The 144,179-nt window shown below is 47.9% G+C and overlaps 2 protein-coding genes across 3 annotated transcripts; both read right to left on the reverse strand.

Moving 5' to 3' along the window:
- Positions 1-6,056: 6,056 nt before the first annotated feature.
- On the reverse strand, positions 6,057-29,846 carry LOC147092420 (putative G protein-coupled receptor 139). The gene is made up of 3 exons (XM_085975590.1): positions 29,821-29,846; positions 22,212-22,384; positions 6,057-7,569 (listed from the first exon to the last, which is right to left on the reverse strand). The coding sequence occupies exons 1-3, from the start codon at positions 29,844-29,846 to the stop codon at positions 6,650-6,652; spliced, it is 1,119 nt and encodes a 372-aa protein (XP_085831716.1). The 3' UTR covers positions 6,057-6,649.
- Positions 29,847-34,437: 4,591 nt separating this feature from the next.
- LOC147092421 (NACHT, LRR and PYD domains-containing protein 3-like) lies at positions 34,438-107,589 on the reverse strand. 2 transcript variants are annotated; one of them, XM_085975914.1, is made up of 11 exons: positions 107,482-107,589; positions 78,807-79,385; positions 71,069-71,161; positions 61,252-61,418; positions 57,312-57,480; positions 57,142-57,207; positions 42,660-44,397; positions 37,601-37,687; positions 36,629-36,799; positions 36,320-36,487; positions 34,438-36,151 (listed from the first exon to the last, which is right to left on the reverse strand). In XM_085975914.1, exons 2-11 carry the CDS (start codon positions 79,366-79,368, stop codon positions 36,064-36,066), a joined length of 3,309 nt encoding a protein of 1,102 aa, XP_085832040.1. In that variant the 5' UTR covers positions 79,369-79,385; positions 107,482-107,589; the 3' UTR covers positions 34,438-36,063. The 2 variants fall into 2 exon arrangements, with proteins under 2 accessions (XP_085832040.1, XP_085832041.1); XM_085975915.1 differs by lacking the exons at positions 57,142-57,207; positions 57,312-57,480; positions 61,252-61,418; ... (1 more) ...; positions 78,807-79,385; positions 107,482-107,589 and adding an exon at positions 56,550-57,133.
- Between the last annotated feature and the right edge of the window lie 36,590 nt (positions 107,590-144,179).

Consider the following 144,179-nt stretch of genomic DNA (forward strand, 5'->3'; position numbering starts at 1 on the left):
GGCTCCTGATGACTTAGCGAGTGCTTCAAAAGTGAATCTGTTTCGTCACACTTCTGTCACTAACAGCCAATGAGTTCAACGCTCAAGCGATTCTGTAACATGTCACCAATTATATTCAGGAAACCTGCATCTTTCGCTCCTTGCAGTTTGTTTGTAGCGCAGATTTATTTTACTTTTTCAGTTCGAGGATAATAAATAAATCACTACTGTTTTTTAGGGATCATTAGGATTGTGGACATCAGCTCTGGGCATTGGTTTTCTTAACAATAATATAAATCAAGATGTATTTAATTCCGGCTGAGTTAAAGATCCCTTTACATTCTTCTTGCATTGAGTGGAACAAAAGGCAGATGCCGATGTTAAGGGCGGCCGTCCGCCCCTCGATGGAGCTCTGTAATCCTCCACTAACAGTCTAAATCCACAGAACACTCTGCACTGTTATACAAAGACATCCAATGCGATCATCCTGTTCCGACATGTTGATACGCGATGGAGAACTTCGCGTCAGTTACACCCCAAATTTTTAAGTCTTCTTTCGATCCAATTATGCAATACATTTTTAATAACATTTAAATCTGTTACTGTGTCTAAGAATTTATGAGAGACTAGGGGCTAGATTTTCAGTTGCTAGCGCCAGCAGTTAGCACCTTAAGAGAAGTGATTTTCGGGCGCTATGCATGTAGCGCCCGTGCGCAGCGCTGTTTGCACCTCGCCCCAAATTAAGTTGCCCGTTAGCGCCGGCGCAAAGTTTAGCGCCCGGCCAGATGCGCGCGCAGAAAATGACGTCACATCCTCGTGCAACGCCCTTTGGCCGCCCCGCAACACAACCAGCGCGGGCCCCGGGGGGCGTGAATTAAAGGGGACGTGCTCTCCAGTATAAAGGCCAGCCTTTTTTCAGAAAACACTCTTGTGCAACGCATTTCTGGAGACACAACAAGGAGGATAGCTAACTGGTTTCAAGCAGCAAGAGCTCAGGTATTTTTGGACTCAGGCCAGAGCGCTGCAACTGGCCTTTTGGAAATTTGAATGTTTGCCAGGATTTGATGGGGGTTGCATGGGGTGCCAACGCGGAGCTGCAGCTCCATGTCCGTAGGGCTCGCAGACGCATTGTGAGAGGGGCAGCCCTGGCTAGAGGCAGAGGGGGCTACAGGCGTCGGCCATGTAGGCCTTACCCAGTCAGGCTATACCGCCAGCAGCGCTCCTACCTAAACATGAGTGCCGCGCGATGTGTTAAAAGGCTCCGATTCCGAAAGGAGGTGATTGCAGAGATCTGCCACCTGCTTCGCCGAGATCTGCGGCCAAAGCTCAGGTGCAGGACGTCTCTGTCGGTGGAAGTGAAGGTGACGGTGGCATTGAACTTCTATGCCACCGGCTCCTTCCAATACGCTGCTGGGGACATAGCAAACATCTCCCAGTATGGCGCGCATCGCTGCATCCGCCAGGTGACCGAAGCACTGTTCAGAAGGAGAAGCCAATTCATCTCCTTCCCCATGGCCCTGGAGAGCCAGCATCAGCGCGCATTGGGATTTTCCAGACTCGGGGAATTCCCCTTGGTGCAGGGCGCCATTGACTGTACGCATGTGGCTTTGCGGGCCCCTCTGGAGCATGGCAAGCAGTATCGCAACAGGAAGGGCTACCATTCTCTGAATGTGCAGCTGGTGTGTGACCACAAGCAGCGCATCATGGCAGTCAATGCCAGCTTCCCAGGCAGCAGCCACGATGCCTTTATCCTGCGGCAGAGTACTGTGCATGACATGTTCCAGGCACAGCCTCCCCCAAGAGGATGGCTACTCGGGGAAAAAGGCTATCCTTTGTGCACCTGGCTCATGACCCCGCTCTGCGCGCCCCGGACCGATGCTGAAGAGGCCTACAACGAGAGCCATCAAACCACCCACAACATCATCGAGCAAACTATTGGGGTCCTCAAGCAGCAGTTCCGCTGCCTTGATCGCTCCGGAGGAGCTCTCCAGTATTCGCTGGACCAGGTCTCCCAATTTGTGGTGGTTTACTGCATGCTACACAACCTGGCTATCCGCAGGACTCAGGCACTGCCACCTGACGTTGGACCAGCGCCTCAGGAGGAGGAGCAGGAGGAGCATGAGGAGGAGGAGGAGGAGGAGCAGGAGTACGTTCCCAGGAGGGAGCGACCAGGGCCAAGGGCCGCATGACGCCACCTTATTACACGGTACTTCTAAGCCCCCTGTCAGGGAATGGCCAGGGGCCATGAGGGAAGATGAATGCAGCCGCTCCGCAAGCCCTCAGCCGGCGAAGCCAACAAATACTAAGAAGAACAACCATGGAGACTGCATGAATAAAGATAATTATTTATTACACAAAAATGAAAAGCGCTTCCCACATGAATCCCCAAAAACAATAAACGGGCCCCACAAAAAGCCCAACAAACGACTCACTCGCACAAACTGGGCAGGAGTCACTCCACATTTCTTCAAACCGGGCCTCAACGTCGGCCTAACGCAAAAAATAAGCCCTCCAACAACACAACCATGGGCAAAATAAAGATGGCCACCGCCACATAAAAGGAAAGCTGGCCACACCCTCTACTGAGTGGCCCGCGAGGGCGAGACCTTGCCCAGCCTTTTGCCTCCCCTGCCCGGCCTGCTGCTCCTTCGCAAGCTCTGCCCAGTGGCTGCTGCGAGGCTGGGGGAAGGCGCCTGAGGCTCAGATGCCCTTCCGCCAGATGCCGCTGGGGGGCGGCCTACACGGCGTTTGGGCCTCGAGGGGCCGTCTGCTGAGTGGCGCACCTGAGCCTGGCCACCATCAGCTGCAGCTGCTTGCCCTTGACGCCCCAGTGGGGGAATGGCGGCGACGGATGGCGCAATGTGGGCCAGCTGGCGTCTGGGATGCGCTGGCTGGTGCTGTGGCACGGTGGCACTCGGCCGGGCCCACACTGCAGGATCCGCAACAATCAGCCGAGGGGCGGCTTGCTGGGATGGTCCAGCGCGGCGGCTGCCCTGGCGATGCCTGCCTGAGACAGCGCGTGTGGCAGCAGTGAGTGCCCCTGTTGTCCTGGTGTGCGCCCGCATCACATCCGCCAAGGTCTTGACGGCATCAGTCAGCATGCGGCCACTCGCGGCAGTTGCTGCCCCGAACTCGCGCACACTGGTCGCCAGCGACTCGATGGCCTCAGGCATGCGCCCCACCACGCTCATGAGCTCCGTGTGGCGCCGGTCCGAATCCTCGGCCATCTTATCCAGCTTCCACACCTCCTCCGAGGTGAAGGTGTCCGGACTGGAGTTGCGACTCTCCCGCTGGGGAGGAGGGGGCCAAACTAGGGGACCCTTGCCACGTTGGTGGCGGCGAGTGTGCCGATCAGCAGCACTCCCCTCTGATCCTTGCCCACTTTGGGGGGAAGGCCGCAGGCCACGCGCACGGCTCCTGGGTGGCTGGACGCCACTGGTCCCAGAAGCTGCATTGCCCTGCGACAGTTCCTCCAGGCACTCGTCCAGTGAGGAGGTGTCAAGCATTTCCTCCTCTCCTGTGGGACGTGACTGTTCCCCCGATGGTCCGGCTTGCTCCTCCTCCTCCTCCTGCTCGGAGGTGCTGTCACTGGCAGCTTCAGGGTCCTGGTCGTCACCAGCTGAAAGCAGGAATGCACAAGAGTAGCTTCAGAGTGAGGAGACGGCGTCAGCGAGGGAGTTAGGACTGGTGGGATTCAGCGCATTGGTGGGACAGTGGCAAAGGAGGTAGCTCGGATGGGCCAGTGCGACGCGAGAGGGCAAAAAAGGCGAGGTCCTTACCATTGCCGGGCAGTGGAGGGTCAGCTACTCCGCACACTGTGGGGACGAGCACACGGGCTCCCATGAGCACACACATGCGCTCCTCCAGCCGAGTGAGCTTCTGCAGCTTGGCGCGGCCACCCCTGGCACGGGCCTGGTGATTAAAGGCTACTTTAGCCTGCAAGAGAAAGGACGGGCTGTAAGTGCGCAGTGTAGCCCTGATGTAGTGTGCACTGCCTCCCATGGTGGAATAGCTTGGCCAGAGTGAAGCCCTGATGTAGTGTGCACTGCCTCCCATGGTGGAATAGCTTGGCCAGAGTGAAGCCCTGATGTAGTGTGCACAGCCTCCCATGGTGGAATAGCTTGGACAGAGTGAAGCCCTGATGTAGTGTGCACAGCCTCCCATGGTGGAATAGCTTGGCCAGAGTGTAGAGTGCCGATAGGCCAATTGATGCTCATGACTGTCCCAATGCTGCTGGCTGAGGGCTGGCCAATAGGACTTTCAGCTCCCTTTGCCCATCATGTCAGGTGTACATGCAAGAATGAGGAGGAGACTGGAAAGGGTACTCACCCTGACAATCCTGGTCAGGTCGTTGTATTTTTTACGACAATGTTTGTGGGTCCTGGGGGCATCGCCGGTGAACGTCACCCTCTGGGCGATCTGCTTCCAGGCTTTGGTGTAGTCGTGGTGGGTTGGATTCCTCCCACTCTCTGGAAACAAGATCTTGCGCCTCACCTCCAGAGCTGTGACCATTATGTCCAGATCACCCTCTGAGAAGCGCAGGGCACGCTGACGGGCCTTCTCTGGTGTTGCCATGACTCCCTGGGGCTGAGCAGCAGTGTTGAGGCCTCTTTGCAAGGCTGCAGTGTGCAGGGCATGGCAGCAGACCAATTCGTCCCTTCCCCCTTTAAGAGCTGGTCGGCGCCACGGGGTCTGCTGTCAGCCCAAAAATGACCGCACCCGCGCTGCGCCCCGCCTGGGCGCTATCCCTCTGGACCGCCGGCTTAACGCCTAAAGATAGTAGTGGAACGCCTCTTTTAGCGCTCCACCAACCTCTTAGGGCGAAGCCACTGAATTTCCGGCAACAGGGCGCTACTTTGGGGCGGGCGCTAACTTCGGGCGGGCGCTAAGGTTAGCGCCCCAAAACTGCCTATACTGAAAATCTAGCCCTAGGTTTCATCTACAAGGACTAAAATTTGACCCACAATCCAAACACTGCCCAACTGACTCTGACAGTAAAGGGTCTTGATACAATTGGAGGCTCCTTCAAAAGTGTCGGTATATTATCAATTACTATTCGGAAATAGAATACATGTCAATAATTCTGTGATTTGACTGTACTTTCCACCGCTTTAGTGGATTTTGTCGATTGGCAGCAGCGAATTTTACACCCACACAATTTTATTTTTCATTACAGTCAACGAAAAGGGAAATTCGGCGGGATGCATGACTGGCGCACAGTCCACTCCAGTCAGATTTTCGTCCAGGCCGAAATTGAAAATGACCTTAGCTTTAGAATATTCAGATTCCACTAATCCCAAATGGACTGATAATTACAGGCATACAATAGATGGTAGGCTCCGCGATAAAAATACAATCCGAATGGGCGAAAAAATGCATGCAAGCCAATCATTTTAAAATTAATATAAACCAACAGAACAATTACTATCTCCGGCGCCCATCAATCGCTGAAGGTGTGTAAAGATGGAGCTGAAACAGCGCTGTCTGTTTATATGTGTAACCCGGTAAACTGAATAGAACAACGGATGCAGTCAGAGACAGTGCTCTGACTCTCTTACACATCCTGCAGTGTGAACAGTAGATTTACCCAGTTCGAGGAACAGGTTCTCTTCCACATCTTGCAACCTGCAACACATATACTCCAGAATAAATTGGAAAAAAGCTTTAACCGAGGCACTGAAATTATCGGACGAACAAAATGCTAGTTAATTGGCTCGAAACCTTATCTGAAGCCGTTACAGCGAGAAACACTCTCAAACCCAGGTCCTCAGTGGTGCCGGACGGAGCTATGAATACACGGCCTTGCACTGGGGGTACCCGTTCAATGCCAGTTGGTAAAGGGATGGGGATATTACATTCTTCTGTTAGTGCACTAACACACAGCGGAGTATTCCATGTAAATATCTGAGAGTCTTGATTACTGATCCATGCCTGAAATGCCCCGACTATAAATTCTTATTTCTTACACTGTGTTACCAGGTTACAAGGTCGCTGATTCACATTAATAACACGCAGATTCACCATGATACATTTAGTAACAGCAAGTAACAACTTTATTTAATGTTGCTGGACAGCCTTCAACTCATTCTCATTAATCAATACGTCAGGAAAAAAAAACAGGTAATACCGAGGCAACTCCAGTAAACATTCAAAACATGGTGAAACATCGCAACACTGAGAAGGGAACAGCGGCACCGCTCCTTATTCCCAGGAGAAGGGGTGAAGCGGCCCTTGCAGCTGCAATCAGTCCAAGCAACATTTTCATCAAACCTGCTGGAAAAAGTAACCGGACCGAGAGTTGAAAACGACAAAATCTTTCCCTAAAACTAGTGACTGATCCGAGCAATATCTGATAGAATTGATTACAGTCCTCTCAGGATCAGATATTAAACCCATTGATCAACTATTATATTCCACTGTTAAATTTCACTTCATCGCTGACATGTTTCATACATAAGGGGGAATGTCCTTGTTTGGAATGAGACACTCGGCCAAAGAACTGCGGAAAACCACAGTCCTTGTTGGCGTTAAATGCTACAAAGGGCCTCAAATATAGTCGCGTACCTGTGAGTTTTTACAAGAAAAACCCTTATGTAGCGGTTAGCAGGGGGAACCCCGGTCTAAGCTAGAACACGAGCTAGAACGGAATTCCAACGTCCCTACCGAAGCTCTAGTTCGGCTTTCTTTCATGTTTAACCAATCTTAGAATCTGAGTCCAGGGAGATTTCAGCAGCTTCTTCAGCTCTTCTCTGAACTTCCTCTGGGTCGCTGCATAAATGCACGTGTTCGGGCAGGAACTCAAATGTTTCAGCATAGCTCCGGTTTCAGTGGCGATATACGCTGGGTTTGTGCGGTCGCCTCGATAATAATTGATGTTCGACATTCTGGTAATTAAAAAATTGACGGCAGCTGTCAGCCACAGCAATATAAAACTGCCCGATATAGCGAAGAGCAAAATGATGGATTTCCTTCGGCTCTCCATCTCTGGATCGCTCTGATTCTCACTGCTGTGACCCCGGAGTCCTCTGCGGGCTCTGCTGGCCACTAAAATACGTCTGACAGTCAAACAATTAAACAAGGCCATTAAGGTAAAGGGAAGCCAAACGAGCCATACAGTGTGAAACCAGAGATACGCTACACCTGAAGGGGAGGAAAAAAAAGCAACACTTGACCGACAGCCCCACTGCACGTTGTTAATTATTTGCTGAGATTCATATGCAAACAAAATGGCAATGCCCTTTAATAAGATTAGAACCGTGAACGCTGTTGTAACCATGACGGCAATTCTCTCGGTGCAATAATTTACTTTAAACTTCTGACAGCAGATAACTATAAATCGGTCAAATGTGAAGGAGACGGTGAACCAAACAGACAAATCGAAGGTGACAGCATTCATGTATAGATTGGACTTACACACGGGAGTCTGGGACAGGAATGAAAGTGGAAAGTGATAACTGAAAATATAATACACCATTACATTGAAGATCATGACCAGTAGATCTGCTGTTGCCATGGCCACCATGTAGACAGAGATACACTTGGAAAGGCCGCAGTTTCCTCGGGAGAGAATCACAATTGTCATCAGGTTCGCTGTAAGAAAGAGAGAGGAGAAAAATAATGTTCCAGCGTCTAATTCAATTATATATGGAGATACCTGTGGAGAGCATTTTACTCCATTCAGTGTGATTATCAACACGGAGCAGTGTGAGAACAGGATTAGTATTGGAGCCATTACCTGGGAAACCCACCCACACATTTAATGAGCTGCTGCACCGCTCACTCTGCACGGGGGGACAAAACGGTCCGGAAATCCGCTAAAATCCCTGTGTTTGAGCTTCAAAGAACATTGTAACATCAGTAATGTTATGGTATTAACGGGAACGTGGACAGCGTGGACACGCGGTCACTGTGTCATGCTGACATCCGTAAAACTGTTACTCTATCCAACATGCGATATGAACAGGGAGACGTTAACAACGATTAACAACAAGCAGGTTACAGTGGCTCACCGGGGACACCGAAAGCTGCGACAATCGGGTAGTAAATCTCTTTCATCAGCAGAATAGCTGGTCGCCCCATTTTCAGTGAGAATGGATCAATTCAGTTGGAGCTGAAAGACTGTGACTGGCGCACGGCTGAGACAGTAGAGGGGAACCTATACTTATCCACACATCAATCCGCCAGGGAGTCAATCAGGTTAACTCATAATTGGCATTAGTTACAGTCATTTAACAAATAGACTGAGGTAAGTTGCTTTTATTTACTGTTAATTCCGATTAAGAGAAATCAATTAAATTGTTATTGTACAGTTTGAAAAACACACACAATACAAACATCCTTTACAAATGGAAACTGGAATCACCCACTACTGGAGCTGACCCTATTCCAGCAGAACTGGTTGAAACAGCTACAATGGCAGCCATCGCCATGACCCAGCCCTTCACTGACTCCGAGTGCTCCAACGCCTCCAGAACAGGCGCTGAAACAAATCCAGTAATACATGAAACAGTCCTGCAGCATTAGAGATGACCTTGTTCCACTGGTAATATTAGCTCCCACAAATTACACTAGACGTGCCCCTGCTCCTCCACTGCGGGTGCTAACCAACATAGAAACATAGAAAATAGGAGCAGGAGTAGGCCATTCGGGCCTGCTCCGCCATTCAATATGATCATGGCTGAACCTCTATCTCAATACCATATTCCCGCTCTCTCCCCAAACCCCTTGAAGCCTTCTGTGTCTGCAAATCTATCGATCTCTATCTTAAATATATTCAGTGACTTGGCATCCAGAGCCATCTGTGGTAGAGAATTCCTCAGGTTCACCACCCTCTGAGTGAAGAAATGAATCCTCATCTGAGTCCTAAATGTCCTACCCCGTTTCCTGAGAATGTGAACCTTCGCTCTAAACTTCCCAGCCAGGGGAAACATCCTCCCTTCATCCATTCTGTCTAGCCCTGTCAGAATTTAACTGTTTCAATGAGATCCCCTCTCTTTCTTTTAAACTCTGGTGAATACAAGTCTATTCCTCAAATGACAGTCCTGCAACCCCAGGAATCAATCTGCTGAACCTTCGATGCGCTCCCTCTGTGGCAAGTATAACCTTTCTTAGGTAAGGAGATCAAAACTACACACAGCACTCCAGGTGGTGTCTCACCAAGGCACTGTATAAATGTAGTAAGAAATCCTTGCTCCTGTCTCCACTCCTCTTACAATGAAGGCCAACATACTATTTGCCTTCCTAGCTGATTGCTGTACCTGCATGTTTGCCTTCAGTGACTGGTGTACAAGGAATGACAGGTCCCTTTGTACATCAACATTTCCCAATCTATCACCGTTTAACTAATAGTCTGCCTTTCTGTTTTTCCTATCGAAGTGGATAACTTCACATTTATCCACGTTATACTGCATCTGCCATGTATTTGCCAACTCACTGATCCCTGCAGTACACCCCAATCACCGCCTGACACCACGAAAAAAACCCATTTATTCCTTCTCTTTGTTCCCTGTCAACCAATTTTCAATGCATGCCAGTATATTAACACCAATTCCATGTGCTTTAAATTTGCACACTAACCTCTTTTATGGGAATTTTTCAAAGGCCTTCTGAAAATCCAAATACACCACATCCACTGGTTCTCCCTTATCTATTCTACCAGTTACTTCCTCAACAAACTCCAGTATGTTTGTCAAACACGATTTCCCTTTCAAAATTCATGATGACTTTGTCTAATCCCGTTGATATTTTCTAAGTGTCCTGTTATCACATCCTTGATAACAGACTCTAGCATTTTCCCTACTACTGATATTAGGCTAACCGTGTTCCCTGTTTTCTCCCTCCCTCCTTTTTTAAATAGTGGGGTTACATTTGACACTCTCCAATCTGCAGGAACTGTTCCATAATCTATAGAATTTTGGAAGATGACAACCAATGCCTCCACTATACCCATGGTTACCTCTTTTATTACTCTGGGATGCAGATTTCCAGGCCCTGGCGAATTATCGGCATTCAGTACCATTGCCTTCTCTAACACAATTTTATTACTGTTACTAATTTCCTTTAATTCCTCCTTCTCACTAGACCCTTGTTCCTTAGCATTTATGGACAGTTATTTGTGTCCTCTACCATGCGGACAGAACCAAAGTATTTGATTAATTGCTCAGCCATTTCCTTGTTTCCCATGTAACTTTCTCCCGTTTCTGACTTCAAGGGACCTGCTTTTGTCGTCACTAATCTTGAACTTTTTACATACTTGTAGAAGCCGCTTTTATGTTCCTTGCCAGTTTATTCTCATACTCTATTTTTCCCCTCTTATTCAATCTCTTGGTCCTTTTTTGCTGAATTCTAAACTGCTCCCAATCCCCAGGCTTGCTACTTTTTCTGGTAACTTTATATGACTCCTCTTTTGATTCAATACTATCCTTAATTTCTTTTGCTAGCCATGGCTGGGCCGCTTTTCCTTTTGTGTTTTTGCACCAGAAAGGAATGTGTAACTGTTGCAACTCATGCATTCGTCCCTTAAATGTTAGCCATTGCTTATCCACCGGCATGCCTTGTAATGAAGCTCCCCAATCTATCATAGCCAACTCCCTCCTCATATATTCGTAGTTTCCTTTGTTTAGATTTAGGACCCTAGTTTCGGATTGGACTACTTCACTTTCCATCTTAATGAAGAATTCTATCATGCTATGGTCACTCTTCTTAAAGGTTGCCGCACAACAAGATTATTAAGTAACCACTTCTCATTGCACCATGCCCAATCTTTGATAGCCTGCTCACTAGATGGCTCCTCATCTTACAGGTCTAAAAACAATCTCATACACAATCCAGGAATTCATCCTGCACAGTATGATTGCAAATTTGATTTGGCCAGTCTATATGTCGATTAAATACACCCATGATTACTGTAGTATGCTTGTTACATGCATCTCTAATTTCCTGTTTGATGCCGTCCCCTACATTACCACTACTGTTTGGAGGCCTATATACAACTCTCACCAAAGTGTTCTGTCCCTTGGTGCTTCTTAGCTACACCTTGTGTAATTCTACATCCTGATTTTCTGAGCCAATATCCATTATCTCTATTGCTTTGATTTCATCCTTTACGAACAACGCCACCCCACCTCATTTTCCTTTTCACATATCCGTCCTAAATATGGAATATCCTTGGATATTCAGCTCCCAGTCTTGGTCACCCTGCAGCCATGTCTCTGTGAATGCAGTTATATCTATTTGTGCTCGTAATTCGTCTACCTTATTATGAATGCTTCGTGCATTCAGATACAGTGCCTTTAGATTTGTCTTTCTAACATTTTTTTATATCAAAACATTTTTGGTACTATGGGCATATTTGTCTTCCCATTTTTCTTACCAGGTCCCTATTTGTTAGTGCACTCTTTTGTTTGTACGCTCTGTCCCTTCCTGACACAATCTGGTATCCTTACATCAATCCCTGTCCTGCACTGCTTCCTTCACTTTTCTCTCTAGCATTCTAGATGTCTCTCCCCCGTGACTGGCCCGCTTATTTAGCTTAAAGCTCTATCTAACTCACTAGTTATTCGATTCGCTAGAACTCTGGTCCCAGCATGGTTCAGGTATAGCCCGTCCCAATGAAACAGCTCTCTCTTTCTCCAGTACTGGTGCCAGTGCCCCACGAATCGAAATCTCTTCTCCCACACCAATCTTTGAGCCACCCATTCTTCTCACTGATCCTGTTGGCCCGATTCCAATTTGCTCGTGGCTCAGGTAATAATCTAGAGATTATTATGTTCGTGGTTCTGCTTTTTAATTTAGTCGCTAGCTTCACAAACTCTCTCAGCAGAACCTCTTTCTTAATCCTACTTATGTCGTTGGTAACTACATGAACATGGCAACTGGATCCTCCCCCTCCCAGTCGAAGTTATTCTCCAGCCTGGAGGAGATGTCCTTTACCCTGGCACCAGGTAAGCAACATAGCCTTCGGGACTCACGCTCCTGGCTGCAGAGAACAGTGTCTATCCCCCTAGCTATACCGTCGACTACAACACCCACCTTCCTTTTTACTCCTCACACTTGAACGGCTTCCTGTACCACGGTGCTGTGGTCAGTTTAGTCGTCCTCCCTGCAGTCCCCGCACTGGTCCACAAGGGTTGCAAGGACCTTGAATCTATTGGACAAGTGCAGGGACAGAGGCTCCTGCAGTACTACCTCATGGATCACGGTACTTGCCTCACTTGCAATCACACCATCCGGTCCCTGACAACGTTTCAATTCTAAAGTATTTAGTATAAATGGTGTGGCTGCCTCCTGGATCAAAAGTCGAAGTGACTTTCTCCCTTCCTGATGTCTCGCAATGTCTACAGCTCGTACTCCATCTCCCATCTCCTCAAATCAGAGCCAAAGTTCCTCGAGCCTCAGACACTTACCACAGATGTAGGCGTGCTGGACTATAATGAGCACAAGCTCCTACATATTGCAGCAGCAACACATCTCCTGTTCTCCCATTATTTAATTTATTTAAATAATTAGTTTAGTGGAAATCAAAGTATTTTCCTCGCTTAATATATTCAATTAATTAAATTAAGCTTCGTTTTTAAAATTTAGTTATATGCTATATGTTAACTTAAACGTCAGCCCACAGTCACTACCAATCAGTTACCTGCTTTACCTGTGACGTCACACGGAAGTTTTCTCTTGTTGTTGCAGGTCTGTTGATGCTTTCAGCCCCGCTCGCGGGCCTCGTTCTGCTCCCGCTCAGGTCCGCCACCAATCTGAGGGAGAAGTTAGGAAATGCAAGGCAAAGCAGCACGTCCTCCCTCCACTTCACCTAACTCCCAAGCTTACCAGACACCTAATATGTTCACTTTATGTCAAGCGGCACTCCGTGACAAACTGCACACCAACCTCCCTTGTTTATACTACTCAGATTCATGAGTCAGCTCTCTGGCAGTTCTTACTCTTACACGAGACGATGCCGTGCTCCTCCACTACCAGTGATAACCTAAACTGACACTAGAGTTGACCGTGCTCCTCCGGTACTATTTATACTCTACCACTTCAGTAGAGATGACCGTGCTCCTCCGGTACTATTTATATCCTACACCTAAAGTTTTGATGAACGTGCCCCTCCTGTACTATTTATATCCTACACCTACAGTAGAGATGACCGTGCTCCTCCTGTACTATTGATACCCTACACCTACAGTAGAGATGACCGTGCTCCTCCTGTACTATTGATACCCTACACCTACAGTAGAGATGACCGTGCTCCTCCTGTACTTTTTATACCCTACAACGACAGTGGAGATGACCGTGCTCCTCCTGTACTTTTTATACCCTACACCTACAGTAGAGTTGAAGGTGCCCGTCCTGTACTATTTATATCCTACACCTACAGTAGAGAGGACCGTGCTCCTCCTGTACAATTTATATCCTACAACTACAGTGGAGATGACCGTGCTCCTCCTGTACTATTTACATCCTACAACTACAGTGGAGATGCCCGTGCCCCCCCTGTACTATTTATACCCTACACCTACAGTAGAGATGACCGTGCTCCTCCTGTACTATTTATATCCTACAACTACAGTGGAGATGACCGTGCTCCTCCTGTACTATTTATATCCTACAACTACAGTGGAGATGCCCGTGCCCCCCCGGTACTATTTATATCCTACACGTACAGTAGAGATGACCGTGCCCCTCCTGCACTATTTATATCCTACAACTACAGTGGAGATGACCATGCTCCTCCTGTACTATTTACCTCTTACACCTACAGTAGAGATGACCGTGCCCCTCCTGTACTATTTATATCCTACACCTACAGTGGAGTGGACCGTGCTCCTCCTGTACTATTTATATCCTACACCTACAGTAGAGATGACCGTGCACTTACTTTACTATTTTTATCCTACACCTAAAGTAGTGATGACCGTGCTCCTCCTGTACTATTTATATCCTACACCTACAGTAGAGATGACCGTGCACTTACTTTACTACTTATATCCTACACCTACAGTAGTGATGACCGTGCTCCTCCTGTACTATTTGCATCCTGCACCTACAGTAGAGATGACCATGCTCCTCCTGTACTATTGATACCCTACACCTACAGTAGAGATGACCGTGCTCCTCCTGTACTATTTATATCCCACACCTACAGTAGAGATGACCGTGCTCCTCCTGTACTATTTAAACCCTACACCTACAGTAGAGATGACCGTGCTCCTCCTGTACTATTTATATCCTACACCTACAGTAGAGATGAGCGTGCTCCTCCTGAACTATTTAAACCCTACACCTAGAGTAGTGATGACCGTGCTCCTCCTGTACTATTTATATCCCACACCTACAGTAGAGATGACCGTGCTCCTCCTGTACTATTTATAACCTACACCTACAGTAGAGATGACCGTGCTCCTCCTGTACTATTTATAACCTACACCTACAGTAGAGATGACCGTGCTCCTCCAGTACTATTTATAACCTACACCTACAGTAGAGATGACCGTGCTCCTCCTGTACTATTTATAACCTACACCTACAATAGAGATGACCGTGCTCCTCCAGTACTATTTATATCCTACACCTACAGTAGAGATGACCGTGCACTTACTGTACTATTTATATCCTACACCTACAGTAGAGATGACCATGCTCCTCCGGCACTATTTATATCCTACACCTTTAGTAGTGATGAACGCGCTCCTCCAGTACTATTTATATCCTACATCTACAGTAGAGATGACCGTGCTCCTCCTGTACTATTTATATCCTACACCTACAGTAGTGATGACCGTGCTCCTCCTGTACTATTTATATCCTACACCTACAGTAGAGATGGCCGTGCTCCTCCTGTAGTATTTATATCCTGCACCTACAGTAGTGATGACCGTGCTCCTCCTGTACTATTTATATCCTACACCTACAGTAGAGAACTCCGTGCTCCTCCAGTTTCATTTATATCCTACACCTACAGTGGAGATGACCGTGCTCCTCCTGTATTATTTATAACCTACACCTACAGTAGAAATGGCCGTGCTCCTCCAGTACTATTTATATCCTACACCTACAGTAGAAATGGCCGTGCTCCTCCTGTACTATTTATATCCTACACCTACAATAGAAATGGCCGTGCTCCTCCTGTACTATTTATGTCCTACACCTACAGTAGAAATAGCCGTGCTCCTCCTGTACTATTTATATCCTACACCTAGAGTAGTGATGATCGTGCTCCTCCTGTACTATTTATACCCTACACCTACAGTAGAGATGACCGTGCACTTACTGTACTATTTTTATCCTACACCTAAAGTAGTGATGACCGTGCTCCTCCTGTACTATTTATATCCTACACCTACAGTAGAGATGACCGTGCTCCTCCTGTACTATTTATACCCTACACCTACAGTAGTGATGACCGTGCTCCTCCTGTACTATTTGCATCCTGCACCTACAGTAGAGATGACCATGCTCCTCCTGTACTATTGATACCCTACACCTACAGAAGAGATGACCGTGCTCCTCCTGTACTACTTATATCCCACACCTACAGTAGAGATTACCGTGCTCCTCCTGTACTATTTATATCCTACACCTACAGTAGAGATGAGCGTGCTCCTCCTGTACTATTTAAACCCTACACCTAGAGTAGTGTTGACCGTGCTCCTCCTGTACAATTTATAACCTACACCTACAGTAGAGATGACCATGCTCCTCCAGTACTATTTATATCCTACACCTACAGTAGTGATGATCGTGCCCCTCCTGTATTATTTATAACCTACACCTACAGTAGAGATGACCGCGCCCCTCCTGTATTATTTATAACCTACACCTACAGTAGAGATGACCGTGCTCCTCCGGCACTATTTATATCCTACACCTTTAGTAGTGATGAACGCGCTCCTCCAGTACTATTTATATCCTACACCTAGAGTAGAGATGACCGTGCTCCTCCTGTACTATTTATATCCTACACCTAGAGTAGAGATGACCGTGCTCCTCCTGTACTATTTATATCCTACACCTACAGTAGTGATGACCGTGCTCCTCCTGTACTATTTATACCCTACACCTACAGTAGAGATGACCGTGCTTCTCCTGTACTATTTATATCCTACACCTACAGTAGAGATGATCGTGCTCCTCCTGTACTATTTATATCCTACACCTACAGTAGAGATGACCGTGCTCCTTCTGTACTATTTATATCCTACACCTACAGTAGAGATGGCCGTGCTCTTCCTGTAGTATTTATATCCTACACCTACAGTAGAGATGACCGTGCTCCTTCTGTACTATTTATATCCTACACCTACAGTAGAGATGGCCGTGCTCTTCCTGTAGTATTTATATCCTACACCTACAGTAGAGATTACCGTGCTCCTCCTGTACTATTTATATCCTACACCTACAGTAGAGATGACCGTGCTCCTTCTGTACTATTTATATCCTACACCTACAGTAGAGATGGCCGTGCTCTTCCTGTAGTATTTATATCCTACACCTACAGTAGTGATGACCGTGCTCCTCCTGTACTATTTATGGTCTACCACTTCAGTAGAGATGACCGTGCTCCTCCGGTACTATTTATATCCTACACCTACAGTAGAGAACTCCGTGCTCCTCCAGTACTATTTATATCCTACACCTACAGTAGAAATGGCCGTGCTCCTCCTGTACTATTTATATCCTACACCTACAGTAGTGATGACCGTGCTCCTCCTGTACTATTTATATCCTACACCTACAGTAGAGATGACCGTGCTCCTCCGGTACTATTTATACCCTACACCTACAGTAGAAATGGCCGTGCTCCTCCGGTACTATTTATAGTCTACCACTTCAGTAGAGATGACCGTGCTCCTCCGGTACTAATTATATCCTACACCTACAGTAGAAATGACCGTGCTCCTCCTGCACTATTTATATCCTACACCTACAGTAGAAATGACCGTGCTCCTCCTGCACTATTTATATCCTACACCTACAGTACAGACGACCGTGCTCCTCCTGTACTTTTTATATCCTACACCTACAGTAGAGATGACTGTGCTCCTCCGGTACTATTTATATCCTACACCTACAGTAGAGATGACCGTGCTCCTCCTGTACTATTTAAATCCTACACCTACAGTACAGACGACCGTGCCCCTCCTGTACTATTTATACCCTACACCTACAGTAGAAATGGCCGTGCTCCTCCGGTACTATTTATAGTCTACCACTTCAGTAGAGATGACCGTGCTCCTCCGGTACTATTTATATCCTACACCTACAGTAGAGATGTCCGTGCTCCTCCTGTACTATTTATATCCTACACCTACAGTAGAAATGACCGTGCTCCTCCTGCACTATTTATATCCTGCACCTACAGTACAGGCGACCGTGCTCCTCCTGTACTATTTATATCCTACACCTACAGTACAGACGACCGTGCTCCTCCTGTACTATTTATATCCTACACCTACAGTAGAGATGACTGTACTCCTCCGGTACTATTTATATCCTACACCTACAGTAGAGATGACCGTGCTCCTCCTGTACTATTTAAACCCTACACCTACAGTACAGACGACCGTGCCCCTCCTGTACTATTTATAACCTACACCTACAGTAGAGATGACCGTGCTCCTCCTGTACTATTTATATCCTACACCTACAGTAGAGATGACTGTGCTCCTCCGGTACTATTTATATTCTACAGCTACAGTAGAGATGACCGTGCTCCTCCTGTACTATTTATATCCTACACCTACAGTAGAGATGGCCGTGCTCCTCCTGTACTATTTATATCCTACACCTACAGTAGAGATGACTGCGCTCCTCCTGTACTAATTATATCCTACACCTACAGTAGAGATGACCGTGCTCCTCCTGTACTATTTATATCCTACACCTGCAGTAGAGATGGCCGTGCTCCTCCAGTACTATTTATATCCTACACCTTCAGTACAGATGACCGTGCTCCTCCGGTACTATTTAAATCCTGCACCTACAGTAGAGATGACCGTGCTCCTCCTGTACTGTTTATATCCTACACCTACAGTAGAGATGACCGTGCTCCTCCTGTACTATATGTATCCTACCCCTCATTAGAGATGACCGTGCTCCTCTGGTTCTCATGATAGCCTATATTTACACCAGGGTTATGCGCACTCCTCCGCTACTAGAGATTTGCTAAACATACAGAAGAGTCGATCATGCCCCTCCACCACTAGTGGTGCTTCTACACTTTAACTAGCGGTGTCAGTGCTTCTCTGGTACGAGTATTACCCTACACTTACTGTATATGTGAACATGCTACTCCCGTACTATTGGTATCCTACGCTTACAATAGAACTGACCGTTCTCCTCAAATATTAGTGTCAACCTATACTTACACTAGAGTTAAACATCCTCCTCTGGAAGTAGAAGTACCAGCTGGGTCTCTTGTCATTGGAACAGAGGAGTCTGAGGGGAGACCTTGTTGAGGGTACAAAATAATGGGGGGCATAGAGAAGTGGATAGAAATGCCCTATTTCCCTTAGCAGAGGGGGCACAGTTTTGAAGTAATTGATGTAAGGTTTAGACGGGATTTGAGGGGAAATGTCTCCAGCGAGAAAATTTTGGGAGACTGGAACTCGCTGCCTGAAAGTGTGGTAGAGGCATGAACACCAGCCACATTAAAGAAGAACTTGGATGTGCACTTTGGATGCTCTAACCTGCAGGGCTACGGACCAAGCGATGTGAAGTGGGATTAAGCTGAATAGCTCTTTGTTGGCCGGCACAGGCACAATGGGCCGAAATGGCTTCCTTCCATGCTGTAACCTTCTAAGATTCTATGATTCTATGAATTACCATTGCACTTACACTGTGGTTCAGAGGCTAGGCTCTGATTTTCATAAAATAAATAGGAAGAAAAGGCACTGAATGAGGTGAAGAAGGTATTTAAAAGTTTTATACGAGAAATGAGAGATTGTACCTGTCAGGAAAGTTTCAACAATCTGCGGCACTTTTCTCTAGAAAAGAGAGTACTGACGGGTGTCCTGATAGAAATCTTTAAAATTATGAATGGGTTTGATCGGGTAAACGAAAAGAAGACATTCCCACTTGTGAGGAGAATGAAACTAATGGCCATGAGTATAAGATAGGCACTAATACATCCAACAGGGAGTCCAGGATAAACCTATTCAACAAGAGACTGGTTAGAATGTGGAATTCGCTACTACAAGAATTAGTTTTGGCGAGTGACATCGATACATTGAAGGGGATGCTCGGTTCGTACATAAGAAAGAAAGGAATAGAAGGAGATGCTGATATGTTCAGGTGAGTGAGGTGGGAGGAGGCTCGTGCGGAGCATAAAACCGACATGGACCAGTTGGGCCTTATGGTCTATTCCTGTGCTGTACATTCTATATAAATCCATATAAACAATATCATAAACAATCTTTGTTACAGGTTCCCTGGAAAGACCGTGGAAGCGGTTAGAAATAACTAACTCAACTGAAAATTAGAGTGATTGCTTTCAGAAAGTTACATTTTGGGAAACGGTATATGAATAATTTGAGACATGACCTAAGTGTGCAAGCTTCGGGTGAACTGGTGACTTTGAACCGGTGTTCCACAGAGCGCTGTGTCACAGGAGATTTACTCTTGTCTTTACTGGGTTTGTTGTAGACAAATTGATGGAGATCGATTACGATGAACAGTAAACAACTGTATTAATGTAACATGCGACTAGCAGGATGTTAGAAGGTTAACTAGGTGAAGTGTGGTCATTTTTCCACTAGCATTTCCTATGTTTCTTTGTTCTTTGTCCCCTCCTACTTCTCATCTATATGCTGCCCTTCAGCCACAGAATCACCAGTGAATGGAGTAGATGTGGATTCTCAAAAATCATTCGATAATGTGCCACACTAAAGGTTATTACACAACATTTGAGCTCATGGGATTGGCGGTAAGATATTAATATGGACTGAGGATTGGTTAATGGGCAGAAAACAGTGAGTAGGAATAAACAGGTAATTTCGAGTTAACAGGTTGTAACTAGTGTGGTGCAGCATGCATCAGTGCTTGGGGTCAGCTACTTACAATCTGTGTTAATGACTTAGATGAAGGGCCGGAGTGGAATGTATCCAAGTTTGATGACGAAACAAAGCTAGGTGGAATAATAAGTTGTGAGGACACAAAGTGGCTGCAAAGCTTTTATAGACAGTTTCAGTGACTGAGCAAGAATAAGGCAGATGGAATATAACGTGGAGACGTACAAAGCTCTCCACTTTCGCGGGGAACATAGAAAAGCAGAATGGTGAGAGTTTGGGAATCGTCAGAGTTCAGAGGGTAATGGGTGCCTTCTACACGAATCATAGAATGTTCACATGGAGGTTAAACAATACATTAGGACAGCAAATGGTATGTTAGCCTTTATTACAAAATAATTAGAAGATAATTGTAAAGACGTCTTACTGCAATATATAGGGCGGTGGTGAGACCACACCTGGAGTACTGTGTACAGTTTTGGTCTCCTAACGTAAGGGACGATATACTTGCCTTAGAAGGAGTTCCACGACATTTCATTAGACTGACTCTTGGAATGGGGTGATTGACTATGAGGAGAGATTGGGTAGACTAGGCATATATTCCCTACAGTTTAGTAGAATGAGAGGTGCTTTCACTGAAACGTTTAGAATTCTTAATGGTCTTGATAGGGTAGATTTTGGGAGGATGTTTCCCCTGGCTGTGGAGTCTGGAACTGAATGATCAGTGTCGCAGAATATGCGGGAAGCCATAAAGGACTGAGATGAGGAGACAGTTTCTTCAGTCAAAGGGTTGTGAATCTTTGGAATTCTCTACCCCAGAGGACTGTCGATGATGAGTCATTGACTATATTCAAGACCGAGATCCATAGATTTTGGGATACTCTTGGAAAGGCGAGGTGATCCAGTGAGTATCCAATCAGTACAGGATTTCTTAAATGTGAGAGTCTAACAAGCTATTGGGTGCCGCTTAATTTCTGGCAAAAGGCTTGACATTTGATGCAGCAATTTGACTGTGGATTCACTGGTATACAAAGCTAGCCCGTACCTCACCTGGGAGTGCGTGATTCTTATATGTACAGGGATTTGGGCTTGTACTCATACCATACTGTCCATGAGATGCTGTGCTTCACTCTGCGTGGTAAACGAATATAGTGTGATATACACTGTATCAAAAACCCTGTCTACCTCAACTGAGAGTGTTTGATTGAACAGTGTCGAGGTACCTTTACTCTGTATCGGACCCGTGCTGTTCCTCACCTGTGTGTGTTTTCTGGGACAGCTTCGAGGGAGCATTATTCTGTATCTAGCCCGTGCTGCAACTGCCATGGGAGTGTATGATGGGACTTTTTACCCATGTGAGAGTTTGTTGGAACAGCGTCGTGGGAGCTTTATTCTGTATCTGACCCGTGCTTTTTCTAACCTGGGGAAGTTTATGGGAATTAGTAAAAGGACCTCTACTCGGTATTTAATATATACTGTACCACACCTATTTGCGTTTGATGGGACAGTTTAGAGAGAGATTAACTCTGTATCTAAACAATGTTGTAGCTGATCTGGGCGGGTTTGATGTTGCAGTTTAGAGTGAGCTTTACTGAGTACCTATCCCGTGCTGTACCTGACATAGAAGTGTTTGATGGGACATTTTAAAATGTGCTCTACGGTGTACCTAACCCATGCCGTACATGATTTGGACGTGTTTGATGGGACAGTGTAGATGTAGTTTTACTCTGCACGTATCTCGAGCAGTGCCTGAACTGCGAGTGTTTGATGGGTCAGTGTAAACGGAACTTTATCTATTATTGCCCATGATTTCCCCGCTAATTATTGCTCCGATGGTTCAACACACCCATAGCCCTAATGATCTCAACAACGTGCCTCTGACACCTCTTCCTGTTACAGGGAATATAATGGTAATAGAACACAGAGGTGCTTTTTATATCTTCATTCAAGGACCAATACTTGAAACTGCATTTCACTGCCAAGGCAGGCGCGAGACCCACTGCCGGCTTTGTGCGAGGGAGTCTTTGGGCCAGTGAATAGTGCGTATTCATATTTGAAGGATGGGTGGAGAATGCGTAAGGGGCAATTATTCGTGGTTCTGCTCCCTGCCTTGTATCTAATACCTGGGTATGGGTTTCGAAACAGGACTGAATGTACAACATGTGTTCATCACCAATGAGACTGCACACCAGGAGCAGAGCGTGGTCAAGTGACCCTGTGAAACCTCGCCTTGGTGGGGCTCCGGCTGCTTTGTGTCATTGTTACTGGCTGCTGTGTGATTGGCTCCTGGCTCCTTTTTGATGTCACCTGGTGACAGTTTCCACACCTGGTTACGGCCCAACAGGTGTGTTACTGTGGGCAGAGCTGGAGTTGGCAGCAGATATTGTTCGTGAATATAGCCCCTACAAATAGAGAAGGAGAATCATCATCACATTAAAGAGAGAAAAGTCATTGGGTTCACAGAACATATCTGATGGTAAAATGACTCCCGTGTCAAAGACGGGATAAAACAGGAAGCTTCTGCAATGATTGGACGGATGAGGATCTTTCCTTATAATCCAATCAGTGCAGGATTTTGCCGAGGTGAGAGTCGAACCCGGTATCGGCAGCTGTTGAATATTTGGCAGAAGGCTCGGCTTTTGATACCATAATTTGACTGAGGATTGACTCGCGTGTGAACCTTGCCCCTGGGAGCACGTGAGAATTATATGTACACGGAAATTTATCCTGTAAGCGTACTGTGCTGCACCTGAGTTGGTGTGTTTCACTGGATAGTGTCTGTGGAGCTTTACACTGCATTCACCACATGCTGTATCTGAGTTGACTGTGCTTGATGACGCAAAATACAGTGAGATTTACCCTGTACTGATACCCTGCCGTACCTGCCCTGGCCATTAGTGACGGGACAGTAGAAAGGAAGTTTTGTACAGTATCTAATCATTGCAGTACCTGCCCTGGGACTGTTTGATGGGACAGTGTAGAGGGAGCTTTACTCTGTATCTAACCCGTGCTGTACTTGCCCTCGGTGTGTTTGATGGGGACAGTGTAGAGGGAGCTTTACTCTGTACCTAACCCGTGCTGTATCTACCCTGGGAGTGTTTGATGAGACAGTGTAGAGGGAGCTTTACATTGTATCTACCCCGTGCTGTACCTGCTGTTGGAGTGCTTGAGGGGGGAGTGTAGAGGGAGCTTTACATTGTATCTACCCCGTGCTTTACCTGCCATTGGAGTGCTTGAGGGGAGAGTGTAGATGGAGCTTTACTCTGTATCTAACCCATTGCTGTACCTGTCTTGGGAGTATTTGATACGGCAGTGCAGATTGAGCTTTACTCTGTATCTTGCCCGTGCTGTACCTGCCCTGGGAGTGTTTGATGGGGCAGTTTAGTGTGAGCTTTACTCTGTATCTAGCCGGGCTGTACCTGCCCTGGGAGTGTTTGATGGGAAAGTATAGAGTGAGCTTTACACTGTATCTAGCCCGTCCTGTACCTGCCATTGGAGTGCTTGAGGGGACACTGTAAATTGAGCTTTACTCTGTATCTAACCCGTACTGCACCTGCCATGAATACGTTGATTGCACAGTGTAGATGGATCTTTACTCTGTATCTAACCCATGCCCTACCTGGCAGTGTTTGATGGTACAGTGTTGAGGGAATTTATCCCAATATCTTACGCGTGCTGTTCCTAGCCGGATGATTCAACCACTTGATACCACTGATGATCCCTTATATTATTGCCTCTGATGCTCGTTCTTGTTAAAGCGAGCAGACTATTTTTAGTACAGAGAGGTGGTTGTAATATCCCTGCCTCATCTCAGCACTCTCACCTCAGAGTGCCTGTCACTGCCAAAGCTGGAGGGAGACACTTTGCCTGATATATAGAGAAGGGGTACTTTGAATTTAGAAACACGTGGAGGACATGGGGTGCATTAAATAGTGGAACCTCGCATTTGGATGACACGAGGGAGAATGCATAAGATGTAATTTAGCGAGTCTCTGCTCTCTGTCTCGAGCCTCAGGAAATGGGGGTGGATTCGGAGACAGGCCTGATTGTACAACCTGCGCTCATGTTCAGTGAGACTGCGCACCAGCAGCAGAGCACAGTCATGTGACCCTGGAACACATCGAAGGGGCGGAGCTCTGGCTGCTTTTTGACATTGAGTGAGTACAGTCCCTATAAATAGTGGTAAGGAAAGAAAAGAACAATTTAATTTAAAGTATGTGATTCAAAGAAATTGTAAATATTTTCCAATTAAATATATTAATAGTCATATAAATATTCCCATTGTTTTCCTGTAACATATTCTTTAATAAAGATGAATAATTTTTATATAAAAAATGTCTTTGAGTAAGTAGTATCCCAGGAAGGTCGAGAGAGAGAAGTCGAATCATCACTACACTAACTGGGACAGGAGAAATTTCGCTAGGTTTATAGAGAAGACCTGTTGAGACCAAGACCCCCAGAGTCGAAAACTGGAAACAGAAAGCTTGAACAATGATTGGAAATTTGAGGAAGTTTACTGAGAATCTCTTCAGTCGAGGTGAGAGTCTAACACGCTATTGGGAGAAGTTTAGCATCTGGTATAAAACTCGGCCTTTGATGTGGCAAATTGACTGCAGATTCACTGGTAGCCAATATCTTTCATTCTTGACCCACTCGCTAGAGGGAATAGTTTCTCACTGTCTACTCTATCAAACCTCACATCATCCTGAAAACCTCTATTAGGCCTCCTCTTAACTTGTTTTTTCCAAGGAGAACTGAAATAACTTTTCCAACCACTGCTCATAACTGAAGTCCCTTATCCCTGTTAACATCCTGGTGAACCTCCTCTATTCCCTTTCTAATGCCTTTACATCTTTCCTGAAGTGTTGTGCTCAGAATTGTCAACAATACTCCAGCTGAGGCTTTAACCGTGATTTATAAATTTCTAACACGGTCTCTTCTCTTTTATATTCTATTCCTCTATTTAAAACCCAAGTAAACCATCTAATTTGTTTAACCAACTTATCAACTTGCCCTGCCTCCTTTAAGGATTTGCTGTATGGACTTCTAGGTTCCTCTGATCATTTAAATGTTTCAAAATTGTGCCAATTATACTACACTGTCTTTCTATTTTAGTCCTCCCAAAGTGCATCACTTACACTTCTCCGCACTTCTCTGCCATGCTTCTTCCAATTGCACCATCCTTGCTATGTCATCCAGAAGCCAAATAAATATCATCATCATTATCTACTACGTTTGCAAGTGTCGTGTCTTCTGCAAACTTTGTAATGCTTCTCCCTAGGTTGTTTATTAAAAAAAATGAAAAGAATACTGGACCCAAAAATGACCCTTGGGGAACAACACGGCAAACTAATTCCCAGCCTGAAAAACACCCATCCACTATCACAATTTGCTTTCTTTCACTGAGCCAATTTCGTAGCCATACGTCACTTTCCACTTCATTCCATGAGTTTCCACCTTCTTAACAAGACGCAGATCCAAACCAGATATCTAAGTTTGCCGATATATGCAGCATTGTAAGCAATGTAGATGGAAACATAATATTACAAAGAGATATTAATAGATTACGTGACTGGATAAAACTGGCACATGGATTTTAACGTAGGCAAATGTGAGTTCATCGACTTTGGACCTTAATAGGATAGATCCGAGTACTTTCTAAATGGGGAAAAGCTAGAAACAGTGGAGGTCCAAACAAACTTACAGAGCCGTGTACATAGGTCATTAAAATATCATAGACAGGTGCAGAAAATAATCAAAAATTCTAACGGAATGCTGGGATTTATATGTAGCCGACTAGAATATAAGTGGTAGAAGTTTTGCTCCAGCGATACAAAGCCCTGGTTAGAACACAGCTGGAGGACTGGATTCAGTTCTGGGCACATTAGGAAGGATTTATTATGTTTGGAGATAGTAAGGCAAACTATTAAGGCAGATAGAAAGAAACAATTTGCGATGGTTGGGAAGTCTAGGACTAGTGGACAAAGGCTAAAAAATATAGCCAGGAGTGAAGTTAGGAAACCATTTGACGTGCAAAGGTTGGTAGAAATTTGGAATTCTCTTGTGCAGTTTTTCAGTGGTGAGGCGAGGTGAGAGTGACTGTGCTTGACATCAAGACAGCATAAGCTCGAGTGTGGCGTCAAAGAGCTAGTAAAATTGAAGTAAATGGGAATCAGGGTAAAACTCTCCACTTGCTGCAGTCATACCAGCACAAAGGAAAATGATTGTGGTTGTTGGAGGCCAAACATTTCAGCCCCAGGTAAACACTGCATGTGATCCACAGGGCAGTGTTCTCGGCCCAACTATCTTCAGCAGCTTCGTCAATGGCCTTCCCTTCATCATAAGGGCACAAGTGGGAATGATCGCTGATGATTGCTCAGTGTTCAGTTCCACTCGCAAATCCTCAGATAATGAAGCAGTCCATGTCCACATGCAGAAATACCTGGACAAGATAAGTGCCGAGTATTATTCGCACCACACAAGTGTCAGGCAATGACTATCTCCAACAATAGAGTGTCTAACCACCGCCCCTTGAAATTAAACGTGATTACCATTACCGAATCCCCCACCATCAATATCATGGTGGTCACCATTGATCAGAAACTAAACTGGATCAGCCACATAGCTACTGTGGCTACAAGAGCTGGTCAAAAGCTGGTTATTCTGCGGCATGTGTCTAATCTCCTGACTCCTCAATGCCTTTCCACCATCTATCTACAAGGCACAAAGAAGGAGTGTGATGGGATACTCTTCACTTGCCTGGATGGGTTCCCTTCCACCAACACTCACGAATCTCGATACCATCGAAGAGAAAGAAGCTCGCTTGATTTGCACACCATTCACCACCTTAAACGTTCACCAGTGTACTGTGGCTGCAGTGTGTACCATCTGCAAGATACACTGCAGCAAATTGCCAAGGTTTCTTCGACAGCATCTCCCAAACCTAGAACCTCTAACACCTGGAAGGATAAGGGCAGCAGATGCATGGGAACACCATAACCACCAAGTTCCTGTCCAAGTCACATATGATATAAGTCACTGAGGATGGTAATATATCACCGTTCCATCATCTTTGCTGGGACAAAATCCTGGAACTCCCTTCCTAACAGCGCTATGCGAGTGCTTTCACCAAACAGACTGCAATGGTTCAAGAAGATGGCTCACCACGACCTTCTCAACGGCCATTAGCAATAGATATTTTATTCTAGCCTTGCCAGCGACGCCCACATCCGAAGAATGAAATAAATATATATAAATAATTCTTTTTCAACATTTAATTTTGTCTATTGTATCTTTCACTCTCTGAATCATCGCTTTCTTTTCTCTGTTCATTTCGCTCTCTGTACATGATTTGTCACTGAATTAGCTGTTCTAATTTTCAGTTCCTGATTCAGACACTGAGAGCCTCAGTAAGGAGTCTTCAATCTGATGGGTTGAGGAGATGCACAATTGTTTGTCCATTTCACCCGGGTCCCACATCCCATGTAGAGGGCGCCGCGCTGTTTTGGATTTCTATTCACCGAAATTCATGAGCAAAATCCAGAGAAAATCTGTGGGCAAGAGGAAGTGTAATGAACAGCGAACGCTGTTAATTCACTGCTGACTGCAAAATCCAGGATTTAACGCCAGAGCTTAAGGACTGGACAGCTGAAAGCACGGCCACAAATGGAGGGCTGAAAAATGTGGGCGATTCACAAGAGGCCGGAGTAGGAGCAACACAGATTTCTCGGAGACATTGAAAAGCATCCTGGCCATCTCTGCTCTTGTACGGCAGCAACTACACATTGTATGACTTGTAGAGTTGGGGGAGTTTACAGAGATAGGGAGGGGCGAGGCAATGATGGATGATTTTCTAATCGAGACGTTTCTTGGCCGAGAGCCAGCGTAGATCAGCGAGCGCAGGCTTGAGCTGTGATTCCGACTTAGTGCGAGTAAGGTTACAGGCAGCAGAGTTTTGGATGAGCTGATGTTTATGGAGAGCGGACGGCGTGAGGCAGTTCAGGGAGCATTGGCTTTAACATGTCTGGAGAAGACAAAGATAGGAATGTGTTTTTTGTGCCAGATAGAGCGGAGCTGATCGATGTGACACAGTATTTGTGTTGGACAGGGTCTGGGAACAGAAGCTCAGCTCAGGGTCAAGCAGGACAGTGAGGTGGACAATAGTCCGACTCAACCTGAGACACTGGCCAGGGATGGGAATACGCAATGCATGATATTCAGTTCCATTGCATGCTTTATAACGGAATATCAGGTGCTGCGTATAACGGGAATATAGAAAGTTCAGAGGGGAAGTGAAAAAGTAAATACGAGGGGCAAAGGGATTATGAGATTAGACTGGCAGCTAACATAAAATGGAATCCAAAAGTCTTTTGTAGGCATATAAATAATGAAAGGGTTGTAAGAGGAGAGGTGAGACCAATTCGGGGCCAAAATGGAGACCTACACATGGAGGCAGAGGGCATGGCTGAGATACTAAATGAGTATTTTGCATCAGTCTTTACCAAGGAAGAAATGCTGCCAAGTTTATAGTGAAAGAGGAGGTAGATGAGATGCTGGATGCGTTAAAAATTGATAAAGAGGCTGTAGTAGAATGGCTGGCAGTACTTAAATTAGATAATGACCAGTACTGAATGGGATGAATCCAAAGTAACTGAGGGATGTAATGGTTGGAATTGCGGATGTACTGGCCATAATCTTCCAATCCTCTTTACATACGGTGTGGTGTCAGAGTAAAGGAGAATTGCAAATGTTACACCCTGGTACAACAAGAGGCTGTAAGGATAATCCCAGCAACTACATGCCTGCCAGTTCAAGCTCGATAGTGGGGAAGCTTTTAGAATCGATAAACCGGGACATAAGTAGCAGTCACTTGGACAAGTGTGGGTTAATTAAGCAAAGCCAGCACGGATTTGTCAAAGTCAAATCGAATATAACTAACTTGTTTAAGATGTGCGGAATTACCCCTCGCCCCATCCAACAGGTTATAGAGTTCGGACTGTAGACTTATGAGAAATTACACCAGACACACGGGTTCTGTCTTTAACCTTGTTGAGATACCACGCCAATCGTGGGAGTCGAGACCAGAGTTGATGGAACACAACTGCTTTAATTTACATCATGGCAAAAACAAGTGCTTAAAAAGCCCGCGCAACCACTTAAATACTCCTCAGACAGGAAGTGCTCCCGGCAGCCTGTCCCTGCGGGAAACAAGCTGCCGGAGGAAAGGGCCCACGGCTGGGGGCGGCTGCTGCTGGCAGTGCACCTGCGTAAACTGTCCGTGCCGCCGTGAGCGGATTATGTCCAATGGTGGCATGTTGCCACAACCTTTTATTTTTTCCAAGGCAGATTCAAAATCACAATCACTGTTCGAGCAGTTCGACAATAATATCACAGGAAATCATACATACAACCACCCGCCAATGATCCATCCAACGTTGATTGTAGATCTTTGTACACGAAAAGACTGGCCTGGCACCTCCTTCCTCCGACTGCAGCTTGATGCTCATAGGCAAGATGACTGGTCAAGCCACCTTCTTCTGACTGCAGTGCTGATTTTCTTTAGCAACTGTGTTTTATGCAGCTGTCCTTGTCTTTTGCATTAAATCATTCATTCAGAGAGAGTGAAATCTTCCTTTAATGTTGGTCTGAGCGGTTTGAGATGGCAAACGTTTACACTCACACAACCTGTGTGGCTATTATTCAGTTTGTCCTTATCACAGCCCAAAATTGTTCATTCACTCCTAAAGTTCACTTACAAAGGTGGCAGAGAACCACTTGGTTAGGTTCATGAGTCATATCATATTTTGCATTTCAAAACTTCAAAGGTTTGACTTCTCACCTCAGAAAGATCACCAGAGACACCATGTCTACAATCTGAGAGGGTTTGATTATCTCTGTTGTCTATCACTACCCCCTGCAGTCACAACCATGTTCCCTGCCTTATCAGTGAAAGACTGCTTGTTACATTTACCAACAATATTTTACTTTGCAAAAGCTTTTTGCCTGTCAAAGCATTTCAGGAAATATTAAAATTAAGCGTCTGTATCGAGGATTTTGATGAGGTAAGAGAGCGTGTTGATGAGGGCAATGCGATTGATATAGTGTACATGGATTTGCAAAAGGCGTTTGATAAAATGCCACACAATAGACTTGCCAGAAAAGTTGATGCCCATGTAATAACAGGGACAGTGACAGCATGGATATGAAATTGGCTAAGTAATAGGACACAGAGCGTAGTGGTGAACGGTTGTTTTTTGGACTTGAGGAAATTATGCAGTGGTGTTCCCCAGGCAACGGCATCTGGCCCACAGCTTTACTTGATATATATCAGTGGCTTTTTTGGGGGTGTACAGGGCCTAATTTCAAAATTTGCAGATGACACAGAACTTGGAAATATAGTGAAGAGTGAGGAGGATAGTGATAGACTGCAAGAGGACATTGACAGGCTGGGGGAATGGGTGGACACTTTGCAGATGAAATTTAATGCAGAAATGTGCGAAGTGATACATTTCGGTAGGAAGAATGAGAAGAGGCAATATATTACAAAGAGTACAGTTCTAAAGGGGTTACATGAACAGGGAGACCTGGGGTTACATGTGCACAATCATTTAAATTGGCAAGGCAGGTTGAGAAAGCTGTTAAAAAATCATGCGGGATCCTGGGCTTAATAAATAGAAGCATATAGAGTAGAAAAGCGTGGAAGTTATGATGAACATTTATAAAACACTGGTTGGGCCTCAACTGCAGTATTGTGTCCAATTCATGGCACCGCACTTTAGGAAGGATGTGACGGCCTTAGAGAGGGCGCAGAAAAGATTTACAAGAATGGTTCCAGGGATGAGTGACTTCAGTTACATGGATAGACTGGAGAAGCTGGGGTTATTCTCCGTGGAGCAGAGAAGTTTGAAAGGACATTTGATAGAGGTGTTCCAAATCATGAGGTGTGAAGACCGAGTAGATAGAGGGAAACTGTTCCCATTGGTGGAAGAGTCCTGAACCAGAGGACACAGCTTTATGGTGATTGGCAGAAGAAACAATGGCGATATGAGGAAAAACGTTTTTACGCAGCGAGTGATTAAGATCTGGAATGCACTGCCTGAAAGGGTGGAGGGGGCAGATTAAATTGTGGCTTTCAAAAGGGAATTGGATAAGTACGTGAAGGGAAAAAAATCTGGGCTACAGGAAAGGAAAGGAAACTGGGACGTACTGAATTGCTCTTGCAGAAAGCCAGAACGGGCTGGATGGGCCAAATGATCCCCTTCTGTGCGGTAAATTTCTCTGATTGTACAATTGTCCTCTTAATGGAATAGCACTTTGCAATATAATAGTAGGTTGCAATGGAATAGAACTTTACAATAGAATAGAATTTTGCAATGGAATAGCATTTTGCAATATTATAGTCCTTTGCAATGGACTATCACTTTGCAACATAATTTCCCCTTGCAATGAATTAATGCCTTGCAATTGAATATTGCTTTGCAATGCAATAGCACTTTCCAATGGGATAATCCTGTGTATTGGAATAGGTTTTTGCAATATAATAGTTCTTTGCAATGGAGTAGCATTTTGCAACATAATAGCCCTTTACCAATTGAATATCACTTTACAATGGAATATCACTTTGCAATATAATTGTGCTTTGCAGTGGACTGTCACTTTAAATGGGCACGTAGCTTGTGTTGCAGAGAGCGGGGTCCCGCCCTGCACTTCCGGCTTCTCCACAAACATTCCCCTATAAAGTCCAGTCCAGAAAAATATCAAATGGCTTGATGTATATATGTAGCTTTGCTTTTTACAAATTTCTTGAAGGAAAGGCACAGTAAGATCCCACAGCAGCGCAGTCTGGAAAGAAGTCAGCATGATCTAATGGTGTATACTTTCTGGTTGTTTCAGGCATGAGATGCAGTACCACTGCACATGGCAGATAACTTGAACACAGACAAGCCCTGCATACCCACCTGCTTTTGCTGTCTGTCTCCCTCTCACACACGCATACACACACACAGGCCAGCCTGCAAAATTACCACAAAACACTGTCAGCAATAACAGAAAGTTGATTTCTATCATTCCTCTGCTGTGTTCGGCAGTTTAAAAAGAAACAGACACTTTTCAGTATCATATCTTTTCATTTTGCGGCCTACAGAAACAGGCTTTCTATTCTGCATCAAAAGCAAAAGCTGTGGTTGTGGGAAATCTGAAATAAAAACTGAAAATTCTGGAACTACTCAGCATGTCAGGCAGCATCTGCGGAGAGAGAGAGAAACAGAGATAATGTTTCAGCTCGTTGACCTTTCATCAGATTCTGGCAAAGTTCTGATGAAAGGCCATCGAGCTGAAATGTTAACTCTGTTTCACGCTCTCTCTCCACAGATGCTGACTGACCTGCTGAGTATTTCCAGCACTTACTGTTTCAAGTTCTATTCTGCACGTTGTCCTGATTTCATGTGTCTCTCTCACTGCCTGCCTGCCTTGTCTTGATTTGAGTGGAGTGCAATAAAAAATAATGCAAAGATCCCACAGAATTGTTTAATGTCAGCCAGTCCACAAAGACATTTTTCATTGTCTCACTGACTGACTGTCTGTCTTGAAGTGGAGTGAAATGAAATAAAGTGCAATAAAGAGAGACACAAAAGCATTACATGTGGACCAGGTCAGAATGAAATAAATAGGGTTTAATACAACAACAGCAGGCCATAAGACAGCAGACCACATCTCTCTCTCTCACACACACACTCACAGCCTGGCCAGCCTGCAGAGAGATGACTGCCATGTTGGAAGATTAAAACCAAAAAGAGACTTTTCAGTATCTTATCTTTTCACATTGTGGCCTACAGAAACAGGCTTTCTATTCTACAACTTGCCTTTTGATTTCATGTCTCTCTCGCTCTCACTGACTTTCTGTCTGCCTGTCACTCACACAGTCTCTCCCCCACCCACATTGAACTAAACTTTACAGTGACATGACACACACACCCAGACAGACTCTGCAATTTGCAGAAACACAGACACCCCTGCGCATACAGCACACTCACGCAGACTCTGCAATTTGCAGAAACTAACTCTCACACATACACACATTCATTTTGAAAGGGGTGCAGCCAGTGTGTGTCTATTTTTGATAATGCCCCTTCCTGGTTGTTGGCCATGTTTGATGAGGACAATCCAACAGGAAGAGGTGAAGCCAAGGCCGCAAAAATCCGGGTCCCCACAGGGAAATGAAAGACCAGGAGTTTGAAAAGAAGCAAATACAAACATGGATAAATAATTATATATCTACTTCACTTTTGTTAACTAAATGTCTGTCTGGCTGTGATTAGCGTGGAATGCAATAAAATGAATGCAAAGATCCCACAGCAGCTTTTGCTCTGAAAACACCCCAAGCACATTCCACAATAAAGCCTAGTCCTGAAAAACATCAAATGGGTTATACTGAAAATATTTCTAAAATATATATTTTTTATTTCAAAAGTCTTGACTTGTTTTGGTTGGGTTGGGATTAATGGTAGAGTAAAATCCCACTGCAGGATATGCACTGAAACACCCCACAAACATTCCTCGATAAAGTCCAGTCCAGAACATATCAATTGGGTCAATGTATATATGTAGCTTTGCTTTTTACCAAAGTCTTTAAAGAAAGGCAACATAAGATCTCAAAGCATTGCAGTCTGGAATTAAATCAGTGTGATCTAATGGTGTTTACATTCTGTTTTTTTTCAAGATATTAGGTGCAGTACCAATGCACACAACAGGTAACTTGCACTCGGTCAAGCCCCACATACACACCAGCTTTTGCTGTCTCTCTCTCACACACACACACAAACACACACACACAGGGCAGCCTGCAAAATTGCCACGCAACACTGTCAGCAAACAAAAATTTGATTTCTCTCATTGCTCTGCCTGTTTTTGGCATTTTTAAAGCAGAAAGACAATTTTCAGTATTTTATATTTTCATTTTGCAGCCTACAGATGTAGGCTTTCTATTCGGAATCAAAAGCAAAATAATGCTGGTGCTGGAAATAGGAATAAAAGCAGAAAATGTTGGATTCAGTCAAGGTTCTGATGAAAGTTCATCGACGTGAAACATTAACTCTGTTTCACTCTCCACAGGTGCTGCCGGACCTGCTGGTTATTTCCAGCATTTTCTGTTTTGATTTCTATCCTGCATTTTGTCTTGATTTCATGTGTCTCTCTCACTGCCTGCCTTCCTTGTCTTGATTTGAGTGGAGGGGAATTAGAAGAATGCAAAGATCCCTCAGTAGCTTTTACTATCAGACCTCCTCCACAGGGGACTGATTGAGGCCTCATCCAGAGGGGACCGACCGAGAACTCGTCCAGAGGGGAATAACCGATGCCTTCCCAGAGGGGAAGAAGGTGGGATGTGCTTTTGAGGAATCTTTATTTAATATATTAAAACAATGAAGCCAGTTTTTGAAAATGTCGAGGAGACCTGGCGTGAGCTGAAGTAAGCGGTGGAGTTTTATTAAGACAACAAAGGAACAACAACAATAACTTGCATTTATATAGCGGCTTTAATGTAATGAAATGACACAAGGCAATTCTCAGACAAAATTCGACACTGAGCAACATGGAGATTTTAGGGGAGCGGGCCCAAAGCTTGGTGAAAGAGTTAGGTGTTAAGAAGCGTTTAAAGGAGGGGGAAGGAGAGTTAGAGCTGCGAGGAGATTTAGGGAGGGATGTCCACAATTTATGGCCTTCACAGCTGAAGTCATGGCGCCAATGTGGAGCAAGAAAAGTCGAGAATGTGCAACAGGTCAGAGGTGTGGAGAGATCTCGGAGGGTTATAGGGACACTTGTTACAGAGTGTGACTCCTCACTGCAAGATACAATCACTGTACACAGGGACACTTGATACAGAGTCCGAATCCATACTGGGAGAGACAAACACTTTACACAGGGGCATTTGTTACAGAGTCCGACTCCTCACTGGGCGAATCACCCACTGTACACAGGGTCACTTGATACAGTGCCTGATGACTCACTGGGAGAGACACACACTGTACACAGGGACACTTGTTACAGATTCAAATGCCTCACTGGGAGAGACACACACTTTACACAGGGACACTTGTTACAGAATCTGACTCGTTACTGGGAGAGACATGCACTGTACAAAGGGAGACTTGTTACAGAGTCTGTCTCCTCACTGGGAGCGTCACACACTGTACACAGGGACACCTGTTGCAGAGTCTGACACGTCACTGGGAGAGACACAGACTGTACACAGGGACACTTGTTGCAGTGTATGACTCCTCACTGGCAGAGACAGAGATTGCACACAGGGACACGTGTTACAGATTCAGATGCCTCACTGGGAGACACACAAACTGTACACAGGGACACCTGTTACAGAGTCTGGCTCCTCACTGGGAGAGACACAGATTGCACACAGGGACACTTGTTACAGATTCAGATGCCTCACTGGGAGACACACACACTGTACACAGGGCCATTTGTTACAGTGTCTGACTCCAGACGGGAAGAGGCACACACTGTACACAGGGACACTTGTTACAGAGTCTGACTCCTCACTGGAAGAGACACACACTGTACACAGGGACACTTGTTACAGAGTCCGGCTCCTCACTGGGAGAGGCACACACTGTACACAGGAACACTTGTTACAGATCCTGACTCCTCACTGGGAGATACACACACTGTACACAGGGACACTTGTTACAGATCCTGACTCCTCACTGGGAGATACACACACTGTACACAGGGACACTTGTTACAGATCCTGACTCCTCACTGGGAGAGACACACACACTGTACACAGGGACGCTTGTTACAGAGTCTGAAACCTCACTGGGAGAGAAACACACTGTAAAAAGGTACACATGTAACAGAGCCTGACTCCTCACTGGGAGAGACACCCAGGAGCACTGAGTGCAATTGTCAGTGTCCCACTGCAGCCCAGACTGAGCCCCACCCTGGGCCCATCCTGTCTGTGCATTCAGCCCCTGACCTCCTGCAGAAGCAGCGCTGTGGGCCCAGTCGGCAGATTCTTGGTACACTGTGGCTGGGCCTCCGACATCACAATGGGAGATGACGGGCGCTCTCACAGATCCACTCTCAGGTCACGCTCTATTCCCCGCAGCGCGCTCAGAATTCTCTTTCCGGTTGAATTGAATTCATTTTCCCACAGCCTGAAACAGATTAAAGTGTAAACAGGAAATAAACAGATTGAACAGCATTGTAAATATCAGGGAGACTGGGGTTAATATTTCAATAATAATTACAGACAAATGTTACACATAAAAGTGACTGAATCCCATTGATATTTTATATATTACATTAAACATTAACACACTCACCGGATCCGCTCTAGACTCTTGCAGTTCAGTGTCAGGTGGCAGAGAGCGAGGACAGATCGGTCTGTGAAAGAGTTTGACCCCAGGGACAGATCCCTCAGTGACCGGTTTGTACTGAGAGCGGAGGCGAGGTCCTCGGTACAAGAATCTGTGAGACAGACACCACACAGCCTGGGATTCAGGGAGAGAAATAACAGGAATCAGTGTAAATCCCCAGTGTTTATTAATAATACTTTTACTGATACTAATAATAATGCTCAGTGTCAGACAAACAGTTATTATAAACACAATCTCACACAGTCTGTCACTTACTCCAGTTCCTGTATTTTACAATCCAGGTTCCTCAGAGCCGCAGACAATAGTTTTATTGCTGAATCTCCCAGTTTATTATTTCCCAGGCCCAGAACCATCAGTGACCGGTTTGTACTGAGGGCGGAGGCAAAGACCTCGGCACAAGAATCTGTGAGATCGTTATTATCCAGCCTGGGGATCAGAGAGAGATATAACATGAATCAGAGTAAATCCCCAGAGTTTATTAATAACACTATTACTATAAATAATAATAGTGTACAGTGTCGGAAAACCAGTTATTATGGGTCAGAAATTCGGGTTGGAGGTTGCGCCCGCGATCTGCACTTACCTAACGCGCCGGCTGTTGTGCTGTGGGCCCGTGTGGGATTCTGATCCTGGGCCTCCTCCAGGTGCCAGCATGCAGTGCTTGCATATCCCAGGGGCGCAGTTAGTTCGAAGCATCGCCTGGGATCATGTGGTCCATGGAGAGCCAATCGTAGCAGGGAATCTCTGTTCTTAGATTTGACAGGAAGACCTGTCAAATCTATGAATAGAGATCAGCCCCAAAACCGAACTAAATCTTCAAATACATTTTTTAATAAATCACATTTTTAAAACAACTATAAATTACATAAAATAAATATTTTAACCAATAATTTAAATTTTTGGAAAAATTAATTACAGTTTTTAAAGGGGCTAAAAATAAACTTACCTTTCTTTAAATTATTTAATAATAATAAACCTGTGGAATAAATGTTTTAATTTTACTTAATTCACCACTTACCTTGTTAAAAACAGGCCCGGCGCACGCGTCCTACCTGTGAACGACTTCCTTCAAGGGAACAGAAGTTCCGGTTTCCCATGCATGTGCAGTGCATGCACAAAACTGGCACTTTTGTTGGCCCTGCCTGTGAGTACCCAGCGTGTACTCACTCGTGGGGACCCGATTTTCTGGCCCATTATAAACACAATCTCACACAGTCTGCTACTTACTCCAGTTTCTCTATTTTACATTCCGGGTTCCTCAGAGCCTCAGACAATATTTTCATTCCTGAATCTCTCAGTTCATTGCCGATCAGTCTAAACGCAAAGAGAGAGAGAGAAACAAACTGAATCAAACACCGGATCTGATATATTTTTCTCTCTCGGATATTACAACAATCACTGAAAGTGCTCCAGGGCATTAATAAACAGATTTCTCTCCCTGTGCGGTTCTGGTGCGGCCGGGTTCGGTGGCGGGTCGGGTGCGGCCGGGGTCGGTGGTGGGTCTGGTGCAGCCGGGGTCGGTGGCGGGTTGGGTGCGGCCGGGGTAAGTGGTGGGTCGGGTGCGGCTGGAGTCGGTGGTGGGTCGGGTGCGGCCAGGGTCGGTGGCGGGTCAAGTGCGGCCGGGGTCGGTGTCGGGTCAGGAGCGGCCGGGGTTGGTGGCGGGTCGGGTGTGGCCGGGTACAGGGTCGGGTCGCGGTCTCGCTCTGGAGAATGCGAGGAAGCAGGATTGATTATGTCATTTAATGACACTCACATTGAGATTGACCATTGTGCTACAGTATTGAGGTGCTGCAAACACTGACAACCTCTGCACCTAGGATCTCCCACAGCAAACAGGGTGATTCTCTTCACTTCCGTTGGATGGAAGAGACCAATGCAGCCTCGTTGCACATTGCACAGTGGGGCTCAAGCAGGAATGTCATTAGGAGGACCAGGCTGCAGTGGTGCAAACCTTTCAATGATCTCAGATCACAAAACATTACTGCAAAGCCACACTCAACCACATCCTGCTGTGCCACTCATCACATCCCCTTCACTCTGCCTTCCCTGCCCTACTCCTGAACATTCTTACTCACACCAACTTACCTTGCACCTCCACCCATCCCTCTCTAACTTTATTATCACATCCCCATCTCACTAACCAAACTTCACACTCTCACTCATCCTAGTCAAAACATATCAACTAACAACACACAAGGATAGGCACTTGTATGTTTTAGCCAATGTTCATGTGAAGTTTCGCTTAATGTGGTGTCAAACATTGAAATCTTTATTTTCAAGACTTTCCATTGTTCGACACATTAGTGTGCACCTTTGGATGTGGCTTATTGAGTTGCAGTGAATGGTGTCTCATAACGGTACCCCGAGCAATGCTGACGAGTGTGGCAGGAATGGTTTGGTCATGTAGGGATGCTTTAAGTTGTTGGTTTGGGCTGGTGGCAACCTGGCGCATCATGTGGCATCCTGGGGGTGCAGCATCAAGTCAAGAAAATCTGGCCATGCTGAGGCCATCTCTGGCGTCCCGGAAAGCAATGTGGACAGGTGTTGATGCCCTCTATGCTGTGCAGCATCAGGAGTTGCGGAACAGTTTGGTGTTGTTGGTGGTGCTGCTGGTGTTGGGGCTGATCGTGGTGGGATTCTGAGGCACAAAGTGAGACAGTATTTTCCTTAACCATGCTGATGTAATAGATGGCAGGTGAACTTGAGATGACAGAAGCGATCTGTCAATGGTGAGGGAGGTGGTACAATTGAGGGGATACTGGATAGAGAGTTTGCTCCAAACACTTGCAAACTGCATAAAGCCCACTCTGTCTTCCAAATGCAGTGACCAGCAGCTTCTGAGCTTGGAAAGTGAACAGCTGTGAGATGGGAGATTTTATAGCACATTTCCAGCTGTCAAGTAATCAAATGATTCTATGACCATTCAACTACCGCCCTGTTTACCTGACGTGATCCCCGAGCAGCGTGGACCACGTGGGCGACCTGGTAAACTCTGAAGGTGAGCTAAAATAGTTGTTAATCCTTTGTTAACAAGGTCATAATGAATTGAATTCCACCACCCCCCCCCCCCCCGACCCACGTCGCTGTCTGTCAGGTCTGCTCAGCGCTGACAGATCCAGGAAAAATCCAGTTTTCCTATCGACCCGCCACCGATTGCGCCCGCTGACCCCCGCAAAATTCCCCCCTATTCATGTCACTGGGGATGAATCTCATTCTGTCCAACTCCCCATATATTCAGGGACTGTACGTAAATGTATTTATTAAGTAAAATGCTGTCTGTATCATGCCTTTAAATATGCCTCAGTCCGGTTTCATTCCCTGATGATCAGAATTACCCTTCTGGAGCTCAGTGACTGGCTCCATCATGTCTGGGAAATCCTGTCTCATTTATGCTGCTCCATAAATCCCGGATTTTATGGGAATGGGGCGATTTTCATGAATTATATGATAAAGCGGTGATACCCTGTACTTTATGCTCTGTGCATTATATTAATCTAGGGGTGAGTTACATTGTGAAACGCTAACTGCTGCTGTAAAAATCCATCCCCCAGGATTTTATATAACAGGGAGGATTAATTCTGAAATAAAAGCAGAAAAATGTGGAAATACCCAGCAGGTCAGGCAGCATTTATAGAGAGATAAACAGAGGTAAAGTTTCAGCTCGACGACCCTTTGTCAGAACTGGAAAAAGTTACAGGTATAACAGATTTTTAAGCACTTGTAGGGGCAGGCAAATGTGCGGGAGGGGGTAGTGGAGGAAAGAACAAAAGGGATAGTCTATGATAGTGTGGAAGAAAGGAGAGATTAAAAGACAAAAGGGATGATGGTGCAAGAAAAAGGAGGTGGTAATGGGACAAGTTAAGAAACAAAAGTTGAATCTAGATGAGATGTGAATGGCAATGGGCAGTGAATACGGTATACTAAATTGCAAGATGTACAAGTAAATCACTGTTTTACCTGGAAGTGTTTGGGGTCCTGGATGGTGGGAAGGGAAGTGGTAAATGGCGGGTGTTGCATCTCCTGTGCTTGCAAGGGAAGGTGCCGTGGGAAGGGGAAGGGTTGTTGGGGGTGATTCAGGAGTGAACCAGGGTGTCGTGAAGGGAGTGGCCCCTTCGGAATGCTGAAAGTGGAGGTGAGGGGAAGATGTGTTTTGTGGTGGAATTATGCTGGACGTGACGGAAATGGTGGAGGATGATCCGTTGAATGCGGAGGCTGGTGTGCTGAAAGGTGACAAGGGGAACCATATCCTGGTTCCGGGAGGGAGGGGAAGGGATGAGAGCAGAATTGCGGGAAGGAGAATGGACATGGTCAAGAGCCATGTCCACTATGGTAAATGGGAATCCAAGTTTGAGGAAAAAGGAAGACATGTCAGAATCAATAGTATGCAACGTGGCATTATCAGAGCAGCTGCGGCAGAGATGGTAAAACTGGAAGAATGAACCAGTGTCCTTAAAGGAAGCGAGGTCAGATGAAGCTGTGGGTGTCAGAGGGCTTATAGTGAATACAAAAATGCTGGAAATACTCAGCAGGTCAAGGCAACATCTGTGGAGACAGGAACAGAGTTAACGTTTCAGGTCGATGACCATTTTTCAGAACGGTGATGAAGGGTCATCAACTTGAAACGTTAAATCTCTTTCTCTCTCCACAGATGCTGCCTGACCTGTTGAGTATTTCCAGCATTTTCTGTATTTATTTCAGAATTCCAGAAACCGCAGTATTTTGCTTTTGGTTTAAAGTGAATGTTTTTCAAAAGCTGCAATGGAGTTTATTCTGTCCCGTTACAAGTTTTATAAGTCCCTGTGTTCCTAGTTTATAGTGGAGTGGTGTAACTGGCCTGAGAATTTTTGGGTAATTTTCGGAAGTTCCTTCCCCGATTTGGGCCTCACAGGGTTCACTCCCTCCGGTTTACCCAGGAGCCGCCCGCTGTGTGTGAGGCCCCACCGCTGGCCAGTGCGTGTCTGTACTCCGGGACTAATACCCCACAACACGTTAGATTGGAAACTTTTTACCGGCTGACAGAAGATCCTGAATATCAATCCTTACTCAATGTTCAGGACTGTGTATAGTTGTAAATGTTTAGAGCTGAAATATTTCCCGATTCCACAATATTCCCAATCCAGGAAACTAAACCCTTGACATGACACACCCTGCATGCTATTCGAGTAAATATTGAACAGTTAGTGATTTAAACTTGGGTTTCTCTCCTGTTTCCAGTTGAATTGGTGGGTTTGGAAAATATTTTAAATTCATTTTATCTTTACTGCCGGATTATATTTTATGCTTATCTTCTGCAAAACAGCCTGATTAAATATGATTTATTGTAATTAAATTATCAGACACTCAGGCCTAGAAATTCAGTTGCGTTTGTGCCCACTTATTGGCTATAAAGTGGTTTGCGCCTAAAGTTTTTTACCGCCCGAAATTCAGATGGACCCTAACATCGGCGTTAGCCGGTAGCGCTGCGCCGGCACCGATGACGTCATCGGTGTGCGCAGCACCCCGGTTGCAATGCTATTCCGGCCCGATGGCCAAATTCAGTTGCGGCCGCCTCGCCCGTGGCAGCCGCAAACAGCGTTTGTGAAACGGGGTCTTGCAGCTCCGAAAGGCCGGCGCATAAAGGTGGAGCGGCGGCCGGCCGCTTTCCCGGTGGCCACCTGGCCGCACCTCCCTCCCCGGACTCCTGCACCACCCCCCCCGCGGCACTGATGTCTGTGTCCCGCGAGCCCGGCACTTCTCCGTGGTGCCGGGCTCATTTGCCGGGGGAATCCACGGGTGATCTGACGGCTGCAGGCAGCTCCTCCTTAAGAGAAGGAGGAGGCCTGCAGTACCCCAGCCTGCCGCACCGCATCAGGTGCCACAGCGGGAGCTGAACGCCTGAAAGTGACATTTAACGCCCCTAGTGAGGCGGCCAAACCCTGCAATAGCGCCCGCCGCCGTCTTGGCCCGTCGCAACTGAATTTTAGGCGGGCGCTACGGGAATCCTGGCGAGCACTAAATTTCGGGCGCAAAAAACCTGGCGGGGCCATACCGAATTTCTAGGCCTCAGTGACCTGTATTTGCTGATCCGACAAACACTATAAAATCCCTACTTGTCCATAAGGATTCATTTGAGATTCTCCAGTCCACAGCGATTACAGACTATTGCCTCTTATTTTTGGTCATATTTGTGTCGAATCTGCTTCTCTCTTGTTTGACTGAACTGTTTGTTTCCGTTCATTATGGAGAAACAACACAATCTGTGACTGTTCTACAATTCGCCCAACAGTTATAGACAAATAACAGTTACCCCAAAGCCAGGCATTTGTGCAGTACAGGTCCAAGCCGCTGGAGCCCTTCACACTGAATGTAACAGTTCTGCATATCGAGGTCTTTTACTGTATCACAGAGTCCAATGACATGAGACAGGACCGCACAGTCAATTGGGGTCAATCTTAATCCACGAAATGAAAGTGTTTTCACAGATCCGACTGTGGCCCGAGCCAATGCTTTATTCTGAGACTCAAACAGGTAGTGGAATGTGTTCAGGAGGTTCCTTTTATCAGTTTCACTCCCTGTGTTCCCAATCTGTCCTTCAACATTCTCCTGCACCCAGTCAATCACCCGGCATGTGGTTTGATGAAGAAATGGACCCATAAACTCCTCCAGGGGCCGAGCTGCCTGTGGGGAGGAGAGACCAGCAGCAAAACGGAGAAATATCTCAAATCGCCCATCTTCCTTGCTGAAAGATTCTCTGAGGAGTTTCAGGATGTCCCCGGGATCTGGAGTCAGGAATTGTGCGAGTGCGGCTACAAACTCTTGGATGGTGAGGTGTGGGAATGTGTACACCACGCTCTGGGCAGAATCATCTCTCTCCAAAAGTTCCATCATGAACCCAGACAGGAACTGGGTAGGTTGCAGATTGTACTTGTTCAAATCTCCATCTCTAAATACAATCTTCTTCTCGGAGACTCCTGTGAAGGCCATCTCACCAAGATTCAGTATCACAGCACGGGGGCTTTCAATCTCTCGGCCATGGTTTTTCAGAATGTTGTAGATATAGTAGGAATATAGTTGGGTAATGGTCTTAGGAACTCGCTGCTGATTGCTTTCTCTTTGTGTAAAGAATGGACCCAGTGACAGACCGAGGATCCAGCAGTAGGAAGGGTTGTAGCACATTGTGTACAGGATCTCGTTCTCTTCCACGTGTTTGAAAACAGCTGCTGCCACCTCCTGATCTTCAAAAAACTTGTTGAAATATTCCTTACGTTCTTCACCAACAAATCCCAGGATTTCAACCCAGACACTGATCTCAGCCTTTTCTAATAAATGTAATGCAGTGGGGCGGCTGGTCACTAGCACTGAACATCCTGGGAGCAGCTTGTGCTGTATTAAACTGTACACAATGTCAGACACTTCACACCAGCATTCGGGATCTGTGCACATGTGCTGAGGTTCTGTATTTCTCCGATTGTCAGCAAAATTGATCCTGTCCTTGAATTCATCCAAACCATCGAATATAAAGAGCAATCTCTCTGGGTTCTTCCAGAGCTCTCCCAGAACATTCCCAAAGTAAGGATACAGATCCAGTATCAGATTCCTTAGGTTTATTCTATAGCTAATAGCGTTCAAATCCCGGAATTTAAAGCTGAAAACAAATTGAAAGTGTGGATATATTTTCCCAGTTGCCCAGTCATGAACAATCTTTTGTACCATTGTTGTTTTTCCAATCCCCGGGACTCCGCTCACTGCTCCTGAACTCCCAAAATTGGACTTACTCCGGGAAAAACTGCTCTGGAACAATTGATCAGTTCGGATTTTCTCCAGCTCTTTCCGGAGGTGTTTCTCTCTCCACTCTTCATGGTCTCGGCCTCTTGCCAGCAGTTCATGTTCTACAAGTGTCCGATCTCGAACAGTAGAAATGACCGTTAGCTCAGCGTATCGATCAACCAGCTGGAAAATCTTAACCTTCTCCTTTATTAGGATAGTGTTCACTCTCAGTGTTTCAGTTTGTTCCCGCAGTGTTTCCTTGTGTTTCTGTTGAAGATCTTCAAATAGAACAGACAAAAAATGGTCTCAATGTTAGTTATATATTCTAAGAAATCTCCGATTTACTGTTTACAGTAAAATGTCACAGGATCTACTTCGATATTTTAATCAAGGACAGTTAGAAAAGCAAAACAGTTCATGTGAATCTTGGTTGACAGAGTACATTTCTGAGAGATGATCCAAATCTACATGGGACACTAATATTTACTTAACATGGTGAGCTGGGTGAAGGTGAAATGTTCCCTCTGATGGTGAATACTATCTGTCGCACAATGTACTGCCGACATCTCATTACAAATCCACAGGTGAATCTGGTTTTATGGCTGCAGTGGTTATAATGGAAAAATCATTGAACCCCCAACCAGCAGAGCTGAGCTTTTGTATAAATAACAAATCGGGAATTGGGCAGCACTGAGAGAGGGACAGGTTCAGAATGTACTGATTGGGCAGCACTGTGAGAGGGACAGGCTCACAATGTACTGATTGGGCAGCACTGAGAGAGGGACAGTCTCACAATGTACTTACTGGGCAGCACGGAGAGAGGGACAGACTCACAATGTACTGATTGGTCAGCTCTGAGAGGGACAGGCTCAAAATATACTGAGTTGGCAGCACTGAGAGAGGGACAGGCTCACAATGTACTGATTGGACAGCACTGAGAGAGGGACAGACTCACAATGTACTGATTGGTCAGCTCTGAGAGGGACAGGCTCAAAATATACTGATTGGGCAGCATTGAGAGAGGGACAGGCTCACAATGTACTGATTGGTCAGCTCTGAGAGGGACAGGCTCAAAATATACTGATTGGGCAGCACTGAGAGAGGGACCGTCTCACAATGTACTAATTGGGCAGCATTGAGAGAGGGAAAGGCTCACAGTGTACTGATTGGGCAGCACTGAGAGAGGGACAGACTCACAATATACTGAATGGGCAGCACAGAGCGAGGGACAGGCTCACAATGTACTGATTGGGCAGCAGTGAGAGAGTCACACACTCACAATGTACTGACTGGGCAGCACTGAGAGAGGGACAGACTCCCAATGCACTGATTGGGCAGCACATAGAGGGGGACAGGCTCCCAATGTACTGATTGGCCAACACTGAGAAGGGACAGGCTCACAATATAATGATTGGGCAGCATGGAGAGAGGGACAGTTTCAGAATGTACTGATTGGGCAGCACTGAGAGGGGGACAGGCTCCCAATGTACTGATTGGGCAGCACTGAGAGAGGGACAGGTTCAGAATGTGCTGATTGGGCAGCACTGAGAGAGGGACAGACTCACAATGTACTGATTGGGCAGCACTGAGAGAGGGACAGGCTCACAATGTACTGATTGGGCAGCACTGAGAGAGGGACAGGCTCACAATGTACTGATTGGGCAGCACTGAGAGAGGGACAGGCTCACAATGTACTGATTGGGCAGCACTGAGAGAGGGACAGACTCACAATGTATTGATTGGGCAGCACTGAGAGAGTGACAGGCTCACAATGCACTGATTGGGCAGCACTGAGAGAGGGACAGGCTCACATTGTACTGAATGGGCAGCACTGAGAGAGGGACAGATTCACAATGTATTGATTGGGCGGCACTGAGAGAGGGACAGGATCACAATGTACTGATTGGGCAGCACTGAGAGAGGGACAGACTCACAATGTACTGATTGGGCAGCAGTGAGAGAGGGACAGGTTCACAATGTACTGATTGGGCAGCACTGAGAGCGGGACAGTCTCACAATGTACTGATTGGGCAGCACTGAGAGAGGGGCAGGCTCACAATGTACTAATGTTTGCTCATCTCTTGGGTGAGCTCTTGGGAAATTCTATACATTTCCTGTTAACACGTCACAGGGTATTGTTAGTGTTATTGTGAAGGTAAAAAGGGGATTAACAACAATAACTTGAATTGATATAGCCCCCTTAACTTAGTACAAACGACCCAAGTGGCTTAGCAGGAGAATAATCAGATAAAATGAAACACCGAGCCAAATAAAGAGATATTAGAACGAGTAACCAAAAGCTTTGTCAAGGAGTTAGACTGTTCAGCGTGAAAAGGCGATAAATGAGGTGGATAGGGTTGGAGAGGGAATTGCAGAGTTCAGGGTCGAGACTGCTGAGAACACAGCCGCCAATAGCAGAGGAGTGAAAATCAGGGATGCACAAAGTTCAACATTGAGGAGTACAGAGATCTCGGAGGGTTGTAGGCCTGGAGCAGATTGTAGTGATAAGGATGGGTGAGGTCATGGAGGGATTGAATACATCAATGATAATTTCAAAAGCATGGTTTTGCCAGACCGGTAGACAAAGTAGGTCAGCGAGCACATGGGTGATGGGTGAACGGGACTTGGTGCGAGCAGATAGGCACAGCAGAATTTTGGATAAGCTCAAATTTACAGATTGGTTGCTTGGCAAACCATGGCGTGTTGGAATAATTGTGACTGGACATAGCAAAGGAATAGATGAGGATTTCAGCATTAGATGGGCTGAGGCAGGGGCGCAGGCAGAGAATTTTACCGAGTTGCAAATAGGAGGTATTGTTGATGGAGAGTGTATGGGAGTGAAAGCTCAGCTCAGGATCTAATAGGATGCATTGGTTGCTAACTTTTTGATTCAGATCACACAGTTGACAGGAAGAGGGATGGAGTCCGTGGCTAGGGAATGGAGTTTGTGGCCGCGACCAAAGATAATTGTTTTGGTTTGCCAATATTTAACAGGAGGAAGTGTTTGCTCAGCCAATACTGGATGTTGGACAAGCTATGTGACACATCCGAGAATTGGAGCACGTGAGAGAGATGGTGGTGCGGTAGAGCAGGATCTCTTCAGTGTAATCTGACATTTTGTTTTCGGATGATGTCGCCAAGGAGCAGAATGCAGATCATAAATAGGAGGGAACCAAGGATATATCCTTGGGGGTTACCAAAGGTGCAGGTGCAGGAGCGGGTAGAGGAGAAAATGTAGGAGATTCGATTATTTTGCTACGATTGGATGAGTCATGGACATCGAGTCATAACGGCACAGAAGGAGACCATTCGGCCCATCGAATCCATGCTGGCTCTCTGCAGAGCAATCGAATCTGTCCCAATCCCCCGCTCTATCCCCGTAGCCCTGCAAGTTATTTCCCTCAAGTGCCTATCCAGTCTATTTTAAAAACATTGAATGTGTCTGCTTCCACCACTTCCATCAGCAGTGAGTTCCAGCTCATCACCACTCGCTGTGTAAAGAGGTTTTTCCTCACATCCCCTCTGTAACTCTTGCCCACAACCTTAAATCTGTGTCTCCTATTCCTTGTACCATCAAATAGTGGGAACAGCCTTTCCCCATCTAGCCTATCCAAACCCGTCATAATATTGTACACATCTATCAAATCACTCCACAACCTCCTTTGGTCTAATGAAAACAAACCCAGCTTCCCCAACCAGTCCTTGAGCTAAGATCCCCCGTCCCCAGAGCCATTCTGTTAAATCTCCTCTGAACCCTCTGAGTGGCCTTCACATTCTTCCTAAAGTGTGTGGACCAGATCTGGGCACAGTATTCCAGTTGTGGCCTAACCAGCGCTTTATCAAGATTCAGCATTTCATTTTGACTTGTGCACTCAATCCCTCTATTTATGAAACCCAAGATACCATATGCTTTGCTAACCACTCTCTCAATATTTCCCGCCCACTTCAGGGACCTATGCACATTAACTCCCAGGGCCTTTGTCCTTGCACACTCTTTAAAACTGTACCATTACATTTAAATTGCCTCTTCCTGTTCCTTCTGCCAAAATGCTTCACCTCACACTTCTCTGCATTAAATTCCATCTGCCACTTGTTTGCCTATTCGGCCATCCATTCGACGTCCTGATGCAATCACTTGGTATCATCCAGGCAGTTTGTCACACCCCCAATTTTGGTGTGAGCAGCAAATTTAGAAATTCTAAATGTGTTCCAATATCCAGCTTATTTAGATTCATAGGTATCAATACATAAAGCAGTGGCCCCAGCGCTGACACTTGGGGAACATCACTGTCTACCATCCTCCAGACTGAAAAGCAGCCATTTACCACAACTCTCTGTTTTCTGTCCCTTAGACAATTCCTTATCCAAGCTGCCACTGACCCACCTTTTCCATGAGCCTCAATTTTTATAACCAGCCTTCTATGTGATACTTTATCAAACACCTTCCTAACATCCACGTGGACAACATCCACTCCATTCCCTTCATCAATCCTCCCTGTTATTTCATCAAAAATTTCAATTAGTTTAGTCAAACATGATCAACATTTTACAAATCCGTGTTGCCTCTCCTTAATTAGCTTAAACCTCTCCAAATGCCCGTTAGTTTTATCCTTGATTATTGTTTCTAAAACCATACCCACTGCTGATGTTATAATGACCGGCCTATAGTTACTAGGTTTGTCCTCACACCTTTCTTGAACAATGGTGTCACATTTGCCACTCTCCAATCCTCAGTCATCTCCCCTGCCTCTAGGGAAGATCTGGAAATTATGGCCAGCACTTCCGCTATCTCCTCCCCAAATTCCCTTAGCAACCGGGGATGCAAGCCACCTGGACAAGGCGACTTATCAACTCTAAGCAAACACAGCCATTCTATTAAATCCTGCCTATCAATTTGCAACCCTTGCATTGCTTCTAACTTTTCCACTCCGACCGATATTTTATCAGCATCCACTTCCTTAGTAAACACCGATACCAAGTACTCATTGAGTATTCTAGCCTTGTCTTGCACCTCTAAACATATAACATCTTCTTTGACTCCAATAGGCCCCACCCCGCCTCTTACTACCTGCTTACTGCTTACATGACGGTAGAAGGTTTTTGGGTTCACTGTTATTTTAAACTCCATTCTACTCTCATATACTATCTTTGCCAATCTTATTTTCATCTTCACTTCCCCTCTCAAGTTAATGGCCCAGAAATTCGGGTCAGGGGCTTCCCGCGGGTGCAAGCCCCCAACCTACACTTACCTAGCGCGCCGGCAGTTGAGTTTTGGGCCTGTGTGAAATTCCTCTCTGGGGCCTGGCCCAGACACAGACGCACTGTGCTTGCATATCCCAGGGGCATAGTTAGTGCGATGCATCCCCTGGGATCACGTGAGCCATGGGAAGCCAATCGGAGGAGGGAAAAGCCCAGTCATAAGATTGACAGAAAGACCTGTCAACATGTATGAATGCCGAGGGCTCAAAACAGTTATTAACCTTCAAATAAATTTATAAAAAACATCACACTTTAAAAAAAAACTATAACTTACATTAAATAACTATTTTAAACAATAATTTAAAATTTTGAAAAAAATAATTTTATAAAAAAACGGGGCTAAAAATAAACTTACCTTGCTTTAAAGTATTTAAAAATAATAAACCTGTGGAAAAAATGATTTAATTTTAATTAATTGAGAAGTTACGTTTTAAAATGCAGTCCTTACGCCTGGTTTTTACATTTCTAAAATCTAAAGACTTACCCTCACGGAAAAACCTGTAAAAAAAACGGAAGTTCAAAGCGCACGCGCAGACTCCCGCGCGCATGCTTTCGACCTCTGAACCCCTTCGTTCAGGGGATCGGAAGTGCCGCTTTCCCACGCTTGCGTAGTGCATGCAAGAAACCAGCACTTCCACCGGGTCCACGCGTGAGTACCCCGTGCGTATTCACGTGTTGGGACACAAATTTCTGGCCCGTTGTATTTCGCCTGGTTCTCCCTTGAAGAATTCACCTGACATGCATCATACACCCTCTTTTTCGGTTTCATTATCTTCTCTATCTCCCTCCTTATCCATGGAGCCCTTGCTTTGTTTTTTTTAGCCTTCCCTCCTCTTGGATTGTTCCTAGCCAGTACTTGGAACATCTCCTCCTTAAAGATCACCTATTGTTCCATTACAGTTTCCCTGGCAGTTTGGATTCCATTTTACCCTGGCTAGATCCTTTCACATCTCATTGAAATTGGCCCTACTGCAGTTTAGAAGTTCCACTCTAGATTTTTCCTTGCTCCTCTCCATTGCTAATATAAAACATACGATACGATGATCAGTCGTACCCAAGTGTTCTCCCACAGAAACTTGGTCCACCTGGCCCACCTCATTCCCCAGCACCAGGTCCAGCAATGCCTCCTTCATAGTTGGGCCAAGAACATACTGGTCAAGGAAATACTCCTGAAGACATTTCAGAAATTTCTGCCCCTGCATTACCTTTACAGTAGCATTATCCCAATCGACATTTGGATAATTAAAGTCCTCCAATATCACCACTCTATTGCTCTTTCATATCTTTGCGAATTCCCTGCAGATTTGCTCCTCCACCCCTCTCTCACTATTTGGAGGCCTATAGAATACCCTCAATAGCTTGATCATATAGCCTTTCTATATCTATATCTTTTTGTTGCTCAACTATAAACAAATTGATTCTGTCCTTGTCCCCTCAAAAACATCCTCCCTTTCCAACACTAAAACGTCTTCCTTAATCAGCACTGCCACTGCACCTCGCTTTTTTCTTACCTATCTTTTATGAACACCTTGCACCCTCGAAAATTAAGTGCCCAGTCCTAATCGTTTTAATGCCAAGTTTCTGTAACTGCCAGATCATCATACTGCCACAAGGCTAATTGTGCTTGTAGCTCACAAAACTTATTCACCACACTTTCTTCGTTTGCGTACATGCATTCTAAATATATTTTTGAATTTTTCGTAGTCTTTCTTAGTCTGCTCCTATCTAATATGGTACTCCTCTTTTCTATTCCTATATGCTACTGATAGTGCCCATGAAGTTTAATCCGTCCAGATTGTACAGGTCCCAACTTGGCCAGAAAAGATCCCAATGCCTCAGAAATCTACAGCTCTCCCTCCTGCACCATCTCTCCAGCCATGCATTCATCTGTTCTATCCTCCTATTCCTGTACTCGCTAGCCTGTGGCACCGGGAGTAACCCAGAGATAATTATCTTTGAGGTCCTGCTGTTTAATCTCTCTCCTAGCTCCCTAAACTCTACCTGCAGGACCTCATCCCTCTTCCTGCCCATGTCGTTGGAACCAATATGGACAACGACCTCTGGCTGTTCACCTTCCCCGATCAGAGTGTTTTGCAGCCTTTCAGTGACATCCTTGATGCTGGCACCAAGGGAGGCAACATACCGTCCTGGAGTCACGTCTACAACCACAGAAGCGCCTGTCTGCTCCCCTAACTATAGAATGCCATGTCACTATTGGTTGCCACTCTTTTTCCTCCCCCCCCCCCCCACGTGCAGCTGAACCACAAGTGGTGCCTTGCACTTGACTCTGGCTACATTCCCCAGAAGAACCATGTCACTCACCAGTACTCAGATCAGAATACTGTTTGGTGAGCGAGATGCATTCTGATGTCTCCTGCACTACCTGCTTGGTTATTCTCTTCTGTCTGGTGGTCACCCGAGAGACAATTTGATGTGTTTGTGGGGACACGGAACAGACGGGCAGGTGAGATTTTCACTGTTACAAAGACAGACTTGTTTGGATCAAGTGGATATATTCTGCACTTCAGAATGTTCCTGCTGTAATTTTGTTTCAGAAAATACTAACACTGTTTGAATTGTGATGCACATACAGACCGCATGGCCTCAAATTGGATTGGGCGTGAAAACGGGGGTGTAGTGAATGGAGCGTGCACTGCAGAATCCTCTTAGCATCGAATAAGGCAGAAGCTATTATTTGTTCTGATTTTAATGAACCAGTGGTGCGGCTGGCACTACCCATACTATTCAATGGCTATGTGACTGTGTTTTCTTTTGGCCGGGGGTGGGTGCTAAACATCGGGCCTCCCTGACTCAACTTAAGAGGTAACCAGCACTTTGTTAAGGTACTCTCTGGGAGAAAATGGTGAATTGGTCAAATGGCTGCTAGAGCTACAGACAACAGCAAGCATTAGGAAAGCAAATGGTATGTTCGACTTATTACAAGAGGATTTGAGTATAATTGTAAATATGTCCTCCTGCAATTATGTAGGGCTCTGGTGAGACCACAACTGGAGTATTCTGTACAATTTTGGTCTTCTCACCTAACAGAGGATATATTTGACATAGACGGAGTGTAACTAAGGTTCACCAAACAGCTCCGGGGATGGGGGGATTGTCCTATGACTCCTTAAGTAGACTGGGCCTATATTCTCTAGAGTACAGAAGAATGAGAGATAATCTCATTGAAAAATACAAACTTCTTACAGGGCTTCATAGGGTAGATGCAAGGAGGATGTTTCCCCTGGCTGGGGAGTCTAGAACCAGAGGTTCACAGGCTCAGAATAAGAAGTCGGACAGTAAGGACTGAGATGAGGAGAAATATCTTCACTCGGATGGTGGTGAAACTTTGGAATTCTCTACCCTGGAAAGCTGTGGAGGCTCAGTTGTTGAGTATATTCAAGACAGAGATCGAATGATTTTTGGATATTAAGTGAATCAAGCGATATTTGGATAGTTCAGGAAAATGGAGACATGGTAGAAGATCAGTCATGATCTTATTGAATGGCGGAACAGACTCGAAGAACCAAATGGCCTACACCTGCTCCTATTTCCTATGTTTTTAGATGGTGCCCCCTAATGCCCTAGAGGCCCTGATCGTGGCAGTGGACAGAAGGAGGAACATGCTCCGTCCCCTAGTGGGCAAGAAATTTCAAGTCATCAACCCCATCGACAGTGTGAGAGGTGGCAGAGCAAATCAAGGAATCAGAGAATGATGGAAGTTTATGGCACAGAAGTAGGCCATTTGGTTCTTCGTGCCTGTGCCAGTCGAAAAAGAGCTGTCCCGCCTAATCCCACTTTGAATTTTATGGCCCATCAAGTGCAAATCCAAGTACTATATCAAAGCAATGAGGGTTTCTGCCTCTATTACCCTTTCAGGCAGGGTGTTCCAGACCCTCAGAAACCTCTGGGTGAAAAAAGTACTCAGCTCCCCTCTAATCCTTCTACCAATTACTAGAAATCTCTGCCCCCTGGTTACTGACCTCTCTTCTAGCGAAATAGGTGCTCCATATCCACACCATATAAGCCCCACATCATTTTATGCACCTCCCTGATAATTTTAGCTGTGGTGGAGGCTTAGCTCCCAAGACATGGCTGCAGTTCCGTAATGACAGCATTGGGGTTGTCAAGGTAAGAATATCACTCTCTTACCCTCTGCTCACAGCTACCCTATCTCTAGCCTCATAACTCACTACACTCATAATAGTACCCAACCCAATGCTCTTCACGCTCCTACAAGCACTGCATCACAAATTACTATATATTCTTCCCCTCAAAGTCACACACCCCAAATCTAACATCTCACACGCTGCATATCAGCGTTCCTACCATGACATGCACATTTTCAAACACCTCACAAGAATGTTATGAAAACATTCTCTTCATTCTTGCAGAAGTTCAAGTGGACTTGAGACTTGAAACTCTCACCAGAAGAGGCCAAGCCTGTCTGCACACACTCTCCCACCGCAGAGAATATGTACTGACCATCACCGGCAAGGTCAGAGCCTTGTCTGCGGTGACTGATATCACTGGAGGAAACGTTTCAGATTTCCTCACACCGTTTCCTATTTTTCACTTTTTACATCTATTTCTCCTAGATACTGTGCAAGACAACCTACAGATGTTTTCACCAGAACAATTAACGCACTCTCTCTCTCTCTCTCTTTCTCTTTTCCAAATTTAATCTAAAATATAACAACTGGCCATCTCTTTCAGTTCAGCTGCTGAAGATGTTGACATCCTTCTGCCAGTAGAGGAACAGGAGGCTAGTCTTCCTGGAGATGCAACATTACTCGAGCTAACCATCGCAAGTAGCATCTCAGATATTGGCACCACAGGTGCTTTAGAGGCTAGGATAGATAAGGGGTCCTTGCATGGTGAATGTGCAGGAGATGTGGATGGATGATTGGGCACGTGCTCACTGGAGGGAGAGACCACATTCTAGCTTTGCTGCAGTGGACTTAGATACTGACTTCGAGGGGCCCACCTACCGAAGAAAGCTGATGGACATATACCAGGAAATGCTCGGTGCACGGGGCAGCCTTCTAGTGCACAGTGTTGCAGACCATGGAGGTGTCCAGCCCCAACTTCTGTAAAGGCTTTGCGCAGGCCTGGAGCCCACTCTGTGCAACACGGGCCGAGTGATCAGCTCCATCAGCACACCAGTGGAGCCCACCATAATGGCACTAATAGGAGCACTGGTGGACTGGCTGCTGGCATCTTCCATGGCAGCTGACGTTGCTGCTAGGAGTGCTGAGGGACAGTCCCAGGACGATGGCCTTGGCTCCATGGGAGAGGCACCTACTGTCCTCTCTCAGGAGGACAGGATGTCTGCTCCCCCAAAAGCCAGTCCACCAGTGCTCCTGTTAGTGTCAAACAGCCACCTGGGCCCACGTCAAGATTCCGCAGTCTGCAGCCGGCCATGTTGAGCACAGGGCTGCTCGAGTTCACCCATCACAGCCATCTGAAGTGTCCACAAGGGTCATTCAGCAGCGTTCCAGCTCAAAAGCTGTAGCCACAGGGGAACTACCCCATAAGAGCACTAGGATAGGGAAACGAGCAAGCAATACAGACACAAAACCGCAATTTCTCTTGCCGAGGCGGGTTAAGTGCGACCGAGCTTGGTGTCGGATGGCGACACCGTTCCCGGCTCCATCCCGCTGTGTGAGAACCATTTTCCATTGATAGGGCTTGTTAAGCCCCACCCTGCGCGGTTCCAGGCCAATTAAACGGAAGCAGGTCTGGTAACGTAATTTCGTGACGTCTCATCTGCCGCTTTTCTTAAAGGACCCATGTCCAAGTATATTTTGACATTTGTGCTGTCAGTGTTCTACAGTATTGAGGTGCTGCAAACACAGACAACCACCGCACAGATGTGCACGGCTGAACCCAGGCTCTCCCTTGACTCTCTCTAATTACTTATAGAGGGATTCACAGCAGGCAGGGAGGTTCTCTTCCCTTCCAATGGGTGGAAGACACCTCCCCAGGACACCAACACAGCCTGGTTGCACATTGCACCGGAAGGCACAAACATGGTTGTAATCAGGAGGACCAGGCTGCAGTGGTGCAAACCCTTCAGTGATCTCAGTAGTGCACGGAAAGTTACTGCAACGCCACACTCAACCTCATCCTGCTGTGACACTCATCACATCTCCAACCATCTGCCATCCCTACCCCACTCCTGCATATCCTTGCTCACACCAACTTACGTTGCACCTCCACCCATCCCTCTCCATCTCACTCGCTACCCCTCACACTCACCCTCATCCTACTGCAAGTATACCAAAAAAGAACACACAAGGGTAGGCACATGGGTGCTTTAGCAAATAGTCATGCGAAGTTTGTGGTGGTATGCTGTGAAACATTGAAATCTTTATTTTCAGCACATTGCGTTCTTGGACAGAATTGTCTGCACCTTTGGAATTGGATAAGTGAGTTGCAGTGAATTGTGAGACCCAACGGTATCCCCCACAGTGCTGATGAGTGTGAATGGAATGGTTTGGGCGTTGTAGAGATGTTAATGGTGCGGGTCTGTGGTCGTGCCAACCTGGCGCATCATGTGGCAGACAGTGTTAAGTGAAATAAATCTGGCCATGGTGAGTCCATCCCTGGCATCCTGGGCAGCAATGTGCTCGAGTGCTGATGCCCTGTGTCCTGTGCAGCATTTGGTTATTGCGGAGCAGGTTGGTGTTGTTGTTAGTGATGCTGGTGTGGCTGGTGCAGCTGGTGTTGGGGCTGATCATGGTGGGATTCTGAGGAACTAGGTGAGCTTTTTTCAAGAGTACCGATTCTGCTGGAATAGGTGGCAGCTGAACTTTAGATGACGGAAGCGATCTGTTAATGGTGAGAGAATTTGCTCCAAGGAGGTGACAAGGATAGGGAGTTTACTCCAAACACTTCCAAACTGCATAAAGTGCAAAAGTGGGTTGCAACTCATGAAGGCTCCAGCATCGACGTTTGTAAAATGAACTGCTGTGAAATGGTAGGTTTTAGAACACTTTTGCATCTGTCACCTACTCACAGCAATGGAGAGTCATTAAGAACACAACATACTTACCTGACATAATACCCGCTCTCCAGGCACGTTGTTAAAAACCTGGTAAAAGGGTAAGTACATGGGGAAATTATGCTTAACTACATTTTAACCAGTTTTTCAGTATTTAAATTGGCTGACCCGCCGCTTGGTGCCGTGCATTCCCGACATCACAGCGAGGCCCGATCCACACTTCAGGCTGGAAATGTGTGTACACTTCTTGTCCAGTATATTGGCCACAGGAGTCCGATAACCTGCTGAAAAACGTGCAGTGCGCGACCAAATATCTAAGCCAATGGTTAAGCACTACACTCACTGGTACATCATCCATTGAGTCATCCAGGGAAGCCCCAATAAATTGATTTTCTCTGCTAATTAATCGCTTTATTAGACCGACTGACAAACTGGGAGTTTGATGTTTTATCCTGGTCAGTGATGTGCACTGGCAGCAATGGCCAATCGCATGAACAGTTGAATAAATTACTGGAGTAATGACAACATCTGCAAATTTACAGATAATCCCAAGCCGGGTGTGTATTGTAACTTCATCCCACACCTTTCAATGACACATTTCAGCATCAATGACAAGTGAAAATGAAGTTGAATGCTGTTTGCCCAGCTGTTGAATATTTCACCCCCAGATTCTAAACATCTCGAAACCAATGTTCAAGTTGAAAGCCTCTGATCATCAGAACCGAAATAATCTGTTTGAAATCATTACCCCATCACCTACCTTTCAGTTGAGTGGGAACTTCGGATAAACATTTTGTGGCTTCCACGTCATTAATTCGAAGGAGACCTGTTTAAATAAATTAGTTTTCATGAAAGCCAATCTGTGCACTACTTTAGTAAAATATGGAAATTTAGATGTGAAGTTGAATTCAGTGAGTGATTTTACTGTACCAAATTCCTGTATTTCTTTCAGTATTTTGTCCAGCTTTGGTACACCATGGCGCATTTTCACAAATGATTCCCACATTGTCCTTTGGGCCTGAGAGCCTTTCTCCATCACTAGATTTAGGAGAAGTTTGGAACTGTCCGCCCGGTTTCTCTTTGTGAGCTCAATGACTTTCTGTAAAGAATAATAATGAATATATTGATGAGCGGAGAGAAAGATTAATTTAGCCCCATACTCACCATGTCTATTGAATTCAATATGTTTGATTCCGTTCAACAGCAGGACCATGATAATTCATTTAATTGGCGTGAATATTAGTTACAGATTGGTTAATCTTTTGACACTAACTTCGCCAGTCTGTTTGACATGGATGAATGACGATGTACAGCAGAATATTGGGCAGCAGGTTATAAATCCTCAAGCACACGTATTTTACTCCATCTCAGGAAATGCAGATACTCTGAGGTCCATGAAATTTCAATGAATCATGCAGGGAGTTATTGAAGTGGTGGGAAAAACCGCTTCTCCATGGGAATATGCCAGTCTATTTTACCTAGAAGCTCTCATCCTGCTAAGACCATGTAGACCCCACCCCACCAGGGACTGTACTTCATGTATTTAATCTCCACACCTCAATCTCCCCGCATTAATCTGAACACAGCTGTCTGACTCCATCCAATGCTGTCAAGGGGAATCCTGAATATCTGCTCATTGACATCGCCACTAATTAACTGTGGTTTGCTTATTTATACTTATTGCTTCTGCTGTAGCAACAATATGTTCTCTCCAATAATTTTTTCACTCCATGCTTATTTCGATAATACACATTTTTATTCAAAATACACCTATTTTTTGAGAGGTGTTCTGGACACATCAATGCTTTCGATACTGGACGGGCTGCCACACATTCAATTCAATGTGAATTGGGGATGACCATTGGTCTCGTCTGAGACTTGTATCATGTGTCTGGGTTAGTCCTTACGGTCCAAGGTCCACAGTTCGATTGTTTTAACTTTTCAAGCATTCATAAGACCCAGATAATGATCCACTGATCTGTTTTTTCCTGTAAGTTGATAAATTCAGCTCTGTGACTGTGGTTTATAATGGAAGGTCCTAGGTCCTAGTATGACCCGTCCTGCCCTGCTCTGACCCCACTCCACATTATTCGTTCATTCTGATGTTAGGGGGCTCAATACTGCTCAGTCTTTTGTGGTCTGAGCAATGCTCTGAGCAAATATTGGCCATGAATGGGAATGTTTAGCCTAATTTGATAGGGGGACGTGAACCAGGATATAGAATTAGAGAGGACAAGCAAGTTGTATCGTGCATTGCGAGATACAGATAGCCCTAGAATATGAAACAATCCAGAAAGAGGAGGAATTACAGAGGAGAGATATGCAAAAATACTAAGGCTTGTTTAGAATGCATATACATCAATGCACGGGGCATGACCAATAATGTTGGTAAGCTGCAGACATATGGGTTATGATATAATAGCTATATGGAGTCCTGCCTCAAACAAGGGGAGGCATCAGAACTTAACATTCCTGGACACAGTGAGTTCAGGGGGAATATGGAAGAAAAATATTGCGGTGGGGGACGGTGACATTTGATTGGGGAATACACATCGTAAATGCTAAGGAGAGATGGAACTCCTGAAATGTTTAGACGTGAACATTCTTGATTAATACCTTTCCAGCCCAACAAGGAAGGAAACAGTGCTTGATCTATTTATGGGCAATGAAGTGGGAAAGCGGAGCAGGTTTCAGTGGGACAGCATCTGGGGAACAGCGATCACAATGTTATTAAGTTTCGGTTAGTAATGGAAAGGGACAATGAACAATGAACAATCTAAGGTGAAGATGCTCAACTGAAATTGGGCTTACTTCAGTGAGGTGTAAACGGATCTGTTGAATTGGAAACAAAGATTGGCAGGTAAAACAGTATATGAGTAATGGGAGGCATTCAAAGCGGAGATATCACAGGTACAGACCAGCCCCGTTCCTATGGGGGGGGGGGGAGAAGGGCATCCAAATCTAGAGCTCCCTGGATGACTAATGTTATAGAGGTTAACATTAAACAGAAAAAGTTGGCTTATAATAAATGTCATATTCATAATACAATAGAGAGAATCAAGAAGAATAGAGAAAGTGCAGAGGAGAACTGAAACCGGAAATACGAGGGGCCAAGAGAATGTATGAGAAAATATCATTGGTTAATGTAAAGGTGAATACTATAGTCATTTGGTAAAGGTTAATCAAACAAAAGGTGGGGCCGATTAACAACCAAAAAAGACATCTTTTGTGGAGCCAAAGGGCATGGCTGAGGTGCTAAATTAATACTTTTCATCTGTCTTCACAAATGAAGAGTGTACTGACAATGTCACAGTAAATGAAGACATAATAGAGAAATTGGACAAGATGCAAATAGGTAAAGGGGAGGCGCTTAAAATATTGGCAGCAATTAAAATATAAACCCTACCATGTCCGGATGAAATGCATCTTCAGTTGCTGAGGGAAGTAAGGGTGGAAATTGTCGTTGTTTTAGCTACAGCCTTCAAAACTTCCAATCCTCCTTGAACATGTGAGTGGTGTCAGAGGACTGGAGAATTGCCAATGTCACACCCCTGTTCAATAAAGAGGAGAGGTATCGCATCTACAGGCCAGTTGGCCTAATGCCAGTGGTGGGGAAACTGTAAGACCATCATACAGGACAAAATTGTCACTTGGAAAGACATATGTTAACAAATTACAGAAAGCACCAGGGATGAGGGACTTCTGTTACATGGACGGGATGGAACTCTCTGTTTAACACCCCTGATCTAGGTGTATTAATTAGGACACTGTCAGTAATTCTTTGGTATCCCGTGCTGAGAACTTGCCTGGATTGGTTAGTATTCAGACTCCAATCTTTTCTACTACTAGGTTGGAAAAGTTAGGAACGTTCTCCTTGTAACAAAGAAGGTGACCTAATAGGCATATTAAAGATGATGAGAGGTTTTGATAGAGAAGATAGAGAAAAACGATTGCCTCTGGTGAGTAGTTCAATAACCAGATGTCATAGCTTTAAAATCATTGAAAAAGATCTAGAGGGAGGATGAGGACAATTGTTTTCACTCAGAGTTGTCAGAATTAGGAACGCTGTCGCTGAAAAGATGGTGAAAGCTGATTCCATAAATAATTTAAATGGAGTTGGACAAGTACTTGAGGATGAGGAACTTACAGGGCTATGGACAAAATGTTGGAACTTGGGTCTAAGCAGGACTATTATTTCAAAGAGTGAGCAGAGACACAACACATCGAGTGGCCTCCTCCTGTGCAATACTTTTCTGTGATTCTACTAACTATAGCTGTATAATTTGCTTAAACATCCTGAGGCTCCTCATAGAACCAACAAGTTGATTTAGCTCTGGTATCTGAATCAATATAAATTGGATCATTCTATTCGGTTGATCCTAAGCTCCCCACAGGTTATTTTTTGATTGCTTGCGCTGTTTGGGTCCAAACCTGTTCACTGATTTAGCATTTTCAAAAAAAAATTAGTTTCATTTTGCAGGCACATGGTTATCTTCTCACAGTTCCTCGATTTACTTTAAGTAGTTTGTATATCAGTCAACTCATGAACTTCCATCCAAATCCCGTCAGTTGATTCCTGCCTTTCTGTTTCCCAGTACTACTAAAAGTACAAGTTCACTTTGAATTCAGCCCACAAAGGGTTATATCGTAACTGGTATCTTAACCTTTCTTTGTACAGATACTGACAGATCTGCTGGGTATTTTCACTTCTGTGTTGTTGTTTCAGATATACTCCATTAACAGTTATAATCCTTTCTTTCCTATTTGGCCTGTTTCTCTTCGGTAACATTATATGGTTCTAAGATCTGACATCCTGTCAGTTTTGTGATGTTTTAATAATTCAAACTCATTCTGTGTCCCTCCCTCTTACCCCATGTTCTTCTCCACTGAAATGCTTCTCGTATGTTAACGACGAGCTGACTCCGTCCACCCCTCCTTCAACCGCATTTTCCAGTCTGTCCCAGTAGAATTTCGTCAACTGGAAAAGCTTGCAATCGTTGCACTTTGTCAAGATCTCAATGATTGAAGAGTTCGGATCTGTGAACACAAATGGAGAAAACTAAACACATTATCCACTTTATATCCAAGCTGCAACATTTCCTCTTATACCAAATGGCTGAAGCCTCCTGCGATCTATATCGAACACCTTGTGAAAAACCACATTCAACGCACTTGCTATATCTCGTCGATCTACAATTTCAATTCTTTAAAAAAAGTTTTTAAATTTTTCAAACACGATTGTCTACAGCTAATCTGTTCAAGCCTCCCCTGATCATTCCCTTTATCTCAACGTTCACTAATTCAACCTTAAATTACAAATCCGAGGAGTCTGCTCATGACTGCCATAGACTAAATGTTCCAGTTACCCGATTTTTCCTCTCTCCGCCATTGTTGAACAGAGACATTACTTAGGCTCCTTCAGTGTTCAAGTATATTGCTTATATCTAAAGAGAATTGAAAAATTGTGGAGTCTCTCTCCTATCTCCTCTGTGACTTCCTTTAACGTCCTGGAATGCATTTTCTCGGGGGCCAGTGACTTATCCACGTTGCAATTTTTCTAAAATCCAAATCCTTCTCTACAGTTATCTCTAACTATGGTCCCACATCTTCCTCTATTACACCTACATTCGCACTACCAAAATCATGTTTAGAAACTAAAGAAATCACATGGTATCTCCACAAAACTTCATCCTTCACATCTAGATTCCCACTTCGCCCCGAGTCCTCCAGCCTTGAATTATTATATCACTTCATATTGACCCTGACTTTTTATATTTTCCGTTGGCCTTGTCGCATATACCATTTTAACCACCCCCGCCCTATCTCCCTTTGCACCTTGCTACTACATTTTCAACATTCCTAATGATTTGCTGCAGTATTGAGTGCTCTGGTCTGATTTTGGGATTGATGCAATCCAGCTATTAATACAGCAAACAGCAACAATTTTCTCTCGCTGCTGAAAGCGTTCTAACCACAAGCATTTCTCTCCTAGTCCTGTACAAACGTCGCAGAGATACTGGACTCCAACAGTCTTGCTTTTAGCTTTCATATGTTTTGGAACGATTTTTACATTCACACACATAACATTCAGTCGATGTTGTTAATGCTCACCCTAGTTTGTTTCCCTTTTGAAAAAATAAATAAACTAACTTTATCGCTCATTACTTCAAAATCTCCCTTCTTTTTTCCTGGTAATATCTTTGCACTATTTCATAAATCTGTTGATCCTGCTCAAAAGAAGTTGTAATAATTAAACTCCCTTATATACTCAGATCAGGATTTCCCCAAACTCCGGACATTTCAACTGATTCTCTTTCGCCTGCTGCATCCAGCTTTTCTGAAAACCATTATTCATGGTCTGTTCAGATCGTGGCCGTCCCTTCCCTTTTCCCCGAACTCACTCTAATATCTTAAGGCTAAAGGGATCAAGGGATATGGGCAGAAAACATGGACAGGGGTACGGAATTTGGATGATCAGTCATGATCACATTAAATGGCAGAACAGTCTCGAGGGGCCGAATGGCCAACTCCTGCTCCCATCTTCTCTGTTTCTATGTTTCTATGTCCCAACAACGTGAATCCTTCTGTGCTGCTCCAACATTGAAGTCACACGTTGACTGCCGCCTTAAGCAGACCAGTGCAAAAAAATCCAGAAATCACCCACTTGATGCCTTGTTTTTCAGTCTATTGTCTGACATTCAATTACCTCAAAATATTTCTCATACCAGGGCAACGTACTAGCCGCAACTATCTCAAGCTGATTCACCTTCGCTCCATCAGAGGTGGGGCTGCTCATTGATGATTGCTCAGTGAGTTTACCTCTGTTGGTAATTCCTCAGATAATGAAATAGTCCATGCCCGCATACAGCAAAACATGGATAACATCGAGGTTTGGGCTGATAACTGGAAAAGAATATTCGAACCACACAAGTGTCAGGCATTGATCTTTTTTTCATACCTGGGATGTGGGAGTCGCTGGCAAGGCGGGCATTTATTGCCCATCCCTAATTGACCTTGATGTGGAGGAGCTGAGCCACCTTCTTGAACCGCTGCAGTCCCTGTGGTTAAGGTAATCTCACAGTGCTGTTAATGGCGAACTTCCATGATTTTGTTCCAGCGACAATGAAGGAACGGCGCTATACTTCCAAGTCAGGATGGTGTTTGATTGGGGGAAGTAGGTGATAGAGTTCCTGTGCGCCAGCTGCCATTTTCCTTCTAGGTGTTGGAGGTCGCGGGTTTGGGAGGTGCTGCCGAAAAAGCATTGGCGAGTTGCTGCAGTGCATCTTGTAGATGGTACACACTGCATAAAGGATGCACCGATGGTGGAGGGAGTGAATGTTTATGATGGTTGATGCTGTGCAATGAAGCGGACTGCTTTGTCTTGGATGGTGTCGAGCTTCTTGAGTGTTGCTGGAGCTTCACTCATCCAGGAAAGTGGAGAATATTCCATCACGCTTTTGACTTGTGTCTTGTAGATGGAGGAAAGGCTTTGGGGATACAGGAGGTGAGACACTCGCCGCAGAATACCCAGCCTCTGAGCTTCTCTTGTAGTCACATTTTTTATGTGGCTTGTCCAGTTAAATTTCTAGTCAATGATGAGCCCCAGGATATTGCTGGTGGGGGATTCGGCGATGGCACGCCGTTAAATTTCAAGGGTGGTTGTTAGATTCACACTTGTTGGAGATAATCATTCATTGGCACTCCTGGGACCCGATTATTACCTGTCACATATCAGCGCAAGCCTAAATGTTGTCGAGATCTTGCTGCATGTGGACATGGGCTGCTTCATTATCTGAGTAGTTGCGAATGGAACTGTATACTGTGCAATCATCAACGAACATCCCCATGTTTGACATTATGATGGACGGAAGTTCATTAATTGAAGCAGTTGTAGATGTTTGGGCCTAGGCACTGCACTGAGTAACTCCTGCAGCGATTCCCTGGGGCTGTGATGATTGGCCTCCAAAAAACACAACCACCTATCTTTGTGCTCGTTATGACTACAGCTCGTGGAGAGTTTTCCCTGTATCCCATTCACTTCAATTTTACTAGGTCTCCTTGGTGCCGTGCTCGGTCAAATGCTTCCTTGATGTCAAGAACAGTCACTCTTATCTCATCTCTGGAACTCAGCTCCTTTCTCCATGTTTGGACCAAGGTTCTAATGAGGTCTGGAGCCAAGTGGTCCTGGCAGAACCCAAACTGTGCATCAGTGAGCAGGTTATTGGTGAGTAAGTGGTGCTTGATAGCACTGCGACGACACCTTCCATCACTGGCTTATGATGGCAAGCACACTGATGGGATGCTAATTGGCAGAATTGGATTTGTCTTGCTTTTTGTGGACAGGACATACCTGGGCAGTTTTCCAAATTCTCGGTTGGATGATAATGTTAAAGCTGTACTGGAACAGCTTGGCTAGACATGCGGCTCATGCTGGAGCACAAGCCGTCAGCACAACAGCCGGGAAGTTTTCGGGCCCAAAGCCTTTGATGTATCCAGTGCACTCAGCCGTTTCTTGATATCACGTGGAGTGAATCAAATTGCCTGAAGACTGGCTTCTGTGATGGTGATGAATTCCAGAGGAGGCTGAAGATGGTTGTGAACGCTTCTGCCTTGTCTTTTGCACTTCCGTGCTTGGCTCCTCCAGCATTGAGGATGGGAATATTCATGGAGCCTCTTCCTTCCAATAGTTGTTGAATTGTCCACAAAAATTCACGACGGATATGGCAGGACTGCGGAGCTTTGTTCTGATCCGCTGGTTGTTGAATCGATTACTTATGTCTGTAGCATGCTGTTTAGGTACTCATGCTACTGCTCCTGGCATGCTCTTCTGCACTCTTCATTGAACCAGTTTTGGCCCCCTGGCTTGATGGTAATGGCAAAGTGAGCTTTACGCCTCATCTGGTGATGATGGCATATTCTGGGACATTAGCTGAAAGCTATGATTCTGTGAGTATGATTTTGACAGGCTGTTGCTTGCCTATTCTGTGGGACAGCTCTCCAAATTTTGACACACTTCCCCAGATGTTAATGAGGCGCACTTTGCACGGTCGACTGGGCTCGATGTGACTTTTTCATGTCCAAAGCCATGTTCTTTAAAAACCTCTGGAACTCTTCAGACACAAACTGTGGTCCATTGTCAGAGCAAATCTGTTCAGGCAGCCCATTTCTGGTGAATATGGTTCGTAAGACTGTGATAGTTTTTTCTGTGGTGGTTGGGGACATTTTTATTACCACTGGCCACTTTGAATGTGCATCCATCGCAATTAAAAACATCGAATCCATAAAGGGACCAGCAAAATCAATGTGCACCCTTTGCCATGGAGATGAGGGCCACTCCCATGGATGTAGAGGAACTTGTGGTGGGGCGTTTTGGGCCTTCTGGCATCCTGTACAGCTCTTGGTCATCATTTCGATTTCTCTATCGATTCCCGGCCACCAAACAAACGCTCTGGCTAAGTTCTTCATTTTTACCCCAACCAGATGACCCTGATGAAGCTCATTGAGCACTCTATCCGTCAATTTAGGTGGAATTACTACTCTGGATCCACACATCAAGGTCCCCCTGCACACTGACAGCTGTTCTCTTCTCGGCGAGAATGCTGGCAGCAGTGGTTCGCCATGTGTTGGCCATCCCTTCACCATTAAATCATAGACCCAGGAGAGTGTCGGGTCATTTCGTGTTTCCTTTTCTATGTTTGCATTCATCACAGGGAGTCATTCGACTATGGTCGAGTGGAATAACTCCACTGGATCCACCGCCAGTTCTTCTTCCACCGTCGGTAACGGTAGGCGTGACAATCCATCAGCATTCCCATGCTGTTTAGTTCCCTTATACTCGATGTCTTAGTGGTGTGCCCCTCGAAAAAGGGACCACCTCTGCAGCCGTTGTGCCGTCATTATCGGTACGCCCTTCTGAGGGCTGAAAATGGAGACGAGAGGTTGATGATCCGTTAGTAGTGTAAATTTCTGACCGTGCAGGTAGTGATTGAACTTCTTCACCCCCCACACCAGGCTGAGGGCCTCTCTGTCAATCTCAGCGTAGTTACGCTCGGCTGAAGTTAACGAGCGTGACGCAAAAGCTATCGGCCTCTCTGAACCATTAAGGAATTTATGTGACAGTACCGCCCCAATGCCATAGGGAGACGCATCACAAGCCAGCCTTATCGGTAGTGATGGGATGTAGTGAGCCAATACTTTTCTTGAAGTGATTAGGTCCTTACACTGCTGAAAGGCCCGCTTACATTCATCGCTCCATTTCCATGCTACTCCCGTTCATAGTAGGGCGTTCAATGGATGCAGAATTGTGGACAAATTCGGCAAAAATTTATGGTAGTAATTCACCAATCCGAGGAATTACCTCAGTTGTGACACATTTTCAGGCGCTGGAGCCATAACTACCACTTCAATTTTGTCAGGGGACTTATGCAACCCCTCTTCATCAATCACGTGGCCACAATACGATATCTGTTTCTTAAAAAACTCGCACTTGGGGCGGTTGGCTCGCAGCCCATGTTCACGTAGTCTAGTGAGCACCTGCTTTAGGTTGGCAAGGTGTGCACTGTCATCTTCACCTGTCACTAGGATGTCGTCTAAGTAACACTGAGTCCCCGGAATCCCTTGCAGGACTTGTTCCATCGCTCTTTGCCAGATCGCCGGAGCTGATGCTACTCCGAATACCAGTCGATTATACTGGTAAAGACCTTTGTGAGTGTTTATCGTGAGATACTTCCTAGAGGATTCTTCAACCTCCATCTGCAAATATGCTTGTGCTAGGTCAATTTTTGTAAAATGCTTCCCGCCAGATAGTGAGGCGAAGATATCTTCTATCCTTGGAAGAGGATATTGTACTGTGTGAAGGACTGGGTTCACCATCAACTTGAAGTCCCCACAGATGCGAACCTTCCTTGGCTCCTCAGACCTTTTGCTTAGCGTTTTCTTCGTGACAGGAATGATGGGTGTCGCCCACTCGCTCCAGTCTACCTTAGATAACACGTCTGCATGCTCCAGATTCTCCAGCTCTGCCTCGGCGGCTTGGGCGAATTGCATATGGTACCGGTCTTGCTTTGAAAAACTTGGGAGTTGCATTCTCCTCTATTTTTATCGAGGCGGTTACACCTTTAAGAGTGCCCAGTTCTTATTGAATTACCTCTTTGGCATCAGCTAAGATTGTTGACAATCGTCCAGAAGTGACGTCGTCATCTTTTTTACCCGCCACCGTCAGTGCCTGAATGGAGTGCCAGTCTAAACTTATCTTTCTGATCCATTCACGTCCCAATAACAGTGGTCCACCATCTTGCAGAATGTAGAGATACAATTTCCTTATTTTCTTGCCGTTGTATTCGACAGGCACACTTATTTTTCTTCTGGGGTATACTTTTCCACCGTATACATCCTCAAGACAATGGATGTCTCTCTCAAGGGTATGTGTGAGAATAGCCGCTCGTAGTCTCGTCGATTCATGATGGTTAGAGCTGATCCTGTATCCAATCCGATTTTGACTTGGGTCCCTGCTATCGTGAGGGCGACCCAAATGGTTCGGTGATCCGCTTTTGCGATTACATTGTGAAGTTTGAGACAGCTTAGTCTCTTGTTCCCGGATTCACTATCACTCATCTGGTCTTCGGAACTACTGTCCGTCATCTTTTGTACTTTCCTGTACGGTTCCTTAGTATCATTTTTGTTGTTGTTGGTCTTCTTCCCAGACCTGCAAACTCATGCAATGTGTCCCATCTTTCCGCATTGCCTGCATATTTTGTCTTTGGACCAGCAGTCCTTCTGGTCATGGTTAGTTTTGCCGCAGCAATAACATTTTGCAAATCCCCGTGTCATTTCGTGGGTGTCGTATTCCTGTGGCTTTTGTTGTATTTCTGCAGCTCCCCTGGCTGCTGCTTCGTACGATACTGCCACGCTGAAAGCCTTATCTAGCGTCAGCTCTTTCTCTGAGAGTAACCTCTTCTGGGTTTCTTTACTCCGGAGTCCACAGACAAATTTGTCCCGTAGGGTATCTGCCAGTCCTGCTCCGAACTGGGAGTGCTTTGATAGATTGTGTAGTTCTGTAAGGTACTCAGCATTGCTCTCATCTTTAAGCTGAGTTCTCCTGTGAAATTTAAATCTTTCTGCTATCAGCAGCGGTGCAGGGTTTAGGTGTTCCTGTAGGATAGCAATAATTTCGTTAAAACTCTTCGCCTTCGGTTTGGCTGGAGCAATCAGGTCCCGCAATAAGCCGTACGTTCTTGTGCCCATTAAGTTTAGCAGTACCAATGCCTTTTTCTTATCGGCTATTTCGTTTGCCTCACAATATACCTCGACTCTTTCCACATACGTGGTCCAGTCCTCTATTGCATTATCAAAGGCAGTGACACAGCCAGTCTTTGGCATCTTGAAAATCTAAAATGGCTCCTCCCGCGCTTTGCCTTCTTTCCCGATTTAACTAAATGGCGCCTCCCGCGCTTTGCCTTCTTCCCCGCTGCTGCTAGCGCTGCTTTCCAAGGTTTCTGTTGCAACCTGCAGCTCCTTGCGGCTTTCTGCGCGTTTAATATATATATATTTTGTTATTTTAATATTTTTCCGTCGTGGAACAACCCAGTGGGACTCTTGCCTTCCTCTTCTCGGGTCTGTACGCTGCCCGGCTTCATAGCACCGGCCGCGCCCTGTGTGCTCCACCCTCTCTCTCTCTCCTCTTCCCGACAACGCTGCTCGGCCCCGTTGCAAGCCACCCACTCGAGTTCTAGACCGCCGCAGCCCAGGAAGGATCAGTTTACTACCTGCCACCAGCCCGATTAGCTGAAGCACTATCGACAGGAACCAAGCCCCGCTCTCGACAGCCTCTCCTGCAATCTTCAACTCCGCTGACGCAGGGGCGGATGCCCACGGTCGACGCCCGTTTCTACTGCTTCTTTCTTCCTTCTGGCCTCGACCTCTGCTCACTTCGCTTCAGGAATGGATCCCAGGAGGTGTTGCAGACTGTAGGTAAGTTCGTATCTGCTCGTCGCCAATATTATGTCCATGTATAATTGAGACATGGACAGCAGGAGTTGATCATAACAAGTCTTTACTGAATGGAGACAAACGGGAAACTGAAACTACAGAAGGCTGTTAGTGCCTTTTATACAGGGGTGGTCACTGCCAGTACTGCAGTCTGAGACCAGTTATTCCCTTAAAGGTACATGCACAACAATCTCCATCTCCTTAACCACATTCCCATGAGAGTCAATGACATTACCATCGCCAAGTCCCCCACATCATCCAATAATTGTACTGTATCAGCTACATAGAAATCATATCTACTGGAGCAGGTCAGAGGCTGGGTATTCTGTGCCAAGTGGCTCACCTCTTCATCTCAAATTCTTTCCCCCACCTACTAGGCATGTAAGGTAGTGACGGAACATTCTCCATTTGTCTGGATGAGTGCAATGGCATCAACCCTCATGAACCTCGACACAATTCAGCGCAAAGCATTCTGCTGGATCAGCACCTCATCCATTGGGTTAAATATTCACACCCTCCAACAATGGCGTACCGTGGCTACAGTGTGCTGTCTAGAGGATGCACTCAACTAACTCGCCAAGCCATCATTTGACAGCACCACCCATACCCACAACATTTATCACTAGAAGGACCAGGCAAGCAGGTGCAAGGGAACACCATCACCACCAAGTTCCCCTTAAAATGACACAACATTTTAACTTGGGCAGTGGACATCACTGCTCCTTCAGTGTCACTGGATTTGAAACTTGGAACTCCGTACCTAAAAGCTTGAAGGAGCACCTTCACCATGTGGACTGCAGCGATTCAAGAAAGTAGCCTACCTCCAAGTGCAACCAGGAATGGGCAATAAATGCTGACCTTGCCAGTGACACTCGCAACTTAAAAATATTTTTAAAAAATGCATTTCTAGTTGTGTTATTGGTTTTTACCGGAAGTATTTTCTGCTCTCCTTGCCTTTCCAGAAAATGTCACACCCGTTCTAACATTTTATTGGAGCTGGCACCAGAAGCTGTCTATTCCCCAAACTGTCGAATCAGACACTTTTATCGTTCTCCTATTCCTTTGGGTAAACTGCTCTCAACCTCCTGCCCCCAAAAACTCGAGGTGGCTCCCTGGTGTCACACTGATGCTCCGGCAGACCATCCTCTGATTCACAGGCTCTATCCACCTTATAGTCCCCAACAGTGGGCATCTATTGGACAGTTCCAGTATTCAGGGATCACTCCACCTGTGACTGCAGTGCCCCTCTAGATTGGCACTCACTTCCCGCTTTGTACTCAGTCCCTGCACAATTCCATGAGGTGATTTGTTTGGAACATAAAGTTCCTAAGGGGCTTGAAAGGGTAGCTACTGCGAGGATGTTTCCACTGCCTGGCGAGTCTAGTACTAGGGGTCAGAGTCTCAGGCTAAATGCGTCAGACATTTAGGACTAAAGCGAGGAGAAATATCTTCACTCAAATATTTGTGAATCTTCGGAATTCTCTACCACAGAGGCTGCTAATGTTCAGTCGCTGATTATATTCAAGACAAAGTTCGATAGATTATTGGGGACGAATTACATAGCAGGCTCGAAGGGTCGAATGGCGTACTCCTATTTCTTATAATAAATGTCCTCTTCCTGTGTGAGCTGTAGGTTCTTGCATGAGATCTGGACCATTTGTCAGGATGGAAATTATATTTAAAGAATATTGTGAACCCACCTGTGTCCATTCTCATTCTTGTTGAAGATGGATTTTCTCTCCTGTTTGGACCATCAGCCATGGTGGTGACAGGCGTTCCCAGAGTCTCATGCTCTGTAATAAATATAATATTAATAGGAGGGTTAGACAGAAATATTAAAATGAGAAGGAGAACGTTGCTTGGTTAAACATGATATAAGGTCCCTCCTCCCCCATCAGTACAACAGCTGTCAGCTCTGGGATCGAACATTTCCCGAGTGTTACGATCAACTCTCCACATCAGGTGTGACACAGACAGCTGCCCAGTGAAATCCTGTGAGTCCCGCTGATCTCCAGAACCGCATCCCAGACGGGATACCGTCAGCCGAGTCTCCGCACTGGGAACGCCCATTGGTGAGATTTACTCACACAGAGCAGGACAAAACCAGCCTTATTCCTGAGGTAGAGAATATTCTGCATGGAAATAATGAGTGGGGGGATCGTTGATGGATTAAATGATCACTCATTCGGTTTTATACAGTGTGGCGCTGTTGTATTATTTTTATTCACAGATTGCTTTTTAATATTATTGTTTTGTCGAGGTTTGATATTAAATTCTGGTATTTTATGAATGTAATATCTATCCATACAGAATATGTAGCTGGTGCGATCCCTCTGGTCTCCATGGACAGTGACATTGTCCGTATGTTTATGGAGATGTGTCCTGGTTAGTGCTTCTATATGAATATATTGACCATATCTTTCATGGTGTCCGCACCTGCTAATGAGCCCATGCTACGTAGAGTCATAGAAAGATAGAATCATCGAATGTTTACAGCACATAATGAGGCCATTCGGCCCGCACAGCCCATCCGACACGCTAATACGAGCACTTCAGCGAGTCTCACACCCCACCCTTTTCCCGTAGCACTGCATCTTTTTCCATCGGGTATTTATCCAATTCCCTTTTGAGAATAACGAATGAATCAGCCTCCACCACACTTTCAGCCAGTGCATTCCAGATCCTAACCACTCGCTCCGTCAAAAAGTTTCTCCTCATGTGCCTTTGAATCTTCTGCTAATCATCGTGAATCTCTGTCCTCTGGTTCTCGACCCTTCCACCAATGGGAGCAGTTTCTCATTATCTACGCTGTCGAGAACCCTCACGAATTTGAACACTTCAGTCAAATGTCCTCTCAAACTTCTCTGCTCTAAGACGAACAACACCTGCTTCTCCAGTCTATCCATGTAACTGAAGTCCCTCATCCCTGGAACCATTCTCATGAATCTTCTCTGCACCTACTCAAAGGCCTTCATGCCCTACCTAAAGTGTGGTGCCCAGTAATCGACTCAATAGTCCAGTTGAGGCCGAACCAGTTTTGTAATCGTAACTTCTTTTCTTTTGAACTCTTCACCTCTATTTATGAAGCCTGGGATCCGGAAGTCACTTTTAACCGCTTTCTCAGCATGCCCTTCCACATTCATCGACTTGTTCACGTATACCCCAGATCGCTCTGTTCATGCACAACCTTTAGAATTCTACCTTTTAGTTTATATTAACTCTCCTCGCCCTTCCAATCAAAATATATCATCTCGCACTTTTCTGCAATAAATGTCATTTGCCACGTGGCCAATCATTCCCTCAGCCTGTCTATGTCCTCTTCAAATCTATCAATCTCCTCCTCACTGTTCACTGTAATTACACGTTTTGTGTTACCTGCAAATTTTGAAACTGTGCCCTGTACACCTAAGCCTAAGTCATTAATATATATATCAAGATAAGCAGTGCTCCTATTATCAACCCCTGGGGAACACCACTGTGTACCTTCCTCAATTCCGAAAATCAACCGTTCACCACTATTCCCTGTGTCCTGTCACTTAGCCCATTTCGTATTCATGCTGCCACTGTCCCTTTCATTCCAGGGGCTTAAACTTTGCTGCCAAGCCTATTATGTGATACATTATCAAACGCCTTTTGGGAGTCCATGTACACCACATCAAACGCATTGCCCTCAACATCCCTCTCTGTTATCTCATCAAAAAACTCAATCAAGTTATTAAACACGATTTGCCTTTAACAAATTCGTGCTTGCTTTCCTTAATTAACCCTTATTTGTCCAAGTGACTGTTAATTTTGTCCCGGATTATCTTTTCTAAAAGGTTCCCCACCACCGAGTTTAAACTGACTGGCGTGACGGTGCTGGGTTTATCCTTACACACTTTTTAGAACAAAGGTGTAATATTTGTAATTCTCCAGTCCTCTGACACCAGCCCCGCATCCAAGGAGGATTGGAAGATATGGAAGATTATGTACATCCGCAAATTCCACCCTTGCCTCCCACAGCATCCGAATATGCATCCCAACCAGTCCTGCTGAATTATCTACTTTAAGTACAGCCAACCTTTCTAGTACCTTCCCTTATTTCATGTTATCCCATCCAGTATCTCAACGGCCTACTCTTTCACTATGACTTTGGCAGCATCTTCTTCCTTGGTAAAGACAAATGCAAAGTATTGATTTAGTACCTCAGCCATTCCCTCTGCCTCCATCCAGAATTCTAATCAGCACCAACGCTCCTCTTACTACCCATTTATTATTTATACGTCTATAGAAGATTTTTGGATTTCCTTTTATGTTACATGCCAGTCTATTTTCAGACTTTCTCTTTGCCCCTCTTATTTTCTTTTTCGCTTCCCCTCTGATCTTTTTATATTTAGCCTGGTAAAACCTGACATCCTTTTTCTGCTTCATCTTACTCTCTCTCTTTCGGCATCCAGAGAGCTCTGATTTTGGTTGCCCTACCTTTCCCCCTCGTGGGAATTTACCTCTACTGTACCCGAACCATCTCCTCTTTAAAAGATGCCCATTGTTCGATTACAATTTTGCCTGCCAATATTTGATACCAATTTAGCCGGGCCAGTTCCAATGTTTACTCTAGACTGTTGCCTGTCTTTTTTCCCTAGCTAATCTAAAACTTATGATACTGTGATCACTGATCGCTAAATGTTACGCGACTGACACTTGACCCACCTCATTCCCCAAAACCAGATCCAGCAATTCCTCGTTGGGCTGGAAATGTACTAATCAAGAATGTTCTCCTGAACACACTTCGGACATTCTTCCCCCTCTCTGCCCTTTTCAGTATTATTATCCCAGTCTATATTAGTATAATTAAGTCCCCCATTATCACTACTATATGTGGTAGATTTGACTGCTGTTTTACAGTGAATATTCTCCACTTCCCCACGTGTCTCGCTGTGAGTGTGTCCAGTCAATCTATCAGTCAGCGTCCTTTCCTTTCCCCACTGTGGAAATGTAAAAGTGATTCAGTCTAGGATCAGTAAATTATCCAAAATATAGTTGAAGTTATTCTCCAGAATTAAGTTGAACCCAAGTTTGAAACCTATTAAGATTCATTTATCTGCTGTATCACGCACGCTGACACGAGTAAAATAAACACACAACAACATCTGACATTTCTACAGCGCTTTTAACATCTAAAAACATCGCAAGGCGCGTCACAGGAGCCGAATCAGACAAAAGGTGGACGCTGAATAAAGTGGGTAGAAGGAAGGCTAGTCAAAGATTAGTCAAATAACTGTGTTTTAGGAGTGTCTTAAAGGAGGAGGGAGGAGGATATGCTTAGGTGGGGAATTTCAGCGCAGAGAACCGGGACAGTCGAAGGCCTCGACCTCATAGATCAGGGGAGGAGAGGACGAAAATGCACAAGAGGCCAGAGTCGGAGGAGCAGAGAGGTTGGGGATTGTAAGTCTGGAGGCAGTTACAGAGCGAGTGAGCGATGAGCCCATTGAGGGAGTTAAACTCGATGATGGGAGTTTTCATTTGGATGTGTCGAGGGACCGGGAGCCAATGTAGGTTCACAAGGACGGGGTGGTCAGTGAGCAGGGATTTTCATGCGTTTAAATTTACGAAGAGTGAAAGGGGCAAAGTGACTGGGAGTATTGGAAAAATCGAGTCACTGGGTGAGAAAAGCATGGATGAGGATTTCAGCAGCAGGTGGGCTGATGCAGGTGCGAAGCTGCATAATAGTAAAGAGTTGGATGTAGGCGGTCTTTGAGATGGAGAGAATATCGGGTCGGAAGCTCAGCTTGAGGTTACATCAAATGCTGAGGTTGTAAACAGTCCGGTTCAATCCGAGACACTGTCTGGAACGGGGATGGAATCATTCGCAAGGGAGCAGAATTCGTGGCGAGGGCTGAAGATCATGTCTTCGATCTTCCAACTGTTTAATTTGAGAAATATGTAGCTCATCTCAGACAAACAGCATGACAAGAAGATACAGTGGGTGGGTGGAGAGAGGTTGTGGAGATGTGGAGCAAAGTGTTACGTGCTTGCACATGATAGCTGATCTCTGGTCTTTGGATAACGTCTTCATGTAGAACAGTAGGAGGAGGCAAGGGGCGAGCAATGGGGGAATCCAATGTTAATAGTCCGGGAGCAGGATGAGAAGCCGATGATGAAGATTCTCTGGATAGGACTGGATGGGTAAAAGTAGAAATAAGCAAGGGCAGCCCCACTGAGCTGGGCAATGGAGGAGAGGTGTTGGATGATGTTGTGCTCGACTGTGTCAAAGACTGCAGAAGTCGAGAAGAAATGGTTTACTACGTTCAGTCATAGAAGGTTTCATTTGTGACTTTGTATATTGCCAATTCAGTGTTGTGGCAGGAGCTGAAACACGATTGGAGAGATTCAAACCTGTAGTTATGAGAAAGATCGGCAGAAATTTGGGACACCGAGCGAAGACGGGGAGATGGATATAAACATGTCTAACTCTTCACCAACGTGTCAAACTGGGCGAGTCTCTTTGATCAAACTCTCTCCTCTGAAATACATAATTCCCATTTGCAGATAAATATTTTAGAAATGGTTATACTCATTTCTAGTTAACATAACTTTCCACATCCTCTAGCTGGTGACTGGAATCTCCCAGTTCCACTGGAGGAGTGTGCGTGTTGCAGGCTTCAAAATAAGAACAAAGCTTCCAATAGTTCCGTTTTAGATAACTGCTTCAGAAAATGTGATATTGTCGCTTCCCACTTTACATAGAATTACATAGAATGTACAGCACACAATTTGGCCAATTGACTCAACTTGTGCAAGTCTCCTCCCACTCCAGCCCTGCAACAACACACTACGGACCCAGTCCCACACCGAAACCCCACTGACCCAGCCCTACACCGACAGCCAACTGACCCAGCCCTACACGAACACCACACAGACCCAGCCCTACTTCAAAACCACAGGGACCGAGCCCTACACCAACTCCCCACTGATCCAGTTCTACACTGAAACCCTACTGACACAGCCCTACACCAACACCACACAGACCCAGCCCTACATCAACAACCCACTGATAGAGCGCTACACTGACACTCTACTGACCCAGCCCTATAGCAACACCGTACTTACTCAGGTCTACATGGATACGCCACTGATCCAGTCCTACACAGACACAATACTGACCCAGCCCTACAGTGACACACTACTGACCCAGCCCTATACCGACACACTAGTGACCCAGCCCTACATCGACACCCCGCTGCTCCAGCCCTACACCAAAACCCCACTGATACAGCCCTACACTGACACCCTACTGACACAGCCCCACTTCAAAACCCTACTGACCCAGCCCTACACCGAAGCCACATTGACCCAGCTCTACATCGACACCCCACTGATTCAGCCCTACATCGACACCCCATTGATCCAGCCATATACCGATCACTACTGACCAAGCCCTGCACCGACACACTACTGACCCAGCCCTACAACGACAGCCCACTGTCGGAGCCCTACACCGACACCCCACTGATACAGCCCTACACTGACACCCTACTGACCCACCCTAAACTGACACCCTACTGGCCCAGCCCCACACCGACAACACAGTGATCCAGCGCTAAACCGACACCATACTGACCCAGCCTACACTGACAGCCTACTGACCCACCCTAAACCGACACCCTACTGACCCAGCCCTACACAGACACCCCACTGATCCAGCCCCACACAGACACCCCACTGATCCAGCGCTACACCGACACGCAACTGACTCAGCTCCACACCAACACCCTACTGACACAGTGCTAAACTACCACCCTACTGACACAGCCCCGCACAGACACCCCACTGATCCAGCCGCACACCGACACCCCACTGACACAGCCCCACATCAACAGCCCACTGACCCACCCCTACACCTACACCCCACTGATCCTGCCCTACACCGACACGCTACTGACTCAGCCCCTCACCGACACCATACTGACCCAGCCCTACACCGAGAGGCCACTAAGTCAGCCCATTACCGACAACATACTGAATCAGCCCTACACTGCCACCCTACTGACCCAGTCCCACACCGACACCCCACTGACACAGCCCTACACCGACACCCCACTGACCCAGCCCTTGACCGAGACACCACTGACTCGGCCTTACACCATCACCCCACTGACCCAGCCTCACACCGACACCCCACTGAAAGTAGGAAGTGAATGTGACAAGGGACGAGGGCAGCAATAATTGTGACGCTTACAGAAAGTGCGCATTATAAATAAGAACTATAATTCGTTACTGGCGAATCTCCATGGTTTTGCTAATGATTTGGCAGATGAATTGGAATGTGTTCTCACTGTGTTTGTTGAAACTGGCGAGAATGGCAGGCGGACATGAGTGAATGGTTACTTTACGCCCCCCCCCCCAGTGCTGGGAGGACTGAACAAATGAACAATATTCTATATTATAAAAGGAAGTGAAACAGGCATTGTCAATATTAAAATCATTTATTAAGCCATGGCAACGGGAAACCTTTTGAGTTATATGTTTCTATTCAACCTGTTGTGTCATTATGTCATTTAGCAGAAACTATTAAAATGTATTCCCCATATCCAGAAGATATTGCTGCTGCGACTGGGCTGCCGAATACACAGATAGGAATTTGCAGTGAATCGAGGAGAGTTCTGGTAATTGGAGAGGGAAGAGTTGATAGTGCCGGGGCAACAGGTATTGCAAGGCTAACGTGAGAGTAATGATATAACTTAGTTAGTAGTCTTACCTTGGGTTTCCATGTGAGGTGGTAGTACTTCTTCCCGCAATGCATCTGTTCTAGGGCTATATTTCTGCTAACTCTCCTAAATCACAGCTTGCCTGGATATCTTCCTGGCGCCGGGTGGATAGAAGAAGTCCCTATTCCTGGAACCCACCTGCAAACCCTCAAATTCAGTGTCTGAAAATTGGGCGGCCCTTGCTGCGTCTGCTGTGCCGTCCATTGTTCACAATCTTCACTTTCAGTTGCGTACAGACAGAGAGCTCCCCCACTTTTAGAGGCGCAGTTTCTCTATATCTGGCTTCAGAAATGGTGAAGTTTATGACACTTAATCTGCGTGTGGCCAATCCACAGCACAAGTGGCGCTGACAACACACTTACTTTACTTAAACTCAAGGAACGGGCACATTTAAGGCCTTCTATGAGGCCGCATGATTCTGTGCGCATTAAAAGGGCGGTGACCATCCTGCGCACTAAAAGCAATTTCTAGCCCCTGGGCATTTTTGTCTAAAAAAATCCCCGAATCAATAAAGTATAGGGGCAGAGAACAGGAACCAGAATATGCCACAAATATAGCCGTTGACAAAAGTTTCATATTTGTAACTATATTATATATTTTTATCAGGTCAATAAATGAATGGATTGAGTTTAGTTGTAGTGGTTGAAATGATCAGAGATGTTTTATTTGAAGTGAGTTTCATTCTACTAACCTGTTTTTTGTTCAAATCTTGTAGCATTCGTACTTAATAAATCTCCGGGGGAATGAATATTTTCACTTGTACCAGTTCCTGTGGCCTGATCTCCTTCCCCACTAGCAGGGCATTGAATCTGACTCTGTTCACTTGTACTGGTTCCTGGGGCCTGATCACTTTCCCCAGGAGCAGGACAATTTTCCTGGCCCTGTTCACATGTAGCGGTTCCTGAGGCGTGATCACCTTCCCCAGGAGCAGGACCTTGAATCTGACTCTGTTCACTTGTACCGGTTCCTGCAGTCTGATCACCTTCCCCAGGAGAAGGGTATTGAATCTGACTCTGTTCACTTGTACCAGTTCTTGCGACCTGATCACCTTTCCCAGGAGCAGTGCCTTGAACCTGACTTTGTTCACTTGTACCTATTCCTGCAGCCTGATCATCTTCCCCAGGAGCAGGGACTTGAATCTGACTCAGTTCACTTGCACCAGTTCCTGGGACCTGATCACCTTCCCCAAGAGGAGGGCCTTGAATCTGGGATTGTTTTCTAGCACTGCTTGGTTTACTTGATGAATGCCCCATCTCAGGCAACTTGTTAGCTGTAAAAAAATTAATTTCAGGTTATAGCAGGGCATATTAGAATAGAACAGACATATGTTTATTCAAAATATATTCATTGCACCGCTGATACTAAATCGAGAGACAAGGCCATCGAATTTGTAAATTCTAAAGTCGTGAAAAATATTTCCGCTGTTTGTTTATCAGGTGGTGAGTGCAGGATGTGCGGGTGGACCAGGGAGGGTGCGGGTGGGTCAGGATGAGTGCGGAAGGGTCAGGGTGAGTGCGGGACGTGTGGGTGTGTCAGGGTGAGTGCAGAAAAAACAGTGGATCAGGGTTTGAGTGCTGAATGTGCACGTGGTTCAGCTGAGTGCGGGACGTGCGGCTAGACCAAGTTGAAACATAGAAGATAGGAGCAGGAGTGGGCCATTCGGCGCCTCGAGCCTGCTCCGCCATTCAATGCGATCATGGCTGCTCATCCAAATGCAGTACCCTGTCCCTGCTTTCTCCCCATATCCCTTGATCCCTTTAGCGTTAAGAAATATATCCAACTCCTTCTTGAATATATTTAATGAATTGGCCTCTACTGCCTTCTGTGGTAGAGAATTTCAGAGTTTCACCACTCTCTGTGTGAAGAAGTTCCTCCACATCTCTGTCCTAAATGGCTTGCTCCTTATCCTTAGATGGTGACCCCTGGTTCTGGACTCCCCGACCATCGGGAACATCCTTCCTGCATCTAGTCTGTTTAGTCCTGTTAGAATTTTATAAGTATCAATGAGATACCCTCTCATTCTTCTAAACTCCAGCGAGTACAAGACAAATTGACCCAATCTCTCCTCATACGTCGTTCCTGCCCTCCCAGTTTTCAGCCTGGTGAATCATCGCTGAACTCCTTCCATGGCAAGAACATCCTTCCTCAGATAAGGCAAGCAAAACTGCACACAATACTCAAGATGTAGTCTCACCAAGGCCCTGTACAACTGCAGCAAGACATCCTTGTTCCTGTACTCAAACCCTCTCTCTACAAAGGCCAACATACCATTTGCCTTCTTACCCGCCTGCTGCACCTGCATGCTTACCTTCAGTGACTGGTGCACAAGGACACCCAGGTCTCGTTACACTTCCCCTTCTCCCAATCTATTGCCATTCACATAATAATCTGCCTTCTTGTTTTTGCCACCAAAGTGGATAACCTCGCATTTATCCACGTTATATTGCATCTGCCATGCTTCTGCCCAATTACCCAACCTGTCCAAATCATACTGGAGTTTGATTGCGGGAAGTGCGCATGGGTCAGGTGAGTGCGCGACGTGCGGGAGTGTCAGGGCGAGTGCGGAATGTGCGGCCGGGTCAGGGTGAGTGCGGGCCCTGCAGGTGGGTCATGGTGACTGCGGGACATGCGGATGCGTCAGAGTGAGTGTGGGATGTGCAGATGGATCAGTGTGAGTGTGGGACGTGCGGTGCTTTCAGGTGAGTGCGGGACCTGCTTGTGGATCAGTGCCAAGATATTTCTTAACTTCAAATCGTACTTTATTCTAAAAATGATTAGCTACGCACGGTTATTATGGCAGTAAATCATTTGAAGTTAAAAACAGAGAGTGCTGTGCTAAAGCTAATCAGGTTTTATTTTTATCTCTGGGCGATAGTGTAATGTGAGCAATATCGAATTAGCCAATCATTTTACACAATGGACGATTTTCCTTCCCTTTAACGTCAACAGAGTGGGTATCAGGCGTGCTTTATACTGGGAGGCCAATTCCATATCACCAATATTACACTACCGCCCTGTTTCTACTACTTTAAATTACTCCCAATGAATTACAATCTACAAAATTTCAAAACATAGTAATTCAATGAAGCATAGACTAGTATAAAAGCACAACACTGCGGGTGCTGGAAATGCTCAGCAGGTCAGGCAGTATCTGTGAAGAGAGAAACAGTGTAACGTTTCAAATCGATGACCTTTTGTCAGAACTGGCAAAAGTTGTACAGGTAACCAATTTTAAGTAAGTTCGGGGCAGGCAAACGGGGAGGGGGGAAAGAACGAAACAGAAAGTCTGTGATAGGGTGGAAAGCTGGAGTGATAAAATGACAATAGGGATGATTGTGCAAAGGAAAAGGAGATGTTAATGGGACAAGTGAAGAAACAAAATATATGTCTAGAAGAAATGCAAATGGGAATGCCAGAATTGTCAACATCTGCCATCTGAAAAAATAGGTGCAGAGGTTATGGCCTGAAATTGTTGAACTCGATATTGAGGCTGGAAGCCTGTAAAGTGCAGAATCGAAGGATGATGTGCTGTTCCTCGAGCTTACATTGAGCTAAATTGGAAGAGTGTAAGAGGCCCAGGACAGGGAGGTTAGATTGGGAGTGGAGCGGAGAATTAAAGTGACAGGCGACCGGAAGATTGGGGTCGTGCTTGCAGAATGAGCAGTGGTGTTCCGCAAAACAATCAGACAATCTGAGTTTGATGGCCCCAATATAGTGGAGACCGCATTGTCAGCAGCGAATACAGTGCACTAAATTGCAACTACAACAAGTAAATCGCTGTTTCACCTGGAAGGAATGTTTGGGTCCCTGTACAGTGGAAGGGAGGAGTTAAAAGGGCAGGTGTTGCACCTCCTGCCTTTGCACCATAAGGTGTCGTGGCAAGTGGAGCAGAGATTGGGGGTGATTGAGAGGTGGACCAGGCTGTCGCGCAGGGAGTGATACCTTCAGAAGGCTGAAAGAGGAGGGGAAAATATGTTTAGTTATGTTATTACACCAGAGGTGGCGGAAATGGCGGAGGATGATGCGTTTAATGTGGAGGCTGGTGGGGTGATAAGGGCAACCCTTTTGTGATTCTACGAGGGAGGGGTAGGGTTAAGAGCAGAATTTTGGGAAATGGAATGGTGGAGGGCCATGTCAACCTCGCTGGAGAGGAATCCTTGGTTTAGGAAAAAGGAAGGCATATAGAAAGCATTAGTTTGGAAGGAGGCATGATCAGAACAAATGTCACAGAGATGAAGAAACTAGGAGAATTGAATAGAGTCTTTACAGGAAGTGGGGTGAGAGGAAGTGTAATCCAACTAGCTGTGGGAGTCAGGGGAATTTTATGAATGTTTCTCGAAAGCCTACCCCCAGAAATGGATGCAGAGAAGTCGAGGAACGGAAGGAAGGAGTCGGAGATGGATAACGTGATGATGAGGGAATGATGGAAATTGGAAGCAAAGTGAATGTAATTTTCCAGTCTAGGGTAACAGCAGGAAACGGCTTCGATACAATCATCATTGTACTGGACAAATGTCGGGGAGGGGACACGAGTAGAACTGGAAGAAAGAATGTTCCACCTATCTGACGAAAATGCATAGCAACACCTTTAATTTGGAGGGAGTGAGTGATGTCAAAGAAGAGCTAATTTATTATAGCGATCTAAGGGTGTCGGTGTGAGTTCAGCCCCACCTAATAAACAGGCACATGTCCGTCTGCTGGGCTCTAACTCAGACCGGAGTCACTAGTTAGATCAAATCCCTTTACTAGAAACCACACACAAGATTCACCTGTAACTTTGTGTTTAGAGACAGAAATTGATCACTCTTCATATCCCATTGCACGGCCTCATGCTGGATAATTGTGCTCAGTTGTTAGACTTTCCCAGTCCCATTATCACCATTTAATGCCTCTCTTTGCAACCGTTGTGTAGCATTTAAAGTAATAGGGTATATCTGAGATAATTAGATTCTCTCTGACCTTTCTCCCCAATCCATCTCCAGGACCAGTGTGTATCTGAGTCAATGGGACTCTCTCTGACCTTTCTCCCCAGTCCATCTCCAGGACCAGTATGTATCTGAGTCAATGGGACTCTCTCTGACCTTTCTCCCCAGTCCATCTCCAGGACCAGTATGTATCTATGTCAATGGGACTCTCTCTGACCATTCTCCACAGTCCATCTCCAGTACCACTGTTTATCTGAGTCAATGGGACTCTCTCTGACCATTCTCCAAAGTCCATCTCCAGGACCAGTGTGTATCTGAGTCAATGGGACTCTCTCTGACCATTCTCCAAATTCCATCTCCAGGACCAGTGTGTATCTGAGTCAAATGGACTCTCTCTGACAATTCTCCCCAGTCCATCTCCAGGACCAGTGTTTATCTGAGTCAATGGGACTCTCTCTGACTATTCTCCAAAGTCCATCTCCAGGACCAGTGTGTATCTGAGTCAAATGGACTCTCTCTGACAATTCTCCCCAATCCATCTCCAGGACCAGTGTTTATCTGAGTCAATGGGACTCTCTCTGACTATTCTCCAAAGTCCATCTCCAGGACCAGTGTGTATCTGAGTCAACAGGATTCTCTCTCTGAACATTCTCCCCGATCAATCTCCAGGACCAGTGTCTACCTGAGTCACTGGGAATCTCTCTGACCATTCTTCCCGGTCCATCTCCAGGGCCAGTGTATATCTAAGTCAACAGGACTGTCTGTTCCCTTTCTCTCCAGTCGATCTATGGATGCTCTTTGAATCTGAAGTTTTCTCTCTGAATTGTGCTCTCACAATCATGTGCTGGTTCACGTGCTGTCATTCCTCCATCTACAATCCCTGTTTACTTCCAGCTGTGCAGCTTCCTCAACCACTCCATCATTTACCAGGAGATCTAATTATGGCAGGACAGAAAACGAGAACAAGATTGACCGTGTGAACTAGAACATAATGTGCACGTTTCCTGTAATTATCTAATTGTGGCAGGCCTGAAAACAATGTAATATTGACCGTGAAGTAAACCATAGCTCTGGCATTAATTTGCTCGCTGCCGTTTCCATCATTCACCGGAGTGAAAGATCTGTGCTTTGCTCGTTCTCCTCCACAGCAGCGTCGCCAATTCCAAAAACCGAAATCATACTGCTTGAACTTTCGACTCAGATATCCTCAGAGAATTCCTGTATAAACTGCCAGTTATTCCCTGCTCCAGCCACGCTGAAATACAATTCCAGTTTATTTTAAACAACGCCCAGTTTCTGCCCTGTTGAATACAGCGGTTTATGAGACTCTGCGTTTCTCTGCAGTTTACAACAGGAGATCCAGGGCGGTATCTGAAACTATCTCCCTCGTTGCCGAGAAAACAGTGGGACCAATCACTGCCGGATCATCCACGTTAATGCTTCAGGGTCGAGTATTTCTGTTCGATTCTTCCTGTTTCTCAGGTACCCGGCAGGAACGCCCGGGCTGCCTCCAAATACCCATAATTCGAGGCAGAAATGTAACAGTTTCTCTCTGTGCATTAGACAAAACGGCGCTGTTTGAATTCATTGGGCTCATCCTCACCGGGTTACAAACTTGCTGATCTCACTGGGCCCATCCTCCCTGGGTCACACGCTGTGTTATCTCACTGGGCCCAGTCTCCCCGGGTTACACACTGTCTGATATCATTGGGCCCATTCTCCCGGATTACACACTGTCTGATCTCACTGGGCCCATCCTCCTTGGGTTACACACTGTCTGTTCTCACTGGTACCATCCTCCCCGGATTACACACTGTCTGATCTGACTGGGCCCATCCTCCCTGGGTTACACACTGTCTGATCTCACTGGGCCCATCCTCCCCGGCACAGCAACACAGTGGATGAATTAAATGCAGTAATAGAAGTAAATGGGTATGATGTAATTGCCATTACAGAGATATGGTTGCATGGTAACCAAATCCGGGAACTGACTGTTCCAGGGTACTCAACATGTAGGAAGGACAGACAAAAGAGAAAAGGACGTGGTGTAGCACTGTTAATAAGAGATGAGATTGTTACAACAGAGATAAAAGATCTTGGCTTGGCAGACCGTGATTTAGAACTGGAATCAGTTTGGGTGGAGCTAAGAAAGAGCAAAGGGTGGAAAGCATTGGTGGGAGTTGTGTATAGGCCACCAAACAGTAATGGTAATGAAGGACAGAGTATCAATCAATAGATTAGAAGTGCATGCAACAAGGGTAATACGGTAATCATGGGGGACTTTGATCTACATATTGACTGGGCAAATCAAATTTCCACTAATCATGTGGAGGACGAATTCTTGGAATGCATGTGAGGTGGTTTCCTGGATCAGTACGTGGAGGAACCAACCAGGGAACAGGCTATTCTGGATCTGGTACTGTGTACTGAAAAAGTGCTAATCAATAATCTTGTGGTAAAGGGGCATTTAGGGATATGTGACCATAATATGATTGAAATTTACATTACGCTGGAGAGTGATATATACCAATTTGAAACTAAGGTCTTCAATCTAAACAGAGGAAACTACAAGTGTATGAGTGACAAGTTGGCCATGGTAGATTGGGAGACTACACTAAAATGTAGGAAGGTGGACACACAATGGCTAACAGTCGAGGAAATAATGTATAATTTGCTACAAATATATATTCCTCTAGGGCATAAAAACCCAAAAGGAAAAGTGATCCAACCATGGCTAACAAAAGAAATTATAGCTGGTATTAAGTCAAAAGGCGAAGCTTATAAAGTTGCCAGAAAAAGCGGTCAGCCTGAGGATTGGGGTATTTTTACAAATCAGCAAAGGGGGACAAAGAAATTGATAAAGAAAGGGAAAATGAAATATGAGCATAAACTAGCGAAAAATATAAAAACGGACTGTAAAAGCTTCTATAGGTATGTGAAAAGTAAAACTCTAGCGACGGTAAATTTAGGTGCTTTACAGTCAGAGATCAGAGGATTTAAAATGGGAAATGAGGAAGTGGCTGAGAAATTAAATGCATACTTTGTTTCTGTCTTCATGGAGGAAGACATTAAATACCGCCCAGAAATACGATAAAACCAAGGGTGTGACGAGAATGAGGAGCTTAAAGAAATTATTATAAGTAAAAAAACAGGACAAGCAAAATTAATGGGACGAAAACTGGATAAATCCCAAGGACCTGATGACCTACATCCTAAGGTTTTGAAAGATGTAGCCATTGGAATAGTGGACGCATTGGTTGTCATCCTACAAAATTCTATAGATTCTGGAACGGTTCCTGCAGATTCCAGGATAGCAAATGTAAACCCTCTATTTAAGAAAGGAGGGAGCGAGAAAACGGGGAACTACAGACCTGTTAGCCTCACATCAGTAGTTCGGAAAATGCTGGAATCTATTATAAAGGATGCAATAATTGAGCCTTTAGAATAGTTAGTAAGATTGGGCAGAGTCAACATAGATTTATGAAAGGGAATTCCTGTTTGACAAACTTATTGGATTTCTTTGAGGATGTAACTACTGGAGTAGGCAAAGGGGATCCAGCAGATCTGGTGTATCTGGATTTTCAGAAGTCCTTCGATAAGGTCCCACAAAAGAGATGGTGAACAAAATTAGGGTACATGGAATTGATGGTAAAATACCAGCATGGATTGAGAATTAGTTAACAGACAGAAAACAAAGTGTAGGGATAAACGGGTTTCAGGATGGCAGGCTATGAATTATGGGGCACCGCAAGGATCGGATCTTGGGCACCTGCTAGTAACAATCCATCTCAATGATTTGGATGAGGGGACTAAATGTAAAATTTCCAAATTTGCTGATGGTACAAAGCTAGGTGGCTAGTGTCAATTGCGAAGGGGATGTGAAGTGGTTTCAAGGTGATCTCGACAGGCTCAGTGAGTGGGCGAGACTATGGCAGATTCAATATAATGTGGATAAATGTGAAGTTATCCACTTTGGTTGGAAAAACAGAACGGCAGAGTATTACCTAAAGGCTGAAAGATTGGGGAATGCAGATGCTCAAAGGAGCTTGGGTGTCCTTGTACATTACTCACTGAAAGTGAATGTGCAGGTGCAGCAAGCCATTAGGAAGGCAAATGGTCTGCTGCCCTCCATTACCAGAGGATTTGAGTACAGGAGTAAAGAAGTCTTACTCCAAATATAGAGGGCCTCGGTGAGACCAAACCTGGAGTACTGTGTACAATTTTGGTTTCCTTTCCTGTGGAAGGATATACTTGCCATAGAGAGAGTGCATCAGCGGTTCATGAGGTTGATTCCGGGAATGGCGGGATGCCGTATGCGAAGAGATTCAGTAAACTAGGACTGTATTCTATTGAATTCAGAAGAATGAGAGGGGATCTCATTGAAGCATACACCATTATTATAAGCCTTGATAGGGTGCATGCTGGAGAATGTTTCCCTTGGCTGTGGACTCTAGAACCAGGGGCCACAGTCGGAAGATAAATGGTAGGCCATTCAGGACTGAGATGAAAAGACATTTCTTCACACAGAGGGTGGTGAATCTTTGGAATTCTCTACCCGAGACGACTGTGGAGGCTTAGTCATTGGGTATATTCCAAACAGAAGTCGATATATTTCAGACTAGTAAGCGCACCAAGAGATATAACAAAAGGGCCAGTGAATGGAAATGAGGCTGAAGGCCAGCCATGAGCTCATTTAATGGGTGAGCAGGCTCGAAGGGCCGAAATGTCTACTCCTGCTCCTATGTCTGATGTTCATATGTTTTTATGTTACACACGCTCTGATCTCACTGGGCCCATAATCACCGTGTTATACACTGTTTGATCTCGCTGGACACATCCTCCCCGGATTACACACTCTCTGATCTCACTGGGCACATTCTCCCGGGCTAAACACTGTCTGATGTCACTGGGCCCATCCTCCCTGTTTTACAGACCGATGATATCACTTGGACCCTCCTCCCTGGGTTCCACACTGCCTGATTTCACAGGGCCAATCCTGCCCGGTTTACACATTTCCTGATTTCACTTGGCCCATGCTCCCCGGGTTACACACTGCCTGATCTCACTGGGCCCATTCTTCCTGTGTTACACACTGTTTGAATCAACTGGGAACATTCTCCACGGGTTACACATAGTATGAACTCACTGGAACCATTCTCTCCAAGCTACACACTTTCTGATCTCACTGGGCCCACACTCCCAGGGTTACACACTGTCGGATCTCACTGGGACCATCCTCCAAGTGTTACACACTGTCTGATGTCACTGGACTCATTCTCCCCGAGTTACACACTGTCAGATCTCAATGAGCCCATCCTCCCTGGGGTACACACTGTCTGATCTCACTGGGCCCATCCACCATGGGTTACACAGTGTCTGATCTCACTGGGCCCATCCTCCCCGGGTTGCACTCTGTCTTTTTTCACTGGGCCCATCCTCCCTGGGTTAAACACTGTCTGATCTCACTGGGCCCATCCTCCCCGGGTTATACAGTGTTTGCTCTCAATGGGACCATCCTCCCCGGGTTACACCCTGTCTGATCGCACTGGGCCGTTCCTCCCTGGGTTACAAACTATCTGATCTCAAAGGAATCCTCCCTGGGTTACACACTTTCTGATCTCACTGGGCCCATCCTCACCAGGTTATACACTGTCTGCTCTCACAGGGACATCTTTCCCGGGATACACACTATCTGATCTCACTGAGCCCAGGCTCCCCTGGTTAAAAACTGTCTCTGGTCGCTGGGCCTATCGTTCCTCGCTTACTGAATAATGATATCACTGGGCAAATCCTTCCCGGGGTGCACAATGTCTAATCTCACTGGGACCATCCTCCTTGGGTTACACACTGCCTAAACTCACTGGGCCCATCCTCCCCGAGTTACACACTGTCTGATCTCACTTGGCCCATCCTCCCCGAGTTACACACTGTCTGATCTCACTGGGCCCATCCTCCCTGAGCTACACACTGTCTGATCTCACTGGGCCCATCCTCAACTGGTTACACACTCTCTGATATCACTGGGCCCATCCACCCCGGGTTACACACTGTCTGATCTCACTGGGCCCATCCTCCACAGGTTACACACTGTCTGATCTCACTTGTCCCATCCTCCCCGGGTTAAAAAATAGTCTGATCTCACTGGGCCCATCGTCCCCGGGTTACACACTGTCTGATCTCACTGGGCCCAACCTCCCCGGGTTACGCACTGTCTGATCTCACTTGGCCCATCCTCCCCGGGTACACACTGTCTGAGCACACATGGGCCCATCCAGCCCTGGTTACACACTGTCTGATCTCAGTGGGCCCATCCTCCCGGGTTACACACAGTCTGTTCTCACTGTGCCCATCATCCTGGGGTTACATTATCTGATTTCACTGTGGCATTCTCCCCGTGTTACACATTGTCTGATTTCACATGGGCCCATAATCCCCGAGCTACAAACTGTCTGATCTCACTGTGTACAAACCTCCCCGGATTACACTCTGTCTGAACTCACTGGGCCCATTCTTCTCCGGGTTATACACGTTCTGATCTCACATGGCCCATCCACCCTGGGTACATCCTGTCTGATGTCACTGGGCCCATTCTCCATTTGATACACACTGTCTGATCTCATTGGGCCCATCCACACCGGGTAACACAGTGTCTGATCTCACTGGGCCCATCCTCCCCGGGTTACATACTGTCTGATCTCACTGGGCCCATCCTCCCAGGTTTACACACTGTCTGATCTCACTGGTCCCATTCTCCCCGATTTGCACACTGTCTGATCTCACTGGGCACATCCTCACATTTTAACATCCTGTCTGATCTCACTGGGCCCATCCTACCCGAGTTAATAACTGTGTTATATCACTGGACCCATCGTCCTTCGGTTACAGAATGATGAAGTCACTGGGCACATCATTCCCAAGTTAAAAATTGTCTGATCTCACTGGGCCCATCCTCACCGTGATACACACTGCCTGATCTCACTGGACCCATCCTCCATGGGTTACACACCGTCTGATCTTACTGGCCCCATCGTCTCCGGGTTACAGATGTCTGGACTCGCTGGGCCCATCCTCCCCGGATTAAACACTGTCTGATCTCACTTTACACATTCCTAATCAGCTAAAACACTGTCTGTTCATATTGAGTCAATCTGCCACATTTACACACTGTCTCATCTCACTGGGCCCATCCTCCATGGGTTAGACACTGTCCTATCTCAGTGGGCACATCCTCCCGGAGTTACACACTGACTGATCTCACTGGGCCCATCATCCCCGGGTTACACATTATTTGATCTCACTGGGCCGATCCTCCCCGGGTTACACACTGTCTGATATCACTGGGCCCATCCTCCCCGGGCTACACACTGTCTGATCTCACTGGGCCCATTCTTCCCGGGTTACACATTGTCTGATCTCATTGTGAAAATCCTCCTCGGGTTTAACACTGTCTGACCTCACTTGGCCCATCCTGCCCAGATTATACACAGTCTGAACTCACTGGGCGCATCATTTCCGGGTTACAGACTGTCTGATCTCACTGGGCCCATCTTCCCCGAGTTAAACATAGCCTGATCTCACTGGACCCAACGCCCCAGGTTTGCAAAATGTCCGATCTCACTGGGCCCATCCTATCAATTGCATGCAGACTGATCTCACTGGCTCCATCCTCCACAGGTTACTCACTGACTGAGCGCACTGGACATGTTCCCCCTGGGTTACACCAAGCCTGATATCACTGGGCACATCCTCCCCAGATTGCTCTTTTTCTGATCTAACTGGGTTCATCCTCCCGGGTTATATTGTCTGATCACAATGGGTCCTTCCTCCCCATGTTACTCATTGAGTGATCTCACATGGGCCTATCCTCCAGCTGCTACAAACTATCTGATCTCTCAGGGACAATCCTTCCCGCGATACATCCTGTCTGATCTTACTGGACCCATCCTACCCAAGATATACACACAGTCTGATCTCACTGGGCCCATCCTCCCCAGGTTCAAATCTGTCATATATCACTGGGCCCTCATCAACGAGTTACACACTGACATATCTCACTGGCCCGATTCAACCGGGTTATAAACTGTCTGATCCCACTGGGCCCATCCTCCGCCGGGATACACACTGTCTCATCTCGCTTGGTCCATCCTCCACGGCTTACACACTGTCTGATCTCACTGGGCCCATCATCCCCGGGTAACACAATGTCTTGTCTCAGTGGGCCCAACCTCCCCGGGGTGCACTTTGACTGATCTCACTGGGCCCTTTCACCACCTGTTATCTCTGTTTGATCTCACTGGGCCCATTCTCCCCGGGTTACAAATTGTCTGATCTCACAGGACCCAACCGCCCTGGGTTAGAATCTGTCTATCCCGCTGTCCCCATCCTCCCCAGTGTTACACACTGTTTGATCTCACTGGGCCCATTCTCCACCGGTGACACACGATCTGATTACACTGGGCCCACCTTAGCAGAGTTACACACTGTCTGATCTCACTGGACCCATCCTCCCCGGGTTACGCACTGTCTGAACTCACTAGGCCCATCCTCCACAGACTACCTTCAGACTGAGCTCACTGAGCACGTTCTCCCTGGGTTGCACCATGCCTGATATCACTGGCCCCATCCTCCCCAGGTTGATCATTTTTTGATCTCGCTGGAGCCATCCTCCCCGGTTTACACACTGTCTGATTTCACTGGGCCCATCCAACCCGGGTTTACACAATGTCTGTCCTCATTGGGTCCATCATCCCCGGTTTACAGTCTGCCTGATCATATTGTCAAAAATCACTAGACCCATTCTCCCCGGGCTACACACTGTCTCATCTCGCTTGGCCCATCCTCCCCGAGTTAAACACTGTCTGATCTCACTGGACCCATCCTCCCTGGTTTACACAGTGTTTGATGCCACTGGGCTGAACCTCCCTGGGTTACACTCTGTCTGATGTCACTGGGCCGATTCTCCCCGGGTTACATATTGTCTGATGTCACTGGACCCATCCAAATTTGATTACACAATGCCTGACATCACTGGGTCCATCCTCCCCGGGTTACACACTGTCTGATCTCACTGAGCGCATCCTTCTCGAGTTGCACACTGACAGATCTCACATGGCCCATCCTCCCCGGGTTACACACTGTCTGAACTCACTGGGCCCATCCTCCCCAGGTTACACATTGTCTGATCACACTGGGCCCATCCTCCCCGGGTTACACACTGTCTGAACTCACTGGGTTCATGCTCCCCAGGTTACACTCTGTTTGATCTCACTGGGCCCATCCTCCCCGGGTTACACACTGTCTGATCTCACTGGGCCCATCCTTTCCGGGTTACACTCTGTCTGGTGTCACTGGGCCCATCCTTCCTTGATCAGACCATGCGTGCTATCACTGGGCACATCCTCCCCGATTTTCAGATTGACTGATCTCTCTGAATCCATCCTCCCCGGGTTACACAGTGTCTGATCTCACTGGGTCCAGCCTCCCCATGTTACACGCTTTCTGATCTCAAGGGGCCCATCCTCCCCGGTTTCGAAATTGACTGATCTTACTGTGCGCATCCTCCACACGTTACTCACTGAATCATCTCACATGGGCCCATCCTAACCGGGATACACCCTGTCTAACCTCATTTGGCCCATCTCCCCGGGGTACACACTGTCTGATCTCACTTGGCCCATCCTCCCCGGGTTACACACTGTCTGATCTCATTTGGCCCTTCCTCCCCGGGATACACACAGTCTGATCTCACTTGGTCAATCGTTCCCGGGTTACACACTGTCTGAACCATCTGGACACATCCTCCCCGGGTTACACACTGTCTGATCTCACATGGGCCCATCCTCACCGGCTTTCACAGTGTCTGATGTCATTGGGCCCATGCTCCCTGAGTTACACCATGCCTGATACCACTGGGCCCATTGACCCCGACTTGCTCAATGTCTGACCACACTGGACCCATCCTCACCGTGTTACACACTGCATGAGCTTAATGGCCACACTCTACCCAGTTTTCACACTGTATGATCTCACGGAATGCTTCCTCCACCAGTTACTCACTGACTGATCTCAAATGGACCCATCCTCCCCGTGTTCCACACTGTCTGATCTCACTTGGCCCATTCTCCCCGGATTACACACTGTCTGGTCTCATTGGGCCCATCTTCCCCAAGTTGCACATTGTCTGATCTCACTGTGCCCATCCTCCCAATGACACGCTGACTGATCTCACTGGGTCCATCCTCCACGAGATAAACACTGTCTGACCTCACGAGGCCTATACTCCACAGGATACAAACTGACTGAGCTCACTGGGCACGTTCTAGAAACATAGAAATATAGAAGATAGGTGCAGGAGTAGGCCATTCTGCCCCTCGAGCCTGCTCCGCCATTCAATGAGATCATGGCTGATCATCCAAATTCAGTACCCTGTTCCTACATTCTCTTCATAGGCCTTGGTCCCTTTTGCCTTAAGAAATATATCCAACTCCTTCTTGAATATATTTAATCAATTGGCCTCTACTGCCTTCTTTGGTAGTGAATTCCACAGGTTCACCACTCTCTGGGTGAATAAATTCCTCCTCACCTCTGTCCTAAATGGCTTACTCCTTATCCTTCGACTGTGACCACTGGTTCTGGACTCCCCGACCATCGGGAACATCCTTCCAGCGTCTAGTTTGTCTACACCGGTTGGAATTTTATAAGTTTCGATGAGATCCCCTGTCATTCTTCTAAACTCCAGCGAGTACAAGCCCAAACGAACCAATCTCTCCTCATACGTCATTCGTGCCATCCCAGGTATCAGCCTGGTGAATCTTCGCTGCACTCCTTCCATGGCAAGTACATCCTTGGGCTCTCCTTGGGTTACACCATGCCTGATATCACTGGCACCATCCTCCACAGGTTGCTCATTTGCTGTTCTCACTCGAGCCATCATCCCCGGTTTACACACTGTCTGATTTCACAGGACCCATCCTCCCCAGGATGCACAGTGTTTGATGTCACGGGGCCCAACATCCCTGGGTTACAACCTGTCTGATCCCACTGGGCCCATCCGCCCCAGGGTACATATTGTCTGAAATCACTGGACCCATCCCCCACGGATTATAAAATGACTCATCTCGCTTAGCCATCCTCCTCAGGTTACACACAGTCTGACCTCAATGGTCCCATCCTCCCCGGTTTACAGACTGTCTGTTCTCACTGGGCCATTCCTCCCCGGGTTACATACTGTCTGATCTCACTGGGCCCATCCTCCCCGGGTTACACACTGTCTGAACATACATGGGCCCATCCAGCACTGGTTACACAATGTCTGATTTCACTGGGCCCATCTTCCCCGGGTTACACACTGTCTGATCTCACTGGGCCCATCGTCCCCGGGTACACACTGTCTGAACACACATGGGACCATCCAGCCCTGGTTACACACTGTCTGATCTCACTGGGCCCATCCTCCCCGGGTTACACACTGTCTGTTCTCACTGTGCCCATTATCCTCGGGATACATTTTCTGATTTCACTGTGGCATCCTCCCCGTGTTACACACTGTCTGATTTCACATGGGCCCATAATCCCCGAGCTACAAACTGTCTGATCTCACTGTGTCCAAACCTCCCCTGATTACACTCTGTCTGAACTCACTGGGCCCATTCTTCACCGGGTTATACACTTTCTGATCTCACATGGCCCATCTTCCTTGGGTACATCCTGTCTGATGTCACTGGGCCCATCCTCCATTTGTTACACACTGTCTGATCTCACTGGGCCCATCCACATCGGGTTACACACTGTCTGATGTCACTGGGCACATCCTTCCCGGGACACACACTGTGAGATCTCACTGGGCCCATCCTCCGCGGGTTACATACAGTCTGATGTCACTGGGCCCATCCTCCCAGATTTACACACCGTCTGATCTCACTTGTCCCATTCTCCCCGATTTGCACACTGTCTGATCTCACTGGGCACATCCTCACAGTTTAACATTCTGTCTGATCGCACTGGGCCCATCCTACCTGGGTTAAAAACTGTCTTATATCACTGGACCCATCGTCCGTCGGTTACAGAACGATGAAGTCACTGGGCACATCCTTCCCAAGTTAAAAATTGTCTGATCTCACTGGACCCATCCTCACCGTGATACACACTGCCTGATCTCACTGGACACATCCTCAACTGGTTACACACCGTCTGATCTCACCGGACCCATCCTCCCTGGGTTACAGATGTCTGGAATCGCTGGGCCCATCCTCCCCGGGTTAAACACTGTCTGATCTCACTTTACACATTCCTAATCAGCTAAATCACTGTCTGTTCACACTGAGTCCATCTGCCACATTTACACACTGTCTCATCTCACTGGGCCCATTCTCCACGGGTTAGACACTGTCCGATCTCAGTGGGCACATCCTCCCCGAGTTACACACTGATTGATCTCACTGGGACCAACATCCCCGGGTTACACACTATTTGATCTCACTGGGCCCATCCTCCCCGGGTTACACACTGTCAGATCTCACTGGGCCCATCTTCCCCGAGTTACACATAGCCTGATCTCCCTGGACCCAACCCTTCAGGTTTGCAAAATGTCCGATCTCACTAGACCCATCCTATCAATTACATGCAACTGATCTCACTGGCTCCATCCTCCACAGGTTACTCACTGACTGAGCACACTGGACATGTTCTCCCTGGGTTACACCAAGCCTGATATCACTGGGCCCATCCTCCCCAGATTGTTCTTTTTCTTATCTCACTGGATTCATCCTCCCGGGTTATATTGTCTGATCACACTGGACCCTTCCTCCCCGTGTTACTCATTTAGTGATCTCACATGGGCCTATCCTTCAGGTGCTAAAAACTATCTGATCACTCAGGGACAATCCTTCCCGCGATACATCCTGTCTGATCTTACTCGACCCATCCTACCCAAGATACACACACTGTCTGAACTCACTGGGCCCATCCTCCCCGGGTTAAAATCTGTCTGATATCAATGGGCCCTCATCCCCGAGTTACACACTGACTTATCTCACTGGCCCCCTTCACCCGAGTTATAAACTGTGTGATCCCACTGGTCCCATCCTCCGCGGGGTACATATTGTCCAAAATCACTGAAACCATTCTCCCCGGGTTACACACTGTCTCATCTCGCTTGGCCCATCCTCCCCGGCTTACACACTGTCTGATCTCCCTGGGCCCATCACTCCCGGTAACACAAAGTCTGGTCTCAGTGGGCCCAACTTCCCCGTGGTGCACTTTGACTGATGTCACTGGGGCCTTCCACCAGCTGGTATCTCTGTCTGATCTCACTGGGCCCATTCTCCCCGGGTTACTAAGTGTCTGATCTCACAGTACCCAACCGCCCTGTGTTAGAATCTGTCTATCCCGCTGTCCCCTTCCTCCCCAGTGTTACACACTTTTTGATCTCACTGGGCCCATTCTCCACCGGTTACGCACGATCTGATTTCACTGGGCCCACCTTAGCCGAGTTACACACTGTCTGATCTCACTGGACCCATCCTCCCCGGGTTACACACTGTCTGAACTCACAAGGGCCATCCTCCACAGGTTGCTTTCAGACTGAGCTCACTGAGCACGTTCTCCCTGGGTTGCACCATGCCTGATATCTCTGGCCCCATCCTCCCCAGGTTGCTCATTTTTTGATCTCGCTGGAGCCATCCTCCCCGGTTTAAACACTGTCTGATTTCACTGGGCCCATCCAACCCGGATTACACAATGTCTGTCCTCATTGGGTCCATCAATCCCGGTTTACAGTCTGCCTGATCATATTGTCAAAAATCATTGGACCTATTCTCCCCGGGCGAAACACTGTCTCATCTCACCTGACCCATCCTCTCCGAGTTACACACTGTCTGATCTCACTGGACCCATCCTCCTGGGTTACACAGTGTTTGATGCCACTGGGCTGATCCTCCCTGGGTTACACTCTGTCTGATGTCACTGGGCCGAATCTACACGGGTTACACACTGTCTGATGTCACTGGGCCCATCCACCCTTGATTACACAATGCCTGACATCACTGGGTCCATCCTCCCCGGGTTACACACTGTCTGATCTCATTGAGCGCATCCTTCTCGAGTTGCACACTGACAGATCTCACATGGGCCCATCCTCCCCGGGTTACACACTGTCTGACCTCACTGGTCCCAACTTCCCCGAGTTACACACTGTCTGATCACACTGGGCCCATCGTCCCCGGGTTACACACCGTCTGATCTCACTGGGTTCATCCTCCCCAGGTTACACTCTGTTTGATCTCACTGGGCCCATCCTTCCCGGGTTACACTCTGTCTGGTGTTACTGGGCCCATCCTTCCTTGATCAGACCATGCATGCTATCACTGGGCACATCCTCCCCGATTTACAGATTGACTGATCTCTCTGAATCCCTCCTCACCGGGTTACACGCTGTCTGATCTCACTGGCTCCATCCTCCCCGTGTTACACGCTTTCTGATCTCAAGGGGCCCATTCTCCCCGGTTTAGAAATTGACTGATCTCACTGTGCACATCCTCCACACGTTACTCACTGAATGATCTCACATGGACCCATCCTAACTGGGATAAACCCTGTCTAACCTCATTTGGCCCAGCCTCCCCGGGATACATACTGTCTGATCTCACTTGGCCCATCCTCCCCTGGTTAAACACTGTCTGATCTCACTTGGCCCTTCTTCCCTGGGATACACACAGTCTGATCTCACTTGGCCCATCGTCCCCGGGTTACACACTGTCTGAACCATCTGGACACATCCTCCCCGGGTTACACACTGTCTGATCTCACATCGGCCCATCCTTACCGGCTTTCACACTGTCTGATGTCATTGGGCCCATGCTCCCTGAGTTACACCATGCCTGATATCACTGGGTCCATCGTCCCCGACTTGCTCAATGTGTGACCACACTGGACCCATCCTCCCCGTGTTACACACTGCATGAGCTTTATGGCCACACTCTATCCAGATTTCACACTGTCTGATCTCACGGACTGCATCCTCCTCCAGTTACCCACTGACTGATCTCAAATGGACCCATCCTCCCCGTGTTCCACACTGTCTGATCTCACTGGGCCCATCCTCCCCGGGTTACACACTGTCTGATCTCATTGGGCCCATCTTCCCCGAGTTGCACATTGTCTGATCTCACTGTGCCCATCCTCCCAATGACACGCAGTCTGACCTCACTGGGTCCATCGTCCATGAGTTAAACACTGTCTGACCTCACGAGGCCCATACTCCACAGGAAACAAACTGATTGAGCTCACTGAGCACGTTCTAGATACATAGAAATATAGAAGAGAGGTGCAGGAGAAAGCCATTCGGCCCCTCGAGCTTGCTCCGCCATTCAATGAGATCATAGCTGATCATCCAAATTCAGTACCCTGTTCCTGCATTCTCTTCATTCGCCTTGATCCCTTTAGCCTTAAGAAATATATCCAACTCCTTCTTGAATATATTGTATGAATTGGCCTCTACTGCCTTCTTTGGTACTGAATTCCACAGGTTCACCACTCTCTGGGTGAATAAATTCCTCCTCACCTCTGGCCTAAATGGCTTACCCCTTATCCTTAGACTGTGACCACTGGTTCTGGACTTCCCGACCATCGGGAACATCCGTCCAGCATCTAGTTTGTCTAGTCCGGCTGGAATTTTATATGTTTCGATGAGATCCCCTCTCATTCTTTTAAACTCCAGCGATTACAAGCCCAATCGAACCAATCTTTCCTCATACGTCATTCCTGCCATCCCAGGTATCAGCCTGGTGAATCTTCGCTGCACTCCTTCCATGGCAAGTACATCCTTGGGTTCTCCCTGGGTTACACCATGCCTGATATCACTGGCCCCATCTTCCACAGTTTGCTCATTTGCTGTTCTCACTAGAGCCATCATCCCCAGGTTACACACTGTCTGATTTCACTAGAATCATCCTCCCGGGATACACAGTGTTTGATGTCACTGGGCCCAACATGCCTGGGTTACAACCTGTCTGATCCCACTGGGCCCATACTCCCCGGGATAACTATTGTCTGAAATCACTGGACCCATCCTCCACGGATTACAAAATGAATCATCTCGCTTAGCACATCCTCCCCCGCTTACACACAGTCTGACCTCAATGGGCCCATCCTCCCCGGTTTACAGACTGTCTGATCTCACTAGACCCATCCTTCCCGGGTTAACAAATGTCTGTTCTCACTGGGCCCACCCTCCCCGGGTTACTTATTGTCTGATCTCACTGGGCCCATCCTTCCCGGGTTACACACTGTTTCATGTCAGTGGGCACATCCTCCTTGGGTTACACCATGCCTGTTATCACTGGGCCCATTGTCCCCGAGATGCTAATTGTCTGATCTCACTGACCCCATCATCCCCTGATTACACACTGTCTGATCTCACAGACCCAACCTCCCCGGTGGTTTACAAACTGTCTGATATCACTAGGCCCATCCTCCCCTGTTTACAAACTGTCTTATCCCACTGACCTCATCCTCCCCGCCGCATATATTGTCATGACTCACTGGACCCATTCTCCACGTGTTACACACTGACTGATGTCACTGGCCCCGCCCCACCCCCCGTGAATACTGGGCCTATCCACACCGTGGTGCATATTGTCTGAAGTCACTGGGCCCATCTACCCCGGGTTAAACACTGTCTCATCTCGCTTGGCCCATCCTCCCCGGGATGCACACTGTCTGATCTTACTGGGCCCATCCTCCGCGAGCTAAACAATGTCGGATCTCAGTGGGCCAAATAATACCGAGTTAAGCACTGTCTGATCTCACTGGTCCCATCCTGCCAGAGTTGCAAACTGTCTGATCTAATTGGGCTCATCCTACCTATTTACACACATACTGACCTCACTGGGTCCATCCACCATGGGTTACACACCGTATGATCTCACTGTGCCCATCCACCCCGAGGTACACACTGCCTTTTCTCACTGGGTCCAATCTCCCCGGTTTAAACTCTGACTGATTTCATTGGGCCGATCCTCCCCGGGGTACACACTGTCTGAGCTCACTGGGCCCATCCTCCACAGTTTATACATTGTCTGATCTCACATGAGCCACCCTCCCCGTGTTACACATTGTATGATCTCACTGGGCCCATCACAGCCAGGTTAAACAGTGTCTGATCTCACTGAGCGCTTCCTCCCCGAGTTGCACACTGACAAATTTCACATGGTCCCTGGGTTACAGAATGGCTGATCTCACTGGGCCCAGCCTCCGTGGGATAAACAATTTCTGAGCTCACTAGGCCAATCAACACCGAGTTATACACTGTCAGATCTCACTGGGCCAATCCTCCCCTGGTTGCACGTTTTCTGATCTCACAGGGCCCATCTTCCCCCTGTTGCACTCTCTCTGATCTTACTGGGCCCATCCTCGCGAGCTACGCACTGTCTGATCTCACTGGGCCCATCCTACCGTGGCTATACACTGTTAAATGTCACTGGGCCCACCTTCCATGGGATGCACCATGCCTGATATCACTGAGCCCATTTTCCCCGAGATGCTCATTGTCTGATCTCACTGAACCGATCCTCCCAGTGTTAAACACTGTCTGAGCTCACTGGACATATTCCTTTCCGGCTTACCCACTGCCTGATCTCACTGGATCCATCCTCCACGGGTTACACACAGTCGGACCTCACTGCGACCATGTTCCGCGGGTTGCACACTGTCTGATCTCACTGGGCCCATCCTCCACGGGTTACACACTGTCTGATCTCACTAGGCCCAACCTCCCCGAGTTACACACTGTCTGATCTCACTAGGACCATCCTCCGCGGGTTACACCATGTCTGATCTCACTGGGCCCATCTGCCCCGCATTACACATTACTGAACTCACTGGGCCCATCCTCACGGATTTACACTCTGTCTGATCTCACTGGTCACATCCTCCCCGAGTTATAACTGACTGATCCCACTGGGCCCATCCTCTCCGGGTTACAAACTGGCTGTTCTCACTGGGCCCATCCTCCCTGAGTTACGCACTTGTTGATCTCACTGGACCCATCCTCCCAGGGTTGCAAAGTGTCTGATCTCACTGGGCTCATCCTACCTAGTTACACACAGACTGATCTCACTGGGTCCATCCTCCATGTGTTACATACCGTGTGATCTCACTGTGCCCATCCACCCCGAGGTACACACTGCCTTATCTCACTGTGCCCATCCACCCCGAGGTAAACACTGACTGATCTCACTGTGCCCATCCCCCCGAGGTTCACACTGTCTGATGTCACTGTGCCCATCCACCCCGAGGTACACACTGACTGATCTGACTGGGTCCATTCTCCCCGGTATAAACACTGAAAGATCCCATTTTGCCGATGCTCCCCTGGGTACACACTGTCTGAAATCACTTGTCCCATCCTCCACAGGTTAGACATTGTCTGATCTCACTGGAGCCACCCTCCCCATGTTACACATGGTCTGATCTCACTGTGTCCATCTTCCCCGGGTTACAGTCTGTCTGATCTCACTGGGCCCACCGTCCCCGGGTTACATTTTCTGATCTCACTGGGCCCATTCTCCCCGAGTTACATTTTCTGATCGCATTGGGCCCATTTTCCCCGAGTTACTCCTAGAATGATCTCAAATGAGCCCATCCTCTATGGGTTAAACACTGTCTGTTCTCACTGGGACCATTTTCTACGGGATACACACTCTGATCTCACTGGAACCATCCTCCACGTGTTAAAAACTCTCTCATCTCACTGGGGCTATCCTCTCCGGGTGCAACACTGTCCGATCTCACTGGGCCCATCCTCCCGGGTTACACACTGTATGAAAACACTGGGCACATCCACCCCACGGGATTCACTGTCTGAACTCACTAGGCCCATCCTTCCCGGGCTAGACACTGTTTGATGACACTGGGACCATCCTCCCTGGGTTACACCATACCTGATATCACTGGGTCCATCCTCCCCGGGTTACACTCGGCCTGATCTCACTGAACACATCCTCCCCGGGTTAAAGACTGTCTGAGCTCACTGGGCCTATTCCTTCCCGGGTTACAACTTGCTGATCTCACTGGAATTGCTACACTCTGTCTTATCTCACTGGGCCCATCTGCCCCGCGTCAAACATTGTCTGAAATCACTCATCATCCCGGGGTTACACACTCTCTGATCTCACTGGGCCAATCCTCCCCGGGTTACACATTGTCTGATCTCACTGGGACCATCCTCTCGGTGTTACAGACTGTCTGATCTCACTTGGCCCAGCCTCCCAGTTTACAAACAGGTTTATCTCACTGAGCCCATCCTCCCCGAGTTAAAACTGACTGATCTCACTGGGCCCATCCTCCCCGATTTACGCCCTATCTGATCTCACTGGGCACATCTTCCCCGAGTTACACTCTGTCTGAACTCACTGCGCACATCCTTCCCGGGTTAGAAACTGTCGGATCTCACTGGGACCATCCTCCCAAGATACACACTTTCTGCTCTCTCTGGGACCATCTACCCCGAGTTACACACTGACTGATCTCACTGAGCCCATCCTCCCCGGGGTAAACACTGTCTGATGTCACTGGACACATCTTCCCTGGATTACACCATGTCTGATATGACTGGGCACATCCTCCCCGAGGTTCTCATTATCTGATCTCACTGGACCCATCCTACCCGGATTACAACTGTCTAATATCACTGGGACCATCCTCGTCGGGTTACACACTGTCTGATCGGTACGGAAAACATAAAAGTTCTTGGCTTGGCAGATTATGAAGCAGAACTGGAATCAGTTTGGGCGAAGCTAAGGAACAGCAAAGGGCGGAAATCATTGGTGGGATTTGTGTATAGGCCACCAAACAATAATGGTAAAGTAGGGCACAGTATCATTCAAGAGATTTGAAGGGCATGTAACAAGGGCAATACGGTAATCATGGGGGACTTTAATTTGCATATTGACCTGGCAAATCAAATTACCACTTATGGTGTGGAGGACGAATTCTTGGAAGGCATGCAAGATGGTTTCCTGGATCAGTAAGTGGAGGTACCAACCAGGGAAAAGGCTATACTGGATCTGGTACAGTGTAATTTGAAAGGGCTATTCAATAATCTTTTGGTAAAGCGGCCTTTAGGTACAAGAGACCATAATATGTTAGCATTTTACAGTAAGTTTGAAAGTGATGTTGTCCAATCTGAAGCTAAGGTATTGAATCTAAACAGAGGAAACTAAAAGGGTATGCATGACAGGATGGTCATGGTAAATTGGGAGACTACACTAAAAGATATCAAGGTGGACATACAATGGCTAACGTTCAAGAATATAATGAATAATTTGCAACAAACATGTATATTCCTCTAGGGCATAAAAACCCCAAAGGAAAAGTGATCCAACCATGGCTAACAAAAGAAATTGAAGCTAATATTAAATCAAAGAAGGAAGCTTATAAAGTTGCCAGAAAAAGCAGTCAGCCTGCGGATTTAGAAAACAGCAAACGGGGACCAAGACATTGATAAAGAAGGGGAAAATGGAATATGTGTACAAACCAGCGAAAAATATAAAAACAGATTAAAAAAGCTTCTATAGGTATGTGAAAAGCAAAAGACTGGCGAAGGTAAATGAAGATTCTTTACATTCAGAGACAGGAGAATTTATAATGGGGAAATGAGGAAATGGCAGTTAATTTCAGTACATACTTTGTTTCTGTCTTCACGGAGGAAGACACTAAAACCCTCCCAGAAATACGATAAAACCAAGGCCGTGATGAAAATGAGGAACTTAAAGAAATTAATAATAGTAAAGAAACAGTGCCAGCAAAATTAATGGGACGAAAGGCCGGTAAATCCCAAGGACTGGATGACCTACATCCTAGGGTTTTGTAAGAGGTGGCCATTGGAATACTGGAAGCATTGGTTCCCATCTTCCAATATTCAATAGATTCTGTAATGGTTCCTGCAGATTGGAGGGTAGCAAATGTAACTGCGCTATTTAAGAAAGGAGGGAGAGCGAAAACGGGGAACTACAGACCTGTTAGCCTCACATCGGTAGTTGGGAAAATGCTGGAATACTATTATAAAGTTTGCAATAACTTGGAAATTAGAAACTAATAGTAAGTTTGGGCAGATTCAACATGGATTTATGAAAGGGAAATACTGTTTGATAAACCCATTGGTGTTTTCCGAGGGTGTAACTAGTGCAGTAGACCGGTATATGTGGTGTATCTGGATTTTCAGAAGTCCTTCACTAAGGTCCCACGCAAGAGGTTGGTGAAGAAAATTAGGGCACAGGGAATTGGGGATAATATACTCGCATTGCTTAAGAGACAGAAAACAAAGAGTAGGGATAAACGGGACTTTTTCAGAATGGCTGTTACTAGTGGGGTACCACAAGAATCGGTACTTGGGCACCTGCTATTCACAATCTATATCAATGATGTGGATGAGGGGACTAAATGTAACATTTACATGTTTGCTGATGATACAAAGCTAAGTGGCAGTGTCAGTTGTGAAGAGGATGTGAAGAGGCTTCCAGGAGATCTCGACAGACTCAGTGTATGGGCGAGAACATGGCAGATGGAATATAATGTGTATAAATGTGAAGTTATCCACTTCGGTAGAAAAAACAGAAAGGCAGAGTATTTCCTAAATGGTGAAAGATTGGTAAATGCAGATGCTCAAAGGGACCTGGGTGTCCTTTTACATGAGTCACTGAAAGTGAATGTGCAGGTGCAGCAAGCCATTAGGAAGGCAAATGCTGGCCTTCTTTAGAAGAAGATTTGAGTACAGGAGTATAGAGGTCATACTCCAATTATATAGGGCCTTGTTGAGGCCATACCTGGAGTAATGTGCTTACTTAAGTCTCCTTGCCAAAGGAAGGATATACTTGCCATAGAGGGAGTGCAACGAAGGTTGAGGGGATTAATTCCTGGAATGTTGGAATGTCGTATGAGAATAGATTGAGTAAACTAGGCCTGTGTTGTCTTGAATTCAGAAGGATGGGAGGGGATCTCTTTGAAGCATACAAAATTATTACTGGGCTTGATAGGGTGAATGCTGGGAGAAAGTTTCCCTTGGCTGGGGAGTCTAGAATCGGGGCCACAGCCTAAAGATAAAGGGCAGGCCATGCAGGACTAAGATGAGAAGACATTTATTCAAAGAGAGGGAGGTGAATCATTGGGTTTCTCTACCCCAGAGCGTTGTGCAGGCTCAGACACTAGGTATATTCAAAACAGAACTGACTAATAATGACATCGAGGGATATGGCGATGGGCCGATGAATGGAGTTGAGGCAGAAGATCAGCGATGATCTCAATGAATGGCGGAGCAGGCTCGAACGGCCGAATGGCCTACTCCTGCTCCTATTTTTTGTGTTTTTATGCTATAATGTTCTTATGATCCACTGAGTGCATCCTCTCCGAGTCACTTACTGGCTGATCTCACATGGGCATATCCTCCTCGGGTTACACACTGTCTGAGAACACTGGGCACATCCTCTCTGGGATACACACTATCTGATCTCACTGGGTCGATCCTCCATGGGTTACATGCTATCTGATCTCACTGGGCCCAACCTCACAAAGTTACACACTGCCTGATCTCGCTGGGCACATCCTTCCCGCGTTTCACATTGCCTGATCTCACTGAGACCATCCTCCCCGGTTTACACACTGTCTGATCTCACTGGACCCATGCTCCCCAGATTACACACTGTCTGATCTCACTGAGCGCATCCTCCCCGAGTTACCCACTGACTGATATCACTGGGCCAATCCTGCCCGGATTACACAGTGACTGATCTCACTGGGCCCATCCTCCCGGGGTTTCAAACTGGCTGATCTCACTGGGCCCATCCTCCCCGGGTTTCAAACAGGCTGATTTCACTGGGCTCATCCTCCCCGACTTGCGCACTCTCTGTTCTCACTGGGCCCATCCTCCTCGAGTTACGAACTGTCTGAACTCACTGGACCCATCCTCCATGGGTTACAATCTGTCTGATTTAATGGGCCCATCCTCCCCGAGTTACACACTGACTGATCTCACTGGGCCCATAATCCCCGAGTTACAAACTGTCTGACCTCACTGGGCCCATAATCCCCGAGTTACACACTGACTGATCTCATGGGCCCATCCTCCCCGGGATAGACACTGTCTGATTTCACTGGGCCCATCCTCCCCGGGATACACACTGTCTGATCTCACTGGGACCATCCTCCCCGGGTTGCACACTGTCTGATCACATTGGGCCCATCCTCCCCGGGTTACACACTGTCTGATCACACTGGGCCCACCTCCCCGGGTTACACACTGTCTGATCTCACTGGGCCCATCCTCCCCGAGTTACACAGTGTCTGATCTCACTGGGCCCATCCTCCCCGGGTTACACACTGTCTGATATCACTGCGCCCATCCCCTCCATGTTACACACTGTCTGATCACACTTTACTCATTCTCCCTGGGCTACACCCTGTCTGCTCTTCCTAAACCTACCCTCTCTGGGCTGCACACCTCTTCTAATTCTCTGTGCTGTTTTACTGTCCGATATTTCTATATTGTGTTAATTATCTGGAAGCAATTTTATCCTCGTCTCTGTCAAATATTCTAAGCTGCAAAAATGGGTCTTATTTAATCAGCACCACGCAATCCTCATCTATTCGTAACGGCGAGTGAAAGGTTAAACCAGAACCTTGACATCTTATGTGCAACAGGAAATGAATGTGACAGGAAATGTGTTGGACCAACAGTAAGTGTGACGCTTGCAGTATGATTGCGGTACGAATAAGACTTTTAATGTATTCTTTTTTAATCTCGAATGCCTGGCTCATACTTAGATGGACTGGAATGTCTTCTCACTGCGTTTGTTGGAAGAAGCCAGATAGTCAAACGGTCATGTGCGAATGTTCACTGCACCGCCCCCAGTACTGGGAGTAAGGAATAGCATGTGGAATAATATTGTCTGTTCAAAATGCACTGAAATAAGCCTTATCAATATAAGCAATGTGTTATTAAACCATTGCAATAAGAAGTCTTAACGTTACATATATACTAACCTAGTGCTCAAAAGCAACATAATGGGAGCAGTGGTGTCCCCAGTGATCTGTTTTGGGCATTCATCTTTTAACTATATCATAATTGACTTTGGTGAAGGGGTACAGAACCGCATTTCTAAATTTGCTGACGACACTAAGCTCGTTCGCACAGTAAGCAGTGCAGATGGAAAATAAAGCATCAAACTGACATTGTTGGATTAAGTGAGTGGAAAGCATGCGGTGATCCACTATGGACCTAAGAAAGATAGATCAGAGTCATTTCTAAATAGCGAGAATTTAAGAACAGTGGAGGAACAGAGAAATGTAGGTGTACAATTACAGAAATCAGTGAAAGAAAGTGGACAGATACAAATTTAATTACAAAGGCTATTATAATATTGGTCTCTATCTCAAGAGTGCTGGACTCACCGGTATCATCAGCAGCGACAGCAGCACTGGGTGAAGACTGAGCCCAGAGACCGCGGATTTAAAGAGTGGGGAGATAGAGAGTGGCCCAGACACACCGGTGGCAGAGGCAGCGAGAGCAGTACTGGGTGGAGACTGAGCACCGATAACGGGAGAGAGAGAAAAACCACAAGGACGTCACAGGACATCTCGCAACTGATTGGTTGGTAAAGCTCATGTAGTTTTTAAATTTTTCTTGCTCCTCAAGGGGCCGGGTTTAAAAAGCTGGTTAGAGATAAAACAGAAACTTAGAGATGGGTAACTGTTAATAATTTATTAAATTAGTAACTGTTAATACTATATTATATTAATTAATAGAATTCGATACATCGTGGTCTTAAGTTTTTGGAAAGCAATTTAACAGCCTATTAAATAGAGGCATGGCAGTGCAACTCAGTCCCATGGAGTGAAAACCCTGTGCTATGTGGGAAATCCAGGATGCTTCCCGTATTCTGGACAACCACGTGTGCAGGAGGTGTCATCAGCTTGAGGATCTTGAGCTCCGGGTTTTGGAGCTTTAACAGCAGCTGGCGGCACTGCGGTGCATCCGTGAGGCTTAGAGCTATGTGGATAGCACGCTCCAGGATGTGGTCACCCCGCAGCTAATGAGTTTGCAGGCAGAGAAGGAAATGGTTACCGATATACAGAAAAGGAGGATCAGGCAGGTAGTTTAGTACTCCTCTGAATGTATCCCTCTCTCCAACCAGTATTCTGTTCTGAGTAATGGTGAGAGCGATGGTTCCTATTGGGAGTGCAGCCAGAGCCATGTCCGCAGCACCACGGGTGGCTCAGATTTATAGGGGGAAGGAAGATGAGTGGTAGGGGATGCGATAATTAATGGAGCAGACAGGGGTTTCTGCGGCTGCAGACGTGACTCCCAGATGGCACGTTGCCTCCCTGGTGCCAGATTTAAAGATGTCGCTGAGCGGCTGCAGAACAATCTCAGACAGGAGGGTCAACAGCCAGCATTCGTGGTCCATATTGGTACCAATGACATAAGGAAAAAGAGGGATGAAGTCGTGCAGGCAGATTTTAGGGAGCTAGGAAAGAGTTTAAATAGCAATACCTCAAAGGTAGTAACCTCTCAGGACATTAGCGGTCGTACTCCCGCTGCCACACGGGAGTGAGTATAGAAATAGAAGGACTGAGCTGAAGAATGCGTGACTGGAGAGATGGTGCAGGAGGGAAGGGTTTTAGATTCCTGAGGCATTGGGACCGGTTCTGGTTGAGGTGGGACCTGTACAGACTGGACGGGTTGCAGCTCAACTGGACCAGAACCAATATCCTCGAGGGTAGGTTTGCTAATGCTGTTGGGGAGGGTTTTGAACTAATTTGTCAAATGGATGGGCACCAGGAAGTAACGTTAAAAAGGTGAAATGCAGTGCTCACAGGTTGGGAGGGGCAGAGAGCAGTAAAGTAAGAAATAGTAAGTTATAAGATGGGCTCAGACAAAGAGAGAATACAGGATGACCTAAGATGGGTTTATAATGTATGTATGTGAACGCACGAAGCGTAGTAAACAAGGTAAATGAGCTGCAGGCACGAATATCCACATGGGAATAAGATGTGTCAGTAATGGAGACCTCGCTCAAAAATGGGCAGGATTGGTTATTAAATATTCCTGGTTATAAGTTGTCAGGAAAGCTGGGTTGAAAAGAAAGGATGTGGTGTGGCAGTATTGTTTAAGGAGAATGTTACAGTGCTGGAGAGGGAGGATGTCCTGGAGGGGTAAAGGACAGAATCTATATGGCTAAAGAAATAATAGAGGTGCCACTACACTACTAGATGGATTCTACAGATCACCAAATAGTTGGAAAGATATGGAGAGGAAAATTAGCAGAGAAATTACAGAGAGGTGCAAGGACAATAGAATAGTAATAACGGGGGATTCAAGTATCCTAATATAGACTGGGATTGTAATAGTGTTAAGGGAGGAGAAGGGGAAGAATTTCTGAAGTGTGTTCAGGAAAACTTTCCAGATCAGTATGTTTCCGGCCCGACGAGGGAGGAAGCTTTGCTGGAGCTGGTTCTGGGGAAAGAGGTAGATCAAGTGGGGCATGTGGCAGTGGAAGAACATTTAGGAAACAGTGATCAAAATGTCATAAGGTTTAAATTAGCTATGGAAAAGTACATGGAGCAATCTAGAGTAAGATGTTTATCTGGGGGAAGGGCAACTTCAGTGGAATGAGAACGGATCTGGCCGGTTAAATTAGGGTCAAAGATTGGCAGGCTAAACTGTAGTGGACCAATGGGCTGCCTTTAAAGAGGAAATAGTTCGGGTACATTCGATGTACATTGCCAACGAAGGAGAAAGCTAGGGCAACTAAAATCAGAGCTCTTTTGATGGCAAAAGTGACAGAGAATATGATGAAGAAGAACGAGAGCGTGTATGGCAGATGTTAGGTTGCAAATGCATCTGCGAACCAGGCTTTATATAGGTCAGAGGAGAAGTGAAAAGAAAAAAGTAGCAAAGAGCGGATATGAGAACAGACTGGCAGCCACGTTAAAAGGTAATTCAAAAGTCTTCTTTAGGCATATATATAGTAAAAGGTTATAAACAGCAGGAGTGGGGCCGATTATGAACCAAAAACGAGATCTATGCATGGAAGCAGAGGGTATAGCTGAGGTACTAGGTGAGTATGTAGCATCTGTCTTCACCAAGGAAGAGGATGCTGCAAAAGACATACTGAAGGAGGTGGTAGCGGAGAGACTTGGTAGGATAAAAATTCATAAAGAATAGGTATGAGAAAATGTGGCTGTACTTAATGTAAATAAATTACCAGGGTGGATGAGGTGCATCCTAAGATGCTGAGGGTATTGTGATGCAATACTGTCCACTTGCCTGAATGTGTGCAGTGCCAACAACACTAAAGAAGCTGGACACCATCCATGACAAAGCAGCCTGCTTGATTGGCACCCCATCCACCACCATAAACATTCAGTCCCCCAACACTGGAGTAAAGTGGCTGCAGTGTGTACTATCTACAAGATGCACTGCAGCAACTCGCCAAGGCTTCTTCGGCAGCACCTCCCAAACCCATGACCTCTTCCACCTAGAAGGACAAGGGCAGTAGGCGCATGGGAACATCATCACCTACAAGTTCCCCTCCAAGTTACATTCCATTCTAACTTAGAAGTATATCGCCAATCATTCATCGTCGCTGGCTCAAAGTCTTGGAACTCCCTCCCTTACAGCAGCTGGGAGTACCTCCAAAGCACAGACTGCAGTGGTTCAAGATGGCTGCTCACCACCACCTTCTCAAGTGCATTTATGGATGGACAATAAATGCTGGCCTTGCCAGCAATGCCCACATCCCATAAACGAATAAAAAAATATACAAAAATTAGGGTATAATCGCAGAGTTACTGGCCATAATATTCCAATCCTACATAGGTACGGGGGTGGTGCCCGAGTACTGGAGAATTGCAAATGTTACACCATTGTTCAAAAAAGGGTTTAAAGCTAAACCCAGCAACTACAGGCCAGTCAGTTTAACCTCGGTAGTGGGGAAGCTGTTAAAAACAATAATCAGGGACAAATACAGCAGTCACTTGCATATTGCATAATTAAGGAATGCTAGCATTGATTTGTTAAAGGCAAATCGTGTTTAACCAAATTGATTGAGTTTTTTGATGAGGTTGATGAGGGTAATGCAGTTGACGTAGTGTACATGGATTTCCAACAGCCGTTCAACAAAGTGCCTCTTAATAGGCTTGCAGCCAAATTTGAAGCCCATGGAACAGAATATAAGAACATAAGAAATACGGCTCCACAGTAAGATCATGGCTGATCATCGACCTCAACTCCACTTTTCCACCCGATCTCCATATCCCTTCATTCCGCTCGAGCCCAAAAATCTATCTTTCTTAGACTTGAATATACTCAAAGACTCAGCATTCACAGCCCCTTTGGGGCAGAGAACTCCAAAGACTCACAAACCTCTGAGTGAAGAAATTCCTCCTAATATCGGTCTTAAATGGCGACCACTTATCCTGAGAGTATGCCGCCTAGTGCTAGACACTCCAGGCAGGGGAAACAACGTCTCAGCATTTACTCTGTCAATCCCTTTCAGAGTCTTACATGTTATAATGAGATCACCTCTTATGCTTCTAACTCCATAGAATACAGGTCCATTATATAACATCTCTCATCATAGGATAGTCCTTTCAATCCAGGAATCAATCTACTGAACCTTTGTTGCAGCGCCTCCAAGACAATTATATCCTTCCTGAGATAAGGAGACCAAAACTCTCCACAGTACTCCAGGTGTGGTCTCACCATGGCCCTGTACAATTGTAGCAAGACTTCCTTACTCTTATACTCCAACCCCCATGCAATAAAGGCTAACATTCCATTTGCCTTTCTTATTGCTTGCTGTGCCTGCATGCTAGCTTTCTGTGCATTTTGCACGAGGACACCCAAATCTACCTGATTACCAACATTTAAAAGTTTCTCTCCATTTATAAAATATTCTGTTTTTCTATTCTTCCTAGCAAAGTGAATAACCTCACAATTCCCTACGTTATACTCCATCTGCCACCTTGCTGCCCACTCACTTTTCCGATCAATATCCCTTTGCAGACTATTTGCGTTCTCCTCACGGCTTACTGTCCTACTAGCTTTGGAACAGAGGCAGCCTGGATACGAAATTGGCTGAGTGAAAGATAACAGAGATGCGTGGTGAACGGTTGTTTTTCAGACTGGAGTAATGTATACAGTGTGTTCCCCACGGTTCGGTTCCAGGACAACGGCTTTTATTGATATATATTAATGACTTGGACGTGGGTGTACATGTCAAAATTTTAAAAATTGCACATTACACTAAACTTGCAAGCATAGTGAATAGTGAGGAGGAGAGTGACAGACTACAGGAAGACATAGACAGGCTGGTGAAATGGGCGGACTCGTGTTCGATGAAATTTAATGCAGAGAAGTGTGACGTGATGCATTTTGGTAGAAAGAAAGAGGAGGGGACATATAAACTAAATGGTACAATTATAAAGTAGGTGCACGAACAGAGAGACCTGGGGCATGTGTGCATAAATATTTGAAGGCCGCAGGGCAGTTTGAGAAAGCAGTTAAAAAGGATCCTGTGCTAGGTAAATGGAGGTATGGAGTTCAAAAGTGTGGAAATTATGATGAATCTGTATAAAACACTGGTTTGGCCCTAACAGGAGTACTGTGTACAATTCTGGGCTGCATGCTTGAGGATGGATGTGAGGGCCTTGGAGATGGTGCAGTAAAGATTTACGAGAATGATTCCAGTATTGAGGGACTTCAGTTACGTTGATAGACTGGTGAAGCTGGGGTTGTTCACCTTGGAGCAGAGAAGATTGAGAGGAGATTTGATAGAGGTGTTCAAAATCATGAGGGATTTGGACAGGGTAGATAGAGGGAAACTGTTCCCATTTGCAGAATTGTCGAGAACCAGAGGACACAGATACAAGGTGATAGGCAATAGAACAAAAGGCAACATAAGAAAAGACATTTCTACGCAGCGAGTGGTTAAGATCTGGAATGCACTGCCTGAAAGGGTGGTGGAGGCAGACCCAAGTTTATCTTTCAAAAGAGATTTGGATTAAAATCTGAAGGAAAGAAATGCAGCTCTATGTGGACAGGGCAGCGGGGTGGGACTAGCTGGGAGTCGGCACAGTCTCTACGGCCATATGGACTTCTTCCGTGCTATAACCATTCTATGATTCTATGAAATTATCCAAAGGTGTAGAATTTATGCTCCAGCTGCACAGAGCTCTGGTTAGACCCCGTCTGGAGAATTGTATTCCGTTTTTGGCACCTTACTTCAGGAAAGATATACTGGCCTTGGAGTGGATGCAGCGCAGATTCACCAGTCTTTTATTGCCTTGAGTATAGGAGACTATGGGTTATCGAATTGATGCATTTATTACAGTCAAAACATTTAATTGGGTAAATGGAGAGAAACTAATTCCTCTGGTGGGGGAGTGTAGCACAAGGTGGCATGAACTTAAAATTAGAGCCTGGCCATTCAGGGGTGATGTCAGAAAGCTCTTCCTCGCACCAATGTTAGTGGAACTCTGGAACACTTTCCCTCACATAGCTGATGAGGCTCGGTCAATTACAATTGTCAAAACTGAGATTAATAGATGTTTGTTAGGCATTAAGGTTTACGGAACCAAGGTAGGTCCAAGGAGTTAATAAACAGATCAGCCAAAACGAAAATCAAAATTGATATATTATTGTATGTTATGGTATTAGAGTTAGAGGGGCAATGCTGATGATTGAGCTAAGATAGAGGTCAGCCATGATCTAATTGAATGGAGGAACAGACCAAAGGTTGAATAGTCTTTTCCTGTTCCTATGTAGCTATTATAATATAATTTTACTGGTGTAGAAATTATATAAAATATATCACAAATAACCAGAAGATCTTCCTACTACTGGACTCCCAAACACGTAGAATGGGGTTTACACTGAATGTCTAGCCGTCTTCCGAATATAAATTGGTGTCAACGTCTCTCGTACTGAGATCTCACAGATTGTTGCCCTGGCAATAGAGGAAATCGCTCAGGCAGAATAACTGAAACAGAAATAACAAAACCAACATCAAGTTGTCTGAGTTTATTTCGGAGCATTAGCCCTGAACATTATAACTTTGCAGCTGCGATTCCAGCAACACATTTTACACCACAAGACCGGATATTGCATATTTACTGACTGCATCGCCAGTTCTAGCTGTAAAGAGAATTAAACAGCATCTTCAGAAGTAAAGCTACAAACTAATCACATTATTAGAAGTCGGCGTGTCATCTCCAAAAATCAGATCGTCCTAAACCATGTGCATCTGCAACTTAACCGTGCCCATTTACCGAATTCTACGGCACAAAATTTCTACATTTGAAATGTTAAAAAAATGAATAAACAAATTTCTTGAACTCCAGTTAGTGTTTAAATGGCTGAAACATTGTGCTTTTATTTCCTGCTAAAATCAATTCCACATAATAATCGTGCGATTGTGTCGAAAGAGCAAGGACAAGAATCCAGAATGTGTCAGGACAAATACCGCTCTCAGTTTAATAAAAAGAACCTACGGCAAATGCAGGCAGCGGGATCAGGTGACCACTGAAAACCTTCATTCTGACACAACACACAAAATAATCAATTGGAATTATATTTACACACCCTTATTTAAAAAAGTAACATTTATTCATAATTTTATCTCGGGTTTATCGTTCATTAATGACCATTTAATTGAACGACAATTGCTAACTCCAGATAAAAATTAAATTAGGGCAATAACTTTGAGAAGAATATTCCAGCTTCTAGTTAAGAATTGCAAGAATATTTATTTTGATAGTTCGATATGAAATATGTTTTAATACAGTAACATTATAGGAATATAGGTACACAGAAACAGCCCTTCGAGCCTAACACCTTATATCGTCCTTTGCTCCATGTCCCTTCAAACCTTTGGTTAACGAAGAAAACTGATCCCAGATTTAAAATTAGCAATTGAGCTATCACAATTGGGCGATTGCAGAAGAGAATTCAAAGCTTCTGCCACACTTTGCTCGTGGAGATTTTTTCTACCTTCACTCCTGAAAGGCCTGGCTCTAATTTTTAGACCCTAATCCCTTGTCCAAGACTACGCAACCAGCGGAATATTTTCTCTTTGTCTACCTTATCATTTCCCCTGAATATCTTGAAAACATCACCCAAATCACTACTTAAACTTCTAAATTCCAGGGAGCAGTTTGTGTAATCTTTCCTCTTAGTTTAAACCTTGGAGTGCAGGTATCATTTTGGTAAATCTAAAATGCACTTCCTCCAAGGCCAATTTTTCCTTCCGAAAGTTTGGTACCCAGAACTGCTCACAGTACTCCAGGTGTGGTATAAAAGGGTGTTGTATAACTATAGCATAATTTCTACCTCCTTGTATTGTAGTCCTTTATATATAACGGCCTGCATTCAATTAGTCTTTTTGATTATATTCTGTACCTGTCCATGACATTTTAATGATTATGTTCATGGAAACCCAAGTGTCATTTGACCTCGATAGCAAAATACTGCAGATGCTTGAAATCCGAAATAACAACAGAAAATGCTGAACACTGGGCCCATCCTCCCCTGGTTATACACTGGCTGAACAAGCAGTCCCCGCCCACCCCGAGTTGCACACTGTCTCATCTCATCTCCAGTATGACCCGACACTGTGACAATCCTCCCTGGGTGACACACTGTCTGACCTCACTGGGCCCATCGTCCCGGGTGACAAACTGCCTGATCTCACTGGGTCCATGCTCCCGGGTGAAACAATGCCTCATCTCACTGAGTCCATGCTCCTTGGCTTACACAGTAACTATTCCCACTTGGCCCATCCTCCCCGGTTTAAACACTATCTGATCTCACTGGGACCATCCTCCCTGGGTTACACAATGTCTGATCTCACTGGGCCCATCCTACCCGGGTTACACACTGTCTGATCACACTGGGCCCATCCTCCCCTGGTTATACACTGGCTGATCACACTGGGCACAACAACCCAGGGTTACACATCCTCCCATCTCACTGGGCCCATCCTAAACAGGTTATGCACTGGCTGACCACATAGGGCCCGACCTCCCCGGTTTACCCAATGACTCTTCTCATTGGGCCCATCCTACACAGGTTATGCATAAATCATCTCACTGGCCCATCCTCAACGGGTTACACACTATCTTATCTCACTGGGCCTATCCACCTCAGGTTACACACTATCAGATCTCACTGGGCCCATCGTCCCTGGGTTACACAATGTCTGATCTCACTGGGCCCAGTCTCCCTGGGTTACTCACTGTCTGATCTCACTGGGCCCATCCTACACTGGGTAAACTCATTTGATCTTACAGTGCCCATTCTCCACGGGTTACAAACTGTCTGCTCTCACTTGGCCCAACCTCCCCCGGCTACACACTGACTGATCTCACTGGGCCCATCATCCCCGGGATAAAAACTGGCTGTTCTCACTGGGCCCATCCTCCCCGTGTTACACACTCTCTGATATCACAGGACCAATCCTCCGCAGGTCACAGACTTTCTGATCTCATTGGCCCCATCTTCCGCGGGTCACACACTGCCTGACCACACTGGGCCCATCCTCCTCTGGTTACACACTGGCTGACCAAATAGGCCCCGTCCACCCCGAGTTACACACTGTGATCTCATCTGCAGTGTGATCCGACACTGTGACAATCCTCGCTGGGTGACTCACTGTCTGACCTCACTGGGCCCATCCTACCGGGTGACACAATGCCTCATCTCACTGGGTCCATGCTCCTCAGCTTACACAGTGACTTTTCCCACTTGGCCCATCCTCCCCGGTTTAAACACTATCTGATCTCACTGGGACCAACCTCCCTGGGTTACACAATGTCTGATCTCTCTGGGCCTATCCTACCCGGGTTACACACTGTCTGATCACACAGGCACCTTCCTCCCCTTGTTACACACTGGCTGATCACACTGGGCACAACAACTCCGGGTTACACATCCTCTCTTCTCACTGGGCCCATCCTAAACAGGTTATGCACTGGCTGATCACACAGGGCCCAACCTCGCCGGTTTACCCAATGTCTCATCTCACTGGCCCATCCTCCACGGGATACACACTATCTTATCTCACTGGGCCTATCCACCTCAGGTTACACACTATCCGATCTCACTGGGCCCATCCTCCCTGGGTTACACAATGTCTGATCTCACTGGGCCCAGTTCCCTGGTTTACTCACTGTCTGATCTCACTGGGCCCATCCTACACTGGTTAAACTCATTTGATCTCACTGGGCCCATTCTTCACGGGTTAAAAACTGTCTGATCACATAGAGCGCATCCTCCCCGGGTTATGCACTGGCTGATGTTACTGGGCCCATCCTCCCCGGGTCACACACTCTCTGATCTCTTTGGGCCTATCCTACAAATGTTACACACATGTGATTACACTGGGCCCATTCTCCACGGGTTTCACACCAGCTTATTTCACTGGGCTCAACCTCACTGGCTTATACGCTGTCTGAAATCACTGGGCCCAGGCACCCGGGTCACACACTTTCTGACCTCACAGGATCCCGGGTTGCACACTGTCAGATCTCACTGTGCCATCCTCCTCGTGTTGCTCACCGTCTGATCTCACTGGGCCTATCCTCCATGGATTACATATACCTGATCTCACTGGACCCATTCTCCCCAAGTTTCACACTGGCTTATTTGACAGAACACATCCTCACCAGCTTATACACTATCTGTTCTCACTGGGCCCTTGCACCCGGGTCAGACACATTCTGATCTCAATGCGCCCATCCTCCCCGGATTACACACTGTCGTACCTCACTGGGCCCATCCTCCACAGAAGACACATGTCTGATATCACTGCACACATACCCGCCAGATTTCATGCAGTCTGATCTCACTGGGCATAACCTTCCCGGGTTACAAACTGTCAGATCTCACTGGGCCATTCCTCCCCGGGTTATACGCTGTCTGATTCAATGGGCCCATCCTCCCCTGGTTACACACTGACTGATCTCACTGGGGCAATCCTCGCCGGGTCACACACTGTATGATCTCACTGGGCCCAACCTCCCCGGGTTAAAAACTGGCTGTTCTCACTGGGCCCATCCTCCCCGTGTTACATACTGTCTGATCTCACAGGACCAATCCTCCACAGGTCACATCTTTCTGATCTCACTGGCCCCATCCTCCGTGAGTCACATACTGCCTGATCACACTGGGCCCATCTGCCCCGTGTTACACACTATCTGATATCACTTTACACATCCTCCCCACGTTACACACTGTAGGATACACACTGGGCCTATCCTCCCCGGGGTACTCACTGACTGATGTCATTGGACTCATCCTCCCCAAGTTACACTCTCTCTGACCTCACTGGGCCCCTCCTCCCCGGATTAAAAACTGACTGATCTCACTGGGCCCACCCTTCACATTTTACACACATCTGAACTCACTGTGCCCATCTTCCACGGGTTACATATGTCTGACCTCACTGGACCCATCTGCCCCGCGTTACACACAGTCTGATCTCACTGGCTATATCATCCACGGTTTAAACACTGACTGATCTCACTGGCCCCATCCACCCCGTGATGCACACTGTCTGATCTCACTGGGCACATCCTCCCCGCTTTATACAGTGTCTGATCTCACTGGGCACATCCTTCTCGAGGTACGCAATGCCTAATCTCACTGGGTCCATTCTCCCAGATTTAAACAAACTCTGATCTCGCTGGGCACATATACCTGGACTGGAAACTGGCTGATCTCACTGCGACAATCCTACCTCTGTGACAAACTTTCTGACCTCACAGGGCCCATCCTGCCGGTTGACACACTGTCTGGTCTCACTGGGGCCATGCTCCCCGGGTTACACAGTGACTGCTCCCACTGGCCCCATCCTCCCCCGTTTACACACTATCTGATCTCACTGGGCCCATCCTCCCTGGGTTACACACAGTCTGATCACACTGGGCACATCATCTCCGGGTTACCCAACGTCTGATCTCACTGGGCCCATCCTCCCCGGCTTACACACTGTCTGATCACACTGGACACATCCTCCCCCGCTTACAAACTGTCTGATCTCACTGTGCCCATCCTAAACAGGTTACGCACATGTGATCTCACTGGATGCATCCTCCACGGGTTACACACTATCTTATCTCATTGGATCCATCCTCCTCGGCTAAAACCATGTTTGAATTCACTGGGCCCATCACCCCCGTGTTACACAATGTCTTATCTCACTGGATCTCACTGGCCGCCTTATCTGAGGAAGGATGTTCTTGCCATGGAAGGAGTGCAGCGAAGATTCACCAGGCTGATACCTGGGATGGCAGGAATGACGTACGAGGAGAGTTTAGGTCGATTGTGCTTGTACTCACTGTAGGTTAGATGATTGAGAGGGGATCCCATTGAAACTTATAAAATTCTGTCAGGTCTGGACAGACTAGATGCAGGGAGGATGTTCCCGATGGCCAGGGAGTCCAGAACTAGGGGTCATAGTCTAAGGATAACTGGTAAGCCATTTATGACTGAGATGAGGAGGCATTACTTCACCCAGAGAGTGGTGAACATCTGGAATTCTCTGCCACGGAAGGCATTGGAGATTAATTCATTAAATATATTCAAGAAGGAGTTAGATATATTTCTTAAGGCTAAAGGGATCAAGGTGTATGGGGAGAAGGCAGGGACAGGGTACTTAATTAGGATGATCAGCCATGATCTCATTGAATGGTGGAGCAGGCTCGAGGGGCCGAATGGCCTACTCCTGCTCCTATCTTCTATGTTTCTATGTTTCTACGATCCATCCTCCCCTGGTTACACACTGTCTGATCACATAGTGCCCATCCTCCCCGGATTACACACTGTCTGATCACATAGTGCCCATCCTCCCCGGGTTACACACTGTCTGATCACATAGTGCCCATCCTCCCCGGATTACACGCTGGCTAATCTCACTGGGCCCATTCTCCACGGGTTACATATGTCTGATCTCACTGGGCCGATCTTCCCCGGGTAGCACACAGTCTGATCTCACTGGTTCAATCCTCCCCCGGCTGCAAACTGTCTGATCTCACTGGGTCCATCCTCAGCGGTTACACACCTTTTGATATCGCTGGGCTCATCTTCCCCCGGGTTATACACTGTCTGATCTCACTGTGCCGATCCTCCCCAGGTTACACACTGTCTGACCTCACAGGGCCCATCCTCCCTGGGTTACACACTGTCTGAACTGACAGGGCCCATCCTCCCTGGGTTACACACTGTCTGATCTCACTGGGCCCATCCTCCCTGGGTTAAACAATGTCTGATCTCGCTGGACACATCCTCCCCGGGTAACACACTGTTTAATCTCACTGGGCTCACCCTCCCCGGTTTACAGACTGTCTGATCACAATGGGCCCATCCTACCCGGGTTACACACTGTCTAATATCACTGGACCCATCCTCCCCGGGTAAAACACTGTCTGATCTCACTGGGCGCATCCTCCATGGGTTGCACACTGTCTGATCTCACTGGACCCATCCTCCCCGTGTTACACACTGTTTGATCTCACTGGGCCCATCCTCCCCGGGTTACACCCTGTCTGATCTCACTGGGCCCATCCTCCCCGGTTACACACTGTCTGATCTCACTGGGTGCATCCTCCCCGGGTTACACACTGTCTGATCTCACTGTGCCCATCCTCCCCGGTTTGCACACTGTCTGATCTCACTGGGCCCATCCTCCCTGGGTTACACACTGTCTGATCTCACTGGACAGATCCGCCCCGGGTAACACACTGTTTAATCTCACAGGGCTCACCCTCCCAGGATTACACACTGTCTGATCTCATTGGGCCCATCCTCCCCGTTTTAAACACTGTCTGATCTCACTGGGCCCATCCTCCCCGGGTTAGACACTGTCTGATCTCACTGGACCCATCCTCCCCGTTTTAAACACTGTCTGATCTCACTGGGCCCATCCTCCCCGGGTTAGACACTGTCTGATCTCACTAGAGCCATCCTCCCCAGGTTATACACTGTCTGATCTCACTGGGTCCTTCCTCCCGGGTTACACACTGTCTGATCACACTTTGCCCATCCTCCCCAGGTTACACACTGTCTGACCTCACAGGGCCCATCCTCCCAGGGTTACACACTGTCTGATCTCACTGGGCCCATCCTCCCTGGGTTATACAATGTCTGATCTCGCTGGACACATCCTCCCCGGGTAACACAATGTCTGATCGCACTGAGCCCATCCTCCCTGGGTTACACAATGTCTGATCTCGCTGGACACATCCTCCCCAGGTAACACACTGTTTAATTTCACTGGGCTCTTCCTCCCCGGTTTACAGACTGTCTGATCACAATGGGCCCATCCACCCTAGGTTACACACTGTCTGATCTCACTGGGCCCATCCTCACCGGGTTAAACACTGTCTGATCTCACTGGGCCCATCCTCCCCGGGTTACACACTGTCTAATCTCTCTGGGCCCATCCTGCGCGGGTTACACTCTGACTGATCTCATTAGACCCGTCCTCCACAGGTTTCACACTGTCTAATCTAACTGGACCCATCCTCCCCGGGTTACACAACGTCTAATCTCACTGGGCCAATACTCCCCGGGCTACACACTGTCTGATATCACTGGGCCCATCCTCCCCGGGTTACACACTGACTTATCTCACTGGGCCCATCCTCCCCGGGATACACACTGCCTGATCTCATTGGGCCAATCCTCCCCGGGTTACAGACTGTCTGATCTCACTGGGCCCATCCTCCCCGGGTTACACACTGTCTGATTTCACTGTGCCCATCGTCCCCGGGTTACACACTGTCTGATCTCACTGGGCCAATACTTCCCGGTTACACAGTGTCTGATATCACTGGGCCCATCCTCGGCGGATTACAAACTTTCTGATCTCACTGGGCCATACTCCCGGGTTACATACTGTCTGATCTCACTGGGCCCATCCTCCCCGCGTTACACACCGTCTGATCTCACTGGGCCCATCCTGCCCACGTAACACACTGTCTAATCTCACTGGACCCATTCTCCCCGGGTAACACACTGTCTGATATCAGTGGACCCATCCTCCCCGTTTTACACACTGTCTGATCTCACTGGACCCATCCTCCCCGGTTTACACACTGTCTGATCTCACTGGGCCCATCCTCCCCGGGTGACACACTGTCTGATCTCACTGGGCCCATCCTACCTGCGTAACACACTGGCTGATCTCACTGGGCCCATCGTCCACGGATTACACACTGTCTCATCTGAATGCATCCATCCTCCCCGTGTTACACACTGTCTGATCTCACTGGGCCAATCCTTCCCGGTAACACACTGTCTGATATCACTGGGCCCATCCTCCCTGGGTTACAAACTGTCTGATGTCACTGGGCCCATCCTCCCCGGGTAACACACCGTCTGATCTCACTGGGCCCATTCCTGCCCAGGTTACACACTGTCTAATCTCACTGGACCCATCCTCCCCGGGTAACACACCGTCTGATTTCACTGGCCCCATCCTCCTTAGGTTACACACTGTCTGAACTCACTGGACAGATCCTCCCCGGGTAACGCACTGTTTAATCTCACTGGGCTCACCCTCCACGGGTTACACAATGTCTGATCTCATTGGGACCATCCTCCCCGGGTTAAACCCTGTCTGATCTCACTGGACACATCCTCCCCGTGTTAAACACTGTCTGATCTTACTTGGCCCATCCATCCCGGGTTACACAATGTCTGATCTCACTGGGTCCATCCTCCCCGGGTTATCTCACTGTGCCCTTCCTTCCCAGTTTACACACTGTCTGATCTCACAGGGCCCATTGTCGCTGGGTTACACATTGTCTGATCTCACTGGGCCCATCCTCCCTGGGTTACACAATGTCTGATCTCACTGGACACATCCTCCCCGGGTAACACACTGTTTAATCTCACTGGGCTCACCCTCCCCGGGATACACACTGTCTGATCTCAATGGGCCCATCCAACCCAGGTTATACACTGTGTGATCTCACTGGGCCCATCCTCACCGGGTTACACACTGCCTAATCTCACTGGGCCCATCCTCCCCGGGTTACACACTGTCTGATCTCACTGGGCCCATCCTACCCGGGTTACACACTGTCTAATTTCTCTGGGCCCATCCTGCGCGGGTTACATTCTGACTGATCTCATTAGACCCATCCTCCCCGGGTTACACACTGTCAAATCTCACTGGGCCAATACTCCCCGGGCTACACACTGTCTGATCTCACTGGGCCCATCCTCCCCGGTTTACACACTGACTTATCTCACTGGGCCCAACCTCCCCGGGATACACACTGCCTGATCTCACTCGGCCAATCCTCCCCGGGTTACACACTGTCTGATCTCACTGGCCCCATCCTCCCCGGGTTACACACTGTCTGATATCACTGGGCCCATCCTCCGTGGGATACAAACTTTCTGATCTCACTGGGCCCATCCTGCCCGTGTAACACACTGTCTAATCTCACTGGACCCATTCTCCCCGGGTAACACACTGTCTGATATCAGTGGACCCATCCTCCCCGGTTTACACACTGTCTGATCTCACTGGACCCATCCTTCCCGTGTTACACACTGTCTGATCTCACTGAGCCCATCCTCCCCGGGTTACACACTGTCTGATCTCACTGGGCCCATCCTCCCCGATTACACATTGACTTATCTCACTGAGCCCATCCTCCCCGGGTTACACACTGCCTAATCTCAAATTGCCCATCCTCCAAGGGTGACACCCGGTCTTATCTCACTGGGACCATCGTCCCCGGGTTACACATTGTCTGATCTCACTGGGCGTATACTCCCCGGGTTACACACTGTCTGATTACACTGGGCCCATCCTCCCCAGGTTAAACACTGTCTGATGTCACTGGGCCCATCCTCCTCGGGTTACACACTGATGATCTCACTGGGCCCATCCTCACGGATTACACTATGTCTGATCTCACTGGGCCTATCCTCCACAGGTTATACACTGTCTGATCTCACTGGGCCCATCCTCCCTGGGTTACACACTGTCTGATTTCACTGGGCCCATCTTCCCTGGGTTACACACTGTCTGATCTCACTGGACACATCCTCCCCGGGTAACACCCTGTTTCATCTCACTGGGCTCACCCTCCCCGGGTTACATACTATCTGATCTCAATGGGCACATCCTCCCCAGGTTACACACTGTCTGATCTCACTGGGCCCACCTCACCGGGTTACACACTGCCTAATCTCACTGGGCCCATCCTCCCCGGGTTGCACACTGTCTGATCACACTGGGCCAATCCTTCCCGGTTACACACTGTCTGATCTCACTGGGCCCATCCTCCCCGGGTTACAAACCGTCTGATCTCACTGGCCCCATCCTGCCCGGGTTACACACTGTCTAATCTCACTGGACCCATCCTCCCCAGGTAACACACTGTCTGATCTCACTGGGCCCGTCCTCCCAGGGTTAAACACTGTATGATCTAAATGGACCCATCCTCCCCGTGTTACACACTGTCTGATCTCACTGGGCCCATCCTCACCGGGTTACACACTGTCTGATCTCACTAGGCCCATCCTCCCCGGGTTACACACTGTCTGATCTCAATGGGCCCATCCACCCCAGGTTACACACTGTGTGATCTCACTGGGCCCTTCCTCACCGGGTTACACACTGACTAATCACACTGGGCCCATCCGCCCGGGTTACACACTGTCTGATCGCACTTTGCCCATCCGCCCCGGGTTACACACTGTCTAATCTCTCTGGGCCCATCCAGCGCTGGTTACATTCTGACTGATCTCATTAGACCCATCCTCCACGGGTTTCACACTGTCTAATCTAACTGGACCCATCCTCCCCGGGTTACACACTGTCTAATCTCACTGGGCCAATACTCCCCGGGCTACACACTGTCTGATCTCACTGGGCCCATCCTCCCCGGGTTACACACTGACTTATCTCACTGGGCCCAACCTCCCCGGGATACACACTGGCTGATCTCACTGGGCCAAACCACCCCGGGTTACACACTGACTGATCTCACTGGCCCCATCCTCCCTGGGCTACACACTGTCTGATTTCACTGTGCCCATTGTCCCCGGGTTACACACTGTCTGATCTCACTGGGCCAATCCTTCCCGGTTACACACTGTGTGATATCACTGGGCCCATCCTCCATGGGTTATAAACTGTCTGATCACACTTGGCCCATCCTCCCAGGTTGCATACTGTCTGATCTCACTGGGCCCATCGTCCCCGCGTTACACACCGTCTGATCTCACTGGGCCCATCCTGCCCGGGTTACACACTGTCTAATCTCTCTGGACCCATCCTCCCCGTGTAACACACTGTCTGATCTCACTGGGCCCATCCTCCCAGGGTTAAACACTGTATGGTCTAAATGGACCCATCCTCCCCGTGTTACACACTGTCTGATCTCACTGGGCCCATCCTCCTCGGGTTACACACTGTCTGATCTCACTAGGCCCATCCTCCCCGGGTTACACACTGTCTGACCCCACTGGGCCCATCTTCCCTGGGTTACACAATGTCTGATCTCAGTGGACACATCCTCCCCGGGTAACACACTGTTTAATCTCACAGGGCTCACCCTCCCCGGGTTACACACTGGCTGATCTCAATCGGCCCATCCACCCCAGGTTACACACTGTGTGATCTCACTGGGCCCTTCCTCACCGGGTTACACACTGCCTAATCACACTGGGCCCATCCTCACCGGGTTACACACTGTCTGATCGCACTGGGCCCATCCTCCCCGGGTTACACACTGTCTAATCTCTCTGGGCCCATCCTGCGCGGGTTACATTCTGATGGATCTCATTAGACCCATCCTCCACGGGTTTCACACTGTTTAATCTAACTGGACCCATCCTCCCCGGGTTACACACTGTCTAATCTCACTGGGCCAATACTCCCCGGGCTACACACTGTCTGATCTCACTGGGCCCATCCTCCCCGGTTTACACACTGACTTATCTCACTGGGCCCAACCTCCCCGGGATACACACTGCCTGATCTCACTCGGCCAATCCTCCCCGGGTTACACACTGTCTGATCTCACTGGCCCCATCCTCCCCGGGTTACACACTGTCTGATATCACTGGGCCCATCCTCCGCGGGATACAAACTTTCTGATCTCACTGGGCCCATCCTGCCCGCGTAACACACTGTCTAATCTCACTGGACCCATTCTCCCCGGGTAACACACTGTCTGATATCACTGGACCCATCCTTCCCTTGTTACACACTGTCTGATCTCACTGAGCCCATCCTCCCCGGGTTACACACTGTCTGATCTCACTGGGCCCATCCTCCCCGGGTTACACACTGTCTGATCTCACTGGGCCCATCCTCCCCGTGTTACACACTGTCTGATCTCACTGAGCCCATCCTCCCCGGGTTACAAACTGTCTGATCACACTGGGCCATCCTCCCCGGGTTACACACTGTCTGATCTCACTGAGCCCATCCTCCCCGGGTAACACACTGTCTGATCACACTGGGCCATCCTCCCCGGGTTACACACTGTCTGATCTCACTGAGCCCATCCTCCCCGGGTTACACACTGTCTGATCTCACTGAGCCCATCCTCCCCGGGTTACACACTGTCTGATCTCACTGAGCCCATCCTCCCCGGGTTACACACTGTCTGATCTCACTGGACCCATCCTCCCTGTGTTACACACTGTGTTATCTCACTGGGCCCATCCTCCCCGGGTTACACACTGTCTGATCTCACTGAGCCCATCCTCCCCGGGTTACACACTGTCTGATCTCACTGGACCCATCCTCCCTGTGTTACACACTGTGTTATCTCACTGAGCCCATCCTCCCCGGGTTACACACTGTCTGATCTCACTGAGCCCATCCTCCCCGGGTTACACACTGTCTGATCTCACTGAGCCCATCCTCCCCGGGTTACACACTGTCTGATCTCACTGGACCCATCCTCCCTGTGTTACACACTGTGTTATCTCACTGGGCCCATCCTCCCCGGGTTACACACTGTCTGATCTCACTGAGCCCATCCTCCCCGGGTTACACACTGTCTGATCTCACTGGACCCATCCTCCCTCTGTTACACACTGTGTTATCTCACTGGGCCCATCCTCCCCGGGTTACACACTGTCTGATCTCACTGGGCCCATCCTCCCCGGGTTACACACTGTCTGATCTCACTGGGCCCATCCTCCCCGATTACACATTGACTTATCTCACTGAGCCCATCCTCCCCGGGTTACAAACTGCCTAATCTCAAATTGCCCATCCTCCAAGGGTAACTCCCGGTCTTATCTCACTGGGACCACCCTCCCCGGGTTACACATTGTCTGATCTCACTGGGCGTATACTCCCCGGGTTACACACTGTCTGATTACACTGGGCCCATCCTCCCCAGGTTAAACACTGTCTGATGTCACTGGGCCCATCCTCCCCGGGTTACACACTGATGATCTCACTGGGCCCATCCTCACGGGTTACACTATGTCTGATCTCACTGGGCCTATCCTCCACAGGTTATACACTGTCTGATCTCACTGGGCCCATCCTCCCTGGGTTACACACTGTCTGATTTCACTGGGCCCATCTTCCCTGGGTAACACCCTGTTTCATCTCACTGGGCTCACCCTCCCCGGGTTACACACTATCTGATCTCAATGGGCACATCCTCCCCAGGTTACACACTGTCTGATCTCACTGGGCCCACCTCACCGGGTTACACACTGCCTAATCTCACTGAGCCCATCCTCCCCGGGTTGCACACTGTCTGATCACACTGGGCCAATCCTTCCCGGTTACACACTGTCTGATCTCACTGGGCCCATCCTCCCTGGGTTACAAACCGTCTGATCTCACTGGCCCCATCCTGCCCGGGTTACACACTGTCTAATCTCACTGGACCCATCCTCCCCAGGTAACACACTGTCTGATCTCACTGGGCCCGTCCTCCCAGGGTTAAACACTGTATGATCTAAATGGACCCATCCTCCCCGTGTTACACACTGTCTGATCTCACTGGGCCCATCCTCCTCGGGTTACACACTGTCTGAGCTCACTAGGCCCATCCTCCCCGGGTTACACACTGTCTGATCTCACTGGGCCCATCCTCCCTGGGCTACACAATGTCTGATCTCAATGGGCCCATCCACCCCAGGTTACACACTGTGTGATCTCACTGGGCCCTTCCTCACCGGGTTACACACTGACTAATCACACTGGGCTCATCCGCCCAGGTTACACACTGTCTGATCGCACTGGGCCCATCCGCCCCGGGTTACACACTGTCTAATCTCTCTGGGCCCATCCAGCGCTGGTTACATTCTGACTGATCTCATTAGACCCATCCTCCACGGGTTTCACACTGTCTAATCTAACTGGACCCATCCTCCCCGGGTTACACACTGGCTGATCTCACTGGGCCCATCCTCCCCGGGTTACACACTGACTTATCTCACTGGGCCCAACCTCCCCGGGATACACACTGGCTGATCTCACTGGGCCAAACCACCCCGGGTTACACACTGACTGATCTCACTGGCCCCATCCTCCCTGGGCTACACACTGTCTGATTTCACTGTGCCCATCGTCCCCGGGTTACACACTGTCTGATCTCACTGGGCCAATCCTTCCCGGTTACACACTGTGTGATATCACTGGGCCCATCCTCCATGGGTTATAAACTGTCTGATCACACTTGGCCCATCCTCCCAGGTTACATACTGTCTGATCTCACTGGGCCCATCGTCCCCGCGTTACACACCGTCTGATCTCACTGGGCCCATCCTGCCCGGGTTACACACTGTCTAGTCTCTCTGGACCCATCCTCCCCGTGTAACACACTGTCTGATCTCACTGGGCCCATCCTCCCAGGGTTAAACACTGTATGATCTAAATGGACCCATCCTCCCCGTGTTACACACTGTCTGATCTCACTGGGCCCATCCTCCTCGGGTTACACACTGTCTGATCTCACTAGGCCCATCCTCCCCGGGTTACACACTGTCTGATCCCACTGGGCCCATCCTCCCTGGGTTACACAATGTTTGATCTCAGTGGACACATCCTCCCCGGGTAACACACTGTTTAATCTCACTGGGCTCACCCTCCCCGGGTTGCACACTGGCTGATCTCAATGGGCCCGTCCACCCCAGGTTACACTCTGTGTGATCTCACTGGGCCCTTCCTCACCGGGTTACACACTGCCTAATCACACTGGGCCCATCCTCCCCGGGTTACACACTGTCTGATCGCACTGGGCCCATCCTCCCCGGGTTACACACTGTCTAATTTCTCTGGGCCCATCCAGCGCTGGTTACATTCTGACTGATCTCATTAGACCCATCCTCCACGGGTTTCACACTGTCTAATCTAACTGGACCCATCCTCCCCGGGTTACACACTGTCTAATCTCACTGGGCCAATACTCCCCGGGCTACACACTGTCTGATCTCACTGGGCCCATCCTCCCCGGGTTACACACTGACTTATCTCACTGGGCCCAACCTCCCCGGGATACACACTGCCTGATCTCACTGGGCCAAACCTCCCCGGGTTACACACTGTCTGATCTCACTGGCCCCATCCTTCCTGGGCTACACACTGTCTGATTTCACTGAGCCCATCGTCCCCGGGTTACACACTGTCTGATCTCACTGGGCCAATCCTTCCCGGTTACACACTGTCTGATATCACTGGGCCCATCCTCCGTGGGTTATAAACTGTCTGATCTCACTTGGCCCATCCTCCCAGGTTACATAATGTCTGATCTCACTGGGCCCATCCTGCCCGGGTTACACACTGTCTAATCTCACTGGACCCATCCTCCCCGGTTTACACACTGTCTGATCTCGTTGGGCCCATCCTCCCCGGTTTACACACTGTCTGATCTCACTGGACCCATCCTTCCCGTGTTACACACTGTCTGATCTCACTGAGCCCATCCTCCCCGGATTACACACTGTCTGATCTCACTTGGCCCATCCTGCCCTGGTTACACACTGTCTAATCACACTGGACCCATCCTGACCGGGTAACAACACTCTGTCTGATCTCACTGGGTCCATCCTCCCCGGGTTACACACTGTCTGATCTCACTGGGCCCATCTTCCCGGGTTTACACACTGTCTAATCTTACTGGACCCATTATCCCCAGGTTACACACTATCTGTACTGACGGGGCCCATCCTCCCTGGGTTACACACTGTCTGATTTCACTGGGCCCATCCTCCCCGTGTTACACACCGTCTGATCTCACTGGGCCCATCCTGCCCGGGTTACACACTGTCGAATCTCACTGGACCCATCCTCCCCGGGTAACACACTGTCTGATCTCACTGGGCCCATCCTCCCCGGTTAAACACTGTATGATCTAAATGGACCCATCCTCCCCGTGTTACACACTGTCTGATCTCACTGGGTCCATCCTCCCCGGGTTATACACTGTCTGATATCACTGGGCCCATCTTCCCGGGTTTACACACTGTCTAATCTTACTGGACCCATTATCCCCAGGTTACACACTATCTGTACTGACGGGGCCCATCCTCCCTGGGTTACACACTGTCTGATTTCACTGGGCCCATCCTCCCCGTGTTACACACCGTCTGATCTCACTGGGCCCATCCTGCCCGGGTTACACACTGTCGAATCTCACTGGACCCATCCTCCCCGGGTAACACACTGTCTGATCTCACTGGGCCCATCCTCCCCGGTTAAACACTGTATGATCTAAATGGACCCATCCTCCCCGTGTTACACACTGTCTGATCTCACTGGGCCCATCCTCCCCGGGTTACCCACTGTCTGATCTCACTAAGCCCATCCTCCCCGGGTTACACACTGTCTGATCTCACTGGGTCCATCCTCACCGGGTTTCACACTGTCTGATCTCACTGTACCCATCCTCCCCGGGTTACACACTGTCTGATCTCACTGGGCCCATCCTCCCTGGTTACACACTGTCTGATCTCACCGGACACATCCTCCCCGGGTAACACACTGTTTAATTTCACTTGGCTCACCCTCTCCGGGTAACACACTGTCTGATGTCAATGGGCCCCTCCTCCCCAGGTTACACACTGTCTGATCTCACTGGGCCCATCCTCACCGGGTTACACACTGCCTAATCTCACTGGGCCCATCCTCCCCGGGATAGACACTGTCTGATCTCATTGGGCACATCCTCCCCGGGTTACACATTGACTGATATCACTTGGCCCATCCTCCCCGTGTAACACATTGTCTGATCTCACTGGGCCAATCCTCCCCGGGTTACACACTGTCTGATCTCACTGGGCCCATCCTCCCCGGGTTACACACTGTCTGATCTCACTGGGCCCATCCTCCCGGGGTTACAAACTCTCTGATCTCAATAGGGAACATCCTCCCCGGATTACACACCGTCTGATCTCACTGGGCCCATCCCCCCTGGGTAACACATTGTCTGATCTCACTGGGCCAATCCTCCCCGGGTTACACACTGTCTGATCTCAGTGGGCCCATCCTCCCCGGGTTACAAACCGTCTGATCTCACTTCCCCATCCTCCCCGGGTTGCACACTGTCTGATTTCACTGGGACAATCCTTCCCGGTTACACACTGTCTGATCTCACTGGGACCATTCTCCCCGGTTTAAACATTGTATGATCTCACTGGACCCATCCTTCCCGTGTAACACACTGTCTGATCTCACTGGGCCCATCCTCCCCGGGTTACACACTGACTGATCTCACTGGTCCCATCCTCCCCGGGTTACACACTGTCTGATATCACTGTGTCCATCCTCACCGGGTTACACACTGTCTGATCTCACTGTGCCCATCCTCCCCGGGTTACACATTTTCTGATCTCACTGGGCCCATCCTCCCTGGGTTACACACTGTCTGATCTCACTGGACACATCCTCCCCGTGGAACACACTGTTTAATATCACCGGGCTCACCCTCCCCGGATTACACACTTTCTTATCTCAATGGGCCCATCCTACCCTGGTTACACACTGTCTGATCTCACTGGGGCCATCCTCACCGGGTTACGCACTGCCGAATCTCACTGGGCCCATCCTCCCCGGGTTACACACTGTCTGATCTCAGTGGGCCCATCCTCCCCGTGTTACACACTGTCTAATATCTCTGGGCCCATCCTGCGCAGGTTACACACTGTCTGATCTCATTAGATACATCCTCCACGGGTTACACATTGTGTAATCTCACTGGACCCATCCTCTCCGGGTTACATACTGTCTGATCTCACTGGGCCCATCCTCGCCGGGTTAAACACTGTCTGATCTCACTGGTCCCATCCACCCCGGGTTACACACTGTCTGATCTCACAGGGCCAATCCTCCGCGGGTAACACACTGTCTGATCTCACTGGGCCCATCCTCCCCGGGTTACACACTGTCTGATCTCACTGTGCAAATCGTCCCCGGGTTACACACTGTCTGATCTCACTGGGCCCATCCTCCCAGTGTTACATACTGTCTGATCTCACTGGGCCCATCCTCGCTGGTTTACACACTGTCTAATCTCACTGGCCCATCCTCCCTTGGTTAAACACTGTCTAATCTCACTGGTCCCATCCTCCCAGTGTTACACACTGTCTGATCTCACTGGGCCCATCCTCTCAGTGTTACACACTGTCTGATCTCACTGGGCCCATCCTCCCCGGGTTACACACTGTCTGATCTCACTGTGCCCATCTTCCGTGGGTTGCACACTGTCTGATCTCACTGGGCCCATCCTCCCCGAGTTACACACCGTCTGATCTCACTGGGCCCATCATGCCCGGGTTACACAGTGTCTAATCTCACAGGACCCATCCTCCCCAGGTAACACACTGTCTGATCTCACTGGGCCCATCCTCCCCGGGTTACACACTGTCTGATCTCACTGGCCCCTCCTCCCCGTGTTACACACTGTCTGATCTCACTGGGCCCATCCTCCCAGGGTTATACACTGTCGGATCTCACTGGGTCCATCCTCCCCGGGTTACACACTGTCTGATCTCACTGGGTCCCTCCTCACCGGGTTTCACACTGTCTGATCTCACTGTACCCATCCTCCCCGGGTTACACACTGTCTGATCTCACTGGGCCCATCCTCCCTGGTTACACACTGTCTGATCTCACCGGACACATCCTCCCCGGGTAACACACTGTTTAATTTCACTGGGCTCACCCTCTCCGGGTAACACACTGTCTGATGTCAATGGGCCCATCCTCCCCAGGTTACACACTGTCTGATCTCACTGGGCCCATCCTCACCGGGTTACACACTGCCTAATCTCACTGGGCCCATCCTCCCCGGGATAGACACTGTCTGATCTCATTGGGCACATCCTCCCCGGGTTACACATTGACTGATATCACTTGGCCCATCCTCCCCGTGTAACACATTGTCTGATCTCACTGGGCCAATCCTCCCCGGGTTACACACTGTCTGATCTCACTGGGCCCATCCTCCCCGGGTTACACACTGTCTGATCTCACTGGGCCCATCCTCCCGGGGTTACAAACTCTCTGATCTCAATAGGGAACATCCTCCCCGGATTACACACCGTCTGATCTCACTGGGCCCATCCCCCCTGGGTAACACATTGTCTGATCTCACTGGGCCAATCCTCCCCGGGTTACACACTGTCTGATCTCAGTGGGCCCATCCTCCCCGGGTTACAAACCGTCTGATCTCACTTCCCCATCCTCCCCGGGTTGCACACTGTCTGATTTCACTGGGACAATCCTTCCCGGTTACACACTGTCTGATCTCACTGGGACCATTCTCCCCGGTTTAAACATTGTATGATCTCACTGGACCCATCCTTCCCGTGTAACACACTGTCTGATCTCACTGGGCCCATCCTCCCCGGGTTACACACTGACTGATCTCACTGGTCCCATCCTCCCCGGGTTACACACTGTCTGATATCACTGTGTCCATCCTCACCGGGTTACACACTGTCTGATCTCACTGTGCCCATCCTCCCCGGGTTACACATTTTCTGATCTCACTGGGCCCATCCTCCCTGGGTTACACACTGTCTGATCTCACTGGACACATCCTCCCCGTGGAACACACTGTTTAATATCACCGGGCTCACCCTCCCCGGATTACACACTTTCTTATCTCAATGGGCCCATCCTACCCTGGTTACACACTGTCTGATCTCACTGGGGCCATCCTCACCGGGTTACGCACTGCCGAATCTCACTGGGCCCATCCTCCCCGGGTTACACACTATCTGATCTCAGTGGGCCCATCCTCCCCGTGTTACACACTGTCTAATATCTCTGGGCCCATCCTGCGCAGGTTACACACTGTCTGATCTCATTAGATACATCCTCCACGGGTTACACATTGTGTAATCTCACTGGACCCATCCTCTCCGGGTTACATACTGTCTGATCTCACTGGGCCCATCCTCGCCGGGTTAAACACTGTCTGATCTCACTGGTCCCATCCACCCCGGGTTACACACTGTCTGATCTCACAGGGCCAATCCTCCGCGGGTAACACACTGTCTGATCTCACTGGGCCCATCCTCCCCGGGTTACACACTGTCTGATCTCACTGTGCAAATCGTCCCCGGGTTACACACTGTCTGATCTCACTGGGCCCATCCTCCCAGTGTTACATACTGTCTGATCTCACTGGGCCCATCCTCGCTGGTTTACACACTGTCTAATCTCACTGGCCCATCCTCCCTTGGTTAAACACTGTCTAATCTCACTGGTCCCATCCTCCCAGTGTTACACACTGTCTGATCTCACTGGGCCCATCCTCTCAGTGTTACACACTGTCTGATCTCACTGGGCCCATCCTCCCCGGGTTACACACTGTCTGATCTCACTGTGCCCATCTTCCGTGGGTTGCACACTGTCTGATCTCACTGGGCCCATCCTCCCCGAGTTACACACCGTCTGATCTCACTGGGCCCATCATGCCCGGGTTACACAGTGTCTAATCTCACAGGACCCATCCTCCCCAGGTAACACACTGTCTGATCTCACTGGGCCCATCCTCCCCGGGTTACACACTGTCTGATCTCACTGGCCCCTCCTCCCCGTGTTACACACTGTCTGATCTCACTGGGCCCATCCTCCCAGGGTTATACACTGTCGGATCTCACTGGGTCCATCCTCCCCGGGTTACACACTGTCTGATCTCACTGGGCCCATCCTCCGCAGATTACGCATTGTCTGATCTCACTGGGCCCATCTTCCCTGGGTTACACACTGTCTAATCTCACTGGATCCATCCTCCCCGGGTTATACACTGTCTGATCTCACTGGGCCCATCCTCCCCGGGTTACACGCTGTCTGATCTCACTGGGCCCATCCTTCCCGGTTACGCACTGTCTGATATCACTGGGCCCATCCTCCACGGGTTATAAACTGTCTGATCTCACTGGGCCCATCCTCCTGGGTTACTAACTGTCTGATCTCACTGGGCCCAGCGTCCCCGCGTTACACACCGGCTGATCTCACTGGGCCCATCCTGCCCGGGTTACACACTGTCTAATCTCACTGGGCCCATCCTCCCCGGGTAACACACTGCCGAATCTCACTGGGCCCATCCTCCCCGGGATACACACTGTCTGATCTCACTGGGACCATCCTCCCCAGGTTACACGCTGTCTAATCTCTCTGGGCCCATCCTGCGCGGGTTACACTCTGACTGATCTCATTAGACCCATCCTCCACGGGTTTCACACTGTCTAATCTCACTGGACCCATCCTTCCCGGCTTACACACTGTCTAATCTCACTGGACCCATCCTTCCCGGCTTACACACTGCCTGATCTCACTGGGCCCATCCTCCCCGGGCTACACACTGTCAGATCTCACTGGGCCCATCCTCCCCGGGTTACACACTGACTTATCTTACTGGGCCCAACCTCCCCGGGAAACACATTGTCTGATCTCACTGGGCCCATCCTCCCCGGGTTACTCACTGTCTGATCTCACTGGGCCCATCATCCCCGGGATACACACTGTCTGATCTCACTGGGACCATCCTCCCCAGGTTACACACTGTCTGATCTCACTGGCCCATCCTCCCCGGGTTACACACTGTCTGATCTCACTGTGCCCATCGTCCCCGGGTTACACACTGTCTGATCTCACTGGGCACACCCTCCCCGGATTACACACCATCTGATCTCACTGTGCCCATCCAGCCCGGTTACACACTGTCTAATCTCACTGGACCGATCCACCCCATGTTAGAAACTGTCTGATTTCACTGGGCCCATCTCCCCGGGATACACACGGTCTGATCTCACTGTGCCCATCGTCCCCGGGTTACACACTGTCTGAACTCACTGGGCCCATCCTCCCCGGGATACACACGGTCTGATCTCACTGTGCCCATCGTCCCCGGGTTACACATTGTCTGATCTCAATGGGCCCATCCTCCCCGGGTTACACACTGGCTGATTTCACTGGGCCCATCGTCCCCGGGGTAAACACTGTCTCATCTGAATATATCCATCCTCCCCGTGTTACACACTTTCTGATCTCACTGGGCCAATCCTTCCCGGTTACACACTGTCTGGTATCACTGGGCCCATCGTCCCCGGGTTACACACCGTCTGATCTGACTGGGCCAATCCTGCCCGAGTTACCCACTGTTTAATCTCACTGGACCCACCCTCCCCGGGTAACACACTGTCTGATCTCACTGGGCCCATCCTCCCTGGGTTACACACTGTCTGATCTCACTGGACAGATCCCCCCCGGGTAACACACTGTTTAATCTCACTGGGCTCACCCTCCACGGGTTACACACTGTCTGATCTCATTGGGCCCATCCTCCCCGGCTTAAACACTTTCTGATCTCACTGGACCCATCCTCCCCGTGTTAAACACTGTCTGATCTCACTGGGACAATCCACCAAGGGTTACACACTGTCTGATCTCACTGGGTCCATCCTCCCCGGGTTACACACTGTCTGATCTAACTGTGCCCATCCTCCCCAGGTTACACACTGTCTGATCTCACAGGGCCCATCCTCCCTGGGTTACACACTGTCTGATCTCACTGGGCCCATCCTCCCTGGGTTACACAATGTCTGATCTCACTGGACATATCCTCCCCGGGGAACACACTGTTTAATCTCACTGGGCTCACCCTCCTCGGGTTACACACTGTCTGATCTCAATGGGCCCACCCACCCCAGGTTACACACTGTCTGATCACACTGGGCCCATCCTCTCCGGTTTACACACTGTCTAATCTCTCTGGGCCCATCCTGCGCGGGTTACATTTTAACTGATCTCATTAGACCCATCCTCCACGGGTTTCACACTGTCTAATCTAACTGGACCCATCCTCCCCGGGTTACACACTGTCTAATCTCACTGGGCCTATACTCCCCGGGCGACACACTGTCTGATCTCACTGGGCCCATCCTCCCCGGGTTACACACTGTCTAATCTCACTGGCCAATTATCCCCGGGCTACACACTGTCTGATCTCACTCGGCCCATCCTCGCCAGGTTACACAATGACTTATCTCACTGGGCCCAACATCCCCAGGATACACACTGCCTGATCTCACTGGGCCAATCCTCCCCGGGTTACACACTGTCTGATCTCACTGGCCACATCCTCCCCGGGTTACACACTGTCTGATCTCAGTGGGCCCATCCTCCCCGGTTTACACACTGTCTGATCGCACTGGACACATCCTTCCCGTGTTACACACTGTCTGATCTCACTGTGCCCATCCTCCCCGGGTTACACACTGTCTGATCTCACTAGGCCCATCCTCCCCGGGTTACAAACTGTCTGAACTCACTGGGCCCATCCTCCCCGGTTTACGCATTGTCTGAACTCACTGGGCCCATCCTCCCCGGGTTACACACTGTCTGATCTCACTGGGCCAATCCTACCTGCGTAACACACTGGCTGATCTCACTGGGCCCATCGTCCCCGGGTTACACACTGTCTCATCTGACTGTATCCATCCTCCCCGTGTTACACACTGTCTGAGCTCAGTGGGCCAATCCTTCCCGGTTACACTCTGTCTGATATCACTGGGCCCATCGTCCCCGCGTTACAAACTGTCTGATCTCACTGGGCCCATCCTCCCGGGTTACACACTGTCTGATGTCACTGGGCCCATCCTCCCCGGGTTACACACCGTCTGATCTGACTAGGCCAATCCTGCCCGGGTGACACACTGTCTGATCTCACTGGGCCCATCCTCCCTGGGTTACACACTGTCTGAACTCACTGGACAGATCCTCCCCGGGTAACACACTGTTTAATCTCACTGGGCTCACCCTCCACGGGTTACACACTGTCTGATCTCATTGGGCTCATCCTCCCCGGCTTAAACACTTTCTGATCTCACTGGACCCATCCTCCCCGTGTTAAACACTGTCTGATCTCACTGGGCCCATCCACCACGGGTTACACACTGTCTGATCTCACTGGGTCCATCCTCCCCGGGTTACACACTGTCTGATCTCACCGTGCCCATCCTCCCCAGGTTACACACTGTCTGATCTCACAGGGCCCATCCTCCCTGGGTTACACACTGTCTGATCTCACTGGACACATCCTCACCGGGTAACACACTGTTTAATCTCACTGGGCTCACCCTCCTCGGGTTACACACTGCCTGATCTCAATGGGCCCATCCACCCCAGGTTACACACTGTGTGATCTCACTGGGCCCATCCTCACCGGGTTACACACTGCCTAATCTCACTGGGCCCATCCTCCCCAGGTTACACACTGTCTGATCACACTGGGCCCATCCTCTCCGGGTTACACACTGTCTAATCTCTCTGGGCCCATCCTCCACGGGTTTCACACTGTCTAATCTAACTGGACCCATCCTCCCCGGGTTACACACTGTCTAATCTCACTGGGCCAATTATCCCCGGGCTACACACTGTCTGATCTCACTGGGCCCATCCTCCCCAGGTTACACACTGACTTATCTCACTGGGCCCAACATCCCCAGGATACACACTGCCTGATCTCACTGGGCCAATCCTCCCCGGGTTACACACTGTCTGATCTCACTGGCCACATCCTCCCCGGGTTACACACTGTCTGATCTCAGTGGGCCCATCCTCCCCGGTTTACACACTGTCTGATCGCACTGGACACATCCTTCCCGTGTTACACACTGTCTGATCTCACTGAGCCCATCCTCCCCGGGTTACACACTGTCTGATCTCACTGGGCCCATCCTCCCCGGATTACACAGTTTCTTATCTCTCTGGGCCCATCCTCCCCGGGGTACACACTGTTTAATCTCACTGGGCCCATCCTCCCCGGGGAATACCCGGTCTAATCTCACTGCGCCCCTCCTCCCCGGGTTACTCATTGTCTGAACTCACTGGGCGTATTCTCCCCGGGGTACACACTGTCTGATTACACTTGGCCCATCCTCCCCAGGTTACACACGGTCTGATGTCACTGGGCCCATCCTCCTCGGGTTACACACTGTCTGATCTCACTGGGCCCATCCTCTCGGGTTACACTATGACTGATCTCACTGGGCCCATCCTCCCCGGGTTACACACTGTCTGATCTCACTGGGCCCATCGTCCCTGGGTAACACACTGTCTGATTTCACTGGTCCCATCTTCGCTGGGTTACACACTGTCTGATCTCACTGGACTCATCCTCCCCGGGTAACAACCTGTTTAATCTCACAGGGCTCGCCCTCCCCGGGTTACACACTATCTTATCTCAATGGGCCCATCCTCCCCAGGTTACACACTGTCTGATTTCACTGTGCCCATCGTCCCCGGGTTTCAACTGTCTGATCTCACTGGGCCCATCCTCCTGGGTTACATACTGTCTGATCTCACTGGGCCCATCGTCCCCGCGTTACACACCGTCTGACCTCACTGAGCCCATTCTCCCCGGGATACACACTGTCTGATCTCACTGTGCCCATCCTCCCCGGGTTACACACTGTCTGATCTCACTAGGCCCATCCTCCCCGGGTTACACACTGTCTGATCTCACTGGGCCAAGCCTACCTGCGTAACACACTGGCTGATCTCACTGGACCCATCGTCCCCGGGTTACACACTGTGTCATCTGACTGTATCCATCCTCCCCGTGTTACACACAGTCTGATCTCACTGGGCCAATCCTTCCCGGTTACACACTGTCTGATATCACTGGGCCCATCGTCCCCGCGTTACAAACTGTCTGATCTCACTGGGCCCATCCTCCCGGGTTACACACTGTCTGATGTCACTGGGCCCTTCCTCCCCGGGTTACACACCGTCTGATCTGACTGGGCCAATCCTGCCCGGGTGACACACTGTCTGATCTCACTGGGTCCATCCTCCCTGGGTTACACACTGTCTGAACTCACTGGACAGATCATCCCCGGGTAACACACTGTTTAATCTCACTAGGCTCACCCTCCACGGGTTACACACTGTCTGATCTCATTGGGCCCATCCTCCCCGGCTTAAACACTTTCTGATCTCACTGGACCCATCCTCCCCATGTTAAACACTGTCTGATCTCACTGGGCCCATCCACCGCGGGTTACACACTGTCTGATCTCACTGGGTCCATCCTCCCCGGGTTACACACTGTCTGATCTCACCGTGCCCATCCTCCCCAGGTTAAACACTGTCTGATCTCACAGGGCCCATCCTCCCTGGGTTACACAATGTCTGATCTCACTGGACACATCCTCACCGGGTAACACCCTGTTTAATCTCACTGGGCTCACCCTCCTCGGGTTACACACTGTCTGATCTCAATGGGCCCATCCACCCCAGGTTACACACTGTGTGATCTCACTGGGCCCATCCTCACCGGGTTACACATTGCCTAATCTCACTGGGCCCATCCTCCCCGGGTTACACACTGTCTGATCACACTGGGCCCATCCTACCCGGGTTACACACTGTCTAATCTCTCTGGGCCCATCCTGCGCGGGTTACATTCTGACTGATCTCATTAGACGCATCCTCCACGGGTTTCACACTGTCTTATCTAACTGGACCCATCCTCCCCGGGTTACACACTGTCTAATCTCACTGGGCCAATTATCCCCGGGCTACACACTGTCTGATCTCACTGGGCCCATCCTCCCCAGGTTACACACTGACTTATCTCACTGGGCCCAACATCCCCAGGATACACACTGCCTGATCTCACTGGGCCAATCCTCCCCGGGTTACACACTGTCTGATCTCACTGGCCGCATCCTCCCCGGGTTACACACTGTCTGATCTCAGTGGGCCCATCCTCCCCGGTTTACACACTGTCTGATCGCACTGGACACATCCTTCCCATGTTACACACTGTCTGATCTCACTGAGCCCATCCTCCCCGGGTTACATACTGTCTGATCTCACTGGGCCCACCCTCCCCGGATTACACAGTGCCATATCTCTCTGGGCCCATCCTCCCCGGGGTACACACTGTTTCATCTCACAGGGCCCATCCTCCCTGGGTTACACACTGTCTGATCTCACTGGACACATCCTCACCGGGTAACACACTGTTTAATCTCACTGGGCCCATCCTCCCCGGATTACACAGTGCCATATCTCTCTGGGCCCATCCTCCCCGGGGTACACACTGTTTCATCTCACAGGGCCCATCCTCCCTGGGTTACACACTGTCTGATCTCACTGGACACATCCTCACCGGGTAACACACTGTTTAATCTCACTGGGCTCACCCTCCTCGGGTTACACACTGTCTGATTTCACTGGTCCCTTCTTCCCTGGGTTACACACTGTCTGATCTCACTGGACTCATCCTCCCCGGGTAACAACCTGTTTAATCTCACAGGGCTCGCCCTCCCCGGGTTACACACTATCTTATCTCAATGGGCCCATCCTCCCCAGGTTACACACTGTCTAATCTCACTGGGCCAATTATCCCCGGGCTACACACTGTCTGATCTCACTGGGCCCATCCTCCCCAGGTTACACACTGACTTATCTCACTGGGCCCAACATCCCCAGGATACACACTGCCTGATCTCACTGGGCCAATCCTCCCCGGGTTACACAATGTCTGATCTCACTGGCCGCATCCTCCCCGGGTTACACACTGTCTGATCTCAGTGGGCCCATCCTCCCCGGTTTACACACTGTCTGATCGCACTGGACACATCCTTCCCATGTTACACACTGTCTGATCTCACTGAGCCCATCCTCCCCGGGTTACATACTGTCTGATCTCACTGGGCCCATCCTCCCCGGATTACACAGTGCCATATCTCTCTGGGCCCATCCTCCCCGGGGTACACACTGTTTCATCTCACTGGGCCCATCCTCCCCGGGTAACACCCGGTCTAATCTCACTGCGCCCCTCCTCCCCGGGTTACACATTGTCTGAACTCACTGGGCGTATTCTCCCCGGGGTACACACCGTCTGATTACACTTGGCCCATCCTCCCCAGGTTACACACTGTCTGATGTCACTGGGCCCATCCTCCTCGGGTTACACACTGTCTGAACTCACTGGGCCCATCCTCTCGGGTTACACTATGACTGATCTCACTGGGCCCATCCTCCACAGGTTACACACTGTCTGATCTCACTGGGCCCATCGTCCCTGGGTAACACACTGTCTGATTTCACTGGTCCCATCTTCCCTGGGTTACACACTGTCTGATCTCACTGGACTCATCCTCCCCGGGTAACAACCTGTTTAATCTCACAGGGCTCACCCTCCCCGGTTAAACACTATCTTATCTCAATGGGCCCATCCTCCCCAGGTTAAACACTGTCTGATCTCATTGGGCCCACCTCACTGGGTTACACACTGCCTAAACGAACTGGGCCCATCCTCCCCGGGTTACACACTGTCTGATCTCACTGGGCCAATCCTTCCCGGTTACACACTGTCTGATATAACTGGGCCCATCCTCCTCGAGTTACAAACTGTCTGATCTCACTGGACCCATCCTCCCGGGTTACACACTGTCTGATCTCACTGGGCACATCCTCCCCGGGTTACAAACCGTCTGATCTCACTTCCCCATCCTCCCCGGGTTACACCCTGTCTGATTTCACTGCGCCCATCGTCACCGGGTTACACACTGTCTGATCTCACTGGGACAATCCTACCCGGTTACACACTGTCTGATCTCACTGGGCCCATCCTCCCCGGTTTAAACACTGTATGATCTCACTGGACCCATCCTTCCCGTGTTACACACTATCTGATCTCACTGGGCCCATCCTCCCCGGGTTACACACTGTCTGATATCACTGTGTCCATCCTCACCGGGTTACACACTGTCTGATCTCACTGTGCCCATCCACCCGGGTTACACATTTTCTGATCTCACTGGGCCCACCCTCCCTAGGTTACACACTGTCTGATCTCACTGGACACATCCTCCCCGTGGAACACACTGTTTAATATCACCGGGCTCACCCACCCCGGATTACACACTTTCTTATCTCAATGGGCCCATCCTCCCCTGGTTACACACTGTCTGATCTCACTGGGCCCATCCTCCCCGTGTTACACACTGTCTAATCTCTCTGGGCCCATCCTGTGCGGGTTGCACACTGTCTGATCTCATTAGATCCATCCTCCACGGGTTACACATTCTGTAATCTCACTGGACCCATCCTCCCCGGGTTACACACTGTCTGATATCACTGGGCCCATCCTCACCGGGTTACACACTGTCTAATCTCACTGTCCCATCCTCCCTTGGTTAAACACTGTCTGATCTCACTAGTCCCATCCTCCCTGTGTTATACACTCTCTAATCTCACTGGACCCATCCTCCCCGGGTTACACACTGACTGGTCTCACTAGGCCCATCCACCCCGGTTTACAAACTGTCTGATCTCACTGAGCCCATCCTCCCCGGGTTACACACCGTCTGATCTCACTGGGCCCATCCTGCCCGGGTTGCACACTGTCTAATCTCACTGGACCCATCCTCCCTGGGTAACACACTGTCTGATCTCACTGGGCCCATCCTCCCCGGGTTAAACACTGTATGATCTAAATGGACCCATCCTCCCCGTGTTACACACTGTCTGATCTCACTGGGCCTATCCTCCCCGGGTTACCCACTGTCTGATCTCACTAGGCCAATGCTCCCCTGGTTACACACTGTCTGATCTCAC

The sequence above is a fragment of the Somniosus microcephalus genome, unplaced genomic scaffold (assembly GCF_052327205.1).
Source record: "Somniosus microcephalus isolate GS21.2 unplaced genomic scaffold, FLI_Smic_1.0 unresolved_chr2, whole genome shotgun sequence".
Taxonomy (NCBI): Eukaryota; Metazoa; Chordata; class Chondrichthyes; order Squaliformes; family Somniosidae; genus Somniosus; species Somniosus microcephalus.

Bases quoted from the DNA above. Each gene is read 5' to 3' on its own strand.
- LOC147092420 (XM_085975590.1), bottom strand. From the start codon at position 29,846: ATGGTGTCTCTGGTGATCTTTCTGAG. The intron at 22,385-29,820 runs GTGAGAAGTCAA...CTCTATTTGTAG, and splicing joins TCTCTGGTGATCTTTCTGAG to GGGCTATATTCACGAACAAT. The intron at 7,570-22,211 runs GCGAGGTTTCAC...TCTTTCTTACAG, and splicing joins GCAGCCGGAGCCCCACCAAG to CGAACCTGATGACAATTGTG.
- LOC147092421 (XM_085975914.1), bottom strand. From the start codon at position 79,368: ATGGGGCATTCATCAAGTAAACCAAGCAGTGCTAGAAAACAATCCCAG. The intron at 37,688-42,659 runs GTAACTGTTATT...CTTTGCGTTTAG, and splicing joins CACAAATGCCTGGCTTTGGG to ACTGATCGGCAATGAACTGA. The intron at 36,488-36,628 runs GTAAGTGACAGA...CCTGAATCCCAG, and splicing joins TGTAAAATACAGGAACTGGA to GCTGTGTGGTGTCTGTCTCA.